General features: G+C 43.0%; 4 protein-coding genes and 1 long non-coding RNA gene across 9 annotated transcripts in view; 2 read left to right on the top strand and 3 right to left on the bottom strand.

The window, feature by feature from the left end:
• The window catches only part of map1aa (microtubule-associated protein 1Aa), a 75,878-nt gene extending 16,349 nt beyond the window's left edge, over window positions 1-59,529 (bottom strand). Inside the window, exons 1-2 of the mRNA XM_075466959.1 lie at window positions 59,274-59,529; window positions 57,909-58,010 (exon numbers count right to left, since the gene is read on the bottom strand). Of these exons, the coding sequence (XP_075323074.1) occupies window positions 57,909-58,010; window positions 59,274-59,529 (358 nt within the window). The remainder of the gene's footprint in view (window positions 1-57,908; window positions 58,011-59,273) is intronic.
• LOC142385748 (uncharacterized) lies at window positions 24,714-27,176 on the bottom strand. Its single transcript, XR_012770223.1, has 4 exons — window positions 26,700-27,176; window positions 25,726-25,776; window positions 25,396-25,449; window positions 24,714-24,817 (listed from the first exon to the last, which is right to left on the bottom strand). It is a non-coding gene; the product is annotated as an uncharacterized LOC142385748 (long non-coding RNA).
• A 5,004-nt stretch (window positions 59,530-64,533) lies between the features above and the next one.
• On the top strand, window positions 64,534-114,222 carry tp53bp1 (tumor protein p53 binding protein, 1). 5 transcript variants are annotated; one of them, XM_075466944.1, is made up of 29 exons: window positions 64,534-64,699; window positions 66,869-67,088; window positions 71,093-71,171; window positions 71,272-71,356; window positions 71,440-71,507; window positions 71,592-71,696; window positions 72,768-72,819; window positions 72,910-73,079; window positions 75,829-75,955; window positions 77,619-77,701; window positions 77,786-77,970; window positions 79,337-80,360; window positions 84,239-84,355; window positions 84,434-84,613; window positions 84,741-84,807; window positions 87,714-87,806; window positions 92,020-92,296; window positions 94,328-94,396; window positions 94,486-94,638; window positions 96,156-96,370; window positions 96,661-96,831; window positions 99,714-100,111; window positions 102,526-102,717; window positions 104,850-105,029; window positions 106,820-107,011; window positions 110,029-110,123; window positions 112,193-112,392; window positions 112,652-112,788; window positions 113,897-114,222. In XM_075466944.1, the coding sequence occupies exons 2-29, from the start codon at window positions 66,909-66,911 to the stop codon at window positions 114,082-114,084; spliced, it is 5,082 nt and encodes a 1,693-aa protein (XP_075323059.1). In that variant the 5' UTR covers window positions 64,534-64,699; window positions 66,869-66,908; the 3' UTR covers window positions 114,085-114,222. The 5 variants fall into 5 exon arrangements, with proteins under 5 accessions (XP_075323059.1, XP_075323063.1, XP_075323062.1 ...); XM_075466946.1 differs by having other exon boundaries at window positions 64,535-64,699; window positions 72,771-72,819; XM_075466948.1 differs by lacking the exon at window positions 84,239-84,355.
• A 1,321-nt stretch (window positions 114,223-115,543) lies between these two features.
• On the bottom strand, window positions 115,544-133,052 carry tubgcp4 (tubulin gamma complex component 4). The gene is made up of 18 exons (XM_075472451.1): window positions 132,889-133,052; window positions 131,819-131,947; window positions 131,244-131,366; window positions 131,106-131,159; window positions 130,975-131,031; window positions 129,822-129,901; window positions 128,362-128,563; window positions 128,113-128,278; window positions 127,080-127,204; window positions 124,968-125,018; window positions 124,789-124,894; window positions 120,936-121,043; window positions 119,534-119,678; window positions 119,251-119,428; window positions 118,356-118,490; window positions 116,066-116,182; window positions 115,841-115,980; window positions 115,544-115,757 (listed from the first exon to the last, which is right to left on the bottom strand). The coding sequence occupies exons 1-18, from the start codon at window positions 132,964-132,966 to the stop codon at window positions 115,751-115,753; spliced, it is 2,001 nt and encodes a 666-aa protein (XP_075328566.1). The 5' UTR covers window positions 132,967-133,052; the 3' UTR covers window positions 115,544-115,750.
• Window positions 133,053-133,230: 178 nt separating this feature from the next.
• Window positions 133,231-140,281, top strand: cdkn2aip (CDKN2A interacting protein). The gene is made up of 4 exons (XM_075466943.1): window positions 133,231-133,402; window positions 133,817-134,071; window positions 136,817-136,926; window positions 138,558-140,281. The coding sequence occupies exons 2-4, from the start codon at window positions 133,824-133,826 to the stop codon at window positions 139,106-139,108; spliced, it is 909 nt and encodes a 302-aa protein (XP_075323058.1). The 5' UTR covers window positions 133,231-133,402; window positions 133,817-133,823; the 3' UTR covers window positions 139,109-140,281.
• The last annotated feature ends 3,898 nt before the right edge of the window (window positions 140,282-144,179 follow it).

Below are 144,179 nucleotides of genomic sequence, written 5' to 3'. Positions count from 1 at the left end.
CCATATTACCAATATCATTTATGAACATCTTCTTACCCCCTGCTGCGTGCTGTGAGCAGAGTTCCAGCCTCGTTTTGATGTTGACAAAAGTAGTCCGGCTAGTTGGCTGGGGTTTAAAAAATGAAGCGTCTTGCTTCTCAAAACAAGATGCGTTCAAAAGAGTAATACATTTGCATCACAAAATCGTTCTCCAGGAAAAAGTCAGACCTCACAATCGCTTGGCCCTATTTTCTCTCCCTTCGTATCACTGCCTGCTGTGTAGACCGTGCAGACTGAAGTGCAGACCGAGCAGCAAACACCGTAAAAGGCGCGGCTGTCGGCAGGCGGTTCATAAATGATGTTGCTAATATGGAATGTCATACAGCTTCATGTCAAAAGAGGCGAACTATCCCTTTAAGCTACTGAAATGGTTAAAAAACAAGTTTTATCCACACATTGGGAAGCGGTGCATCCCTTAAACGTGACCTGCTGACTGGTCACGGCTGGTCGGTCATCAGAAACTCTTGCTCTGCAGTCCAACAGTGTCAGGCTGAATTTTTGGGTAGATGAGTAGAAAACCACACACGAGGCAGCTGGAAGAGCCTGAAGGCTGTGACGCCTCCTCCTTTTTTTTTTTTGTTGTTATTCTTTAATTATGCTAAAAAAGGCCGCTCCCACAAAATGGATCTGAATTAAAAGTGGTGCCACTATGTTCAGTGGCCTGAATCATGAGCTGATGAGACGGCGTTCTGCCACAACAACCGTGAACATATGGCGGCGCTCAGGCGTCCTCAGCCCCGCCCTTCTCTTTCGCTCCCGTGCCGTTTTATTCATTTCCTCCGCCGCCACCGACACGACAGGTTTAAAACCTCCAAGAAAGCTCTTTTTTTTTTTTTCATGCACAATCACATCAAACATTAAAATACAAAATCCTTAGCCACGAGTCCCATCGGCTGTTTCCATGGCGACTGGTTGCTGCCAGCAGCAGAGTTACACTGACCCAGTCCTGGCCGAGGGAGACGCATTGCAGCATTTCTGAGGGAGGGAGTGGAGGCTCGTGCTGCATGAGAGCATGCACCCTGCATCACATACTACAGGAGGTGAAGGCGAGCGGCGGCAGCAGCTTTAATGAGCATGCAGGCGCCTCATCGGGGGAATCTATATTTAGCAGGAAACACCTTCATCCTTCGTGTAAAAGAAGTGGAGCTGACACTTTAGCTGCTGACACAGAGGAGCGAAGGCAGTGAGGGGTGGCCTGCCGTAATAATCAAGGGTTCCATGTCAGATCAAAGTCGTGCAACTCTGAAGTGAAATGTCACCCACAACTGTCACGATAACAAATTTTGCTGGACGATAAATTGTCTCAGAAATTATTGCGATAATATTGTCGTTCTGTGATCATTTTCATCTAAGACAATGGTTCCCAAACTTTCCACAGCCACGTACCTCTTCAGACATCTGACCTCCAGCCATGTACCCCCTACTCCTGCACACACATTCTGTAAGCCCCCCCACCACCACACAGCATATAACACATCAGAAATCACTTAAATTATTATTCTATTCTTCACCAAATAGGTCCATTTCTACCAGCATTTTCAGTGAGCAACACCAGTTCACTTTTGAAAAAATGAATCTACCAAACATTTCTACATTTCTAGAACATATTCAGTTATACTTGATTTGATGAATACACTTAAAGGTGCCTTCCTCAGCTACCTTAGCAGGTAGCCGTAGCCTTATATATCTGTCTATAAATCTGCAATATTGGGCTGAATTTCAGAAAGTCTGAGTCTTAAATCATCCTCCACGCAAAGTCTCGCTCTACATTTTGTTATCATAATTGTCAGGGCTGAGAATCCACTCTCACACAAGTACGTGGTGGCACATTTTTGCCTTTTTGACGAGGTTGTTAGCTTGGCCAGCCACGGGTGCAACGCTAGCCTCCGGTCAAAGGTCGACGTTGAAGGTGAAGAATAACGGTGGTTGTTGGCGCTGGAAGGTGCACCTTTGACTGTGGGCTGACTTGTGGTAGCAGTTGATGTCCCTCTGGAAAGGAAATTGATCCTTTTTAGCCATTCATCCATTTTTGGCGGTTAGCCTCGGGGCTAGCCTTTCGGTAGAGCAATTAATGCACTGACCACTAGAGGATAACCTATCTATGCATGGCAGTATCTTGTGTTTTTGGCACTGTGGACAGGTACTCCAGTATATGCCAGTTTAAAAATGTAATGACGCTCTTTGCAAACCATGTTTTTATGCATTTTTTCGTGTACCCTCTACGTCACGTTGCATTCCCCTGGGGGTACGCATACCACAGTTTGGGAACCACTGATCTAATACAATGATAATGGTATAATAATGCAGGTACACCTTTTCAAAGAGAAATAAACTTTTATTTTTAAAGAATATTTAACACTAGAACACAATACATGAACAAAAAACCAAAAACAATAAATAAAATGGACTACAGTCTGTCAAATGTTTGCAGCATTCGTTGAAATGCTGGCTTTTCCACGATGCTAAAGGGAAGCATCTCTTTAGCAATGAAGCGAACTCCACCGTCTGTGAGTGGAATCCGTTTCGCTCTGTCCTGTTTGGTTTGTCGACTAAACGCCCCAGTGACTTCCCGCTCTGTCGGGAACAGGAAGGCGGCCCAACTTGTTGTGTTTTTTCCCCCCAACTGGGAAAACTGCAGCGGATGATTGTGCATTAGATGCATGTTTGTTGTGTTGCCGCTTTTAATTGCGCCTGTTTTCCAACAAATGCGACACACCGACTCACACACGTTCAGCGGTTCACCGCGGGCATCCGGTTTAAATCCCAAATGCTCCCACACTGCAGCTGTCGTGTTTGGCTTAGAAACAGATTCCATCTTTTTTGTTTTTATTAGGCGTAGCCGACTCGAACTCGCAACTAGCTTTCTCTCTGCCCGGTGCCCAGAGATGGGGACTCAAGTCACTGTGACTTGGACTCGAGTCAACTCGAGTTGATGTTTTGATGACTTGTGACTTGACTTGACAAAAAAATAAAAGACTTGAGACTCGACTCGGACTTGGAAGTTAAAGACTCGGCACTTGACTTGAGACACTATGACTTGAGTATTATTCAGTTCATGTTTTCAATTTGAATATAAAATTAATAAAAAAAAATTAAATAGGAGCGCAGGCTGAGAATGGCGTCATGATTGGATCCCTACCCTGTCAGTCAGCCATGCCCTCTCTACATACCTTACGTGTTTATTGGAGAGAATAAACTCATATCAGATCATTGTCTTCGGCTTTCGTAATTACCATTTTGACGGCTAAAGACGAACAGCACAGTGCAAGACATGCGGCATCAACATCTCAGACAGCCAGACGACAACTTCCAACTTTGTTCATCATTTTAAGATCCATTCTGACCAGTAAGTGCTTGTCAAATTAGCTAATATTATCCTGTTAGCCTAGTCGGTAGTTAGCTAACGTTAGCTTGATATGATACGGGGTGGACAGGTTGGACACATTGGCCAATGATGTTTACTGACAGTTACTTATATCTTTGTGTTTTCACTTTATTAAGATCAGATTCTGCAGGTAAAATTGCAATAATAAGGTGACTTGACAGGTGACCCTGATACAGGACTTGACTTGCCAACAAGCATGCAAATGGCATTTATCGCGGCCAGAAAAATTATCGAGCTAATTCTAATTATCATGCGATTAATTGATTTATTGAATATCGCGACAGGCCTACCCACAACTGGTAAAAATGACCGAGGCAACGAATCAGAATTCGTGCAAACGAAGCTGAGCGACATGTACGGCTCACCTTGACCAAGCTTTCAGATGCTATGTTTTCATTTCTGTGACACAGAGACAGTTGAACAACTATCTGCCTTTGCTCAGCTGCTGGTCGAACAAACAGAGCGGATCGATGTTTGAGCATGAAAACCAGCAGAGCAGCACACTGTCTGAGGCCTGAACGCTGCAGTTCTGCTGGCAGCACAAACAAAGCCACACTTTATGCCCTGTTCTGTGTCCATTTTGTGCGCCAATGAAGCCTGGAGTTTCCACTGATCGGAGACAAACAGCCACCAGACAGTGATTACCTGATGAAATGACAATAAAAAACAGCCCGGTGACGGCTCAAGGAACAAGGAAGAGTCCAAGCTGAGCTCCAGATTGAACAGAGCCTCGTTAGTTAAGATAATCGTCATCGTGTCGCCATGATCGTCTTCATTCTGAAACAGAACAGGTGACGGCTGAGTTGTACACTTTGAAAACTTTTATGCAAAGCTACAGCAGAGAATGAATCTGAGAAGGCTCGAACTCTGTGGTGTAAGTCGTAAATTAGTAAATTAGTGTCAGTGTAGTGCAGGCACGTCACCAGACACTTTTTACAGGGGCACGTGCCCCTGTAAACATGCGTTGTGCCCCTGTAAACATGCGTTGTGCCCCTGTAAAAACTCCCACATACATCCTTCAGACTACGCTAAGACTGATGTGCCAAGGAAGAATAACATAGACACAATATTCCCTATTTCAACCACATAACCTCCTTTAATGCTGCATAGTTCTACCAAAGAGTAAAGAGGTTGTGTTCGCAAGCGTTGGGTGCGTCTGTGCACGCTCAGCGAATGGACCGTGTGACGCGTAGCGTGAAATCAGAGCTGGAAGACAAGATCCTGCGGCCCGCACGTCATATTTATCAGCGGATAGTCGCCCACACATTGTGCCAATCGAAGCGTAGTCGGCTATACGAACCACTATGGATTGATGGATTGACGTCATCGTGGTCACGGACATCAGGAAATTCTTACAGAGGAGAGTCAGAAGCCACGAGGAGAACTGAGCATAAAGTGGAGGGAGGTGAGAGGCCCATCCATAGGCCGCTGTAATTTCTTACGCCAAATACACAACGTTTGTATTTAGGCTTAAACAGCGTCTGGTTCCATGGCAGCTGAAAAACAGGAGAGACAATATCCTATTCTGCCCATTATAGCCTATGTACTAAACTATCTTAGGCATTATAAATGGATAAAAAGTGGTTAGGCTAGTTTAAAGGGCTTCTCAACTTATCAGACCATATCAGGTACTCTGAATTTTATTTTTATTTTGCAATATTCCCTCTTGCAGAAGTATTTATTGACTGTGCTGCAGTAAGATTAAAACATGTTCAGTACCTGGACTGAAATATTGTTCATTATTTGGTTGCATACTGTGTTTTTTAGTAACATTTCCTCTTGTAAAAGGCTGACTTGATTATGTTTGATGAGCTACAGAAGGAGGAATTGAAAACCTAAATGGCTGAACTCAAAAGTGTTTCTATTTGCTTGGATAGCCTGTAACTCTGTTAAACCTGTTGAGGTTCGTGCACATTTGAATAAATGTTCTTATGCATCCAGTAGGCTACAGGCACATTTTCTGTATACAGTAAGGTTGTAGTTGATGGTGTTCTGGCTGGGGGCCTGGGCCCCCGTACAGCTGTATGCCCAGCAACGCCCCTGGTCTGTTACTGCCCGAGTCTACCTGCGTTATTTCAGTTAATTTACCTGCTTTCTCTAACGACATTCTGATGTAAGATGCCGTTCTGACCACACAGATGTGCCTCCCACCGACAGCATCTATCATTATCTCGGCTCCATTAGTGGCTCTGTTGTGACGGCACGTTAATCTGAGCGGCTGCATCATCCCCAGAAGAGGAATCAGAAAGACATCGTGGGCCGGGCCGTTTCTAAAACCCTGACGTCGTCCCACACGGATGGAGAGCTTTTAAGAAGTCTTCAGTGTCGCTGATGCGGTTAAATCCTCTTATTGCAGAAAGTCATAGCATCCAGCTCCTAAAGTAATTACATTAAGTGTATGTTGGAAACAGAACAGATGTTACAGGAGATCAAATTAGACAGTGAAATGCTAATATGTTGTATATATATATATATATATGCATGTTTAGGGCTGTTTTTAAAAATGTCTGAAGGGATTTTGTGTCGGTTTATTTAAAATCTAAACCTTTTTAAACCCACTCATTTTTTAATTCTAATTTGAAAGAATGTAAATAAGCTCAGTTATGTGACTCTTTTCAAGGAAATGAACATATCTGCATCTAAAACTCAAAGATTTGGTTTAGGTCTCAGGCCATAAGTGGTCCAAGTAGTTCCGTCCAATCTTTAAAATTTAGAGTTTTCATTGTCCATGTTTCAGTTAGGTACATATTCCTGCTAAATAGTGTTTTTTTTCTTTATAAATTCAGAGCAGAGACTATTTCCTGAGGACTCTGACTGCTGGTGTCCTTTCACCGATGCTCCATACAGAGCATCCACACGTACTGTATCTGTATCTGCGTGTGGTTGTCCAGCTGCACTGCAGCGGACAGAAAGGCGCTCCAGAGGGTCGTCACCACAGCCCAGAGGATCATCGGCTGCCCCCTTCCCTCTTTACAGGAACTATATAACTCCCGCTGCCCGAGGAAGGCCCAGGCAAATACTTAAAGGCACAACCCACCCTGGACACTAACTTTTTGAAGCCTCTGGAAGACAGTTCAGAACACTGAAGGCCAACACTAACAGACTGAGGAATGGCTTCAATGCAAGAGCCATAATCGCACTATTCTATTCTATTCTTTAAATTCGGTCGGTTTTACTTCCTCCATCCACTGCTGGTTTCAGTTCCTCGATCGCTGTGCACCTGTCTTTTATAAGCCTCCCTCCTCTGTACATATACTGCCTGGTTTTCTGAGGTTTCCCCTTTAGATCCTCGTCCTACCTCCTGCTTAAGCATCCTGGTTCACAGCCATGCCAGTGTTTTTAGATTTAGCTCATTGCTCATTCTCACTTTTGAGAATAACTGAGGGTCGTAGTACGAAGCGAGTTCAACACAGTCGAGCATTCGTTGTATTATCTGGCTCGACAAGACCTAAATCTTCTGTCAAAGGCAACAGGAACTATTCATACTGCTGTATGAATCTGAAAATGTAAAAGAATATTTTGTATATACAGGTGGTGCAACTGAGACGATTGAAGAAATCCGCCAGAAAATTGTTAGTTGTGCAAAAGAGAAAGTTAATAACTGCCTGTTGTTCATACTGTGACAGTCGAGTTGTTTTGTTGTGACCAACCAACAGTCGGAAAACCTGCCACTAAGTAAACTGTAGGCATTATCTATCTATCTATCTATCTATCTATCTATCTATCTATCTATCTATCTATCTATCTATCTATCTATCTATCTATCTATCTATCTATCTATCTATCTATCTATCTATCTATCTATCTATCCATCTATCTGTCCATCTATCTATCTATTCCACAATTCTCCACTTAGCTGCAACTAAACCACAGCAGAAGGAAGTGCAACATTAACATCGTATCAATCACACCTTAAAGGGAGGAAAACAGTGTTTAACCTAGTTTTTTTTATTGGAAGGTAAATAGAAACAATCAAACTTTTATCAATTTATAAAAATCATAATAATTTGAGAATGTGTTTGTGTTTATTCCTGTCAGATGATTTTCTAATTGTTTCGAGCCTTACGCCTTAGCAGCACAGCAGTGATTTTCCAACCAATCAAATGATCAGCTTTTTGTTGCCAGCAGCAACCAAAAGGTTTGTTTTAGCTACCCCAGAATTGATAAAAGAGACAGATGATGTCATCATTCTGGCACCAGTCAAACGTAGCATCCAGGAAAGTGACACTAAAGCCGAAGAATTTGAGGCTGAAAGGGTTCAAAAAGCGAGTCATTGTCACCACAAATCCAGACATTTTGACAACAAAGAACAAAGCCGAATATCTGATCAAGTGAAACATCACCTCCCGAGTTGACAGCGTTCAGCACTTTAATGTGTGAGGATGAAATCAGAGGGCTCCTGTCAACACGATCCTCTGTGTTGTGACAGACCGCCACCACTGAAGCCAGCTGATATAAATGCTCTGCATGTCTGAGAAGCCCATTAACTGCCTCGCTCTCTCATTCCCCTTTTAACGTATCAACGCGTCCAAGGACGATCTCCTGCATAGCCACTTTGTGCGCCCACACATCATTCAGAGTGTTATCATGGAAACCAGCGCTCCACAAACGGAGTCTGCGCCTCTGAGGCTCCGGCTGAATGCCTCGCACTAATCATGGAGGATTAACGGAAGTAGGACGGATGCAGGAATGAAAATGTGACCCCCTGTCTGCCTGCCTTGTTGGTTCTGAGGGAGAAAATGGCTTCAGCACTGAGAGTAGGAGGCGGGTATTTTAGGGTGATTTTAGCTCAATAACAACCGAATAGTAGAACTTTTTAAGAGTAAGGGTTTTCCTTAGCTGTCAGTTTTAAATGTATATCTGGAAAAGCTGTCATCGCATTGTTAATCTTTTAATTATTTGTTTTGAGAAGCAGAAGTCACTCAGCTTCACATCGGGCAGGAGGGAAAACCCGCACAAACATCAAATGATCTGCTAATTATCAGAGATGAACGTGATTGCTGCTCATAAAGCAGCTTGGTGCTTGGATCTGCAGCTTAGTGGATATCCAGAGGTCCCTGAGTAAGAGCGGTATGTGGTAAAAATAACATCAGATGAACATCAACATGTGACATATCACACTGTGTCATTATTTAGTGAGACAAAACTGAACCAAACTGCAGAAGTAGTGAGTGGAAAACTAAAACTAAAACTAAAACTAAAAACCTCTGTGGGACGTCCTCAGTCTCTCTCCTGGTTCTGGAGGAATCTTGTTCCCACTCTTCTCTCCAGCTGCTTCAGCTCATTGAGGTCTGCAGCTCTGGTTTCTGCAGCTCCCACCACAGCATCTCAGTCAGGCTGAGGTCTGGACTCTGACTGGACCGTTGCAACACCTCGATTCTTCTCTTCTTCACACATTCTGCTGTAGATCTGCTGCTGTGTTTGGGATCTTTGTCCTGTTGATGAGCCAGTTTCAGCCCAGCTTTAGTCACATCTGACTCTAGAACACTTTGGGATCCAGAGGAGTTCATGGTGGGCTCAGTGACTGCGAGGTGCCCAGGTCCTGTGGCTGCAGAACCAGCCCAGATCATCAGCCCTCCACCACCGTGCTTGACAGCTGGTGTGAGGTGTTTGTGCTGATATGCTGTGTTTGGTTTCCTCCAAACGTGCCGCTGTGCATTATGAGCAAACATCTCCACTTTGCTCTGGTCTGTCCAGAGGACATTGTTCCAGAAGTCTTAAGGTTTGTTCAGATGCAGCTTTGCAAACCTAAGCTGTGCTGCCATGTTCTTTTTAGAGAGAAGAGGCTTTCTCCTGCAGCCCTTCCACACAAGCCATACCTGTTCAGTCTGTTTCTAACTGTGCTGTCATGACCTTTAACCTTTAACATGCTCACTGAGGCCTGCAGAGTCTGAGATGTAGCTCTTGGGTTTCTGACCTTGGGCTGACCTTACTGGGACGTCCACTCCTGGGAAGATTGACAGCTGTCCTGGATGTTTTCCACCTGTGAATAATCTTTCTCTCTGTAGAACGATGGACTCTTCCCAGATTGACGTGCAGCAGGTTGTATTTACCTCTTTTTCAGACCCGGTAAGGAGCAGACGATCTTTCAAATGTCCTGAAATGCAAAACCTTTGGCTTTCCTTTTTAAATGAATACATATCGGAAAAAACCCTCCGATTGTCTGGTTTCACAATGTGTATTTACATCAGTGTTTCAGGTGACTTAAACACTCAGTCTTCTGGGAAGTTGTTTCCTTTCCAGAAACGAGATGTAGAAGAAAAACTTCCCTCCGCACTTGACAATCTGAGTGAGCTGACTGAGAGGGAGTGGGTGCTATAAGCGTGAAAAGATGAAGCTGAAGCAAAACCGGCCCACGTGCTCCTTCCTCTGATGGGAAAAGCTCCGAAGCACTTTCTGCCAACTCACTGCCAGGCTGAGGCCACAGCTTCCTGTGCCCAAAACGCCAGCCGAGGCTGAGAGGAGAAGTGAGCTGATTACGTGTGTTTATTTGTGAAAGTCGACCATGTCCCATTTATGTCACTTGGTGTGAGTCAACATGGCGTGATTCTCCCACCGCCTCACTGCTGTGGTTAAAAATATCACGGGAAAACGTTGCCTATGCTGGTTCAGAAGTGATCAAAGGTAAAAAGACTGCCGACACACCGCCTCACTCCACCATACACAAGTCATTTAAATCACAACGTATTTTTCAGTTTATCCAGAAGGAATGATTTCAAAAGCCTGATTTTTTTCCAAGTTATTTCAGACATAAAAGCTCTCCTGAACAAATCAATTAAAGGCTGCTCTTTGTGTCTTTATCTGCGTATAACCTGTTAGCTGCTTCATTTTAAATGGCATGATAAAGGGTGCCGTCTCTTTATAACAAAAGCAATAAGACGCCATCATTAAGACTAATTGGGGTGCTTCAGAGGGTTATTAGTCACAGCAGGAGACGAACATGTGAATGGCTTCATCATACTGTAATTAGAAGCACATAAAGAGTTGTTGTGCTTTGCTGTAAGAACACTTAAAGTCTAACATGATCGGTTTAGAACGCTTATTCAGCAGAGCTCCACTTCCATGAAATACATTCGATGAGTGCAGCTGATATTTGGTGAGTGAAACTTTTCTATACCCACTTAATCCAACTGGCGGGGGGGGGGGGGGCTGTAGCCTAATCCAGCTGTCATCGTCAGCCCATCACAGGGCCACACAGTGATAAGCAGCCATCCACACTCACACTCACTCCTACGATCAACTTAGAGGCAACGATTAACCCGACACGCATGCTTTTGGACCGTGGGAGGAAGCCGGAGTGAGAACATGGGCGGCTTCCAGGAGCCCTCTTTGCTTTGAGGACCAGCAAAGTAAAACATCTCTTGAAAAGTTTCCAAGTGTTCCAAGTGCAGGATGTTGCAAACACAACAGTTAAAGGGACAGTTCGCCTCTTTTGACATGAAGCTGTATGACATCCCATATCAGCAACATCATTTATGAACATTTTCTTACCCCCTGCTGCGTCCTGTGAGCAGAGTTCCAGCCTCGTTTTGGTGTTGATGAAGGTAGTCCGGCTAGTTGGCTGGGGTTTAAAAAATAAAGCGTTTTGCTTCTCAAAACAATATGCGTTCAACAGAGTAATACATTTGCATCACAAAATCGTTCATCCAGGAAAAAGTCAGACCTCACAATCTCTTGGCCCTATTTTCTCTCCCTTCGTATCACTGCCGCCTGCCGACAGCCGCGCCTGTTACGGTGTTTGCTGCTCGGTCTACACAGCACGCAGTGATATGAAGGGAGAGAAAATAGCGCCAAGCGATTGTGAGGTCTGACTTTTTCCTGGAGAACGATTTTGTGATGGAAATGTATTACTCTTTTGAACGCATATTGTTTTGAGAAGCAAAAAAAACTACTTTCACCAACGCCAAAACGAGGCTGGAACTCGGCTCACAGGACGCAGCAGGGGGTAAGTCACTTTACTTCCTGTTTTATTTTGCAGAGCTTGTCCCTTATCTGTTAGTTTTCCTTTTTATTCTCTTTCACACCAGGTTTTCAGTTACCGACCTGCACTGCCTTTGTTATCACAGTTCATACACCTCCAGGTTTTCCAGGTTCGTTCAGTGCCAGATCCTCAGGATCGTGATAAGTTTGTGTTTTGTTCCTGCACACGACACAACTGACTGTCTGTGTGTCACAATCAGGAGCTATTGTCTCTTTGTTATTAAAGTTAAATGATGGCTGCTGCACACAGTTTTACTGATATCCAGCATTCACCTTTCCTTTTTTCTTTTCTTGAGATGAAAGCAGAGTACAGTGCTGTAACCACAGCGAATGAAACGTTAAAGTGAGTCACGGCTCAAAGCTTCGGGGACAGATATAAAGAAGAACTCCTGTGTGTGTTTCCTCAGGGGCGTGTAAGCGTGAATTTCAGCTGCAGCATTTATTAACATTGAGGCAGTTTGCAGGTGAGCCTTGAGAAAAATTACCAAAGAGTCGTCATTGTTTCAAAAGCTGCTGCCTGTGTGGCTGATTCACATAAACATCTATTCTGCACGACTTTAAATATATACCGTATATTTAACCAAAGTTATGTAATTTGATATATGAGTAGCTTTTCTGAGTAGTAGTATTTCCCAAACCCATTAATTGCAGCTTATGTCAGTACAATTCCAGGAAAGTTATTGTAAATGTACTTCTTATTAGATTATTTGGATTTAGGCGTTGAGAATTGGAAATGGAGAGCTGAAGTTGGAAACTGTATTCAGTTTCAGTCTTCTAACATCATCCAGCTTTAGGGATACAAAGCAGACAGGAGCCTGGAAGTTTCTGCTGTCTGTTGCCAACACTTTAAAGGGGAAGTTCAGTTGTTTTTTGTTTTTTTAAACCTGGACCTTATTTCTGGCATAAAATACGTTCATCTACTCACCGATAACAGTTTGATGAAAGTCGGCGTCCTTCGGAAGATATTTAGATCCCTGGAGATCGGCGTATATCCATATAACGGGAGAGAACAGGGCAGAGACAATACAGCCTCTAAATAAGGCATTATCTGTCTTTATTTCACCAATACTTTAAGACCAATGAATAAATGAACGCGTACTGTTGGGCTTATAGGAAGGTTTCTACACACACGTCTACTGGGATGACGTCATCAACGAGCGCCACTGCAGCACAGCTTATTTACTCCATCATACTCAAAGTCATCGTCCACGTCGTCAAAATCTGATAAATATTCTGCCATGTTGCACAAAACTAGCAGCAGCAAACTCCGTGTGAAGTTAGCCGACCGCCACAGAGCCCGGAGTGAATGAGCTGTGCTGCAGCGGCGCACATTGATGACGTCATCCCACTAGACGTGTGTGTGGAAAGCCCCCCGACAGCCCCGGATAACAACAACACGGCAGCTCTGAGCTAACAGCGCAATAGTATGCGTTCATTCCTTCATGGGTCTTAAAGTATTGGTGAAATAAAGACAGATAATACCTTATTTAGAGGCTGTATTGTCTCTGCCCTGTTCTCTCCCGCTATATGGAAATACGCCGATCTCCAGTGATCTAAATATCTTCAGAAGGACGCCGACTTTCACCAAACTGTTATCGGTGAGTAGATGAACGTATTTTATGCCAGAAATAAGGTCCAGGTTTAAAAAAAACAACTGAACTTTTCCTTTAACAGATATGAAACCAGGTTGATGGGCACTAAACCCGGTCTCAACATCGTACTCTCCCACAATAAGCACAGCTGAATATAAACAACAATAATCAAGTTGGCATCATCCTGTAATAATCTGAATACTTTGAGAGCTTTAAAAGAGAACAACCCGAGCACAAACACGCCTAATTAAATGTGTCTTTATGCACGAAACAGATGCAAGAGGAACACAAACCTGTGAGTGTAGCTACACCTAAGCCAGCCGCTCTCTGGGAAGCTGTCTTCAAACCACATCAGGTCTGAACAATCTGCCTGAAAGACGGGAGGTTTTTACCTCAATCTCATCTCACAACTGCAAGGTGTCACTTCTGAAAAATCCACAACGTTGCACTTTGAGATAAGAATCGTTCTCTTCTTTCACTTGTCACCTGCTGAAAAAGAATCTCGCCTCGGGTAACAAAGAATCTGAGCTTGTTAGCGGCAGCAGAAACCAATTTACACCGCCAACAGAGAATCTTCTCACCTGCACACACAGTAAACAGTCTGTGGTGTTTGACAGCAACATGTGGTCTAAAACACTCTTGTGCTGTATACAATGTAGGCAGGGGTGGAGAAGTGATTTTAAATGTGGGGGTGTTCCAGGGGAGGCACAAGAGCGCCAAATCAAGCCCATAGACACGACGCTGAAGTTGGCATCCGATTCGCGAATTAAATGGATGGGCATAAAGGGCCATTTCACTGTATTTTTGCATTTTGATCGCCTTAAACTTGGTCCTGTATGGAAACTACAATAGTTACACAGCTCAAATTGGATATAATTATGCTAAAGGGGCTATAGATTCATTAAAACCTTGTTTGGGATTTGTGAAACCTTTTTCTGATTTGTGAAAATGCAGAACAGGGCCATTTTACTGCTTTTTTTTTGTATTCTCATCACCCTAAACTAGGTCCTGTATGGAAACTACAATAGTTAGACTGCTCAAATCTGGATAGAATTATTCTAAAGAGGGTACAGAGTCTTTAAAACTCATTGTATGTTGGTGCACTACGAGGGTGGGCAAACCGTTAATATAATACATCCATGGGGCAAAAAGGGTTTACCATTGGAAAATGTGTGTGTGTGTGTGTGTGGGGGGGGGGGGGGGGGGGGGGGGGGGGGGGTGTAAAATCCTCTTGCGACGCCCATGAATGTAGGATAATCAGATGTCAACATTACTGTTATTACATGAACTGTTAGAAATCTGATGTCTCTCATTACCCCGTTTTATCTGCGGTACCTGTATGACGCAAGATTAAACAGTCTTGGTCTAGAAATAGTAAAAATATAGAGAAAACACCCATGTGATGTCATTATTTTAATAAGTCTAATTTTATAAGAGCAAATGACCATAACAGTGGCAGATATCCGTGGAAGTGTCTCAAGCATTAGGAGCTGGAAAGCAGCTGGTACTAACATGACGTATACACCAACTGGCCAAAGAAACTAACCAGCAGCACAAATGAACCCGTTGCTGATAGATGGGACCCAACCAGGCCGGTCCTGATCAGGAAGGATCCTCCAGAAGAAGCGAGTTCGATCTGACTCCCGGCCAGTAACCTGCCTCTTTACAACATGGAGACTCCTCTCAGCATCAGAGCGATACACTAACCTCACCATATGATACGATACGATACACGATATTCAGCCAACGATTCGATTTGATTGGATACACTTACATCATTTTCTGAAAAAAACAAAACAAAATGGACAGTGTGATTTCACATGAACCGTCGCTGATTGGACTGGTGGTCCGTCCTTTGGACCGGAAGGACAACAACAAACGTGAGCGCTGTGCACTTTATATCACATTTTTATTAACTAATTTATCACTGTGTATCACCCCCTGGCATTGTGTTATATCATATTAATGTTCTGTGTTAAAATGGGAAAAAATAGCAGCTTAGTATTTCCTGTTCTGTGGTGGTTGAGTCAGACCGTCTCAACCACAGACATAATATACGTAGACGCCTCATAGACTGACGCTGCCTGTTTGAGCTGATGTATCAGCGAGCCCGCCATCTTGGATGGGTCTCCAATGCCTCCACATTACATTTATTTCAACTGAGGAAGGTGTTTATCCCCAGCTGGGGGCCGAATGTCTGCGGTGTGGAGGTATTTTAAAACGCTGCGATTGCAAACTGTGAGATATGCAAACTTGGGATTTCAAGAGGTTGCAAGGAAATCACTAACATCCTTGATGAGAACAGGAACAGGCTCAAACATGACAAGGTAGAGATGTTGGTTTTCATCAAGAAAAACGCAATTTCCTTCTGTGAAGCCAGAGGAGGAGAGTAAGAATTAGGAGTGCAGTTAAAGCACATTACTGGCCTTACTTTAGAACACTGTGGCACTTTTATTTGCTCATTTGTTTACATGCCTGCAGGTATTTCAAGCTGAACTGCTGCTCTTTTTTATTTTAAACATTGTTGCACTAAACTACAATGTGAAGAATTTGTTTATTACTTGATTACTTAAATGATTAAATTGATAAAACTAGTTAAATGATAAAATAAGTGAATGAAATAAAAAATCAGGGACATCCTGTATCTGTTTCCTCGCCGTTCTTCATTTATTTAATGTAATGTAGAAGTATCGGATCGGGACTCGGTGTCGGCAGATACTCAAAATAAAAAAAAACCCGATTGGGACTTCCCTAATCAACATATATGCTCTGCCAGTCATCACATACCCTGCCTGCATAATAATCTGGCCAAAGAAGGAGATGGAAGTCACCGATATAAACACAAGAAAGCTCCTAACAATGCATGAAGGGTTTCACCCCAAGTCCAGCACCCTGAGAGTGTAAACTAAGAGGAAGGAGGGAGGCTGGTGAGCATCAGAGCCACAATCCAGGATGAAACAACAAAGATCCAGGAATACGTCAGGAAGATGGCCCCAAGTAATGAACTGCTAAGTGAGTGAGTCAGGCAGCTGAAACCCAGTGGTGGAAGGATAATCCCCTGCACAGAATGTAACACCGACACATGGAAAAGGCGGCTGATATAGAGAAGTCCTATAAGTGGCTAGAAAAGGCTGGTCTGAAAGGCAGTAAGGTGGCACTAATCATGGAGACCGTGGTCTGCCATACCGGACGGGACCCCAAAGAGCCCTCTGAGACAGTCCAGCACATAATGGCAGGGTTTAGGATGCAGGCAGTGGTGTGAATAGTAGGGGTGGGCGAAAAAATCGATTCATGTACATATTGCAATTTTTGTATGGGATGATTTTAAAAGTCTTTTTTTTCCCCTGAATCGATTATATTACGTCACATCCGTGTCCAGAAAAACTTCATCAATTCATTACATTAAGTTATGCTAAAACTAGCCCACATTTGTGCTGTGTGGACATTTTGTAACTGTAAACTTTAAAAAATGTCTCTTTTTGTCTCAGTTGAAATAAATGTCAGCTGCTGGACTGACTGACAGACTGATGTGCATTGTTTATGGGAACGACATTCATTCTAGAAGTGTATGATTCAACTTGTTTGTTTTTTAAGGGGGAAGAAAATTGCAATTACTGATTATATCGAATCGCAATACTTGTTGAATCGCAATTATCAAGAATTGTGATACAAATCGAATCGTGACCAAAGCATATCGTCCCACCCCTAGTGAATATTGTCCAGGAACATCTGCAACGAGCACGAGTATGAGTCCAGAAGTCAAAGTGTGAGACGCCTCCAAAGGCTGTGGAGAATGCCAATTCTACAATTCTACTCAGCTGCCTTTGTAAAATCTCAATTTTAATAAAACAGCTAATGTTTTGCTTTGTTTCAGAGTTATAAAGTATATAAAAGCTGAATGAACATCCCAAAAACTCGAGTTTTACCAAAACCTGCAAAACCAGAACGTAGGGGCGCTTAAATTTCCCTTTCCACGGTTCTGAGCTGAGTCTTCTGCAGGCCTCTGATGATTTTAACGATCACTGGTGAAGTGAATGCAGTCAGCCTGAGCCACACCTCTCTGACCAGCAGAGACCATCCCCACTGCTGGGCATCAAGCCTTTCCACACCCTGCCCGATCCTGCTGAGCTCAGCGCTCTGCCTCACTCCCCCTGAGGCATGATGGGAGTTCACAGTGCACAGTGCTGGTGTGTGTGTGTGTGGGGGGGTTACTTAGAGTCTGTGGAGTTGCCTGCAGGAGAATCTGAAACAGAATCTGACCTGAGCTGCTCTGCTCTGGCCTGATGCTCAGCCCGTAAGTGGAAAATGTTTCGGTCCACGTGAAAGATGACACCAGCTCAAGGTCGTCTCAGAAAGGCTCACAGCTACAGATGCTGAGCAGGAGACATCTAGCATGAATTATTTACAAATCTGAAACTTTCGTTCGCTGATATGTTGCTGGTTCTGTTGAAAAAACTTGATTTAAAATGAATTATTAATAACATGCGCTCATTGCAACATTACAAATATCCGAATTAAGTTTATTGTTATCTATGTTTCGCTTGTGAAATAAATGAGAAATCAGTTCATTTAGTCTGACCAGCAGTCCAAAAACCCCGAAAATATAGTGGTCTTTGCCAAAAAAAATGTAAATAAAAAAGCTAAATAAATATCACAAATTGTTCTGTCACCTTAAATTTCTCAGTCACTGTTAAGGATTTCAAGGAATTAATATTTCAACAGTTCTGCTGTCGGCATTCGAAGAACCCAAATGCATCAGATTTCAATGCATTTATAGATGTGAAAGAATCACAAATAGTTCATATGGAATAAATCATTTAGCGTTCGTCTGATTTGTCATTTTATGCTTCAACTGGTTGAATTAGTGATGATGCGCCGCCAAACGAGCTCAGAAAAACCTTCCAAATACACCATCACTCAGAGGAGGGCTCTTCTTTGTGTGTGTTTCTGGATTAAAACAGCTGTCAGGTTGTGTGTGTGTGTGTGTGTGTGTGTGTGTGTGTGTGTGTGCACCTTTTGTCTCGTCAGTTGCATAACTTTGGGGTTATTAAGAGGGTTAAGTCTAATCCACATCCCCGCACAGTTTTCACATGGAGGACTAAGCTGCTGCGGCCTGTCACCACCTCGCCTCAGGTCATAGGATGGGCTTCTTACCTCAGAAATCAGGTCACCCTAATTTACTCGGCTGAACGTTAAGTTGTGAACGTGAGTCAGGGAGCCTGGAGGCCAACATCAAAACAATCTGCAGCATCATCCTACAGAACGATGAGAGAAGAACGACAAAGCCTACACCGAGATGTTTGAAAAATGACGTTGAGGCGTCATTAAACAGCTTTTAATGTGGTCACTAAGGATGAATCTGATTAAAAATTAAACAAAATGTTGGACTTTTTGCATTATTCTCCCGGATCAATGTACCTGAAACCATTAAAATGCCTTTAAATTTGAACTTGAACCAGCCAGAAAGTAGCAAACACTTCTATTAAACGGTCATTAATCATTTCACATCATGTGGCCACGGTCACCTGCTGTTCTTTGGTAATCTATGAATCATGACCTCCAATCCTGCCACAGGAATGTGAGTAAAACGCACCGTATATATGCATGCATGCATATGGGCGAAGGATTTCAGTGGAAAACAGGTTGCTTGGTTAATATCAGCAGCTTGCAAACAGCAGCGGCAGCGGCTGCACAGATGATGGTGAAACATTGATTTAACTCACATTACTCGTCGCCACTCCGCGGCCCCTGAAAACGCACATCCGAACAGATAGCACCCTGTCAAGACTGATTTCTCTGTCGATGCGGATTCCTCCGGCGGCTTCGACCGATGCGCTGTTAGAAAAAACAAGCAGCCGACTCCGCTCAGCCTCCGCTTGGTTTTACGCGTCTGGAGCACCGCGATGGATGGACGGATGGAGACGAATCCTCCGAGCGAACAAGAACCAGATGCCCGGCGTCCTGTCTGACGGATGCTGGCGGTGGGGGGGTGGGGGGGTGGGTGGTGGACACCGTGAGGCGTCTCTTACCGTCCTTCAGCGGCGTGGACGGAGCAGAGGGAGGGGCGCTTCTGCTCCTGCTGCTGCTGCTGCTGCGGATGCGGATGCGGATGAGGATGAGGATGGAGGCAGAACGGCCTGGTACAGTTCAACACTTTCACCCGCTGCAGTTTCACCCCCCCTCCCCCCTTCCTCACCAAGACAGATCATGGGTGAGGCACTCACTCCAAATCCAGGTGCTTATTGTGGGACTCAGTTTCAGCACTGGCCAAACGTGTCTCCAAGGAGCTGGGACTAACTCGGGATTATGACATTTGATACGTGGCCAGATGTTTCCCAGATGCCATAAACTGGCTTTAGCCTGGGTTTAAGCACTGTGGGGAGGCAGATGTGGTCCAAAGGCCCAAAGAACCGTCCAGATTTGGGTCCTTTCTGTGTGGATGTGTGGCAGCCACGCTCACCCTGACCCAACTCGTGTCGTTCAGAGCCAGATGTTTCAGGGAGGGTGTCACAGACCACTTGACTGCGTTCCAGTTGCAGATCAGAAAAGCAATTTGGACTCGAAAGTTGAAAAAAAATCAACTGGGACGTCTGAAATCACCCTTGAATTTAAATAGCTGGACATCAATGGCCACCCCGGAGGCGCATGAAGTGATGATAGTTTTGGTTATAAACTGTTTATTAGTGCCTTTGTCCGTTTGTGTCTCGTTAAATCAGCTACGTATAGTACTGGCTGGCTATTATTGGCTGTAAAATAACAAAAAAACAGTTGACAGCGGAGCATAATGTTGTATTTTGTTCATGCAGACTGTATAAAATCATGTTAACTGATACAAATGAGACAGAACTGCATGTGTTGTTTACTTTATAAACACATTTTCTCAGCCACAGAAACATCTGTGTTGTTATGGTTCTGCTCACAAACTGAGTTTTGAGATGTTTTGATGCCTAAAATGTTGCTCTTTTCATGGCGCCCTTCTGCTTTTTTGCCCGTTAGGAAACCTTCTGCCTCTCCAAACTGTGAGCGCTCTGACCTGTGGGATAAAAGTTGTGTTGAATTTCCAACTGAACACACGTTTTGTGCCTTCGGGGCCTCAGCTACACACCCCTGATGTGCTGTTGTCAGTTTCATCTTTCCCATCTCATCAGCCTCCTTGTCTCCTCGGCTCGAGGAGGGAAGAGGCTTGTCAGAAGAGCGAGGACACGACGGTGCGTCCTTTTCAGAAGCCGTTCTGGCGTCTGACGCATGAATCCCACGTTGTAAACTTAGTTCAAAGTAAGCACATGACTTGATAATAACAGATGTGATGCTCATCTGACAGAAATAACTAAAACCAGCGGAGGAGTCGGCGTGCCGATGCAGCTGTGTCAACATATTAAACAGACGCCTGGAGCGGTGATGTCTCCTTTGTTCAGCGTCTGTCACCTCGCCTCCTCTCGCTTCTGTCTGCAGGAACTCAGATGCAAGCAGAGGAGTCGAGTGTGCAAAAACTGGGAAATGTGATAAAAGGTCTGCGTTAAATATGAGCGTGCACGTGCGTATAGAGACCTGTCACACCTGCAGTCCAATTCAAACTCTGCTCCTCTTCCACCACAATGTTTACTCACCTGAGTTTTCCTCTCCTGAAAGCAGTGCAGTTCAAATATCGATAAGTAAAAGTTGTCTTATAATAAATGAGTGAATCTTGTTTAACTCATTTAGTAGTTAAACAAGTATTTTATTTTGTAAAAGTCTGTTGCTGTCTGCTGCGGAACCGGAAAAGAAAGTAATCGGCGGATCCACCAAACATGGAGAAGGGTACGGAACTTTTACTCGGCCATTTTCATTTTAAAGTTCTTCCAGACGGCGGAGTCGACAGAACCAAAGTCATCTGTAAACTCTGCCAAGTTGAATTGTCTTCTCAGCGTAGTAGTTCCAGTCTAAAATATCACTTAAAGGCAAAACACACAACTGATAGCAGCAAGTCATTCAAGGAAACAGACAGTGGAGCGAGGCTTCTACATAAAAACTACAGAAAGATGCTGATGTTAAAAGTGTGTTTGCACAACAAATGTTATGGCACTTTCATTCATATGGCAGCACATTTAAAATAAAACTAAATGCTAAAAGCTATACACTACTTTTGGATTCATTTTTGGATTTTGCGTACAAATGCGATTAATCGTGATTAATCAGGGAAATCATGTGATTAATTAGATTAAACATTTTAATCGTTGCCCAGCCCTGGTTACAACCTCAAAAGTTTGATCACTTCTGGTTTTAAAACCGGAGCGCGGGACAGTTAAGACGCCCACTGGAATAGAGGCTCAACAGTTCTACTGGAAGCCTATATGCAGGTGCCATTCCTCATGTTAGTAATGAGATTTCAAAATGAATTCTCAATTTCATTGGCAGCCAATGAAGAGAGGCAACAACTGGAGTGATGTAGTTTTGTTAGCAGCCCGGCTGCTGCATACTGAACCAGCTGAAGACAGAATACTCATGTGCAGAGGGAGTTACAGTCATCTAAACCAGAGAAAATCAAGGTGCGCAGCAGAGTCTCGAGGTGGTATTTCCCAGAACTGAATTACCTCCATGATAAGAGGTTAAGAAAACAAAGGTTAATGGAGGAGGTCCTGATGTGGCCCAAGAGTGGGAAATAAAGACCGACCTTAAAGGGATAGTTCGCCTCTTTTGACATGAAGCTGTATGACATCCCATATCAGCAACATCATTTATGAACATTTTCTTACCCCCTGCTGTTACTGCTGCACAGCAGGCAGTGATACGAAGGGAGAGAAAATAGGGCCAAGCGATTGTGAGGTCTGACTTTTTCCTGGAGAACCATTTTGATGCAAATGTATTACTCTTTTGAACGCATATTGTTTTGAGAAGCAAAACGCTTTATTTTTTAAACCCCAGCCAACTAGCCGGACTACCTTCATCAACACCAAAACGAGGCTGGAACTCGGCTCACAGGACGCAGCAGGGGGTAAGAAGATGTTCAGAAATGATGTTCCTGATATGGGATGTCATACAGCTTCATGTCAAAAGAGGCGAACTGTCCCTTTAATAAAACAGTCAGAGTTGATCACAAGGACCTGAGTGTCAGAGATGAGAAGGAGGACATTTTGAGACGTGGTCATTAATGGTGGTGAGGTGAGTCTTAAGGTTATTTGTCTGCTTTCTGGTTGCAACCATCACTTTGTGTATGAAAGTTTCCTGAAAACGGGGAAGATGAGCGCAGTTCAGAGGCTGATTCGTGCAAAGATAAAAAAAAAAGAAAAGAGGCTCCACAGAGCTGCACATCTGGGTTATAATTCTTTGTCAGATCTCGTCTGTTTCTTCCTCCTCTTCAAGGTCAGCGTCTAACATGTTAAGATCAAAGATGCTGTTTTTTTTTGTTGGCCAAGTTGCTATGGAAACTTCGAACAGAATAAAACCAGTTCCTGCGGCAGGTTGAACATTGAAACAGCTGATTTTTAAACATTTTATTTTTAGACGGCGGCATCTCTCGTGATTTTCTGGCAGAAGAAAATGCATCAATATTCAGCTCATTGGAAAAGTTTCTGCTGAATGTCACCAAACAATGTGACTGATGCTCATTCTGACCTCTGAGCAACAAAATCTTTGAAATGTGATTATCCTTATTATACATATATTATTATTATTATTATCATACAGCCAAAAATAAAGGAAAAAGATTGAGTTTTTCTGACACAAAGTCATCTGAGGAGGTGATAAAACGTGGCTCAGCTATAAAGTAGGTCTCCGTGTTTTTATTTAAGCGCAGAGCAGATGGATCGTCTGTTCTGGGACGGGACTTTTCAACAGCTGAGACTCAAACAGCAGCTGCTGGGTGGAACCGAGACAAACCAAAAATAGACTGTCGAGTTCAGCCAGCTTGACCCACCAAAAACCACAAATCATAACATTTAACTGGGATACATGAAGAGGCTGATGCTGATTAGGAGAGGCGGACGCCTCTGATTCAGCTACTCTTTAAATGTCTAGACATTTGGTAAATTAAAGGTGTTTTGAAGAATGTTCTTCGTTTGAAGCAGCTGTGAGGATAGAAAGCTTTAACGGTTCAGATTGTCATAGATCATTAAAAAGATGTGAATTTTCAAGTTTCTTTGTTTATTTACAACTAGGGCTGGGCGAGTTAAGTCGTTATGTTCACGTTAACTCGTAAGTTATTTAACGCTGATAAATATTTTATCGCACATTAGCGCAGGTTTTTTTTTTTTTTTAATTTGTTATTTTTATATAATTTTTGGGGCTTTTGTGCCTTTAATGGATTGCAAAGTTCAGAGACAGGAAGCAGAGAGAGGGGGAACAACACGCAGCACAGGGCTGTCCGATGCGGGACTGGAACCGGGGCCAGTTGCAGCGAGGACTATAGCCTCTGTACATGGGGCGCCTGCTCAACCCACTACGCCACAGACCACCCCTGTTTTATTATTTGTTATATTTTGTAAAGTCTGTTGCTCACAGGCTTTTATTTTGTAAAAGTCTGTTGCTAATAGGCTTTTATTTTGTAAAAGTCTGTTGCTGTGGAACAGGAAAAGAAAGTAATCGGCGGATCCACCAAACATGGAGAAGGGTACGGAACTTTTACTCGGCCATTTTCATTTTAAAGTTCTTCCAGACGGCGGAGTCGACAGAACCAAAGTCATCTGTAAACACTGCCAAGTTGAATTGTCTTCTCAGCGTAGTAGTTCCAGTCTAAAATATCACTTTAAGGCAAAACACACAACTGATAGCAGCAAGTCATTCAAGGAAGCAGACAGTGGAGCGAGGCTTCTACATAAAAACTACAGAAAGATGCTGATGTTAAAAGTGTGTTTGCACAACAAATGTTATGGCACTTTCATTCATATGGCAGCACATTTAAAATAAAACTAAATGCTAAAAGCTATGCACTACTTTTGGATTCCTTTCTGGATTTTGCGTACAAATGCAACTAATCGTGATTAATCAGGGAAATCATGTGATTAATTAGATTAAACATTTTAATCGTTACCCAGCCCTATTAACAACACATCTGAGGTGTTGTACGAGTTGATGGGAGTAAGAAACGAATGTTTGTCATCCGTGACTCATGAATCATGATTGGAAACCCACAGCAGAAGCATCACAGTGAAAAGACTGAAATGTTCATTTTTAGAGTCCCAAGCGGCCTTGAACAGATTTGTTTCTAATTCTTTTGCTCAGCCTTTCTTAAAAAGCAGAACGAGTGTCCTTACCTAGAGAAATAGAAGCTGGCAGTCCTCCTGTCTCATCATAGTACCCAGATAGCAAAACTCTTTTGGCCCATATACAACATGGAATGATGGCACTTAGGCGGTCCGCTCACATTTGCCAGAAGTGGGCCACAACCAAGCCATCACAATGCCAGATGTCAACCAAAAACAGACCAAATAAACCAGCACTCAAGCGGATGTGGCCCACTGTGCATTTTAATTCTGTCCAGAACTGGTTTACACTCTATGACCTTGACTTACCTGCGCACTTAGGGAGTCAGGACCATGATTAAATGGTATTTCAAATATGAAAACATAGAATAATGGTCTGAATTTGTGGCTACATGACATTATGGTACCCCCAGATACTGTTTGAATGGTGGCATGCAGTGGTCCAGTCTTGTTGGGACTCATCTTGGGGTCTAAGATGAGGAAACCTACTAAAAATAAAAAAAAAAATGAAGAAATGACCAAACACGAGAAAAAGCCGGTGTGATTTTTTATTTTTATAACTTGAAAAATAAAATGGCAAAACAAAATCCAGGCCAAAGGAACAGAGTTGTTGACCTACAAAAATCCAAATCCGTCTTGTGGCCCTTTAAGAAATACACAAAAGAACTAATTTAGTTCACTCAGTAAAGCATTACTGTGGTTAGTGTATATGGTGGCAGTGAAGTGCAAAACATAAAAACTCAAACAAAAAAGGCCCTGTGAAATGAGTTGTATATTATAATATTGTGTCGATGCCTTTTAAAACTTCAACTTCAAAATCTAGTCTGTTTTTAATTACAATTAATCTGAGGATATAGTTGATATTATGCCTGATCACTGACCCAATATCTGCTTGCTCAACCTCATTCTGTTCAGACGACAATGAAAGTTGGGTAACAGGCAATGTGAGCTGGAGTCAAACACTCTGACAAACTTCACATTTAACTTAAAGTTACAGTAATAAATCAGAATGTTAGTTTGTCTTCATTTTAAAAATGTGATGTTTTGCTTTTGGAAGGTCTTTAAAAAGTTTTAAAATTATACTGAAATTAACCTCAGGATTCCTGCATACACCTGCATTCTTTTATTTTTTATAAACACATGCTGGCAGGTTCATCTTGATTTCTGCATCACACATATTGCAAGATAGCTATTGTAGCCTTACCTTTAATATTGGCCTTACCTTTAATATTGGCCTCCTGGTCAGTGGCAGTTAACTGGCTGTTTCTGACTGTTCCTAAAAATTGAGAAAACTGTAAAGCTTTTGATACATTACACACACAATGGTGAGAAATTGTGTACTCCAGTCTCTAAAACAACTTGCTAAATCCCTTCTGTCATCATCATAATCACAACTTAATCCACCATCTCCACTGTCTATATCAAAGTTTGGTGGTGAATCAGCGATTGCTTCATCCTGAAAACTGCTTAACTCTTTTTACAGCTCTTTTCCTTAAATTACTGCCTGTGGCATTCCACTGTTCTTTATCCATGGCACTACAGTATCACAAACCTATTTGAGGTTTGGCAACTTGTGCAGCTCGATCAGCAGCAGGCCGTTATTCTGAAAAAGAAATGGGAGCAAGTATTAAACATTGATACATCATAGTATGTCAGTACATGTATTTCACCAGAGCAGTATAACTTTAATGAGTTCAATAATCTATATTTCCACCAGCAAATTTCTTAATAAGCACACTTATTGTAAAAATCATCATCATGACAATAATACACTGTAGTTAAAAACACGTGTAGTACAAGTAAATGTGTATTTTTACATCACAAAAATAAATTCATAAACAAAAAGAGAGACACATTCCCATTTCGCTGTAGACAAATAGAAAACATGTTATGTTTTGTTTTGTTTTCCTGGGCATGTTATATTCATATTGTTTGAGTTGAAGCCACCCCAAGAAAATGGCCATAAATTAAATTAAATCCGAAAAATTACTGGTAGCAAATGCACTAGCAGATGATCTAATGGCGGCCGGAAGGACGTGATCAACTGCCTTTCTTCGTGAAAACTAACGCTTCTCTTAAATGCAAAACTCAGCATATTCTATATATTCAACATTTCTGTACATTTACTAGTTCAATCGGTTTTTTATAAGGTTTCAATATTGCTTAATCATAAGCGAAGAGAAAAATAAAATAAATCCCCCGAATCACACGTCCATCATTAACATAGCATGCTAAGCTAACACATAACGGAAGTTCGCATAAAACAAAAGAAAGCAAATCCTCCAGTCCCAGTGGTCTGGAACTGTGGAAACAACTTCAGACTCATGTAACGAATGAACATCAAGCTTAGCATCAAGCTTGCAGCACTATGGTCGTTTTGAAAAGTAATTACATTTCACCTATAGCCAATTTTTTACCAATCTTATCTGAAGAGGTACAAATGCCATTTGTAGGCACAGCAGGGTATAGTTTAAGAGTAAGAAAGCTAAACCATCTCACACATAAAATTAAATAAGCTGAACTTACCTTCTACTTTTCTGTGGATCCGACTAGGCTGAATGCGGCCAGTTTCTTCTGCGAGTTTATAACAAATCAAACCACAACAAGGGGGCGTGGCAGTGAAAAAAAACTCACATACGGATTAGTCGTTGCTAAACTTGCCAAATTTCGGCCAAAACTGCCCCAAATATGTTTCAACAAAGGTGGGCCAAAGTGTGTTTCCTTATATGTGGGCCACTTTAGGCCATAAATGCCATAAATCTGTAGACCCGGGATGTCCGTCCGAGGTCCTCTCCTTCGTCTTCAGCGGAATGGGGGCGTGGCCTTTTACATGACGTAGGTCGAGTTCCACAGAGTTGCGACGCTCTGATGTCACCGACGTCACAGTCCTTTGCGTCATAATTGACGCACTCGTGAAGAAGGCTTTAGGTTAAGGCTGTTAAACTATAGCGAGTAGACCGTTTGGAACAGCAGATCACAAGTTTTAACAATAGTAACAGTTGTCGTGTAATGGAAGAAATCAATTTAGAACAGGAGCTTGCGCGGCTTAATCAGATAATTCTGACAAATAACCGTGACATAAAAACTCTCAGAGAGGAAACCAAATTGTGTGCTCACTTGAGAGAGAAAGTTGAGGAACTGGAGAAGTTCAAAGAAAATAATTTAAATGTTAAAAAAAGAAACATACAGCTTCAAAAGGAAGCACAAGACCTCCGGCATGTAAACGCTGCCGAAAAAGCCTGGCGGCATCAAAAAGAAAAGGATCTGATTCATTATAAGGTGATCAAAGAGGAAAACAAAAACAAGGACGCGCTCATGTCTAAACTACAGCACAAATATTGTCACATGAAGGCCGTGAATAAAGAAATGGAAATCAAATTACAGCAAACAATGGCGCTGTTAAAGACTGAGCGTGTGAATCACACTGAAACACAGAAGAAGATAGATCAGGAGATTCAGCGCCATTTTATGTTGTCTGATGAATTGAAAAAACTGAAACCCATTGAGAAACAACATGAAGCGTTGCAGGAGGAACACAGAAAGGTAAATAAAGAACTAAAGAAATGCAAGGACGACTCCCAAGCTTGGAAGAAAGAAAAAACAACTCTGAAGAGGGAGTTGCAGAAGGAGAAAATCCTAAACAAGGAGTTGAGAGTCGCGCTCGGGGAGAAAACCGTGCTGATCGAAACGGTGCAGAGAGAGGTTGAATACAAGGAAGCGCAAACTAAAACTATGGCAGAGGAGGCCGCTCAGATGCAGAAGGCCAACAATGAGCTCCAGAGATCGATCAACAGGCTCAAGGATGAATACGAGTGTGACCATAAGTACATGACAGCCGTGAGAACTAACAATGACAACTTCAATGTCCTGTTGAGCAGAGAGCTAAAAACCAGAGAGGACAGCGAAAGACAGTGCATGTTGCAGATTGAAGACCTCAAGGAGCAACTCTTCTTAAAGGAAGAAAAAACGGTCCAAGTCCAAACCCAGCTCAGTGAGTCGTTACAAGAAAATGCCTCACTGAAGGACATTAACGCGAGGCTGCAGAGTGATAACACTCAATACTCAGAGGAGCTGGACAAGAGAAGACACGAGATTGTCGCTCTTCAGCTCCAGTTGGACCAAACCAGGGCACGCAAGAAAGAGATGCAGGACACAGCCAAAGAAAGGGCAACGTTGCTCGATAAGGACCGAACCGTGAGCAAGGCAATTCTGTCCAAGGCAGAAGCTGACTTGGAACAGTTTGCCAAAGAGCTGAGGCAGAGCCACGAGTTGATCGAGAAGCTGGAGGCCAGGGCGGAGCAGCAGGAGAAAGAAAAGCTAGAGCTGGAAGAGATTGTCAGTTCCCTGAAAACTGAGAAGATGAACCTGGAGAAAGAGAGGAAGGATCTACAGGAGTATAAAACAAAGTACAATGGTTTTTTAAAGGAGTTCATCTCACATAAGAAAACAGAAGCACTGAATAAAAAACCCACAAAAAGGCTTTTGCATCTCACTGACTTACTGGAAAAAAAAACGAAGCAGCTGGAGGAGAAAGACAAAAAGGTCGAGGAGCTGAAGCAGATGCTGGCCCGACGGCCAGATGATTTACTGAAAAAGCTCCAAAACAGTCAGAGGGAAAACAGGAGCCTGAAAGAAAAGCTTAAAGCACAAGAAGCGATGAGTCGCGCGACCGACACTGTCTATGAGAAGACACGCGAGAGCAAAGACAAGCTAGAATATGAGGTGAGGGAGCTCAGAGTGAAGAATAAATCTGCTTCCACCCACCATCCACCCATTTCCCAAAGTAGACTCAAAACGATGGAGCAGAGCGAGTCTGGAGGCCCAACAGGAAGCAAACAGATCCCCAAAGCCAAGGAGAAAAAACTGGTCATACTTCCCCTCACCTCAGTAACCGGCAAACCAGTCCGCCTCCTCAAAAAACCATAAATGGTTTTCTTAGACATTCTGAATTCATAATTTAAATGTGGATATGACAAAACTAAGTGTTGAGTATTCAGAACATTTGCAAAAAAAAAAAGGCAGAGAAGCCAGCGGAGAGGACAGAGAAGCCAGCGGAGAGGTAAGAGAGGCCAGCAGAGAGGGCAGAGAGGCCAGCGGAGAGGTAAGACAGGCCAGTGGAGAGGGCAGAGGCCAGCGGAGAGGGCAGAGAGGCCAGTGGAGAGGGCAGAGGCCAGCGGAGAGGTAAGAGAGGCCAGCGGAGAGGTAAGAGAGGCCAGCGGAGAGGGCGGAGAGGCCAGCGGAGAGGGCAGAGGCCAGCGGAGAGGTAAGAGAGGCCAGCGGAGAGGGCGGAGAGGCCAGCGGAGAGGGCAGAGGCCAGCGGAGAGGTAAGAGAGGCCAGCGGAGAGGTAAGAGAGGCCAGCGGAGAGGTAAGAGAGGCCAGCGGAGAGGTAAGAGAGGCCAGCGGAGAGGGCGGAGAGGCCAGCGGAGAGGGCAGAGGCCAGCGGAGAGGTAAGAGAGGCCAGCGGAGAGGTAAGAGAGGCCAGCGGAGAGGTAAGAGAGGCCAGTGGAGAGGGCAGAGGCCAGCGGAGAGGTAAGAGAGGCCAGCGGAGAGGGCAGAGGCCAGCGGAGAGGTAAGAGGCCAGCGGAGAGGTAAGAGAGGCCAGTGGAGAGGGCAGAGGCCAGCGGAGAGGTAAGAGAGGCCAGCGGAGAGGGCAGAGGCCAGCGGAGAGGTAAGAGGCCAGCGGAGAGGGCAGAGGCCAGCGGAGAGGTAAGAGAGGCCAGCGGAGAGGGCAGAGGCCAGCGGAGAGGGCAGAGGCCAGCGGAGAGGTAAGAGAGGCCAGCGGAGAGGGCAGAGAGGCCAGCGGAGAGGGCGGAGAGGCCAGCGGAGAGGGCGGAGAGGCCAGCGGAGAGGGCAGAGGCCAGCGGAGAGGTAAGAGAGGCCAGTGGAGAGGGCAGAGGCCAGCGGAGAGGTAAGAGAGGCCAGCGGAGAGGGCAGAGGCCAGCGGAGAGGTAAGAGAGGCCAGCGGAGAGGTAAGAGAGGCCAGTGGAGAGGTAAGAGAGGCCAGTGGAGAGGGCAGAGGCCAGCGGAGAGGTAAGAGAGGCCAGCGGAGAGGTAAGAGAGGCCAGTGGAGAGGGCAGAGGCCAGCGGAGAGGTAAGAGAGGCCAGTGGAGAGGGCAGAGGCCAGCGGAGAGGTAAGAGAGGCCAGCGGAGAGGTAAGAGAGGCCAGCGGAGAGGTAAGAGAGGCCAGCGGAGAGGTAAGAGAGGCCAGCGGAGAGGTAAGAGAGGCCAGCGGAGAGGTAAGAGAGGCCAGCGGAGAGGGCAGAGGCCAGCGGAGAGGTAAGAGAGGCCAGCGGAGAGGGCAGAGGCCAGCGGAGAGGTAAGAGAGGCCAGCGGAGAGGGCAGAGAGGCCAGCGGAGAGGTAAGACAGGCCAGTGGAGAGGGCAGAGGCCAGCGGAGAGGGCAGAGAGGCCAGCGGAGAGGTAAGAGAGGCCAGCGGAGAGGTAAGACAGGCCAGCGGAGAGGGCAGAGGCCAGCGGAGAGGTAAGAGAGGCCAGCGGAGAGGGCAGAGAGGCCAGCGGAGAGGTAAGAGAGGCCAGCGGAGAGGTAAGAGAGGCCAGCGGAGAGGGCAGAGAGGCCAGCGGAGAGGGCGGAGTGGCCAGCGGAGAGGGCAGAGTGGCCAGCGGAGAGGGCAGAGAGGCCAGCGGAGAGGGCAGAGAGGCCAGCGGAGAGGGCAGAGAGGCCAGCGGAGAGGGCGGAGGCCAGCGGAGAGGGCAGAGAGGCCAGCGGAGAGGTAAGAGAGGCCAGCGGAGAGGGCAGAGAGGCCAGCGGAGAGGTAAGAGAGGCCAGCGGAGAGGGCAGAGAGGCCAGCGGAGAGGGCGGAGTGGCCAGCGGAGAGGGCAGAGTGGCCAGCGGAGAGGGCAGAGAGGCCAGCGGAGAGGGCAGAGAGGCCAGCGGAGAGGTAAGAGAGGCCAGCGGAGAGGGCAGAGAGGCCAGCGGAGAGGTAAGAGAGGCCAGCGGAGAGGTAAGAGAGGCCAGCGGAGAGGGCAGAGAGGCCAGCGGAGAGGGCAGAGAGGCCAGCGGAGAGGTAAGAGAGGCCAGCGGAGAGGGCAGAGAGGCCAGCGGAGAGGTAAGAGAGGCCAGCGGAGAGGGCAGAGAGGCCAGCGGAGAGGTAAGAGAGGCCAGCGGAGAGGTAAGAGAGGCCAGCGGAGAGGGCAGAGAGGCCAGCGGAGAGGGCAGAGAGGCCAGCGGAGAGGTAAGACAGGCCAGCGGAGAGGTAAGAGGCCAGCGGAGAGGGCAGAGAGGCCAGCGGAGAGGTAAGACAGGCCAGCGGAGAGGGCAGAGAAGCCAGCGGAGAGGGCAGAGAAGCCAGCGGAGAGGACAAAGAGGCCAGCGGAGAGGTAAGAGAGGCCAGCGGAGAGGTAAGAGAGGCCAGCGGAGAGGGCAGAGAAGCCAGCGGAGAGGGCAGAGCATTTGTGGCACAATCAGTGCCACAAATGTTTGAGTCATATCAGGAGTCTGTCAGGGCTGGTTAATAAAAATTTTGTAGAAAAAAGCAAATGTTGATCATGAAGTAGTTTCAGATAGTCATACATGCATGTGTGACTTTTGTAAAATACACATTAAACATGGTTTTGTACATTGTAATCTAACGTTATACTGGTGGCATGTTTCATAGCTTGAAAGCACTTTCATAGTTTCTGTTCCATCTTTTTGTAGGAGGAGTTCTCGGCAACGGGATCGTCTACGTTACTCAAAGCGTATTCGAGACTACTGGTAAAATCAAAAGAAAAAATAAAGAAACGTCCATCTTTTTCATGTGGCATCAAAAAGCAAAAGACACTGATAAGGGTTCTCAGTAATGGGACAGGGTTCAACTCCCTGCAGGGTCCTGCTGATGGTGTCCACACTGACATGGAAGTAAACGTTAAGTATAGTGAGCATTAGATTCCCCACGTGGCCTGTTTTCAATATTTCTAGGTCTATTGACTTTAAACGTGTCCCTAATATCGTGGTCATCATCCTGTCCTGCGTGCCTTGTTTAACCAACATCCAGAAAACAATCACCAACAATCTCCCAGTTTGGTGGCAGACAGAGGGCATGTTCAGTTAAAAAGGCATTATTGATCCTGTTTATATAGAAACAGCACAGGAAAAAGTTGTAGTTTAAGTACTTTCTGGATGTTTTTTGCTGCTGTAGGTTCAAGTCAGGCTTTGTTTTAAGATCAGACTTCCTGGCTCTTTTATATTTATTCTATAATAATATGTAATTTAAATAGTTTCCTTTACAGGATGTTCTACTTAATGATTATTCGGTGCTTTAGCTGAATGTTTGAGTCTTTTTATCAGTTGGAAATGTACTTTTATTTGTAATAATACATATGAAAGAATCCCCAAATGTAATTAAAAAAAACAACCCCAATGTTTTTGGTTTGTTTATAGTTTAAAATGTGCAACTATGGTCTAAAGAACCTGTTAAAGGTTTGGACATGTTGGCTACGCTACTGCAGTGAACTTTTGGCAATGAGTTAAACGGTTGACACGAATATGAGGATTCGCTGATCGGGGAGGGATGGGACAAAAGTGTGAAATTGTGTTTTGCTGCCATGGAAACTAACATTTGGGACGCGTTAAAGCCACCCACAGCATCCAACATATTGGCCTTGCTCTACAAGAAGGGTCATAGGGCAGCCTGAGGCAGAAAGTACTTCAATGTCGGGATGAAGGTTGGACAGAAGTAGATGTTCAATCACCTTCCTGGTCACATTCTTCCGTCTCAATGGGCCTCATGCAAGAACATTTTCGTATTTTTATTCTAAATTTCTCTTACTTTTTTTCGTAAGAAGGTCTCGTACGAACACGCCACGTCAGATTCAACAAACACTCTTAACTTCGGAAAAAGTGTGTAAACGACCTGCGTAAATGATGAATGCCACCCGTGCGTATCTAAGTGCACGTGCACGAGGATAGTAAATTTGCATACTCAACGCCCAAAATTATACCAATTAGGAGCTGTGCTTCGTCTCTCCTGTGCCAGGAAGTGTTGAGTGTTGAGACATGAGAATGGCATCAAGGCGCAAAAAGAACAACTTTACGGGTCTGAGGCTGAAGTTCTGCTTTCAAAGATCCAAAAAGGAAAATCTGTCTTTTTTAGCAGTGACAGCAGTGGAATTACGGGACGGGCCTTGCTGTTCCAGAATCACTACATCATGCAACAGAGGTTCAAATATCTTTTCATAGCCAAACGTTTTAACAACCAGTTTGCACAATAGCGCCAAGTTGATTGAGGAAATGGTCGAGCTGCAACCAGGAGGTAAGTTACCTAAAATCCAGTACACTGCACAAAGTTGTTTTTTTTTGCGTGACGTTCCCAATGGATTGCACACCTCAAAATTGTTGATATAAAAACATAGGGTATATCCTTAAATCCTCACAAAAAAAAATCACCATCCTGAAAACACGCCTACTGGTTTACATTTGCAGATGAGGTTGTATGATTATCAGCAAGCTTATCTTATATCTTTATGAGCCAGTAACTGCTGTAGAGACTTTAGTAAGGGACTGAAATGTCTTGTTGTGTCCTTGCCTCCAGTACATACTCGACAGGTTCCACAACCTTAAATTTTTCCTTGTAGTAGTACTGCATTTAAGCACAGCCAAATTCACTGCACGGATGTTGTCTTTAAGTTAATTAAACGGTGATTTTGTCGGCTGAGACGTAGAGTTAATGAGCTGCTTTTTGCACAGTTTAACCGTCTGAAAAGCAGCTAAATGCATCATGTAGGTGTGTTCGTCCACTTTTGAGAGATTCAGTTTAGTCCAAGTTCGTTCATTTAGTCAAGTTTTGGTCTGACAAACAACAGTTATCCATCATTTATTCAGTGTCCTGTAAATGTGTTTGATTGTGTTCAGATGGCATTTGGAGAGTTTGGTGGATTTCTTTCTAATGTTTTCAGAATGCATCAGTGACCTCCTGACCCAGAATGAACCTTCCAGACCCCTCAGCTCATCTGGATCCGGTCTTCTATCAGTTCCCAGAGTCAGAACCAGACATGGAGAAGCTGCATTCAGCTTCTATGCTCCAAATGTCTGGAACAAACTCCCAGAAAGCCTCAGATCAGCTGAAACACTCAGTGTGTTTAAGACACACCTGTTTTCAGCTGCGTTTGAAAAAAGCTCCAAATCTGAAGCTAGAGTTTCAAAACTTAATCACATTTTAACTCCTGATTTTATCTATTGTTCTTATTTCTTTCTTTTTTGTTTAAAATTTAAATCATGCTTTTTATTTCTACTGTTTTAATGTATCTGTAAAGCACTTTGAATCGCCTTGTTGTTGAATTGTGCCGTACAAATAAACTGGCCTTGCCTATACAAATAAACTATTGGAGAAATACAAAAGATGAACTTTTATCAGTTTGATGAAAACTAGGGCTGGGCAACGATTAAAATTTCTAATCTAATTAATCACATGATTTCTCTGATTAAAGGTAGGGTAGGAGATCCTGGATTTTGAGTCCAACGAAGCTGCATTTTGAAAATACACAGGTAAAAAGTCCCAACCCTTTTCTTCACTTTCCCCCCGAAGGCACGCCTCTAGAGTACATGATACGTTGCCCTATTTAGTATTTAGTATTTAGTAAATGCTAACTATACGTTTAATAATGCTAGGTGCTAGCCAAGCTGGCTCTAGTTTAGCTTCCTGCCAAGCTTCTGGACGGGTAATTCGTTCACGGAGCAGGGTACGCGCACAGGGGGAGGAGGGGGAGGGAGGAGCAGATTGCAGTTTGATAGACGGCATCAGAATCCAATCATCGTTAACGGTCCGTTCAGTATGATTGGATAGTGTTTTTCCTAGATTGTACGTTCTAGAGGCCACTAAAACTTTTCATATTTGTGTCAAAACTTTCAATTAATTGGTTGCAATGGGGGTGTGAAGAGTATTTCAAGCAATATGTAAAATAATGTTCCAGAAAAAGAACCCCTACCCCACCGTTAATCGCGATTAACCGCATTTGTACGCAAAATCCATTACAGTACATTACATCTCATTACGGTCATTTTGCAGACGCTTTTATCCAAAGCGACTTCCAATAAGTGTGTTCCACATCGGTAGGCAAAAGAACTTCAGGTCACAAGAAATCATAAGCGCATTTCCTTCCAAAACCAAACAGCTCAGAGCATAACTAGTGCTAGAGTAAGTGCAGTAAGTTAGGTACCTAAATCCAAAAATGAATCCAAAAGTAGCATATAGCTTTTAGCATTTAGTTTTATTTTAAATGTGCTGCCATATAAATAAAAGTGCCATAACATTTGTTGTGCAAACACACTTTTAACATCAGCATCTTTCTGTAGTTTTTATGTAGAAGCCTCGCTCCACTGTCTGTTTCAAAGTGAAGTGTACTGTACATATCAGAAGTGTCCCTTTATCGTCCACTTTTTATTGTTTCTGTTGTCTTTTCCATATTTTGCTTGTTAATTGATTTTCCTCTGTACAGCACTTTGTCGCAGCTGCTGTTGTTTTAAAGTGCTTTATAAATAAAGAAGTAGTAGTAGTAGTAGATGAGCAGGAGGTTGTCAGTGAGTGACACTTCCTGTGAGTTTGGGCACTGCTTTTTACAGATTTTAGTTTTTCCACGAAACCAGAAAAGCAGGAAAACATCCTGTAGAAACTCGGCTGTTAGTGAGGGGTCACGTCAGGGGAGTCGGAGGTCACTGAACGTGGCCACAGACGCATCTGGGTTCACAACATTTCACAAACGTGGCCACTTGTGATCCGATCACTCAGGCTGTACATTAGGACCAGATAAGGTCTCAATATTTTCCTTGTTTTTATGCGTTTCCCAAGCTCTCTGCTGTAAGCATCAGAGCTATTCTTTTATGTCTCCATGAATCACCCGCTGGTGCAGAGGAGGACTTTTTGACTGGCACTGCATCACTTGAATTAAGTCAACTGGAAGCATTAAACTGTCAGCTCGAGAAGGCTTCTTTTTTTTCAAACCAACTCATGAAGGAAGCTTGATTTACAACCTGAAGGCGTGAGGGAAATCTGTTCACCAAATAAATGAGAGAGGGCTCTTTCATTTGTATTCCAAAAAGAATTACCCGGGTTTCAACTCAAGATCGTATGGTTGTAAATCCTCCTGTTTTGCAGGAAGGAGATTCCACAGATGTAGTATCTTTGCACGGTCCTTTGGGACACTTTTTATTGAATATGTTGCATCAAAACTCTCGTTTTTAAAAGATATTTAAAACTAAAATGGCAACCCCTCCAAAAGATGGTTCAAATACAACCTGAAGATCTCCACTGACTGTTTGTCCACGAAAAAGGCCGCTGCCCAAGGTTGCGTTTGCCTTTTAAAGGTCTCTGCATGCACCATGTAAATGAAACGCAGATGCATCACAGCGCTGATGCAGCATCATCTCAGATGACCGGCAGTCTCCTCTGAATGTCAGAAAGCTGCCGGCCCGCCGCGCCCTTTTCACCAGACGTGCTGCTTTTCACTCCCCTGAATGTCTCTACACTTGCGCCTCTGTGCTCCTTCACCTCCTTACATCATCCCTGTTAATTCTCTCCCACGTGCTCAGATGCTCACAGCAGCTGGGAAAGGGTCACAATTTTTTTTCTGTATTTGTAGATTAATACCAGGGCTGGGCAACAATTAAAATGTTTACTCTAATTAATCACATGATTTCCCTGATTAATCACGATTAACATAACATTTGTTGTGCAAACACACTTTTAACATCAGCATCTTTCTGTAGTTTTTATGTAGAAGCCTCGCTCCACTGTCTGTTTCCTTGAATGACTTGCTGCTATCAGTTGTGTGTTTTGCCTTTAAGTGATATTTTAGACTGGAACTACTACGCTGAGAAGACAATTCAACTTGGCTGTAAATGAAGGAGTTTTCAAAAAAAAATATTTTGAAATACGTGCTTTTATGTTGAAACAAGTAAAACAGGAAGTAGCGCCGATTAGCTCCGTGAGCTTCACACAGAGGCTGTTTTCGAAACCACATACTTCCATACTGCATACTCATCGATCAGACAGTATGCAGAGCATTTACCCACAATGCATTTCGCTCCTGCCCGAGCCGAAATCAGCCGGCCTGAAGCTGATTTCTCTTAAGCTCTAAACTCTGTAAACTTTAGCAACATTTGAAACATTTCAGGTGAGAAAGTAGTCGTTTAGATCCCCAACGTGTTGAAAACCTGACAAAATACCGGCTATTTACAATTTTGTTCCCACGAATTTGGCGCTACTAAAGCTAGCCGCAGTGAGCAACGCACTTCCGGTTATTTTCACAAAATAAAACACCTGTTGTCTTTTATCATAGGGAAAGCCATTACCATACAATTGGTGCTTTTGTTTTGAAAACAGGAAGTGAACCTACCCTCGTTGTAGCTAGCTTGAAACTGCCGTTTTGACAGGAAATTACGATCGGCGACGTCACGTTACGTTGCATCTTGGGTAGTTTGAGTATGAGTAGTGACCTCATGATGCATACCCAACATTTCGGCCAATCTGGTATGCATCCGGGAACTTGTCGCTTACTCAAACTCGCATACTAACTCAAAAAGTTAGTATGAGTAGTAGGAGAAGTATGCGGTTTCGAACACAGCCACAGACCGAGGAACAACTGTCACGGTCTTTCTTTTCCGGTTCCGCAGCAGACAGCAACAGACTTTTACAAAACAAAAGCCTGTGAGCAACAGACTTTTACAATAATAAAACCTGCGTTAATGTGCGATAAAATATTTATCGGTGTTAAACAATTAACAAGTTAACGCGATAATAACGAGTCAACTCGCCCAGCCCTAATTAATACGTTTCCGACCAGGTTTTTAAGGATTCTAACTATTACCGGCTGCTTTTAACTCCTTCTTTGTATCCTCAACGAAGCAGGTCATTTAAAGGCCGATAGCAGTATTTAGTTCCCCTCACTGAGCCTGAATGAACAGACTCTTGCATGTATGCATGAGTTTTATGAGCATTATAACACCAATGTAGGACAAAACATGTAAATATTCGGTTACACCTGTTGGAGAAAAAGCCTAATTCAACTAGTGGAAACAACACAAACCTGTTATATGTTGCAAAAACCTGCAACAACAGACACTTAAATGTGTCGCCTAATCACTTTGGTGACTCTCTGACTTTTCCTCTTGCGCCACCATGTGGTTCAGATATGTTTTTATCCTTTTTTTAAAAGCATAAACATTTGGTATTTGGATGCAAACATTAAGGCCCTCCTCAGAAACAGTTGTCAAAATCTTTACGTCTTCAATACTTTAAAGTAAGACCCTTCAGTTATCAGGCCCCTCTCTGTGGAACCAGCTGCCAGTTTGGGAGGCAGAGCCTTCAGTTATCAGGCTCCCCTCTGTGGGACCAGCTGCCAGTTTGGGAGGCAGAGCCTTCAGTTATCAGGCCCCTCTCTGTGGAACCAGCTGCCAGTTTGGGAGGCAGAGCCTTCAGTTATCAGGCCCCTCTCTGTGGAAACAACTGCCAGTTTGGGAGGCAGAGCCTTCAGTTATCAGGCCCCTCTCTGTGGAAACAACTGCCAGTTTGGGAGGCAGAGCCTTCAGTTATCAGGCTCCCCTCTGTGGGACCAGCTGCCAGTTTGGGAGGCAGAGCCTTCAGTTATCAGGCCCCTCTCTGTGGAACCAGCTGCCAGTTTGGGAGGCAGAGCCTTCAGTTATCAGGCCTCTCTCTGTGGAACCAGCTGCCAGTTTGGGAGGCAGAGCCTTCAGTTATCAGGCCCCTCTCGGTGGAACCAGCTGCCAGTTTGGGAGGCAGAGCCTTCAGTTATCAGGCCCCTCTCTGTGGAACCAGCTGCCAGTTTGGGAGGCAGAGCCTTCAGTTATCAGGCCCCTCTCTGTGGAAACAGCTGCCAGTTTGGGAGGCAGGGCCTTCAGTTATCAGGCCCCTCTCTGTGGAACCAGCTGCCAGTTTGGGAGGCAGAGCCTTCAGTTATCAGGCCCCTCTCTCTGTGGGACCAGCTGCCAGTTTGGGAGGCAGAGCCTTCAGTTATCAGGCCTCTCTCTGTGGAACCAGCTGCCAGTTTGGGAGGCAGAGCCTTCAGTTATCAGGCCCCTCTCTGTGGAACCAGCTGCCAGTTTGGGAGGCAGAGCCTTCAGTTATCAGGCCCCTCTCTGTGGAAACAGCTGCCAGTTTGGGAGGCAGGGCCTTCAGTTATCAGGCCCCTCTCTCTGTGGGACCAGCTGCCAGTTTGGGAGGCAGAGCCTTCAGTTATCAGGCCTCTCTCTGTGGAACCAGCTGCCAATTTGGCTTCAGGAAGCAGACACCCTCTGTGGCTACAGCTACACGAAAACGTTTTTCACTGTAAACGATACTTTTTCTTATCGTTTGGCTATCGCGGCAACATGGAGCCGGCATTCCCACTACCCCAAAATGATAGTTTTGGAGAACGGGTTCCAGAGTGGGAAGATCTGAGAACGGCGTCGTTTCGTTTCCATTGTTACAGCCAAAACGGATTTGTTTAACATCTGCGTCACAGCCACATGGCTAACGCTAGTGACGTCTACACATACGTCAGTGACCAGAACAAAAAGCGGCTTCCATTCAAAATCCAGAAGAAGAAGACAACACAACAAGGACAGACAGCGATCATCATGGACCCCACAACATTGATAGCAGCACTGCTGCAGACACTTAGCCTGATTGACATAGTCTTTCAAATCTCTTCGAGATTCTGGTCTGACCAAGACCATAACGAATACGATTCGAAATGGCCTGGTCAACCCGCCTCCCTCGGGTTGCTACTGGTTGTGGCCAGAAAAGGCTGTGCCTAAGCTTAAGCCAATCACACCACTCTTTCCTCTGACGTATGATTTAGCTACCAGCGGGGCTAACTGGTAGATTAAACTCTTACCAAAGCCAGTAGGGAGCAAGGCGAAAACGTCTTTCCTGTCAAGAAATGATTCAAGGGCTGTTCTTTGCTCGATTTTTAACGAGAATCTCCCGTCGAACACTTTCATTACAGCATCTACAGCAGTGTCAAAAGCTTGACGCTGCTCCATGTTGATATTGAATGAAGCGCTTCCGTGTATAATCCATGGGTTGAGTGGCAGTTCAACCACGTCACTACCTTGAACACGCCTCTACCCTGGGCCGTTGGCGCTGCTCAAAGTTGATTGCTTCCCGACAAAGTGGGTGGAGTTCCCATTTTTTCGGGAACTCGAATCCACCTGAATGAGCAGTTTGCCTGAGTAAGTGTAGCAGAGCCGAAGGTGTTGCGTCACTGCGAGGGCGGAGCCTGGGTAGCAGACACTGCTAACTACAGCGGCGTTGTTGAAGGTGAACGTGAGCTTCGCGCTGGTAGAAGTAGGGGCGTACACGCATGCGCATTGCTTCTTCTATTGTTCTGGTGTAACCGGTGGGGGTGGCTTACAGCGCACCTAGAGGTGTTTCGTGTGTACTGCATCGTTTTCAGCAAGCGTCGCGTTTCCATGTGGACACAGAAGCTTCCCTGTGTGGTCTCAACAATTTTCGTACCCGTTTTCAAAAAAACCCTCGTTTCGTTTTCGTGTAGCCGTAGCCTCTACCTTTAAGACCAGGCTTAAAACTTTCCTTTCTGATAAAGCTTATAGTTAGGGATGGCTCAGGTTACCCTGAAACATCCCATAGTTCTGCTGCTATAGGCCCAGACTGCTGGGGGAGCTCCCATGATGCACCTCTCCTCTCTCTCAGCAGGTATCCCTGGCCTGGTGTTACGGTGCTTGTTGTCCCCTCTTTCCTGTCCTCTCAGCCCCCGGCTGGTCCAGGCAGATGGTTCCTGGTTCTGGTTCTGATGGAGTTTTCTTCCTGTTCAAAGGGAGTTTTTTCCTCCCACAGTCGCCTCGTGCACGCTCAGGACAGGAGATAGGATCAAGATCACTCATACATATGGAGGTTTCTCTTTTTTAAATAGATATATAAAAGTCTTTCAATTCTTTCAGGAGATGTTAAAATGTGAAGAACGTAAAATCTGTACTACAAACAAGAAGTTTCAGGCAATTCAGGAGCAGAGTCTTCTATTAAAGACAATAACTCTCCCTGGAGAAGGCTTTGCTTCCCTGAAGAGCTGTAACATATAGAGGAAGCTTCGTGACAAACTGAAGGAAGGGGAACAACCTGTAAGATTTATTATGGCCTATTTAACAAACACATTCAAACATTACATCAAATTTCTGCTGATTATCTGTCTGTTTTGTTGTGATAAAAAGATTTAGGCTCCTGCCCTCTTCCTGCCTCCTTGCATGTCACCGAAAACAGCGTTGCTATGCAACAAACTTCATGCTGAGGCTACCTCAATACCCTTTGGATTACCAATGAGAACATGCTCAGTGTTTCTTTAAAAGCTGCTTTTTCTAAACTCTTGACTGTGCCACAAAGAAGACGTTGTTAAACACTCCTCAGAGATCCCGAATGTCCTAAAGTTTGGTGTAATTACAATAATACTTAATACAGTAATCTGCAAAGGAGTAATTAGTAGCTGGTTTTATGATTAAATCACAGTTTGAATAATTGTAGAAGTCAGAAATGAAGGACAATAGACTTACTTAGCTTCTACTGTCAGTTTTCCCTTATTGTAAGTAGACTCATTTATTATTTAGAAGACCTAACTTCATAAAACAGGTTTGTGTTTGGAAGATGGTGAATTTTGTTGTATTTTCCTCTCAAACTTGGCAAATTATTAAAGGTATAAATACAAATATTTTGTAGTTAATCGGTTAAACGTTACTGCTCAAATAAGATGGCCCTATTTTCATTCCCAGATGTGGTTGATAGTGCTGCCTCAGCTGAAGGGAAGGGGGTGAAAACATGAAACTGCAGTGTAATAAACTGGAATACAGCCTCTGCGTCCACACATAAAGGGAATATTATGAGCTTCCAGCCCGACTTTATAATAGGCAGCTGTACTTGAGTGCAGCAGATAATCAGCTTGAAACCTCTGGCGTGTTTATCAGTGTTTGTGACGTTCAGATAAATAAATAAATCCGGTCTTAAGTCTTGATGTTCATCCTTGGCTGCAGTCATAGATCAAGGGGAAAAGGGGCAGATCAATAACGACTGCACGTGTTCTCCAGATACACACCCGCAATCAAACCCTTGAGATTCTTTTAAGAGTGTCATTAAAATTGCATAATGTCATCCAAGAGCTGACAGCGCCACAGATTGCACTTCCTGCGCCGTATCAATCAGCTTCCTGCCCGCTGCTGTGACCTGCAGGTGGGGCTTTTAACGGCAGTGATTGGCCGTAAATCTGGATCCTTCTCCGGCAGAGATCGATAGTAGTGATGGGAAGTTCGGCTCTTTTCCGAGAGCCGGTTCTTTTGACTCGGCTCCCAAAGAAGAGCCGGCTCTTTCGACTCCCAAACAGATCTTTATTTAGGATCTTTTGTAGTCTATATTTTACCATAACTTTGGAAAAGAAAAATCATGGTTTATGTGTTTAAAACCCTTTTGCTTTCAGTGTTTTTACGAGAGACCTTATAATTGCCTAATTATTTCCATTTATTCTGTGACAAAACCACTTTTACATTTGAGTATTTCAATTAAACTTTTTTACTGCACAAATTAACAATAAACTACAAACAAATCCACAGAACAGAACCAAAACCAAACTCCTTAATTATCACGTGAATACCGTATGCTGGTCAATCATGGGACTGAGCACTGAAAGTGAAAACTAAGCAGCGAATGGAAAAAAAACAACCGAGCGCATGTAGCGTGGGAGAGGAATCATAACCAGCCCTTCTGTTGGTTCATAATCCCACAAGAGAGGGAAAAAACTTAATGATTACAGAAGGGAAAGTTTAGTCAATATCGGTGTGATTCGGTCGTCACACTCTGAAACTACTCGTGCTGACTCTGCAGCCCCTGATGTATCCGTCTCCATTACTCTGCACACTCTCTGCACTGCCCTTTTCCCCCTTAAAGGGATAGCTCGCCTCTTTTGACATGAAGCTGTTTAACATCCCACACTAGCAGTGGCGGCTCCTGACATTTTTTTAAGGTAGTGCAATTTCCAGTCTGTGAAAGCTGCATCAGAGTGTGCTGTGCGAAGCTGAACCGATGGCACTGATGCAAATCTGTTATGTTCCCACGCAGGAAATAAAATGTCCAATCGTCCAGAAACTCCTTGTCTTCCTTAAATAAACACAACGCAGAGTCGAGGGGTTATTTGGTCTGCCAAATAACCAAAGGGACTCTGCAATTCCCCCCCGTTATGTCCATAAGTACCATAAAAGTCCATAGGACTGAGGTATATTTGTCTAGGTAGCATGATTTGTTGTAATAATTTAATTATTTTGTTATTTTTTGCATAATTTGGCAATCAGTTAATATTACACCTGAACCATTATTTATTTATTTTCCTCATATTGTTCCAGGATTCTATGAAATAAGTAAACACATAAGCTCTTAATGATAAGATTCATTCAATTTTCATTCTAAAGAATGTAATTAAAATGACAGCATATAAATCCAAGTCAAGTGTTTATTGAAGTTTAGGAAAACATGACTTAGAAAAGCATAACCAGTTGTCAAACATGGTTAAGTGCAGCTTACTTATGTGAGATTTCTCTCCTTTTCAAATATAATACTGCACCATTAACAATGAATGTGTCATTATGCATTCTGCTACTATTGTCAACATTATATAAAAGATTTAAATTATTACAAGTCAATGACTGAGCACAAAAAGGTTAAGTTATTTAGCTTCATCCGGCCAGTTGGCTGGGGTTTAAAAAATAAAGCGTTTCGCTTTTCAAAACAATATGCGTTCAAAAGAGTAATACATTTGCATCACAAAATGGTTCTCCAGGAAAAAGTCAGACCTCACAATTGCTTGGCCCTATTTTCTCTCCCTTCGTATCACTGCCTGCTGCCTGCTGCCGACAGCCGCGCCTGTTACGGTGTTTGCTGCTCGGTCTGCACAGCAGGCAGTGATACGAAGGGAGAGAAAATAGGGCCGAGCGATTGTGAGGTCTGACTTTTTCCTGGAGAACGATTTTGTGATGCAAATGTATTACTCTTTTGAACGCATATTGTTTTGAGAAGCAAAACGCTTTAATTTTTAAACCCCAGCCAACTAGCCAGACTACCTTTGTAAACGCCAAAACGAGGCTGGAACTCTGCTCACAGGACGCAGCAGGGGGTAAGAAAATGTTCATAAATAATCTTGCTAATATGGGATGTCATACAGCTTCATGTCAAAAGAGGCGAACTATCCCTTTAAGCTTTCCTGCCAGCTTCGCTGTTGTGTGTACGTGAGCAGAATGAAGAGGCAGATGCACACGTGCGAGCCTCTTTCCCTCGACAGCCTCCTCATCACTCATTTCTGTCCGAGCCCGCCAAATTCAGCCTCCAGTTCTGTCTGTCACACTCTGTGAAAACCCGTGTGTGAGTTTGCAGAGGAGTCGATTTGCACGTCACCTGTGATATATGTGATCCCTCTGCTACTCTATAAGCTGCCACTCCAGATGCACGAGCACAAGGAAATGCTCAGACATAAAGACACAACGTTCAGGCTCTGCATCTTTAACCCTACAGCTGCCGGGTGGGATTTAGCTGGAATATCAAGAGACTGATTAGAGAGCAGCTTTGGGGTCACCTGTTTGTTTAAAATGACAGTAAAAACCTTCTTTGGTGTTTAGCTTCCCACATTTAGTTCACTTATTAAGGCAGAAATGCCCCAAATGTAATCTGAAAACGATGTTTTTATGAAAACTAAAGGTGCAGAAGTAGTCATCAGTCATCACAGGACCAACACCAACAAACGATTTAGAATCAGCCTGTGGGAGGAAACCAGAAGAGAACACGTGCTGGTTTTGGGTGGAAATATTAATGAAAATTAATCCAAAAGTAGTGTATAGCTTTTAGCATTTAGTTTTATTTTAAATGTGCTGCCATATGAATGAAAGTGCCATAACATTTGTTGTGCAAACACACTTTTAACATCAGCATCTTTATGTAGTTTTTATGTAGAAGCCTCGCTCCACTGTCTGTTTCCTTGAATGACTTGCTGCTATCAGTTGTGTTTTGCCTTTAAGTGATATTTTAGACTGGAACTACTACGCTGAGAAGACAATTCAACTTGGCAGTGTTTACAGATGACTTTGGTTCTGTCGACTCCGCCGTCTGGAAGAACTTTAAAATGAAAATGGCCGAGTAAAAGTTCCGTACCCTTCTCCAGGTTTGGTGGATCCGCCGATTACTTTCTTTTCCGGTTCCGCAGCAGACAGCAACAGACTTTTACAAAATAAAAGCCTGTGAGCAACAGACTTTTACAATAATAAAATAAATAATAAAACAGGGGGGGTCCGTGGCGTAGTGGGTTGAGCAGGCGCCCCATGTACAGAGGCTATAGTCCTCGCTGCATCGGACGGCCCTGTGCTGCGTGTCGTTCCCCCTCTCTCTTCCCCCTGATTCCTGTCTCTCTGAACTTTCCTATCCATTAAAGGGACAATAGCCCCCAAATTTAAAAAAAAAATATATATATTTAAAAAATATAATAAAACCTGCGTTAATGCGTGATAAAATATTTGTCGGCGTTAAATAATTAGCGAGTTAACGCGACAATAAAGAGTTAACTCGCCCAGCCCTAATACTTTTGTTAGTTCCTCCTGGAGGACGACGTCATACTTCCGCTGCTGCAGCTGTGAAATACTGGCACGAACACTCCAGCAGTGATGTAGAAAAAACTCACCGGATTTGAACATAATTCAACATGAAGAGTTCTCACCTCGCCGATAGAACGACATGAAAAGTTTAAAGAGAACCTGCAGGAAGACAACAAAATGACTGAGTCATAAACTCAGAGTAACCCGTGTAAAACAGCCCAGCTGGTGTTCAGTCTAACTGTTTCATTTGTAAAGGCACAATCATGTGACAGATTGTGCTGATATGTGTGAACACAGAGCTAAAACACAACATCTACCTTAACGGCCACCATCGACGACATTTCCCTGGAGAGCTCTCTGATGCTACCAGGTTTTGTTTACATGCCATCAATCTGCAGCGCAGGTCCACCGAGTCTTTGTTAATTGCTCCATGTGGGTGACAGCTGCATTCATCCTCCCACCCCCCGTCTCTCTTCCTCCTCATCTTCCCCCTCTCTAAGGGATGGAACGCCGTCTTTAATGCTGCCGGACTGTCTCCGAGCCTGGAAAATGGTGTGATGTGAGCGGTCCGAGAGTCTGAGAAGAAATCGACGTGCAGTGATGGATGCACCTCTGACATTTGTGTCAATAGTTTTCATTTCATCCTGACGTCAGAGGCTCAGAAGTGTGTCGATACTTCACAACCTGCCGGCGTCTTCCCGGAGCCAGAAGGAGGCCGCAGAGGGCTTTAAGCTGGACCGAAAGAGCACCAAGGTTTCGGGTGACATTCTCGTGTTTTTGCATAATTGATGAATGAATAACTTGAAACTTACTATGCTGTTTATGGTCATTACGTCTTCAGCCGTAGCCATTTGATATCTTTAAATAATCCATATGCTGTTGGTCACTGGAAATAGCAGCTTTTTTTAAGTGTTCTGTGGAATTCAAATTGGAAAGCAAAGCCAATCCTGGTAATAACGCATGCTAACGTGATGCTAAAGACTGTCGATGAAGAGTTAAAGGATAAGATCGGTTTTTTGACATTGGGCCCTTGATTTCACATTATAACATGATGTTCTACTCACCCCTGCTTGTTGTTGAACATTTGGAGCTGTTCCGAAGATATTCGCGAGGCGTCTGGCTGCTCTCTTGAGATATTCGGCCATGAAACGGTTTCCTATGGGCAAGCTTATACAGGCACAAACTATGCTGTTTATAATTTATTAATTACTGTACATTAGCACTGATAACATGGAGGTGCGTCGCTTACTTAAAAAAATCCGGGTTAGGTAATTTTGATTTTTTTGTCGTAAAGTGGGTGTTACTGACGTCATCATCGTGCTACTACCACAGACAGCCCACAGACCTGCTGCCTATTTATTCATTCGGCTAAAATTCAAAATTAGTAACCCGGATTTTTTTAAGTAAGCGACGCACCTCCACGTTATCAGTGCTAGTGTAGAGTAATTAATAAATTATAAACAGCATAGTTTGTGCCTGTATAAGCTTGCCCATAGGAAACCGTTTCATGGCCGAATATCTCAAGAGAGCAGCCAGACGCCTCGCGAATATCTTCGGAACAGCTCCAAATGACCAACAACAAGCAGGGGTGAGTAGAACATCATGTTATAATGTGAAATCAAGGGCCCAATGTCAAAAAACCGGTCTTATCCTTTAAGAGCAGCTGAATGACATTTTCTGTCCAGTATATTATCTGTGTTGTTTGTTTGTTTCCCATGCTTCACCCTTTCCAGCCAGCAGAGGTCCTCAGTCTGTCAGCCGGCACCTGGTCACCTGCCCGAAGACTCCAGTCCAACATCTGGCTTCTGAGTACTGATGGAAAGTGTTTAACACAAAATTACTCTGACAGATCCTCCAATTAAAACAACAAATAGGTCTTTTGTTTGTCCTCTGAAGTATCATCCCCACAAATGGCTGCCGACAGCCGCGCCTGTTACAGTGTTTGCTGCTCGGTCTGCACTTCGGTCTGCACAGCAGGCAGTGATACTAAGGGAGAGAAAATAGGGCGAAGCAATTGTGAGGTCTGACTTTTTCTGGAGGGACGATTTTGCAAATGTATTACTCTTTTGAACACATAATAGCCTCATTCCCTTCTGCAGTGCCTAGAACCTTTTCAGGAACGGAGACGTTTTTTCCCTCATTCGCACAAACAGGAACTCTGGAACACGGCCCTAAGGTCTGGAACCATTTCAGCTCCTTCTCCTCAGCTGGGTCTGTTCTGGTTTCCATAGGAACACATCTGACGGAGGTGTTTGGTGGTTGGTAGCTCCGCCCCTTGTCATGTTGTCAGGCTGAAATGTTTCCTCATACGACACGGACACAACCTGCGTGTGTTTAATAAGTTAAACCTCCACGTGGTCTCCTTTGTCTGCGGCGCTCTGCTCTCCTTCCTTCATGAAACCAAGAAGTATGGCCTGCGCTCCATCCTGCGTCTCCTGACTCTCTCTGTGAGCTCTGCCAGCCTCCATGTTAGACGCCCGATGTGATCGTCCATGATTAATATCACCATCATGCAGACCATAAACACGGTGGCCTCCCCGCTCTCCATGTTAGCTTCTTGGTGGTGTTTTTTTCTTCTCTCCTTACTTTTACCAGGTTTTGTTTTGTTCTGTTTTGTTGTTGAATGTGGCGCTAAAGTAACTCGTCGCTGTCGCAGACGGCTGCGTCGCATCAGTCCCTTTCAGGTCCCGACTCATGTGGGAATGTAGACTGAAACAGTTCCCCTGGGTAAGGGCTAGCCTGGCTGACGCGTCCACATCTCGATGAGATGGTGGTCTGGGAACTAGGTGTGCATTTTCTCGTATTTGAGGCGTGGTTTACGAATGCCTAGAGCCGTTTATTGGACGCTACGAATGTCTATCAAATGGCGTCTAGTTCTTCCCATGCTGCTTTGCGTGCGATTCATTGCCAATTGTATTACTTATACCAGATGACGTATGTAGAGCGACAGAAATTCGACCAATGAAATCTTTCAACGCCAAATTTTGCTCTTTTTTAAGTAAACTTGCGTTCTAAGCTACTTAAAACACTTTCTAAGGCTGCATCGAACGGTAGCGTTGTGTCCGCTGCCATGTTGGATTGACACTCTACAAGCTTCGGTGTCACGCATAGACGTCGTCATCGTCTTGCTGCCCCCCCGTTCTGTGATTGGTTCCCTAACTCCGGCAAAAATAAGGGCGGTGGTTTCCAGGCTGACTTTGCAGTGTCAATGAAATCGCGCGCAAAGCAGCATGGGAATTCCCAGGCTAGGAATTCGGAATTCGAAGGGGACCATTGTTTTCAGAAGCAAGACGCTTTATTTTTTAAACCCCAGCCAACAAGCCGGACTACCTTCATCAACACCAAAACGAGGCTGGAACTCTGCTCACAGGACGCAGCAGGGGGTTAGAAAATGTTCATAAATATATACAAAGATATTGCTGATATGGGGTGTCATACAGCTTCATGTCAAAAGAGGCGAACTATCCCTTTAAGTCAGGAGCAACGTTCAGACTTAACTGCAGTAAGAAACCGCAGCCAAGTGCTAAATCTATTCAAATGTATGAGTACAAGTGGGTAAAGAAGTGCAAATGAAGTGTGAGTTGGGTGTGTTAAGGTGTTAGAGATGTAAGGAGAGGAATCTTTAAGAGATTCACAAAGGGAGAGGCGGACGCCCCCTGCTCTGATAGCATTATGCTAGCTTGTTCCAACTTCATGCAGGCACTCTGAATTGAGAATTGAGCCTCATGCATCTGAAAGGCAGTAGGATGATATTCACAAGAGGAATGCAGTAGTCCAGAGGGGGGGCAGTAAGTCTGTATGAATGAGTTTAGATAGTCAGCTGCAGACCCAGAAATCCCTGTGAAGATTAGCATTAGTGACTTGATTTGATTGATTTGTGCAGCCGTGGTTAGAAAGTGGGGGTCAGTGTTAATGTTACTGTACAGTACTCAGGTTTTAAGCCCAAAATGCAGTGTTTTTTTTCTGATTACACAGGTGAATCCCATCACAGCTACCCTGAAAACCTGGTCAGACAAGGTGAGTCACTCATGTCTGATGGCCCTACGCTGTGTCTGTCTGTCTGGTGAACGCAGAGCTGAAGGGGGGGGGGCGGAACAAGGCCCCCGGGATGCCATGAAAGACCCGAGGGCACCGGCTGTCCTTCAGAGCATGTGCTGCCCATCAGGGAGGTCACTGCCTGCATGTCTGCTGCCTGAGCTTTTTCAGTGGAGAAAATCCTCATCACAGATTTCCCTGCCGCTGTTCCAGCAGATAAAATACATGAAATGATCGAGTGAAAACTCTGAGCCGTGCCGCTGGGTTAACTGGGAAGAAGTCAGTCAGGAATGACCACACATGGTCAACCGAGACATTTGGTGACAGCAAAGATAAGAAATGATTAGGGCTGGGCGAGTTAACTCGTTATTGTTGCGTTTTTTTTTTTTTTTTTTCTTAGTTTATTTGACAGGGACAATACAATCGGACATAGCTACAAATCCAAGCTTGTAGCTGATGTGATGCATATAGAGTTTAGCAACAAGTGCTAATTTGCAACTCCCGTCCCTGGTTAGGCTTTTCTATGCTGACACAAAATTAAAATAGACATTAAAATAAACCTAAAATAGAAACCTAAAATAGACATTAAAATAAACCTAAAATAGAAACCTAAAATAGACATTAAAATAAACCTAAAATAGACATTAATTTACATAAGAACCTTAATCTATAAATACAACAGTGCAGTTCAAACTTTCATCTCATTCATTCACTCTCACATTTTTACAAGTGTGTACAGTTTTGGTTTGTTTTAAGCCAACATTTAAGTTTAAAGGTGAACAATTTAAACTCACTGATGGACTTAATATCTGTGGGCAGTGAGTTCCAGAGTTTACAGCTTTTGAAAGAAAAGACCGACTGTCCAAACGATGTTCTGCACTTAGGGATTGTACAGTTGTGGTTGGAGCTGCCTCTTGTTGTCCTGCTGCTGTTTGGTCTCTTTATAAATTCCCTGAGTGGTTCTGGAGCCAAATTGTGAAAGCATTTAAAAAATAATTTGAGAAAACACAAATTGCTAAAACTGTCAAAGCTCAACAAATTATGTTTGTAGAGGATTTGACAATGGTGATAACGGATTGGTTTTCTGTCCATAATTTTGAGTGCTTGATTGTAAAGTGAACCAATGCGCTTTGTGGCTGAGGGAGCTGCCTGGGCCCATGCTGTCATGCAGTAGGAGATATGAGAAAATATCATCCCATGCATGTACAGCAGGGCCGCCTGGTTTGGAATGAAGTGCCTAATAAGTCTAAAGCAATTTATATTTCTTTGAATTGTTTTGGATATTTTCTTTATGTGTGCATCAAATTTTAGTTGTGGGTCAAGAACCAATCCTAAATATTTCATTTCATTTACCTGTTGTATTTTGCAATTTTGAAAAACTATTTTAAAATTTTGATCTAATTTTTGTTTTCTGATTGAAAAACACATAGAGACTGTTTTTGTAAGATTAGGGACTAATTGATTTTTGAAGAGCCACTGACTAACCTCAGCCATGCATGCTGATAAAACATCTGCAGCTTGCTCTGGTGTCTTTGTGGCTGCATAAAAAACTGCATCGTCCGCGTAAAGTTGGCAGCGGACACCTGGGCAAATCAAAGGCAGATCGTTTATAAAGAGACTGAAAACCAGTGGCCCTAGTATGGAGCCCTGAGGTATGCCCATTGAGATGTTTCTCTGAGAGGATTTGTCCTGGGCCACTCTCACACACTGCTCCCTATCCTGCAGGTAGGAAGTGAACCACTGCATGGCCTCAGGGGAGATCTTAAATGTTAACTCGTTAGTTATTTAACGCTGATAAATATTTTATCGTGCATTAATGTAGGTTTTTAAAAAAAAAAAAATATATATATATATATATATATATATATATATATATATATATATATATATATATATATATATATTTTTGGGGCTTTTGTGCCTTTAATGGATAAGAAAGTTCAGAGAGACAGGAAGCAGGGGGCAGAGAGAAGAGGGAACAACATGCAGCACAGGGCCATCCGATGCAGGACTTGAACGAGGACTATAGCCTCTGTACATGGGGCGCCTGCTCAACCCACTACGCCACAAACCACCCCTGTTTTATCATTTGTTTTATTTTGTAAAAGTCTGTTGCTCACAGGCTTTTATTTTGTAAAAGTCTGCTGCTGTCTGCTGTGGAACAGGAAAAGAAAGTAATCGGCGGATCCACCAAACATGGAGAAGGGTACGGAACTTTTACTCGGCCATTTTCATGTTAAAGTTCTTCCAGACGGCGGAGTCGACAGAACCAAAGTCATCTGTAAACACTGCCAAGTTGAATCGTCTTCTCAGCATAGTAGTTCCAGTCTAAAATATCACTTAAAGGCAAAACACACAACTGATAGCAGCAAGTCATTCAAGGAAACAGACAGTGGAGCGAGGCTTCTACATAAAAACTACAGAAAGATGCTGATGTTAAAAGTGTGTTTGCACAACAAATGTTATGGCACTTTCATTCACACTGGAAAAAATCAAAGTCTTACCAAATATATTTGTGTCATTTCTAGTCAAAATATCTCATTACACTTAATATAAGACACAACTGCCTAACAAGTACCATTTCAGCCAGATATAGGGACTTGTTTGAAGACAATACATCTGGAATATCTTGTTAAATGAAAAAGTCTTGAAAACAAATTGTTTTGAGTCACATATCATATGACATTTTTGACATTTGAAGAGGTTTTTAAGCTAATTTCAAGATCACTTTTATCTCAAAAGTCCCAAATATCACATTTTATTTCAAGAAATCTTGACAAGCTGATTTTCACTAGTTCCATTGGCAGATTTTTTTTGCTTATTTCAAGCAAAAACGTCTCGTATTTGTTGTTTTTTTACTTATTTTTGGAGGGGCATTTTTTCCATTGCAAATGGCAGCATATTTAAAATAAAACCAAAGGCTAAAAGCTATACGCTACTTTTGGATTCATTTTTGGATTTTGCGTACAAATGCGATTAATCGTGATTAATCAGGGAAATCATGTGATTAATTAGATTAAACATTTTAATCGTTGCCCAGCCCTGGAAATGATGCGTATCTTGAGCTGTAAGTCTCGATCCTATAGATTTTCCTTTGTGTTCTTTGTGTCTGAGCTTGTCAGCCATGATGACTGTGCACTCCCCCACCAGCTGCGTATTAGTATTCCAGTCACAGGCGAGGAGGAGCTGCAGTGTGACGGGCAGTCCGTGTAAACACACAGCGAGCGCCGGGAGAGACTTTCCCGAAAGGTAAATACAAACGACAGGAGAGTCTCTAAACCCCTCTGAGCATCACCGCCATGAACAGGAGCCACTGGAGGATGGCTCAAAAGATAAAAACCCTTCTCCTCACAGACAATTTTTCCTGCGTGGACCGGATCAATTTTCCTCTGTGACCTTTACACTGAGCCCGTGTTTCATCCCAGCTCATCCGGCAGCAGCTGAACCGGAGCTTGATCCAATCAGACTTGCTCTCTGCACACCAGATAACAGGAGCACGTTATTTCTTGGAAAAGCTGGATGAAATCTTGAAATAGGGACAGCAAATGTTTATTGTTCAATAACCGCTGAGAATCTCACCCCTGCATCGAGCTATCTCCTCCTCCTCCTCCTCCTCCTGGATACAAAAAAATTGATTCGAGCTTCACTTCCCTTATTTCTACTCAAACCACCGACGTCAATAAGAGAATAAGAGCCCAGCCATAGCCACAGATGAATGACAAAACCTTTCCTGGTGTTTAAAAGGATAAAGCTGACGTGCTCCTTAATTAGCGCAAACAAAGATGGTATAATCCGCCTCTCATTCCAGAATCAGCCTCCATTGAGAGACGTTTGCTGGTGCTGAGCTGCATCTTGATGTCAGCCTCTTTGAAGCCGACGCCTCGGGGCAATGTGGCCTCTTGAACCTGTTTACTGTCAGGGGAACAGCTGATCTTTTTTTTACAGGCTGAAATAGCCTCACTCTACACACTGCATATATATATATATAAAAATACCTTTTTCTGATTTCTCATTCCTCAGTCTTTGCCTTGAGAAAAAGCAACAGAGGAAATCACACAGCGGTTCTATTCTGATTCTCTGAATACCCAAATTAAACTCAACCAGAATACCCTTTGGAAAACATCATTAATGCGGTTTAAGCTTTGTCTAAATCAACACAGTCAGAAAAACAAGCAGAAAATGCAGATCATACAGAACAAACCAGGACTGAGACTTGATGACATTAATATTAATGAAAGAGGAGAAAACTTAAGCAAGTGCTGGATGAATGCACGAAGCACCGCCTAATATTAAATACTTTACTTTTGTCAAGACAAAACTTGAAAAAATAGGATTTATTTGTGATTTTCTTCGTGAGTACAACACATTTGTACCAAGGGAAGTGGTACTTTGAGTTAAATGCTACTGGAAAAATGAGTAAACTTTGAATTTTATCTAAAAGAGACTATGACAAGTCATCGTCTCAGTCATCCCAAGTTACCAACTCAGAAATCAGACTTCTTTTGTTGGAAAAAGTCAATCGTGGTCAGTGAAAGCGGCGTTAACTAGAGAAGCAGCTCTCAGATGGAGCTTTTCCCGATGACATCACTAAGTAACGACTATTTAAAGGTTAAAGTAAGACGGTGCATGGATAAGCTGTGTTACGTTACTTCAAAAAAGCAGGTTTGTAATCATGACAAGTGTTTTCTCCGTTATTTTGCAGGTGATACAGAGCTGCGTTAGTGTAACAAACCAATGAAATAATCACATCCCGACTCACTGAAGTTTCATCCGATTGGAGAGATGTTTGGTTTATTTTTGGGTGTTTATATGAATCTTTGAATTGAAAAGTCAGGTTCTCAAACTAAAAAATAAAGTTTTTCTTTTTCCAGTTAACTTTTCTTTAAACGCTCCTCAGTCTCCCAGCCGTCTGAGCGACTATCTGCTAATGCTTCTGCAGTCCCAGTCAATAGATGCTTAAATATCTCAAGGGAGAATGTTGAACTTCTTGTAGTATTTTTCAACTGTGTTTACAGTCGAGTCAAATTTATTTATATAGCACATTTCATGTACAAAACAATTCAAAGTGCTTCACATAAAATAAAATCATTGCAGCAGGGAGTGGAAGAAGCATTAAAATACATAAAAGAATATAAAGAGAAACAAATAAAATCAGTCCAGATAAATTCAAAGATATCGTGCAGATTTCATGCATAGACACATGAGAACAGAAATGTCTTTAACCTGGATTTAAAAATGTCTCCATTTGGTGAAAGTTTAATCTCCACTGGCAGTTTGTTCCACTTGTTTACAGCATAACAGCTAAATACTGCTTCTCCATGTTTAGTCTGGACTCTGGACTGGACCAGCTGACCTGAGTCCTTGGATCAAAGAGCTCTGCTGGCTTTATATTCTCTGAACAGATCGCAGATGCATTCTGGGGCCTAAACCGTTCTGGGATTTGTAAACCATCAGCAGGCTTTTAAAATCTATTCTGTGACTGACTGGAAGCCAGAGGAAAGATTTTAAAGCTGCTGTGATGTGTTCAGATCTCTCAGTCCGGGTTAAAACTCCAGCAGCAGCGTTCTGGATGAGCTGCAGATGTTTATAACAACAACAGAACCCATAGTTGTCTGGAGTATATGGCACATGGTTGCACGGTCCAACCAGTCTCGAGATAATGAGAGATAATGCTCTCTTTTGTTTGTCTTTAGCAGGACTGAAATGTGAAATCCTCACATCAGAGTGGATGGAGATACAGCCGAGGATACAAAGGGGCGAGATAAGGTGGAAAAGTGTATCGACTGGGAGGGAAGGAGGGTTTAGACAGCTGGAAACAGGAGGGACCTTGAACAGACAAAAGAAAGCCGTCAACTGTTGAAGTGATAATTGATCTTTTATCAGGAAAATAATTAATGGAAAATGCTGAATTATTCATGAAATATCAGAAAAACTGGAGCCGAGCCAAGCAAAACAAAGAGAGTCAGAACACGGGCTATTTCATTGGGGAGATGGTGAAATATGGTGAAACTGTTGATCTATTCCGGCTCAGTGGAACATTTTTTTCAGCGGGAAACAGAGATCTGAGACCCTGAGAGGATGCAGAGATGGGTTCATGTATGACAAAAACTGTTCCTAACAAAGTAGAATAACACTGTTCGACTTTAATGTTCATAAGCTTAAAAATGTATTTACACATTTTACATGGAGGCACAAGGGTTCAGAGAATTATATCTATTTACTTTCCCTTAAAGAGTTGGATGATAAACCAATTAAACGCCATCTGCTGCATCCCTGTTTTAACCCATCGTGACGTCACACGAGCCTTTCAAGACATTCTAATAACTTTGAAAAAACCAAACCATGCAGAATATGTTTTGGTGGGCAGTTTAGTTTGCTGAAAACCTTTTTTAGTTTTAGACAGCTTTTAAAATTAATCCTCAGGTTGTTATTGGTTAATCGATGAAGTTCTGAGGGCAACTGGCTGTTTTTTTTTAGTGTTTTCGGAGACTCAGGCCAGCTGTTTCCCTCTGTTCCAGCCTTTGTTCGAGGTTAATCCTTCCTGCCTCATCACCACATTTAAAGGAATAGTTTTATAATCTGGGAAATCACACAACCCTTCTGTCTCTTCTTTCAGCTTAAGGCTCTCCAAAGATGAGACGTCCTAACTGTGTTGACGAAGTTACTGCACTGGAAAAAATGCCCCTCAAAACATAAGTAAAAAAACAACAAATACGAGACGTTTTTGCTTGAAATAAGCAAAAAAATCTGCCAATGGAACTAGTGAAAATCGCCACCTGCCAACAGCTGCGCCTGTTATGCTGCGTGTACATCAAGAGCGACCTACGCTACCTGAGCGCCGGAAATCATTATTTCTCTATGGAGGGTGAGCTACCTGCGCTACCAGAGCGGATTCCAGCGATTAAACTCAAGCTAACTTTATGGTAATGAGCTATGACGCGTTTCGGCGAAAACCAATGACAATCCACAGATTGTAGGGGTCCGACAATCCGCGGGGTTCGCGGAAACAGACGTGTAAACTTTAGTTCCTATCCAAACAATAGTCGTTTAATCCTGAGACTGTTGCAATTGCCGTCTCGAGTGCTTCAATACAATAGTGTAGTAACCCCACGCATACCTTTCTCACTGCAATTAAGTTTTATTTCAGATTTATTTTGGATTTTATTTCTAATTTAGTTTATTTTTCACCGCTGCCTCTGCTATTCCTGCTCTTCTCAGGTGTTCCTAATGTAGTTTTACATAATTTGTAACGTGATGTATATTTTGTGTTACAAATTGTAAATAACAACACGTTTATTCGTGTCCCTGCCCTCTCTTTCCTCATGTTCTTTTCTCACGGGGGTGCTGCACAGCCGCGGGGCCTTTAAGAATTGAACATTCTAAATGTGACGTCACGAGCGAACAAAGCTACCAAAGCAAATTCACAAGCGAAGCTTCTCCAGCCGGAGGTCGCTCTTGGTGTACACGTAGCATTACGGTGTTTGCTGCTCGGTCTGCACTTCGGTCTGCACGGTCTGCACAGCAGGCAGTGATACGAAGGGAGAGAAAATAGGGCCAAGCGATTGTGAGGTCTGACTTTTTCCTGGAGAACCATTTTGTGATGCAAATGTATTACTCTGTTGAACGCATATTGTTTTGAGAAGCAAAACGCTTTATTTTTTAAGCCCTAGCCAACTAGCCGGACTACTTTCGTCAACGCCAAAACGAGGCTGGAACTCGGCTCACAGGACGCAGCAGGGGGTAAGAAGATGTTCATAAATGATGTTGCTGATATGGGATGTCATACAGCTTCATGTCAAAAGAGGCGAACTATCCCTTTAAAGTGACACATCCAGCTTAATTCACTCATCATGTGGAGAACGACTGTGACACAGATGATCAGTGTCCTCTGGAGTGAGGCCATGAGTCTGAAAGACTCCATCACAGAAAACAAAATGAGATTGTGTTTCATTAAAAAAAGAGGACAAGAGACGCAAAGCAGAACAACTCAGACTGAAAAGAGCGTCTCTGCAGACGAGTGCAAACAATCGAACAATTCCTCCATCCAGATTCACCACGAAAGCCAATAACTGTCCCCGGACAGTAAGAAACGTGCCGCACAAACACAGTGCTTTCGAATTCAATGAACTCCAGCTCACCTTTGACTTGAGAGGAAAACTGAGCGGTGTGTCTGGTCTCAAACAGCTGCAGCTCCTTATTCAGGTCAAAAACGGACAGATCAACGTTCCAGGAGCGCAGACCTGAGAAAGGGAAATGCACAACATCTGACTCCGCCGTCTCAAACCGAAAAGACATCACATATTTCTATTTTCTGCTTGGTTTTATACCAAAGGAAACACTGTGGACACAGTAAAGAGTGTAACGGTGGAATCTTTATAAGAAGCTCCTGCATGTGGATGATTATACCTTTACGGAAATAAGCAGTATAATATACGTATAGATAATACGAATATGTTTTTACTTATTCTTCTCTTTATTTATTACCTACCGTAAAGCACTTTGGTACATCGTAAGGATTGTCTGTAAAGGGCTGTATAAATAAAGTACATTTACATTTACATAGGAGGCTGAAGTTGTTACACTAGAAAAAATCTAAATCTTACCAAGTATATTTGTCTCATTGAGTATCTCATTACACTTAATATAAGACACAACTGCCTAACAAGTACACTTTCAGCCAGATATAGGGACTTGTTTTAATACAATACATCTTGAATATCTTGTTAAGTGAAAAAGTCTTGAAAACATCTTATTTTGAGTCATATTTCACATGAAACAAGCTTTTTTTTTACATTTGAAGAGGTTTTTAAGCTAATTTCAAGATCACTTTTATCTCAAAAGTCCCAAATATCACATCTTATTTCAAGAAATCTTGACAAGCCGATTTTCACTAGTTCCATTGGCCGATTTTTTTACTTATTTCAAGCAAAAACGTCTTGTATTTGTTGTTTTTTTACTTATTTTTGGAGGGGCATTTTTTCTAGTGCAGTCGGCAGCATTACAGCTTCGTCCTGCAGTTTGCTCATAATAAAGAATGTTCTGCTGGTTTTAACATTCAAATCTTTGTCCATTTAAATCCAAAGATGTACTGGAGAGCTGCAGGAATCAGATTGTGCAGTATTCAGCTGTACATCCAAGGTTTTTCCAGTTAACTCCACCACATTTCAAGGTAAACTGGATGAGTTTTTTTACTCTGACAATATCATTTTTGGTGAAGATTTGTACTGGGGTAACTTGTTGGATGTCTAAAACATGATGTCGTGGCACCGAGCAGTGTACAAAGTACCCAGAACTGATTCAGAATCAGCATATTTTACATTTCACTCCATTAAATATGCACTTTATTCTACCTTTTAGTTAAGTATAAGCAACAGTTTTGGGACAGAGTTACACTTTTGCTGCAAAATAAATCTTTCCGAACAGTTAGTTGAATTTAACAGATCGACAGAGCTTGAGCGGGGCGTCTGCAGCCCCCCCGTCTGAGCTCTCCTCCGCAGGCTCACCTTGTGTGATCTGTTCCCTGGCAGCTTCGAGGTGGTGGCCGGTGGGAATCTCTCCGATCACGATCAGCATTCGATAGTTTCTGTGCTGGAATGCAGCTCCGGTGCGGTGTTGTCCATGGTGCTGAACAGACTCCTCAGGTTCCGCCCGCTCCGCCGAGGCTGTTGCAGCGCTGGAGATTTCCATGGTAACAGTGCCACTAGTGGACGCCGAGCTCTTTTCCATCTCCATGACAACTGCATCCAGAGCGAGCACCATGACGGTGCAGGATGAGGCGGGAGGGGTTGGTGGGTGTGGTTTTCGTGGAAAGGGAATGTTTGATTGGATCGCAGGTTATGTGGCTATTTGATGTCACAGCTTGTCATTGGACAGAAGGAGTGGAAGGATGTGAGATTTAATGTCCATCATATTTTCTACACAAGACAGCTGGAGCGTTCTGTTGCCACTACGATTGTGCAGCCACTGAACATTTCTAAAAAACAATTATCTCAAATGTTCATAATTTCATTAGGTTTCGAACCAATCTCAAACATAATCTTCAAAGGGAGTCATCAGTGTTACTTACATGATCCTGTGTGAGATTTTAAAGCCTACCAAAGGGACAAAAAGAGAACTGGAACTAAGAAGTTTGTGGCTCACAAAGGTTCTATTTATATCAGTGTCACTGCAAGTACCAGCCAATGTGCTTTGATTACTAAACTGATATGTCTTTGTTCCCCTCACGAACAAAAACAACGCTTCATCTGTGCAGAATAAGACTGACAAAGGCTCGCAGCTACGATGGAAACGCAGATATTTTAGGCTTGCCGGGTCATTTGGTCTGCAACACAAAAGATGCAAGTTGCTATTATGGTGATGACAAATGTGGTAGTGTGAGTCTGATGAAAGCTGTGAGAATAACTCAAGAATAAGTTTGATTTCTTATAGTTACAAGACTAAAGTCTACTCTCATCTGTGTTGTCCAATAGGTCCATTTGATGGTTTCTAATGTGAATATTCTGGACTACAGTTGACACTGGTTTTAGGATATTACTTTGAACATGATCAATGAAGAGTTCTTCTGACTATACTGTAAGGATTTATCTGGAACCAATGGGTTTGGGGCTGCAATAGAAATGGTTGGATATTATCTATCTGCCACTTTATCAGGATTTAAACTGTAAAGTTAAAGAGAAGAATTGAGCCAGAGATGCTCTTCCATTTGTTACTTATTTGTAAATATTTTTTTGATGACCGTGGAACTTGTTTTACAGCTTTGGGAGCACATTTTCCTAAAAGGCTGGATGACCGATGTGTTCCCTGCCCTGTGGACGTCGGTATGTTCTGGGGAGTCAAAAGGAAAGCATGAGCCAAGGGGGGGTGGAGCGAGTTGGACAAAACAAAAACAGCCGCTATGTCTTAAAGGAGAAGTTTGGTTTTTTAAAACCTGGACCTTATTTCTGGCATAAAATACCTTCATCTACTCACCGATAACAGTTTGGTGAAAGTCGGCGTCCTTCGGAAGATATTTAGATCACTGGAGATCGGCGTATTTCCATATAACGGGAGAGAACAGGGCAGAGACAATACAGCCTCTAAATAAGGCATTATCTGTCTTTATTTCACCAATATTTTAAGACCAATGAATGAATGAACACGCACTATTGCACTGTTAGCTCAGAGCTGCCGTGTTGTTGTTATCTGGGGCTATCAGGGGACTTATAGGAAGCTTTCTACACACTCGTCTACTGGGATGACGTCATCGCCGCACCGCTGCAGCACAGCTCATACACTCCGTGCTCTGTAACGGTCGGCTAACTTCACACAGAGTTTGCTGCTGCTAGTTTTATCCAACATGGGTGGACGATGACTTTAGCCTCGTTTCCACTATGCAGTCCGGTACGGGTCGGTTCAGAACGGTTCGCTTATTTCAGTGTTTCCACTACCACCAAAGCGTACCGGTCCCATGGAACCCGTTATCATTCTGTAACCCTTTTGCTTGGGGTACCGATCACACAGGACCGGTTCCAGGCTCTGCTCTCCGTTGTTGGTGCGGAGGCTGTGCAGCGGGAGCTCGATGGCGCTGTGCCAAACCAAAATGTTTTCCAGCTGATTGCCGCAAAAATGGCAGAGAGTGGTTTCAACCGGACCGCGAGCCAGTGTCGCATTAAGCTGAAGAAGTTTCGGGGCGACCCCTGAGGGTCCCCTTTGTACAGTGGGAACGCAAAGCTGACCCCAAAGCAACCCGACCCGTACCGTACCGATACGAAGTGACCCGTACTGACAGTGGAAACGAGGCTTTTGAGTACGATGGAGTGAATGAGCTGTGCTGCAGTGGCGAGCGGCGATGACATCATCCCAGCAGACGTGTGAGTAGAAAGCTTCCTATGAGCCCCGGATTACAACAACATGGCAGCTATGAGCTAACAGTGCGCGTTCATTCGTTCATTGCTCTTAAAGTATTGGTGAAATAGACAGATAATGCCTTATTTAGAGGCTGTATTGTCTCTGCCCTGTTCTCTCCCGTTATATGGATATACGCCGATCTCCAGTGATCTAAATATCTTCCGAAGGACGCCGACTTTCACCAAACTGTTATCTGTGAGTAGATGAACGGATTTTATGCCACAAATAAGGTCCAGGTTTTAAAAAAAAAGAAAAGAACTTCCCCTTTAACATCTGCTGGAATGAACGAACCTGTGCTTTGGCAACAGGTGGGACACAAATACTGTAAAACCTGAACCAGGTGGTTTTATTGTTTGTTGCATCAGCTGCATTATTTTTCATTTCATTATTTGGTGAGATTCTGTGTGTTGAAGATGATTTAATTCGCTAAATAATTATTTCAAATTTCAATTAACATCCTACACAACAACACATCCAGAGGTGACCGTTCTTCTGTTTTTGAACAGAAAAGTGGGAGGAGGACACATGCTCACATGACCTGTTTCCACTTTCATGCAATATTTTTGGAGAATGTCTCCATGAAATTAGCAACGAAACGAATTAATACAAGAATCCACAGCCACAGAGTGCTGCTGTACGTTTAATGCTGAAAACAAGTGGCTTCAACAACAAAATCCCAAGAAACAGATGCAAGGTTCTCAGGTCTTTATTCGTTCATTCTGGTCTTGTATCACTCTGCATTTTAATAGGCCTTTAATCCTCTTAAAAGCAGTTTTTCTTGACCTGCATTTGCAGAACAGAGGTTGAGGCGCTGCCAGTATGACTGGGGCTGGTAGGCAGTGACATCTCCTGCCCCCATGATGGATGTCCGTGGAGTTTAATTTGGCTCCTCTTTGTGTAAATCACTTCTGAGGGAGATGTGTGTCACCAGGAGTGAGTCAGCAGTCTGCGTCGGATACTTCAGAGTGTCTGCTGGCCTCTGCTGGAAGGGGGAGGAGCTACAAGAGCACGTTTTAGATTTCTGATGCTTGCAAACAAAGAACAGAAATTAAATTTCAAACCATTTATCGCAGATAAAACTCTTGTTTATCAAGACTTCTTATCACAGGTTAAGGACATCAGTGTTTGACATTCATTAAATCGCCATGGTGTGGGGAAATATTGTAAACAAAACAAAAACAAAGGAATAATGTAACTAAAGAAGACATGTGAGGTAATTACACCTGACTATATGATGCCCTAATCATGCCATAATCTTGTAAATGTTGTAATATCTCTGGTCAAACTAAATGGATGTAAATACAAGTAAAAGAAACGACAAAAGTGATGCAAACTGTTGAGAACAAATGAAGAAAAATGTGTCTTTTTTATCAAATATTACACATTATCTCCCAGAATGTGGCTCCAGCTTTCCCTCCAAGTTTGGCAAACGAAGTAATGTTCATGAGTTCATGGTGGACTCAGTGGCTGCGAGGTGCCCAGGTCCTGTGGCTGCAGAACCAGCCCAGATCATCAGCCCTCCACCACCGTGCTTGACAGCTGGTGTGAGGTGTTTGTGCTGATATGCTGTGTTTGGTTTCCTCCAAACGTGCTGCTGTGCATTATGAGCAAACATCTCCACTTTGGTCTGGTCTGTCCAAAGGACATTGTTCCAGAAGTCTGGTGGTTTGTTCAGATGCAGCTTTGCAAACCTAAGCTGTGCTGCCATGTTCTTTTTAGAGAGAAGAGGCTTTCTCCTGCAGCCCTTCCACACAAGCCATACCTGTTCAGTCTGTTTCTAACTGTGCTGTCATGACCTTTAACCTTTAACATGCTAACTGAGGCCTGCAGAGTCTGAGATGTAGCTCTTGGGTTTCTGACCTTGGGGTGACCTTTAACCTTTAACATGCTAACTGAGGCCTGCAGAGTCTGAGATGTGGCTCTTGGGTTTCTGACCTTGGGGTGACCTTTAACCTTTAACATGCTGACTGAGGCCTGTAGAGTCTGAGATGTAGCTCTTGGGTTTCTGACCTTGGGGTGACCTTGCTGGGACGTCCACTCCTGGGGAGATTGACAGCTGTCCTGAATGTTTTCCACCTGTGAATAATCTTTCTCTCTGGACTCCAGATAGTTTGGAAACCTTGTAACCCTTCCCAGGCTGATGGGCAGCAACAGCTGCTTCTCTCAGATCATTGCTGATGTCTTTCCTCCTTGGCACCTGAATGCTAAGGGTGTACTTAGTTTTTTTTTCTTTATGTGTGTTTGTTTTGTTATGTTTTTGTTGAGTAAATGATTGCAGTGCCATTACTTAATGTGTTCTTGTTCCTCAGCAGTTGTATTTACCTCATGTTAAGACCTGGTAAGAATCTTATGATTTTTAATTCTTACGATATTAAAATCTTATTACTGAAACAGGGTGTTCTTTCTTTTTTTCACGTGGAAGTATACTGACACAGAGGCTGCATTTGGAGCTGTTGTACAGATAACAAATACATATCTGACCGAGTCTATTTTCTTTTGTAACGTCGCAGTTTTTAACAAACAGTTGGACAATGAAACTCTTCTTATTTACATTCAAACTGCGGCACCAAAAATGTGAAACCAAATGATGACTTCACTTTGCTTTGCGTCTCACTGTTAGACTTTTACGTGTCAGTACGACAGGTGAGGAGTAACTGACTAAAGTAAGAGCTGCTAACACTCCCGGTTAGAGTTAAAACAGACGCTGTCACGTCGAGATTTGACGCAAATGACTGAAATTCAGTTCAATTAATATCATTTTTTAATTTTTTGCTTGCATTTTTTTTTTCTTCCATTTCTGAACCAAACCGATCAGGCAGATGTTTTTTTCCCTCTTCACAGGAACTGAGTACGTACATCTCTAATAAAAAAAAAAATGCCTTTGCATCTTTGACGTGCCATGCGTGTGTGCCCCACACCCTGACTCTCAGCAAAACAGAAGCAAGGCAGGACTGAGCGATGTTGGACGTGTTATTGTTGCAATCAGCGGGACAGTGAAACAAAAAACTGGGGAAGCCCGACAGCAGACATATTGATTCCGAAGGTAAAGCTCTTTTGTTTTCTTGTCTTTCATTGCGGTAAAGTGGGAAGAATAGCGGTGTAACGGGAGGGCGTAGCGGCGTATTGTGCGTATTCCAGTGTGCGCGTTTCGGTGTCTGCCAGCTCCGGCAGAGGTGGCTCCGATTAGACATTTTGGGCAGTGGCTGCGCATTTCTTAATGTGGGGGCATCATCCCGACCTGGAGAAATGACGCTGAACTTGGCGGTGCCAGTCAGGAATGATGGAGCCCCCGCTGCATCTATTCAACCAGGGGTTGGAATTATACCCCCCTTTATCTGTTTTGCCATGTGTGCAGCCACCGCACGCTGCTTCTCCATCCGTTCAGCAGAATGTGGTAGTCAGGATTGGCATTATTGCCCCCCCCCCAGGATGTTTCCACCTCCGCGTTTGATAATGAAATGCCGGTCATCCCATCCCCGCCGCTCCTGAAGCTGTGGCCAGGCCCCTGGCTTGTGTCCGACAGGAAGCACCTTCAGATGACTTGGAAATGAATGGATGAAAAGCCGGAGAAGTGCCCATCCTTTGAAATATTCATAATGTTGCTTTTTTTGGCAACTTGAACTCACTTGTAGTGTCATTACTAGTGCGAATTAGTCTCTCCTATATATGATGAAATTCCTCCAAACAGGTAACTGTGGACTTTCTTGGTGAGATTCTGGGGCTGTTTGCAGGTTCCTCTTCACTTCTGAGGAAGATGACCCCACTGCTGGTTGGGTTTTTTGTTACTGTAGCAACAAGGTTTCGGTTCATTTTTAAGGACCAGCTGCACAGCTCACCTACCCAGCAGCATTAATCAGTCAAATAAGAGAAAGGGGGGGGGGGGCTTTGTATTTTCTCCTCCAACCTCTGTGATCTACAGCAGCTTAGACCGGTGTTAATGGATCGTGGTGTCTCCATGGAAACTGAGGCTGTCAAATGATGATGATAAAGTAATGTTATTATTTGAAATGCCTTCTATTAATCTATTAAATTAAAACGGAGCACATGGCTGCAAGACAATGAGCTCATTACAAAATGCGTCCATTTCAAGGACTTTGCCATTTTATTAACTCACCATCTGCACATGTTCGCAGAGGTAGATGGAGATCTGCTGTGACTTTTACACTGATGTGTTATCCCACATTTTGAACAAGTAGAACAAGGTGATCTACAGCATGTTGCAACTGTAAATGATGCACATTCGTTACGCTTTAGACTTTGACTGACTGAGTTCCAACTTTTCTAAACATGCGTATTAAACATTTATGACATGTAGAAAGCAGATAGATTGCCAGGCATGTGGATGTCCTAACATACAGATATAATAAGTGCAGACAAACTCAGCAACTCTGAGCTGAGGGAAATTATAATGAAAAAGTTAACCTATATCTCATTTTGCTCGAGTCCCTCAAGGAAATGTGAAGGTCTCGGGGATCCCACTGTGGGACCTAATGTCCTACATTTCTCCCTTTCACATGATTTATCTTTGCAGGGTCCAGAACGCCGGTGTAACATGAAAAACCTTGAAGCGTCCTTATATTCAAGAACACAGAGAAAGTTTACAAAAGCACGTGGTAGACGTACTGCAGGATGTAAAAAAAAAAAAAAGACTAGAAAATAAAAAAGAAGGATGTCAAATGTCAAACTAAGCCTTTCAATTCATATGTAAAAAATATATATTAATTATTTGTTCATCAGTTTCACATTTGATAGAAAATAAGACTGAGAAAATATAAAAAGTATATGGTTAACTTAAAGGTAATAGTGATTTACACTAAATAAACAATGTATTAAATTTCAAGACCTGTAACCATAAAACCAACCAACGCTCTATTGTGACGTCACGTTTAAGCGGACCAATCAAATTGCTTTTATGAAGTTTTACCGCGAGAATGGCAGCAGGAGTGGGTGTGTTTTTGCGATAGATAATAGGAAATGGTTTCTTAGGTAAACATGTGAATTAATTTAGTTTAACTCCAGCTTAATGGTGAATGTTTCGAGTCCACGTTTGTGATTCCTGCCCAGCGGAGGAACAGCGCGCTCTGTTGTGGGGCGGAGCATTAGCTGTTAGCCTGTAGCTGTAGCTAACATGCTAGCACCGGCTAGTCTCGGGTAACAATAACCGGCCGTGGACTCACATGCCGGCCTCGGTGTTTCTCCTCTGCTCGGCTAGCTAACAACAACAGCACGTCTCCTGTTCTCGGCTTGACCTCATGGATCCCGGTGGAAGTGAACTGGACTCCAGTCTGCCTCAGCCAGAGAACCCGTGTCTGATAGTGGAGGACTCTCAGCCGGACAGCGTTGCTCTGGAGGACGACCCGGAGAGCAGCTACCGAGCCCTGCTGGCCCGCCGCCTGTCCAGCCTGCAGCCCACCGCCCGCAGCCCGGTGCTGGTAAGCTGGAAGCTGCTCCACACATGTACAAATTCCTGCAAAGTATATCAGAAAAATATATTTTTTTTGCTCTATTTTAAGATGGATGCACTCACAGCAGGCAGTCCTGCTTTATGTTCATACTTTATGGTGGTCTGTTCTGTTATGAAGCGTGAACATACAAACAGGTACATTTTCACATTCCCAAATGTAGAAATCATACTTATTCCAGACACAAGACCTAACCTGGCTGGCTATTCAGACCACCTTGCTTTGAGGTGCACAGTTCTCCCTCTAGATGGTCAGATTCTGTAGCTGGAGTTGAATCTTGGATGTTTACACCTGGTATTACATGTATCCTATCTGATCCGTTTACACCTGGTATTACACCTATCCTATCTGATCGTTTGCACCTCTTAGCCCGATTCTTTTATTGGAAGCCCAAGAACAAGCTGGAGAAATCTTAAGTTAAACAAAGTATTTATTCGTGGTCACATGTGAAGTTTAGCCGTGCTGAACTCAGAGAGACAGAGCCCTCGCAGGGCCTCCATCAGAGAGAGCCCCGATATCCGGACACATTTCATATTTATGTCCACCTTTATCTCACAGAGGTTGTACTTACACTCGACAAAGTATAATTAGACATTTGCTAGTGCAGTGTTTCCCAACCCTGGTCCTCAAGGCACACTGCCCTGCATGTTTTCCATGTTTCCCTGCTCCAGCACACCTGATTCAAATGAATGGGTCGTCCTCAGCCTTCTGGAGAGCTTTAAGACCTTACCCAATTATTTGAAACAGATGTGCTGGAGCAGTAGCCTGGGAATTCCCATGCTGCTTTGCGCTCGATTTCATTCTCACTGCAAAGTCAGCCTGGAAACCACCGCCCTTATTTTTGCCAGAGTTTGGGAACCAATCACACAACGGGGGGCGGCAGCAAGACGATGACGACGTCTATGCGCTACACCGAAGCTTGTAGAGTGTTAATCCAACATGACAGCGGACACAACGTTACCGTTCAATGCAGCCTTAGAAAGTGTTTCGGAGTAGATTCACCCTAGGGTCATTTGAACCGTGACATCCAGCCAAGTAGCCCACCCTAAGTTTTTCCGATATTGGCTGAACATCAGCTGAGTTACTGAGTTATCCCGAATAGCTTAGTACAAGCGCTAACGGACCCTGGCAGTATCTCCAAAATGACCACACTAGAATCACCTGTCATGACACCAAACTTCTACAGTAGTACAAATATGGTCTGTACTCACAAAACGATGCATTTGGAAGTTTGTACATAGTCCAGGAGTTTATTATTATCAACACAAGCCTGATAGCTTTTCTGCTGCTAAAGCTGCGTCGACGTCACTTCTGGGAGCTTCAAAGTGAGATGAGGGTTGATCTGCTACTGTAGACAACAAAGCAAGGCTGCTCAATTTCTCCATTGATAAAATAAATTCACAACTCTACAACATAAAAATTCATGTAGAATATAGCATATAGGCCTACTTTGTTGTCAATTTAAGTAGCTTAGAGCGCAAGTTTACTTTTATTTTCCATTTTTTTCTTCTTCCTCGTCGAATTTCTGTCGTCATCTGGTATAAGTGATACAATTGGCTATGAATCGCGCGCAAAGCAGCATGGGAAGAACCTGACGCCATTTGATAGACATTCGTAGCGCCCAATAAACGGCTCTAGGCATTCGTAAACCACGCCTCAAATACGAGAAAATGCACACCTAGTTCCCAGACCACCATCTCATCGAGATGTGGACGCGTCAGCCAGGCTACTGGAGCAGGGAAACATGGAAAACATGCAGGGCAGTGTGCCTTGAGGACCAGAGTTGGGAAACACTGTGCTAGTGATATGAGCAGGCCATCCACCGTCTTTGTCATGTTCTTTGGATGTGATAAACGATGTGTGTGTGTGAGTGTTGCTTCAGGCGTGTATCTACTGTACCAGACCTATCTGACATACATTTCGTTTGTATGAGCAGAGTGTAAACGTACAGACTAGGAACATAGATTATTTAGTGAACTACAGAATATGAATACATAAAGTTTAAGAATAAAGCCAATTTATAACACACCTTAACACCTCTAAACTCAGGTGTAAACTGTCATGAACGGTTTACACATTCAGATCCAGTCTATAACTCATGCGGCCACATGAAGAGTGTAAACGCTAATGTGGGTCACTGATGACCTTCTGATGACCTGATGCGCCTCCACACAAGCAGCAGGGTTTCTGATGGAACTTTTTCTCGCTCTTCTATTGTCTGAGGAACAAATTACTTTGGTGCAAAGCAAAGTCCAAACACAAACAAATCGTCAGTCACAGGAAAAGCTACCCAACGTTTTGCCACTTTCTCACTGCTTTCCATTCAGAGGAAGTTCTGCTTTTAGTGCACGTTCTACAACGAACAAGCATGCACGGGTGCAGAAGTGGAATGCAGCCCTCATTAATACAAGTGAGCTTAATGCCGCATGCTGCAGTATTTGTTTGTATTGCATTTAGCATGTTTTCATGACATCACGCAGTTCCAGTTCACACTCGGCTGTTTGGGAATCGCACTACATGGCTGATCCGTGGCATACACTCAACTCATCTGACTGATCTCTGTAAAGCATTTTCAGCTGTCAGACAAATCTTTCTCTCGTCCTTGATGTTCAGATATGATACAAATAGCTCCCGGTGATTCAGTCTGTTTTTCTTACCTGGTTGTCGAAGAGCAGTGCCAGTCTTTTTCCACCCCCCTCCCCTCAAGTGTGTGAAAGGAGGCATCAACGAGGCGTGGGCGTTCCCGACAGCCTTTCATCCAGTTCTGCTTCATTTCTTGAGCAGATTGTTGTTTCTTCACCAGGTTTTACCCCCTGATCCAGATCTTTTGTGCTCTCTTTGGTGGTAGCTCCCTTATTCACCGGCTCCTTGAAAATATCATGGGCCGGCTCGTCTTTGCCTCGCACATAGTCTTAACATCGGGCCACAGTTTCCTTCAGATCTTGGCCATTTTTGTCTGTGAAAATCTGGCTTATCATCTTTTCATGTGACCTGGTCTTTACCTGGTTGGAACAAACCTGTAAATCAGTCGGGCCGAATCGACACAAGTCATCTCAAACATTGGTAGACTTATTAGTCATGTCCTGATTACTGTCCACCACAGCTGACTGGATGTGATGTAGGCTGCATGCCAATGTTCTAATTGAGTGGGGTGGTGACATTTGATCTCATGTGTAAGCTGTCTGCATCAACCAAGATGAGTCTTAAAGGGATAGTTTGCCTCTTTTGACATGAAGCTGTATGACATCCCATATCAGCAACATCATTTCTGAACATCTTCTTACCCCCTGCTGCGTCCTGTGAGCAGAGTTCCAGCCTCGTTTTGGTGTTGATGAAGGTAGTCCCGGCTAGTTGGCTGGGGTTTAAAAAATAAAGCGTTTTGCTTCTCAAAACAATATGCGTTCAACAGAGTAATACATTTGCATCACAAAATGGTTCTCCAGGAAAAAGTCAGACCTCACAATCGCTTGGCACTATTTTCTCTCCCTTCGTATCACTACCTGCTGTGTAGACCGTGCAGACCGAGCAGCAAACACCGTAACAGGCGCGGCTGTCGGCAGGCGGCAGCAGGCAGTGATACGAAGGGAGAGAAAATAGCGCCAAGCGATTATGAGGTCTGACTTTTTCTGGAGAACCATTTTGTGATGCAAATGTATTACTCTTTTGAACGCATATTGTTCTGAGAAGCAAAACGCTTTATTTTTTAAACCCCAGCCAACTAGCCGGACTACTTTCGTCAACGCTAAAACGAGGCTGGAACTCTGCTCACAGGACGCAGCAGGGGGTAAGAAGATGTTCATAAATGATGTTGCTAATATGGGATGTCATACAGCTTCATGTCAAAAGAGGCGAACTATCCCTTTAACACCAGGTGTAAACAGCCTCTGACACGCTGTGAAAAGATATTTTCAAAACTCTGATTCAGCCTTCGTTTCATTCTGAATTCCTGAAACACGTTCTGTTTCTTTCACCAGGAACTCATATCCTCCCCGTTAGGAAGCCGCTGCTCTCAGACTGACAGCCCACCAGAGAGCAACAGCCAGGCAGAAGCCGGTCAGTGCTTTTTTTTTTTTTTTTCTAACAGCGTTTGCTGACACCATCGTCCTCCTACGTTTGAAAAATCAACAGAGTTGCTGTTTCCTTCTTCTCGTAGACATCGTTACAGCAGCCAGTCCCAGTTCGCCACTGCAGGAGGAGAGTCAAGTTCTAAACATCTGCCCCCCGCCGAGCAAGAAAAAGTACGTATGGAGCTCCCGCTTTCCCACTCTGGCAACACTTTGGGGGTCAGGCAGTGATGCGATGTTTTCATTTTGCTGTTCAGGTGTTTGCCAGAAGCCTCTGAGATGGATTCTGGAGCTGACTCTACAACCAACTGCGTCCAGTCTGAGGGTGTGATTCTGCTCAGTGTTGAACGCTGTCATTTGGTTTTATTATGCGTAATAATGTCTGTGTGTCTGTGTGTGTGTGTCTCAGGGGGTTCTTCCCAGTTTGGTTTTCTTGAACTCTCTCAGAGTCAGGATCTTCGGGCTGAAGACGACATCGTCCCACAATCAGACAGCGAGAGGCACCGAAAATCAGGTCTCTTCTTATTCCTTCCTTCCTGTGTTCGATCTTTAATGTGTAGCCTCACCTGAACTGGTCCTGAAAGAATTACCTCTAATGTTTAAACTAGGGCTGGGCGAGTTAACTCGTTATTATCGCGTAAACTCATTAATTATATAAAGCCGATAAATATTTTAACGCGCATTAATGCAGGTTTTTAAAAAATATATATATAATTTTTGGGGGCTTTTGTGCCTTTAATGGATAAGAAAGTTCAGAGAGACAGGAAGCCGGGGGCAGAGAGAGGGGGAACAACACGCAGCACAGGGCCGTCCGATGTGGGACTCGAACCGGGGCCAGCTGCAGCGAGGACTGTAGCCTCTGTACATGGGGCGCCTGCTCCACCCACTACGCCGCAGACCACCCCTGTTTTATTATTTATTTTATTTTGTAAAAGTCTGTTGCTTACAGGCTTTTATTTTGTAAAAGTCTGTTGCTGTCTGCTGTGGAACGGGAAAAGAAAGTAATCGGCGGATCCACCAAACATGGAGAAGGGTACGGAACTTTTACTCGGCCATTTTCATTTTAAAGTTCTTCCAGACGGCGGAGTCGACAGAACCAAAGTCATCTGTAAACACTGCCAAGTTGAATTGTCTTCTCAGCGTAGTAGTTCCAGTCTAAAATATCACTTAAAGGCAAAACACACAACTGATAGCAGCAAGTCATTCAAGGAAACAGACAGTGGAGCGAGGCTTCTACATAAAAACTACAGAAAGATGCTGATGTTAAAAGTGTGTTTGCACAACAAATGTTATGGCACTTTCATTCATATGGCAGCACATTTAAAACAAAACTAAATGCTAAAAGCTATACACTACTTTTGGATTCATTTTGGGATTTTGCGTACAAATGCGATTAATTGTGATTAATCAGGGAAATCATGTGACTAATTAGATAAATAATTTTAATCGTTGCCCAGCCCTAGTTTAAATGTCAGCTCTAAGTCTGACTGCCAGAAATGGGTTCCTAATCGCTTTGTGTAACAGTGTAAAATCACCTGGCTGAGAAATCAAACGATTTGAGGAATCAGCTTCTTCCTTGTTCCAGCAGGGCAGAACATCGGCTCCAGGACGGAGAGTCACGACAACAAAGCCGTGAGGTACGCCTCGGCGCCATTTTTTATTTATTTTGAATTCCAAGTGAACTGGAGATGCTTATTTCAGTCTGATACTTTCCTTTTGCTCTGCAGGTCGGAGGTGAGCTCCAGCAGCTCCGCAGAGTCTCAGGGCCAGTCGGGTCGGCAGCTGAGCGTCCAGGCTCTGCTGCACTCTCAGAACCTCCAGGCCTCAGGGGAGCAGGACCAGCAGGACTGTGAGATCCTGTCCTCACAGCAAGACCTGTTCGACACCGATAAGACCGGTACATCTTTTCATGCATATCCATATGTTTTTCCACTCATTTCTGATGGTTTGGACGACAAATTCATTCCAACACCGACATTCTTTCTGCTAGTGAACGTCATCTTCTTCTGGGTTGTTGCGTTCTACACTTTTTGGTTCTGTGCTTCTCTTTTTGAGAGACAAAGAGGTAACATCAGGGATAAGAACGAGACAAACTGTTTATTTCCTGCGTATCTTTGATACCATCAAACTGAACTGAAGGGTCAAAGTCGAATAGACAAACACGAGCCATTATTAAATCGGCTGTTTCTTTATTCCTGCTGGTATAAGAATTTACAAAAACATGGCGGACTTTCCAAAAATGCTCACTCAGCTGTCATCGCTGACCAGTATTAATAATTTGAGTAGAAAAAAGTAGATCTGTGCAACTTAGTATTGATAATGTTCGACAAAGCGGAGATAGGAGCTGGATTACATCATAGTTACATAAGCCTCATTCCCACTGTAGGAACCTTTTACAGTTCCTATAACCTTTTCAGGAACGGGGCGTTTTTTCCCTCATTCGCACATACAGGAACTCTGGACCACGGCCCTCAGATCCTGGAACCATTTCAGCTCCTTCTCCTCAGCTGGGTCTGTTCTGGTTTCCATAGGAACACATCTGACGGAGGTGTTTGGTGGTCGGTAGCTCCGCCCCTTGTCATGTTGTCAGGCTGAAATGTTTCCTCATACGACACGGACACAACCTGCGCGTGTTTAATAAGTTAAACCTCCACGTGGTCTCCTTTGTCTGCGGCGCTCTGCTCTCCTTCCTTCATGAAACCAAGAAGATGACCATGAACACGGTGGCCTCCCCGCTCTCCATGTTAGCTTCTTGGTGCTGTTTTTTTTCTTCTCTCCTTACTTTTACCAGGTTTTGTTTTTTGTTTTGTTTTGTTGTTGAATGTGGCGCTAAAGTAACACGTCGCTGTCGCAGACCTACCAGGGTCTGGACTCATGTGGGAATGCAGACTGAAACAGTTCCCCTGGGGAAGGGCGGCTATCAGAACAGAATTCGAGGAGGACCGTTCTTAGAACTCCTCTGTCCGAATGCGGCTTTTGTTACATCTTCAGCTCTGCATTCCTTCACTGTGTTTGTAAAAATCCATCCATCCATTTTCTGTTTGATCCAACCGTCGGGTCGCTGGAGCCTTTCCCAACGGTCATCGCACGCTCGCACTCACTCCTCGGGACAATTTAAGGCTGATTTATGGTCGCCTACAGAGACTCTCCCGGAGACGCTCTCCTATCTATCCATCGAGGAGACGGAGACTCGCGTAGACCGCAAGGGTTGTGATTGGTCGGAATCATTTCTGGAATCACTTTTCTCTTTAGCTCCTTCCTCTCAGAACAACAACACCGCCATTTCTGAAAGAGTTTACTGTGTGCCAGTCAACATTTGGGCAAAATTATTTGCATTTTAACATCAACAAGCTCCAACTCCAACAACAGTCTTTCTCTCTCGGTCGCCATCGTTCACTGTGAGGAGTGGAACGGAGCCGGAAGGTGAACAACCAATCAACCACTTTCACCATAGACGACGCCAGATTGGGTCGTCTAACGTAGCGACGCCTACTGATCGGGAGGTGAACTGCCCTGCGTATTCGACATCTCGGCGGAGAACTTTGAAAGGTTTAACAGCTTCTGCGTGACCACGGAGTCGGATTGACGGATAGCGACGGAGAAGCATACCGAGGCCTTTAGAGTCACCAATGAACCTAACAGGCATGCTTTTGGACGGTGGGAGGAAGCCGGAGGACCCGGAGAGAACATACAAAGTCCACACAGAAAGGCCCCCGGGGTGGGAATCGAACCTGGAACCCTCTCGCTGTGAGGCGGCGGTGCCACCGCGTGGCCCCTCTAAACCAGGGGTGGCAAACCGATCCGTGAAAGGGCCGGTGTGGCTGCAGGGTTGGAATCAGTTTGACACCCCTGCTCTAAACAAATCAACAGTTTAAGATCCTCAGTTTCAGACTGAAAACTCACGAACATACTTTGGGGCTTCGTGACAAAGCTGAGAACGTTTTGTTTGGTCCTTCTTGGGAGCATTTGGGTTTTACATGGCAGCACGATTTGTTGCTGAAGATCTTCAAAGTGCTTTACGGAGACATTAAAACAGTAGAAATAAAAAGCATGATTTACATTTTAAACAAAAAAGAAAGAAATAAGAACAATAGATCAAATCAGGAGTTAAAATGTGATTAAGTTTTGAAACTCCAGCTTCAGATTTGGAACTTAATTCAAACGCAGCTGAAAACAGGTGTGTCTTCAGCCTGGACTTAAACACACTGAGTGTTTCAGCTGATCTGAGGCTTTCTGGGAGTTTGTTCCAGACATGTGGAGCATAGAAGCTGAATGCAGCTTCTCCATGTCTGGTTCTTACTTTGGGAACTGATGGATAGAGTTTAAATTTCTGATGCTGCTCTATAAAGCTCTGAATGGTCCAGGACCAGAACACATCAGTGACCTCCTGACCCAGTATGAACCTTCCAGACCCCTCAGCTCATCTGGATCCGGTCTTCTATCAGTTGTCTAACTGGCTTCTTAGGTAGACCTGTAAAGATGCTGTTACAGTAGTCAAGCCGACTGAAGATGAATGCATGGACTAGTTTTTCCAGGTGCTGCTGACACAGCAGATCCTTTAACCTTGATATATTCTTAATATGGCATGCAATGACAGTGAAGCCTGTCCTGTTAAATGAGGTGCATGTTTCTGTCCGTGTTCTCAGGCGCCGCAGTCGACAGCACCGTATCTGAGCCGGAGCAGCAGGGTCACCCCACCTCCACACCGGCCCGCACCCTTCGACTGCTGCATCTGTCGGGGCAGGGAACACTGGTCCAGGAGAGTTTGTCACAGTAAGCCGCACCTTTCTCTGGCTCCGTTTTCAGTTTTCCAGGGGCTTCAAACTGATCTGTGAAAGGGCCGGTGTGGCTGCAGGTTTCAATCAACTGAACTGTCTGCACTGAAGCTCTTAAAGGGATAGTTCGCCTCTTTTGACATGAAGCTGTATGACATCCTATATTAGCAACATCATTTATGAACATCTTCTTACCCCCTGCTGCGTCCTGTGAGCAGAGTTCCAGCCTCGTTTTGGCGTTGATGAAGGTAGTCCGGCTAGTTGGCTGGGGTTTAAAAAATAAAGCGTTTTACTTCTCAAAACAATATGCGTTCAACAGAGTAATACATTTGCATCACAAAATCGTTCTCCAGGAAAAAGTCAGACCTCACAATCGCTTGGCCCTATTTTCTCTCCCTTCGTATCACTGGCTGCTGTGATATGAGTGATGCAGCAGAACGTGTTGTTCACATCTCAGAAGAAGCAGTTCAGTTCACATGGATTAAAATTTGTCTCATTGAGTATCTCATTACACTCGATATAAGACACAACTGCCTAACAAGTACCATTTCAGCCAGATATAGGGACTTGTTTTAATACAATACATCTGGAATATCTTGTTAAGTGAAAAAGTCTTGAAAACATCTTGTTTTGAGTCATATTTCACATGAAACAGAAGAGGTTTTTAAGCTAATTTCAAGATCACTTTTAAGTCAAAAGTCCTAAATATCACATCTTATTTCAAGAAATCTTGACAAACCGATTTTCACTAGTTCCATTGGATTTTTTTTGCTTATTTCAAGCAAAAAGTGTCTCTTAACGTCTGTACGAAGGGAGAGAAAATCGGGCCAAGCGATTGTGAGGTCTGACTTTTTCCTGGAGAACGATTTTGTGATGCAAATGTATTACTGTTTTGAACGCATATTGTTTTCAGAAGCAAAACGCTTTATTTTTTAAACCCCAGCCAACTAGCCGGACTACCTTCATCAACACCAAAACGAGGCTGGAACTCTGCTCACAGGACGCAGCAGGGGGGAAGAAGATGTTCATACATGATGCTGCTGATATGGGATGTCATACAGCTTCATGTCAAAAGAAGCGAACTATCCCTTTAAGCAGTTCAGTTGATTGAATGAAACAAGTCAGCTGTGCTGAAAAACCTGCAGCGGCACCCTTTTCACACTGGAAAAAATGCCCCTCCAAAATAAGTAAGAAAAACAAATGCAAATAAAAGACGTTTTTGCTTGAAATAAGCAAAAAAATCTGCCAATGGAACTAGTGAAAATCGGCTTGTCAAGATTTCTTGAAATAAAATGTGATATTTAGGACTTTTGAGATAAAAGTGATCTTGAAATGAGCTAAAAAACCTCTTCAAATGTAAAAAAAAAAAAAAAGCTTGTTTCATATGAAATCTGACTCAAAACAATTTGTTTTCAAGACTTTTTCATTTAACAAGATATTCCAGATGTATTGTCTTCCAACAAGTCCCTATATCTGGCTGAAATAGAGCTTGTTAGGCAGTTGTGTCTTATATTAAGTGTAATGAGATATTTTGACTAGAAATGAGACAAATATACTTGGTAAGACTTTGATTTTTTTCCAGTGCACGGATCAGTTTCAGACCCCTGTTCTAACCACACACAAAAAGAGAGAATAACAGGAAACTTGGCTTTATTTTCCAGGAGCTCGGTCGACTACGTCGCCCCCACCCCAGACACTCCTTTAATAGTTCCCAGCTCACCAACTGAACCAGAAAGCGAACACAGTAAGCAACTCGACCCGCTTCAGTTACTGAATTTAAATGCAGAAAAGCATTTAAAAAAAGGCTGAAATGAATGTCTTCTCTCAGGTGCTGATGAACCGATGGACACGTCGCTGCCCCCGGATGACCGAGCCGCGGGGAAGGAGGAGCCGATGGAAACGGAGGCCGCCTCTAAGCCACGCCCATCTGCCTCCACGCCCGTGTCCCAGAATTCCCCCGGTTTTGCGTTGGAGCGAACCCTCTCTGTTCCTTCCCAGCCAGAGTTCTCTCATGTACGTTTGACACTTTCTTCTTTATTTAAGCACTCTCTGAATCTGAATCAGCTTTATTGGCCAGGTTTGACTAAACAAACAAGGAATTAGACTCCAGTACAACTTCACTCGCAAAGTACAACACTCAACAATAACATAACAGAATAAAACTTAGAAATGCAGAACAGTAAGAATGGAATTGAGTATGGGTGGTAAATAGGGATGTGTATGAGAATAATAAATACAGTGTGTACATTTGCAATAAATAGACACTATGGGTGGGAATGCAATTAGCTTCTTATTTAAAGGTGTTGATGATGAGTCCAAATGCTCAGAAAAACGTGTTTGAATGAGTTTTAATGCGCTTAAATACAACCGATCGGAGGCAGAAAGAGTCTTGAACGCTGCTGCTGTGTTTTCAGTGTGCACGACCAGCTGATTTCAGCTAATATTCATAGACTGAACGGCAATCTGTGTTATTTACCAGCTTTTGATGCGAACTGGACTAATTGTTCCGATTTTCAAGCCGAGTCTGCCTTTTTTCTCAGGTTCTGCTTGAATTTGTCCAAAGAAAAAAGGCTGAACTGTTTCGTCCCAGCTCCTTACGCACTAATTTGTTTTCTAAATTGTCTTCCCATTTGTCTAGGTACCAAACTTATTGCACTTACTCTAGCACTAGTTATACTCTAAGCTGTTTGGTTTTGGAAGGAAATGGCCTGAAATTCTTTTGCCTACCGATGTGGAACACACTTATTGTAAGTCGCTTTGGATAAAAGCGTCTGCAGAATGACCGTAATGTGATGTATCCAAATCAAATCAAATTTATTTGTAGCACATTTCATGTACAAACAATTCAAAGTGCTTTACATAAAATAAAAGCATTGCAGCAGGGAGTGTAAGAAGCATTAAATACATAAAAGAATATAAAGAGAGACAAATAAAATCATTTAAATGAATTTAAAAACAGTCCAGATAAGTTCAAAGATATCGTGCATAGACACATGAGAACAGAAGTGTTTTTAACCTGGATTTAAAAATGTCTCCATTTGGTGAAAGTTTAATCTCCACTGGCAGTTTGTTCCACTTGTTTGCAGCATAACAGCTAAATGCTGCTTCTCCATGTTTAGTCTGGACTCTGGACTGGACCAGCTGACCTGAGTCCTTGGATCTCAGAGCTCTGCTGGCTTTATATTCTCTGAACAGATCACAGATGGATTTTGGCCCTAAACCGTTCTGGGATTTGTAAACTTTTAAAATCTATTCAGTGACTGACTGGATGATGATGTAATGAACTACTTATTTTCTTTGGGTTTGCTTCTGTAAGTTTCTGCCTGAGTCAGAGACATTATTTCAGGCTCTGAGATCCATTTGTTTCCCTCTTCCTCAGGATGTGTTTGTCCCGACGCAGAGCCAGGAGGTGGCACAGCGGCCGGAGAAGAAGCAGCCTTCTGAAACGCAGTCTCAGCGTCCGGAGTCGGCGCCGCTCGCCTCGCCTTTGCCGCTCTCTGTGAACGCAGAGGACGCAGAGAAGAAGACCCCCGAACAGACCGAGGAAGACAGCCAGGCCACGCAGATCGAAGACCTGGAGGAGCCGCCCGGCGTCGACACCAGCGACTCTGCGACGCCACGTCCGGATCGGAAGAGCGAGGACGCCGCCGTCCCCTCAGAGTCGCCGGCTGCCGCCAGCTCCGAGGCTTCCGCCTCTGCTGAATCAGGCGAACGTGCCACGACCGCTCTGAATGTACAAAATGTGAATGTGAGTGAGGGCAGAGAGGTGGGCTCAGCTGGCGTGGTGTCCTGCTCTCAGCCGAAGCTCGACTCGTCCGATGTGACTGTTAACAGCTGCGTGCAGGAAACTCCGTCCGACGCCACGCCGTGCAGCTTGCCTTCGCAGTCGATGATCTCTCAGACGTCTGCTGTGGACGTGGGGAAGAGTTCTTTAGACGTGATAGGAGAGGCTGCAAAGAGTCGGCCGGCGGGTAAAACTGGAGTGGCTGGAAACAGCCAGACGGATGAGCGTGGTGACCCGGAGGAGGAGGAGGAGGTAGGGATGGAGGAGGAGGAGGAGAGCACAGGAGCCGCCTCAGGAATAGCTCTGGCCCTGTCCCAGAGCCAGCTGCTGTCCCCTGAACCCATGGAGGAGGACAGCGAGGACCAGGAAGAGGACGGCGTCATCGTTGTAACGGACAGCGACAGAGACTCTCAGGTCACCGTGAAGGATGTGAAGCAGCAGTCCAGAACCAGCAGCTCCCAGCCGGTCGGAGGCAACGTGTCCGTCTCCACCAACGGCCACGGATCCCAAACCCTGGACAAGGAGGTGCACGCAGCTCCGGATCGGCCGTCCCAGCCTGAGAGGGGACGGCGAGAACCGGAGGGCCTCAAAGACAGGAGCCTGAGCGACAGCTCGGGAGGTAAGCAGCGTGAGATCCGACCTAAAGACCTCGCTGAGCCGTAATCAGCCTGGTGAAACATTTTATCACTTATTCTGAACACCAGCTGCTTTACACTCAGAATACATTCTGCTTCAGGGAGGATAGAAGGTGTCCAAGCTCGATAGTTACCACTTCAGCAAGGCTTCCGATTTTTACTCGACAGCCTTAAAGGGATAGTTCGCCTCTCTTGACATGAAGCTGTATGACATCCCATATCAGCAACATCATTTATGAACATGTTCTTACCCCCTGCTGCGTCCTGTGAGCCGAGTTCCAGCCTCGTTTTGGTGTTGACGAAGGTAGTCCGGCTAGTTGGCTGGGGTTTAAAAAAATAAAGCGTTTTGCTTCTCAAAACAATATGCGTTCAAAAGAGTAATACATTTGCATCACAAAATCGTTCTCCAGGAAAAAGTCAGACCTCACAATCGCTTGCCTCTATTTTCTCTCCCTTCGTACAGACGTTAAGAGACACTTTTTGCTTGAAATAAGCAAAAAAAATCTGCCAATGGAACTAGTGAAAATCGGCTTGTAAAGATTTCTTGAAATAAGATGTGATATTTAGGACTTTTGAGTTAAAAGTGATCTTGAAATTAGCTTAAAAAACCTCTTCAAATGAAAAAAAAAGCTTGTTTCATGTGAAATATGACCCAAAACAACTTTTCTCAAACTCAAACTTTTTCACTTAAATAGACATTCAAAATGTATTGTATTAAAACAAGTCCCTATATCTGGCTGAAATTGTATTTGTTAGGCAGTTGTGTCTTATATTAAGTGTAATGAGATACTCAATGAGACAAATTTTAATCCATGTGAACTGAACTGCTTCTTCTGAGATGTGAACAACACGTTCTGCTGCATCACTCATATCACAGCAGGCAGTGATACGAAGGGAGAGAAAATAGGGCCAAGCGATTGTGAGGTCTGACTTTTTCCTGGAGAACGATTTTGTGATGAAAATGTATTACTCTGTTGAACGCATATTGTTTTGAGAAGCAAAATGCTTTATTTTTTAAACCCCAGCCAACTAGCCGGACTACCTTCATCAACACCAAAACGAGGCTGGAACTCTGCTCACAGGACGCAGCAGGGGGTAAGAAGATGTTCAGAAATGATGTTGCTGATATTGGATGTCATACAGCTTTGTGTCAAATGAGGCGAACTATCCCTTTAAGGCAGAGACTCTGCTGTTTACTCCTTTTTGTTGTTTATTTGTGTCATTTTATCTTCTTTTGTCTCGTTTTAACTGTAAGTTTTATTCTGGACTTTGGTCGACGTTTTAAAATGTTGCAAAACCAATTCAGACACAAAAAACTGAACCAAAATGGCATCACAACACAACAATTTGGACTTGGAATTGAACGGTTTTGTGAATCATTGCTCTGACCGTGTCGGTCGGTGTTTGTTTGCCTTGAACAGCTGATGACAGACACCACAGATTCTCTTCCACCCTCACCTCCCCACCTCTCTGATCTTCATCGCCTTGGTGAACATTTCCTCTAATGTCCTCAGTGTTGTTGACTCCGAACAGAACCGCCACCCGTTGAGCGTTGCCACGTAAACAACAAAGGCAGACTATGAGGAAGAAGTGTGTCGGGTAGTAAGACATCCTGAGTCTCTTATATCTATACAGCCAATGTTACAAGTAGGGCTGGACGAGTTAATTATCGTTATTATCGAGTTAACTCGTCAATTATTAAATGCCGATAAATATTTTATCGCTCATTAATGCAGTTTTCTTTTTTTATAAATTTTTTTTTGGGGCTTGTGTGCCTTTAATGGATAGGAAAGTTCAGAGAGACAGGAAGCAGGGGGCAGAGAGAGGGGGAACAACACGCAGCACAGGGCCGTCCGATGCGGGACTCAAACCTGGTTTTTATTTTGGCTTTTATTTTGTAAAAGTCTGTTGCTCACAGGCTTTTATTTTGTAAAAGTCTGTTGCTGTCTGCTGTGGAACAGGAAAAGAAAGTAATCGGCGGATCCACCAAACATGGAGAAGGGTACGGAACTTTTACTCGGCCATTTTCATTTTAAAGTTCCTCCAGACGACGGAGTCGACAGAACCAAAGTCATCTGTAAACACTGCCAAGTTGAATTGTCTTCTCAGCGTAGTAGTTCCAGTCTAAAATATCACTTAAAGGCAAAACACACAACTGATAGCAGCAAGTCATTCAAGGAAACAGACAGTGGAGCGAGGCTTCTACATAAAAACTACAGAAAGATGCTGATGTTAAAAGTGTGTTTGCACAACAAATGTTATGGCACTTTCATTCATATGGCAGCACATTTAAAATAAAACTAAATGCTAAAAGCTATACGCTACTTTTGGATTCATTTTGGGATTTTGCGAAGAAATGCGATTAATCGTGATTAATCAGGGAAATCATGTGATTAATTAGATTAAAACTTTGCCCAGCCCTACTTACAGGTCAAAGCAGTCGGGCTTCCATTGACAGCCTGAATCTGGGTGGGAAAACAAAACTAAAACATTTTTTTTCTCTTTTTGAAATACTTCACTCGTCTTTCAGGTGAATCGTTCTAATGAGAAATTTAAGAGGACAAACTTTGTTTTTCTGCTTAAACATGGGAAAACGTACAGCTTAGAAGCCTCGTCCAGCTGTAGTACTACTCTGACCTAGTGGTACTACTACTCTGACCTAGTGGTACTACTACTCTGACCTAGTGGTACTACTACTCTAACCTAGTGGTACTACTACTCTGACCTAGTAGTACTACTACTCTCACCTAGTGGTACTACTACTCTGACCTAGTGGTACTACTACTCTGACCTAGTAGTACTACTACTCTAACCTAGTGGTACTACTACTCTGACCTAGTAGTACTACTACTCTAACCTAGTAGTACTACTACTCTGACCTAGTGGTACTACTACTCTGACCTTGTAGTACTACTACTCTGACCTAGTGGTACTACTACTCTGACCTAGTGGTACTACTACTCTGACCTAGTGGTATTACTACTCTAACCTAGTGGTACTACTACTCTGACCTAGTGGTACTACTACTCTGACCTAGTGGTACTACTACTCTAACCTAGTGGTACTACTACTCTGACCTAGTGGTACTACTACTCTGACCTAGTGGTGGTACTACTCTGACCTAGTGGTACTACTACTCTGACCTAGTGGTACTACTACTCTGACCTAGTGGTGGTACTACTCTGACCTAGTGGTGGTACTACTCTGACCTAGTGGTACTACTACTCTGACCTAGTGGTACTACTACTCTGACCTAGTGGTGGTACTACTCTGACCTAGTGGTACTACTACTCTGACCTAATAGTACTACTACTCTAACCTAGTGGTACTACTACTCTAACCTAGTGGTACTACTACTCTGACCTAGTGGTACTACTACTCTGACCTAGTGGTACTACTACTCTGACCTAGTGGTACTACTACTCTGACCTAATAGTACTACTACTCTAACCTAGTGGTACTACTACTCTAACCTAGTGGTACTACTACTCTGACCTAGTGGTACTACTACTCTGACCTAGTAGTACTACTACTCTAACCTAGTGGTACTACTACTCTGACCTAGTGGTACTACTACTCTGACCTAGTGGTATTACTACTCTAACCTAGTGGTACTACTACTCTAACCTAGTGGTACTACTACTCTGACCTAGTGGTACTACTACTCTGACTTAGTGGTACTACTACTCTGACCTAGTGGTACTACTACTCTGACCTAGTAGTACTACTACTCTAACCTAGTGGTACTACTACTCTAAGTACTACAGCTGGCTGAGAAGTAGCTGCACATGTGAAGATTCTTGAGTTTATCTGATTTCTGCTGGAACAGCATCTTCTGACACCAGTTCTGTGTTTCTGGCAGAAATTTCCTTCCACTTCACGCTTCCCAAAGAAGGGGAGTTGATCGGTCCCGCCGTCGGCGCCTCGCCGCCGCTGATAAACCAGCTGAAGCAGACGCTCAGACACAGCACGCCCATCGGTCGGTTCCTCCCCCGTTAAAAACCGTGACGAGCGCGACGCGACCTGCTGCTGAGCCTCTTCTTCTCTCGTCCCGCAGAGATCACCTCCTTCTCCCAGAAGTCGGACGCGGCGGGCGACGTCTCCGCGGACGTGGCGATGGCCACCAGCGACATCGCGTCGGGGGAAAACGAGGACGCGGGCGACGGGAAGCTGAGCCTGCGGATGAAGCTGGTGACCCCCGTGGAGGAGGGCAGCTCGGAGCGCTTCAGCCTGCAGAGTGAGGGCGCGTTGGGCTGCTCTTTGTTGCTCGAGTCGTGTTCGTCCTCCGAAGAGTGACGAGATAATCGCCACGGAGATGATATGCGCGCTCTAATTACCTTCTCACTGTTTCGCTTGTTTCTCAGAGCCAGCGCTATCGGAGGGGGATGCATCCGTTGTCAAGGTTACTGCTGTTTCCATGACTGTAACCAGGTAACCTTAACTTCTCTCTTTTGCTCAATCCATCAAACGCGAGCTGCTGTCTTACCATGAATGACTAAAAAATGGGTTTAAACACTCTTCTAATCTCAGAATTGCCAACTTAAAGGTGCTGTTATGTCACCGGATGTTCTAATTTACAAGCGTTTTGTTTTTTTATGGTTCTAAAGAAAAGGTTTAGATGCTTTTAAGTTAAAAATAACTCTGATGCAGCACCTGGTGTCTCATCTAGCTGCTCATTCTTTCTTTTGCTTATTGAGCCAAACTAGCCACTGTGGAGGCATAATGCAGATTATGGGGATTTCCTTATGGGAAGTAGGCAAAGCCTGGATTAAAAAAAAAAAAATGGGTAGCATTTGTGTTCTGTACGAGGAAAAAAAGAGTTAAGGCCGGAAGAAAGCAACATGACAACATTAAACGGAGGTGAAAACTTAATTGAGCCTTTTTTAAACGGTGTAATACATTTAACTTCCTCAGAAATTACATCATCCGAAACACATCAAACGCTCAAAATTTAGATGAGATGTTTACAGTGTAGGTATTGGAGCATTTACAGAGGCTTCTGTCTCAGACACTTCATGGCTGGGGGGAGGAAGCCTCCTTGATTTTGCTCCGTCCTCTGTTCAAACATGATTTCAGATGGATGTCCTTAAAGGGATAGTTCGCCTCTTTTGACATGAAGCTGTATGACATCCTATATCAGCAACATCATTTATGAACATCTTCTTACCCCCTGCTGCGTCCTGTGAGCCGAGTTCCAGCCTCGTTTTGGTGTTGATGAAGGTAGTCCGGCTAGTTGGCTGGGGTTTAAAAAATAAAGCGTTTTGCTTCTCAGAACAATATGCGTTCAAAAGAGTAATATATTTGCATCACAAAATGGTTCTCCAGGAAAAAGTCAGAGCTCACAATCGCTTATTTTGGCAGTATTTTCTCTTCCTCCGTACAGACGTTACAAGTCTGTACAAGAGTTAAGGCTGATTTATGGTTGCCTACGGAGAGCCTCTCCGGGAGGATGTTGCGTGCGTCGGCCAAAATTCCTATCTATTGCAAGACCGCAAGGGTTGTGATTGGTCGGCTAACAACATAAATTCCAGAATCACTTTTCCGGTTTAGCTCCTTCCTCTCAGAACAACAACACCGCCATTTCTGAAAGAGTATACTGTGTGCCGGTCAACATTTGGTCAAAATTATTTGCATTTCAACATCAACAAGCTCCAACTCCAACAACAGTCTTTCTCTGTCGGTCGCCATCGTTCACTGTGAGGAGTGGAACGGAGCCGGAAGGTGAACCATCAATCAACCACTTTCACCATAGACGTCGCCAGATTGGGTCGTTTAACGTAGCGCCGCCTACTGATCGGGAGGTGAACTGCCTTTCGTATCAGACATCCCAACGGAGAACTTCGAAAGGACGGAGAAGCATACTGAGGCTTTAATACATTTGCATCACAAAATCGTTCTCCAGGAAAAAGTCAGACCTCACAATCTCTTGGCCCTATTTTCTCTCCCTTCGTATCACTGCCTGCTGCCGCCTGCCGACAGCCGCGCCTGTTACGGTGTTTGTTGCTCGGTCTGCACTTCGGTCTGCATGGTCTACACAGCAGGCAGTGATACGAAGGGAGAGAAAATGGTGCCAAGAGATTGTGAGGTCTGACTTTTTCCTGGAGAACCATTTTGTGATGCAAATGCATTACTCTGTTGAACTGTCAGGACTGGGTGGGATGGTAGGACACGGATGCGGACTCCAGAAGTGAGAAAAGCAAGCTTGGTTTATTTTACAAACAAAGTTAAACAAAAAGCGCAGTTGAGCCGGATAACAAGACCATGCTGTGGAATAATTACATGAATATTATTGAAGAACACAACAAAACAAAAGACTTGGCATGAAGGACACTTAACTTTATTGTGTCGTCATTGTCGTATCAACAATGACAAACAGGTGACGTGAGTGAAACTAATGAGCAAACAGAAACTGTGGGGAAGACGATGGTAAACTAAATACAAGACATAAAACAACCTAAAACATAAAACTAAAAACATGGGGAAAATCCCATGGGCGTGACATGAACGCAAAACGCTTTATTTTTTAAACCCCAGCCAACTAGCCGGACTACCTTCATCAACACCAAAACTCGGCTGGAACTCTGCTCACAGGACGCAGCAGGGGGTAAGAAGATGTTCAGAAATGATGTTGCTAATATGGGATGTCATACAGCTTCATGTCAAAAGAGGCGAACTATCCCTTTAGTCAGGGGAGCTGGGTGCTTGTGATGTGTTTTCACTCCCCGCTGAAGGGCTCTGTTCCTAAAACACATTCTGGAGCTCTGATTAAATACCGCGATGATCCCTGGAGAAAGCTCATCTGTCGTGCTCTTTTGAGGAAAACGGAAGAAGAAGGTGGAGCAGAAACTTATCAGTTCGGGTTTTTCTCTGTTAATAGAGGCGTTGTGTTACTGAGCGATCGGCCGACGCTTTGCTGTCAGACATTCTGCCTTCGAGCGCCGTGTCGCCTGCAAACCTGCGGTTGGTGTCACTGTCCTGTGCACCTGTGGGTGAAAATAAAATGGAGGATGGGGCTAAAATCAAGAAAGTCGACATTTCTCTCAGCACATGTCGCATCCGGAGCCATATTTTTACATTTTTGCTTTATTTTTAGCATGTCCTTTCATGGCAGCGTCCAGGTTCGCTGACAGTGGAAACCATAGTGGCTTCATATAAAAAAGATGATTACAAACAACAGAAATTTTGATTTAAGGCTTCAAGGTTCCAAATATTCATTCAAAGACTTTGTTTTTATTTCTTTTAGAGTAACTGAATCACATTTTTGGCGTTTTATCACCTCTTCAGTCAGTATTCTGTGATGTGGTCAGCCTGACCGGTGCTGGTGTTTGCCGTTGCAGCCCCTCTGTGTTCACTCGGGTCAGGCAGGTGCACCGACAGCAGGAGGAGGCGGAGGAGGACAACCAGCCTGAGAACGACGCTGCTCTGATCAGGTGAGACTGAAGCTGGATTTCCAGCCGGCCCGTGACGTCAGAATGGCGTTTCAGGCCTGGCGCTTTGCCTTGAAAAGACGGCGCAGCGCGTTGTCGTGCACCGGTCGATTTGTGTAACTCGGCTGCGACGAAAACGACGAACCGGATGGACCGATGTGAGACCGGCTCAGTCAGGAGGTGCGTTTGTACAGGCAGCTGTACGAAACTGCAGTGAAACAGCACAGGGAGCACGTAAACTCCCAAAACTGGTGGACAGAGATGGGCAGAACTTTGGGGAAAGAGGGAGAGTTCTGTAAGAATGTGTGGAAGAAGCTACGGGACAGATACGTGAAGGCAAAGAAGAGGGCAGAGACTCTGTTGATGCCGGGGGCTTCAGGCCTTCACCTCTATTGGCTGAATTGTCTTGGCTCACGAACTTCGTGAAACACAGAAACACACGAAGCATTTCATCTCCCAGATACTGCAGCAGCATCATTGATGACAGGGTTCCTGCTCTTCATTGTTTTCTTCTCCACTTTCGTGGTTGTAGAGTAGCGGTAACCTTCACGTAGCAGCGCCACCTCTGTGACGGAGAAAATTGCAACTACTGGCGCATCGACTCGCGCCACGAAATCGTGACGTCATCAACAATACATTACATTACATTACAGTCATTCTGCAGACGCTTTTATCCAAAGCGACTTACAATAAGTGTGTTCCACATCGGTAGGCAAAAGAACTTCAGGTCACAAGAAATCACAAGTGCATTTCCTTCCAAAACCAAACAGCTAAGAGCATAACTAGTGCAGAGTAAGTGCGGTAAGTTAGGTACTGAGACAAATGGGAAGACAATTTAGAAAAAAACACAATTTAGGAAATAAATAAGTGCGTAAGAAGTTAGGACAAAACAGGTGATGTCCTAAGAGAGCGGATCTGGGTAGTGTTTCCTGAAGAGATTGCCAAACATGGGCAGCAACTTAGCTTCCTGACATCAGTCGGGAGATCGTTCCACCATCGGGGAAAAACCGTGACCGTGTGGATGGTGCGCAGGGACCGCTGAGTGAGGGGGCGGCCGGCCGCCTGGAGGCCGCAGAGCGAAGCGGTCGGGCGGGGGTGTAGGGCTCGGCCACAGCCTGGAGGTATGAAGCAGCTGCTCCTTCCACTGCCCTGTAGGCCAGCACCAGAGTCTGAAACTGGATGCTGCAGCTACAGGGAGCCAGTGTAGAGAGCGGAGAAGACACGGTTACAGTGGGGGTGGGGGGGGGTGCGTGTGAAGTCATCAGGTTGTCGAATTGTGTTTTTTTTCCATTTGAATTGGTCCCACTTTTTCTGAAACGAGCTGTTTCTTGTGTTGTGTGACTACATAACAGGTGTAAAATCACCGGGGACCCAACATGCATCATGCGGTCTCAGCGGTGTTGGCCCACTTTTTTTATTCTTTTTAACACACTCGTCCCATCACTTGGAAAAACTGTGACTTTCCGACCTTTTGCTTCTAATCTACCGATAATCAGGATGTTTCTGACCTGCACGGGTTTAGCTTCTCTTCCAGCGCGTCTTCAGGTCGTCCTCTTTCTGTCTGAGCTGTTAGGGATGGTTGCATTTGTTCGACCTGCGGCAGCATGAACAGCTTCTCCGTGTTTTAATGCATTACAGTAGACAGAAATAGGCCTTCTTGGGTACCGCTGGGTGAGTGAGACCTACTTTTGGAGGTGAATGCTCATGCTCGTACCTCGTGCACGTTCTCCTGGGACGTGAGTAGTGGTGACGTGGTCATTTCACTCAATGACCTCTGCAGTTTCCCGTCTTTTAGCTTCTTTTATGTTTAAATAAATAGTTTAAATAAAAAGTTATGGATGTTTACCAGAATAAAAGTTTGACCAATAATGGCACAGCTAACGTTTAGCCTGAGAGTGTGACCAGTTAAAGAGCAGTTCAGCGTCAGTTTGGTATTGCCACACCATGCTTTACATTCTGCTGTGAAAGGATTGAGGATCGAAGCCAGAGACGTTTGCAAACTGTCCTCATAACTGGAAGGTAGGGCTGGACAATACGGGAAATATCGATATTGATATATATCGGGCCCATAACTGTTAGCATCCACTTGAACCTCTTATTTTCCACTCTGCTTATTGGCATCAGGTCTTTAACAACACAATAAGCTGCATGTGTAACATCACGGTGTCTCTCAGATGTTGTGTCACACGGCGCTGGATAAAGCAGACTCTGTGGTCTGAGGCGCTGTTATCGGGGGAAGATTAGCACCTGTTCCGGGCTGCGTTGGTAAAAGTTTGCATTCTCCGTGCTTCAGGTGATGAAACAGATTAGCGGTATTCCCCATCTTTGTCTGAACGTGCTCGACATTATTCGCAGTGCACGCTACTCTGGTTCGTGTCGGACTTAAAAAAACCCAAAATGCCTCCACACCACCGAACTTTGCGGGCCCTTCTGATCAACGATGTCATCAACGATGTGATCCGTTTCTTCAGAGGGAGCACTCGTTTTCTTTCTTTATACGGCTGCAGCAGCACAAAGGCAAGGCAATTTTATTTGTAGAGCACAATTCAAAATGCTTTGCAGCTACATAAAATCACAAGAAGGCAATAAAATCATTAAAAAAACTACATAAAAATAATCATTAATTAATTAAATTAGATTTCAGGTGTCATATGCACAGCTAAACAGAACTGTTTTCAGCCTGGATTTAAACATTGTCAGAGCTGAGGCCTGTCTCACATCTTCTGGAAGACTGTTCCAGATGTTAGGAGCATCAAACTGAAACGCAGCCTCAGCCTGTTTAGTCCTGACTCTGGGCCCCAGCAGGAGACCCCTCCCTGGGGCAGGAGACCCCTCCCTGGGGCAGGAGACCCCTCCCTGGGGCAGGAGACCCCTCCCTGAGGCAGCAGACCCCTCCCTGAGGGTCCCGGAGCCCGAGTTGGTTCATATGGCTCTAACATGTCAGAGATGCACTTTGGTGCTGACCATGAAGAGACTTGAACTGTTTTAAAGTCTATTCTCTGAGCGACAGGAAGCCAGAGCAGAGACCTGAGCACTGGACTAATATGGTCGTATTTCCTGGTTCTAGTCAGGACTCGAGCAGCAGCGTTCTGGATGTACTGCAGCTGTCTTACAGCCCGTTTAGAGCCCAGTGAGCAGGCCGTTACAGCAGTCTAACCTGCTGGAGACAAACGCATGGATCAGTCTCTCTAAGTCTGCTTTAGACACTATTCCTTTGATTCTGGCAAAGTTTTTAGATGGTAAAAAGCTGCTGATGTTACAGATTTAATGTGGCTGTTAAAGTTCAGGTCTGAGTCCAATATTATCCCGAGATTTCTAACCTGATCATTACAAACAAACAAACGCGCCACGACCAGCTGCTGGCATGGCTCTATTCCAGCCACGTGATTGGCTCAGCGCGGCTCTCGTTGTCATTGGCTGTTGTCTGTCAAAAGATGGACGAATGCAATCTATGGAAAAGTATATAAAATCAAATCAAATTTATTTGTATAGCACATTTCATGTACAAAACAATTCAAAGTGCTTTACATAAAATAAAAGCATTGCAGCAGGGAGTGGAAGAAGCATTAAAAATACATAAAAGAACATAAAGAGAAACAAATAAAATAATTTAAATGAATTTAAAAACAAGCAACAGTCCAGATAAGTTCAAAGATATCGTGCATATTTCATGCATAGACACATGAGAAAAGAAATGTTTTTAACCTGGATTTAAAAATGTCTCCATTTGGTGAAAGTTTAATCTCCACTGGCAGTTTGTTCCACTTGTCTGCAGCATAACAGCTAAATGCTGCTTCTCCATGTTTAGTTTGGACTCTGGACTGGACCAGCTGACCTGAGTCCATCTAAGAGCTCTGCTGGCTTCATATTCTCTGAACAGATCACAGATTGTAAACCATCAGCAGGCTTTTAAAATCTATTCTGTGACTGACTGGAAGCCAGAGTAAAGATTTTAAAGCTGCTGTGATGTGTTCAGATCTCTTAGTCCGTGTTAAAACTCCAGCAGCAGCGTTCTGGGTGAGCTGCAGATGTTTAACATATCGACCATGTTTCATGTCTCTAACGAGGAAAAGTTATTCCTCGATGGCTATCGTTTTATCGCCCGGCTCTAACTGGAAGGAGTGTGTATGTGTGCGTCTTATTTCCTTTCTGAAATACTGTTAAACAGCTGTTGGCAGACTCTCACTCTGACTCCTGTACCGCGCCTCTTTTCCAGGGGGGAGCTCTTTGCCTCACCGCAGAGGAGCTCCCAGGCATCCTCGCTGGGATGCAACAGCCTCCCGAACAGCCAGTCGGAGCCCTCACAACGGGAAAAGTCGGCAGCGCGGCCGGAGAACTTCAAAGACACTTTTACCCCCGCCGATCTGTCCGAGGAGAGACGAGGACCGGCCGACGCTCCAGAACTGCCTCCTCCAAACAGGACAGATGTTAGGCCGAAGGCGGTTCCCCAGCAGAACTCCAACAACGCCGTCACATCGCCTCTATCCAACAAGGTTTGTCGGTGCCTGGATGCATCTGACACTTTTATATCTGTCATCTGTCATGCCAAGGTTAGTTACTAAGAATCAAGGCTGTCATAGCGGGTTGGGGATAGAAACCCTGGTAATGAAAGCATAGAGGGCAGACAAACTCACCTAAACAGCCCTACAGTCTCTAAGAATGCCAGCAAATACGAGGCCATACAGGTATAATTTGCTGAGTAATAGTAAAATACACGAGAAACTAACTTAATCTAAATGAGCAAACCTATGAGCTGAATAAATAATCCTGTTGGAGGTTCTTACTGTGGGGTTTGTTTGACTGAGAAACGGATCCGTGACCTCCCGTCATGAGATTCAGTCGCAGTCGTTATTAATGCTTTCATTTAGAAGTTAAAGATGTTTGTGAATGCTTTCACTCGTAGATTATTGAAAGAAAATCAGAATCTGTCTGAGTTCTAATAGTTTCTAACTGGAGAAACCGAAAAATACGTGAATGAGAGCTGCTTTGTTGGGTTAATATACACTTAACATCTTTAATCTGTTTGTAAAAAAAACAGTCAGTGGGGTTACATGGATCGGATTATTGGCTAAATTACAATAAGACTGAGTTATTAAGTGCATGTATACATCTTAATCGGACTAGAAATTGGATCGGATCGGGTTCCTCGCCATCGGATTAAGACCCCGAGATAACTCGTTTGAAAGTCACTCTAAACCTGCTTGTAGACGCTGAAGCTCGTGGTGAATCAGACTTTGCGTTCTGCGCATGCTCCAGATGTTTTCCCGGGGTCGTGACCCGGAAGTCAAAGGAGACGATATTCCTGTTGTTGTCGCCGTCAGAAAGAAACAAACAACGCGATGGAGAATGCTCCGTTGGGCATCGAGTTTGTGCAACAAGCAGCTCATCACAGACCAAATGTAGAGGGACGTAGCTTCATCTTGCTCTGCGTTCTCCATCTTTCTCCAATGCCTGAGTTTGTTGTTGTTGTTGGTGGTGAAGAGGTCAACAGGAAGTGGCTCTATTAGCAACAGTTGGAATGGGTACAGACGGGGTGGTCTGTGGCGTGGTGGGTACAGCTGGCGCCCCATGTGCAAGAGGCTATAGTCCTCGCTGCATCTGGCACCGGTTCGAGTCCTGCATCGGACGGCCCATTGCTGCATGTTGTTCCCCCTCTCTCTTAACTGTCCTATCCGTTAAAGGGATAAAAGCCCCAAAAAATAATAATAAAAACGAGGCAACACAACAAACACGTTCCACCACCTGAAACGACACCGTGTACTGCAATGAGAGAAATGCCGGAGAAGTGAAGCCCAAGCAAAGTCTGATTGCTGATGCGTTCAGTAGCGTTACGCCATACGAGTCGACGTCCACCCGGCACAAAGACATGACAGATGCTGTAACATACCACATTGCAATAATAAATAATGCCAGTGTACACGTCTCACAAAAGAGGGCTTTCAGAAAATGGTTCGGACGCTGGACAAACGTTACAAAATACCATCCCAACATATTTTAATCAAGTGGCCATTCCAAAAATCTATAACGAACATGAAATGAATGTTGAATCCGAGCTGTGGTCGAGCCGGACGACGTCCTTCTTTTGTATTATGTTTTTTTATTTTTTTTATTTTGAGTCCCACATCGGACTGCCCTTTGCTGCATGTTATTCCCCCTCTCTCTGCCCCCTGCTTCCTGTCTCTCTAAACTGTCCTATTCATTAAAGGCATAAAAGCCCAAAAAAAAGGAAATGGGTACAGACCTACCTATCATACAGGGTATGACATGCTTTGTGCCTATGATTCGATACATTTACCACCATATATCCAAGGATTATTACCCTCAAATAAGGAGCATAACCCAACTATAGCTATAATAGAATTACTCTCATCATGTAGACCCACTGAGTGTAAGACTTTCAGGCGTGTACAGAGTGCCTCGGCCTATCATTAACTAAATAAACCAGCCATCACAGCTTTGTTCTCATGGGTTGTTGAGGATGCATGAGATGTTTGTTGATGGTGTTGGCCTCCCCGTGGTCTCAGGTTCGGCAGCGGACCGTCTCCCAGCAGACCAGCTTCGAGGCCCCAGGTCTACGGTCACCTCCTGGCAGGGTACGAAGAACCAGGTCAATTAGGAGGGATGGAGTCGCAGCTCGTGTTTCTAACTGCTGTGCAGTTGATACTTTGAATTTGTCTTGAAGGGTGAACCGGAGTCTCCGTCGTTTAGAAGAACCACAGCCCCGAGCCACCGCAGACACGTGCGCACCATTCAAGAGGTGCGGACCACCATCACGCGGATCATCACAGACGTGTACTATGAGGACGGCAAAGAGGTGGACCGCAAAGTCACAGAGGTAACTTGTCGTCTCTGGTGCCGTTGAGTTACAGCGTTTAATAATGACTGAGATGCAAACTGACGCCTCCAGACTCAAAGTTACAGCAGAAGCGAACATATTCACCTGGAAAATTCGGAGTTGATGAATGTAAAGGGGCGTGGCTCTGCCATGAGGTCGGGATGCAAAGAGAAGTGGGTTTTTCCACCAAAAGCAGCTCCAGTTCTTTACGGTTTTGACCACAAAAGTTCCGGTTCTACGTCTTAAAACATTTTGCCAGCTGGAACATTCACAAACCTGTTGTTCAAAACAGCATTTATGAACTGGACTGATGATATGAACGCTGTAATCTGTACCAGAGGGAGGTCCAAACAGGTTGGAACAGGTTTGTAATGAGCAGAGGTGGGAAGAGCAGCCAAAAATTGTACTCAAGTAAAAGTACTGTTACTTCAGAACAATATGACTCAAGTAAAAGTAAAAAGTAGTCATCCAAATAATAAACTCAAGTACTGAGTAACTGTTGAGTAACGTCTGATTTATTTGTTAACACAAGCATTCAATCAGACAGACAAAAATACTAAATAATCATCTTTAGGCAAATTAGAGTTCATCCAATTGATAAAATAAATTAAAATTAATTAATTAATTACAAAATAGCTTAAATTAAAAATAATCCAGGTAAATTCAAGTACTTCAATAAAAAAATAAAAGAGACTTAGCAAATGTTTAAAACATCTGTAACCCATATGTAACCTAAAAAACAAACATTCACCTATCCATGGGGGGAAAAACGAGTTTAGGAAACTTAGCGCTACATGTTTCCTCAAGTTAGATGTTGAGTTTCTGCTGAAATGTGCGTTTGTTTTGGTTGACACAGAAGACACATAATGTAGCTGCTGTTTCTCACTCTTTGTAAGGTAAACATGCTTTCAGTATGAGGCCTCGTCTGCGTCTTCATTTCCCACCGTTGGTTCTGACATTTTTCATCTGTTTCTTTGTTTGTTTGCTACGACTGCTAATGCTAAAGCTAACCCGTCCCGCCGCTGAGATCGAGTATGGTCACGGCTGCGTCTGATTGGTGGAACACAGTCAGGTGGTAGAGCCTTTGGCGGAAGTCTCTCTCTCTGTCAGAATAAAACATTAAAATGAGGCGTACGCGGGGGGATAAAAATAATGAGGCGTAGAATACCAAAGAGGTAAGAAGAAAAGTAACCAGCTCATTGTAGCCTAATGTAGCGGAGTAAGAGGACAGTTTCTGCTGCACACATCTACTCAAGGAAAAGTAAAAAGTATAGAGATTTAAAACTACTCCTAGAAGTGTAATTTTAAAAAACATTCTCAAGTAAATGTAAGTCGTTACTACCCACCTCTGGTTATGAGGTGGCGCTCTGACTGTGGAAAATCAGACACTAACATAGCTGCAGACTCTTAATCCTGACACTTATTGTTAGATTGACTCTGGAGGTGGTCCGTTCTGGTACCGTATTAGAGATATAAAGCGGTGTCGTTGCTTTATTGCCTTTTTTCCGCTGTTCCAGGAGAGCGAGGAGCCAGTGGTGGACTGTCAGGTCTTGGATAGCGACATCTCTCCGTGCCGCACAGGCAGCAGCTCCGTGACATCCGGTGACCTGGGTGACATCAGCTCTCTGTCGTCCAAGGCCTCCAGCCTGCACCACAGCTCCGGAGGAACCAGCAGCAGCCTCACCAGGCCCGACTTCATCATGCCCCCCAGCAGAGGGGCCAGATCCTTTAGGTACTGCCTCGCCGTCCACACCGCCGGCCGGATTTCCCTTCAGTGTCTCCGCTTTGTCTTACCGTGCTAGTTGCATGCCGAGTCTCCGCTCTTTTTCACCTTCTTTGACCTTCTAACTCTTTAATTTCTCAGTGATCCACTGATTCCTGCCTGCTTCAGGCACACATTCTCACAGGCATCGGTCTGGGGAGCTCACGCAATTTTAAGAGCCCCCCCCCACCCCCCCACTCCCCCAGATCAGTACCTGTGAAACCTGATTGGCTCCGTTCGTCCCCTCTGTTTGTCTGCAGTCCAAGGAGGGGAGGCGGGCATCAACAGAGGGGTCACAGGGGTCAAAGGGCAGGGTCAGTGGTCACAATGGGCAGAGGCTACAGCACCTTTGGGTCCTGGGCCTTCGTCCCGCTGACCCCCAGAGGAAGGGCTAGAAGGGGCCGCCCCCCGTCCCGTTCCTCCCTGTACAGGTGAGTCCTCCCTGAGGCTCAGCGCTGCACTTAAAGACCACAGAGGAGAGGTAGAAACAGACAAACTACCCTCAGTAACACTCCACTTCTCTTCTCTTCTCTTCTCACTAATTCTCTGATTAATCTCCTCACACAGAAACTGCAACTAATGAACGGTTTCAGATTTTTTTAATTGTATTTTCTTTGTATCCAGAAATCTTAATTTTACTAGAATTTAAATTGCACTGCTCAAAAAAATTAAAGGAACAGTTTTCTTTTTTTATCAGGGTATGGCATGAATTCAAGTGCACTTTTCTGATAATGATTTGGTCAGTTAAGTGGTAGAGGGGGTTGTTAATCAGTTTCAGCTGCATTGGTGTTGATGGAATTATCAACAGGTGCACTAGAGGGGCAACAATGAGACGACCCCCAAAACAGCACTGGTTTTGCATGTGGAGGCCATTTCAAGTGGTTTTCCACTAGTGTTGGCTTTAGCTACGGTCATTATCACGACTGGGAGCATGAGGCGATTTCTTAAAGGGATAGTTCGCCTCTTTTGACATGAAGCTGTATAACATCCCATATCAGCAACATCATTTATGAACATCTTCTTACCCCCTGCTGCGTCCTGTGAGCAGAGTTCCAGCCTCGTTTTGGTGTTGACGAAGGTAGTCCGGCTAGTTGGCTGGGGTTTAAAAAATAAAGCATTTTGCTTCTCAAAACAATATGCGTTCAAAAGAGTAATACATTTGCATCACAAAATCGTTCTCCAGGAAAAAGTCAGACCTCACAATCGCTTGGCCCTATTTCTCTCTACTTTCGTATCACTGCGTGCTGTGCAGACCGAGCAGCAAACACCGTAACAGGTGCGGCTATCGCTAGGTGGCTGAACGCATTGATATGAAGGGAGAAAAAACAGTACCAAGCGATGGCGCCCTGTGCTTTTCACAGATGAGAGCAGGTTCACCCTGAGCACCTGTGATAGACGTGAAAGGGTCTGGAGAAGCCAAGGAGAACGCTATGCTGCCTGCAACATCTTTCAGCACACTGGAAAAAATGCCCCTCCAAAAATAATTAAAAAAACAACAAATACGAGACCTTTTTGCTTGAAATAAGCAAAAAAAATCTGCCAATGGAATTAGTGAAAATCGGCTTGTCCAGATTTCTTGAAATAAGATGTGATATTTAGGACTTTTGAGTTAAAAGTGATCTTGAAATTAGCTTAAAAACCTCTTCAAATGTAAAAAAAAAAAGCTTCTTTCATGTGAAATATGACTCAAAACAATTTTTTTTCAAGACTTTTTCACTTAACAAGATATTCAAAATGTGTTGTATTAAAACAAGTCCCTGTATCTGGCTGAAATGGTATTTGTTAGGCAGTTGTGTCTTATATTAAGTGTAATGAGATACTCAATGAGACAAATATACTTAGTAAGATTGAGATTTAGTGGGTCAGTGATGGTCTGGGGAGGCGTATCCATGGAGGGACGCACTGACCTCTACAGGCTAGAGAACGGCAGTCTTACTGCCATTAGGTATCAGGATGAAATCCTTGAACCCATGGTCAGACCCTACGCCGGTGCTGTAGGTCCTGGGTTCCTCCTGATGCACGACGATGCCTCATGTGGCAAGAGTGTGCAGGCAGTATCTAGAGCAGGGATGGGCAACTTCCATGATAAAGAGGGCCAACATTTTTTCAGCACTATCATTGGAGGGCCACATGACCACGCACTTCGAATAATTGGAAATGAAAGACGCTGCAAATGATTCTCAATAAGAACAAATTTTATATGAATTTATATCTGTATGTTTATTGCACCAACATACAACTATTTTCGGCATATAAATGCGTTTTAACACGTCCTTATTAAGCAACAAAGACAAAACATTTGCTTTAAAAAAAGTGCAAAAAGGAATTTGAACTCCTTCATAACAAAGAACAAAACTGAAGAGGTACTCTTCTTCCCATTTTGGCTGAAAAATGCGATTTTCTCGGTCAAGTTTTCTCTTTTTGCCACTGCTAGTGGCCATGGTTCTTGACTTTCCCATTCGCTGTTGCGGAAAGCGGCCCGGGCCCCGCTATTGTTTGCGTATGGCGCGCCCTCTATCGGTCAACAGTATAATTACAAGTTTTTATTTATTTATTTATTTTTTAAATAATTAAATTATTATTGATCTATTTGCGGGCCGTACTGAGTGAGGACAAGGGCCGTGTGTGGCCCCCGGGCCGCCAGTTGCCCATCCCTGATCTAGAGGATGAAGGAATTGACACAATTGAATGGCCCTCACAATCACCTGACCTAAACCCGATAGAACACCTCTGGGACATAATGTTTCGGTCCATCGGACGTCGTCAGGTTGCTCCTCAGACTTTACAGGAGCTCACCGATGCCCTTAGACAGATCTGGGAGGACATCCCACATGACGCCATCCGTCGTCTCATTAGGAGCATGCCGCGACGTGGTCAAGCATGCATACAAGCACGTGGGGGCCACACAAGATATTGAGAAGCATTTTGAGTTGCAGAAATAGAATTTTGGCAAAACGGACTAACCTGCCACATCATTCTTTCACATTGATTTTTGGGGTGTCTATATATTGAGCCTTCTGTAGGCTGAAAACTTTTATTTCCATCAAAAGATGTGCCATCCCTTGGTTCCTAAGACATTAAATTGTCCATATCAGTATAGATATCCAACATATTTTGTGTGTTTTCAAAGTGTTCCTTTAATTTTTTTGAGCAGTGTAGTTTTAGTTAAGTCCAAACTCCTTCCAGTCAGCGTTCAGACAGAAATGTGATGTTTAGGTTGCTCTTAGTCTGATGTGGAGAGATGAGGATCTGTTGGGGAGCAGGAGCGAGGTGCTGCCTGCGGTCTGAACAGCCCGTGTTGCTCTCTTTAAAGGGGGGGTGGTGTCAGCTCGCTGCAGAGGCTCGGCGCTCACGGCCCGCCGCTTTACTCCTCGGAGGACGAGCCCCACGCCCGCATGCTGCCTCCACGCCTCCCCGTCAGCCCCACGGACCCCGACCTCCACAGCCAGTCGGACTCGCTCCGGTCTTCGCCGGAGGAGGCGAGCTCGGCCGGGAGCAGCTTCGTCGGCCTGCGGGTGGTGGCCAAGTGGTCGTCCAACGGCTACTTCTACTCCGGCCGCATCATCAAAGACGCCGGGGACGGGAGGTTCCGCCTTCGCTTCGACGACGGTTATGAATGCGAGGTGGCGGGGAAGGACATCCTGCTGTGCGATCCCATCCCTCTGGAGACGGAGGTCACGGCTCTGCTCGAAGACGAGTTCTTCAGCATAGGTGAGGAAGACGAGGAGAGGTTTGGTCTCGACCTGAGCTCAGAAACACGCGATTCATTGATAAATAAGATGCCTCCAGAGGTGGAAAGAGTACTGAAAAATTATAATTAAGTAAAAGTATCTTTACTTTGCCTAAATTCTACTCAGAGTAAAAGTAAAATTACCCATCTCAAAATTTACTTGAGTAAAAGTACAAAATTACTCCTTTTAAAATGTAATTTGAGTAAAAGTTACTTAATTACTTTCAGTTTCTAAATGCAAAAAAGGACGAGTCATGAATCAAATTCAGTACAAGTTGTTTTAATCGATTTCGAGGTGTATTAAAGTGCACATCCACAACTTGTACCATAAAGTGCAAACAATTTTCAGTCCTGTTGTCCAACGGACAACACTATGATAAGAATAAAGAAATTCAAACTATAATCAAGAGTATTAAGTATCCAAGAGCGTACTTATACCCAACATACAAGCTGATTTATAAAGAGACCACTTGAAAACTAAAAGTTCTGCATCCTTATCATTTTTCTAAATTTGGCCACGGGTTTTTCTGGCTTTCGTCTCCTCCAGAATGAGTATCCTCTTCGTCTTCGGACCTTTCCTCCTCCAAAGTGTCCACGTCTAGGTTAGCAACAGCCCTCTTCCAAAGCGCAGGTAGCGTACTAGATCCACCACACCAGATTATTTAACAATGGAAAGGGCGCGCGCAAGGCAAGGCCACGCAATTGACTTTCAGTTCCAGGACAGCGGTTTAAATTTCCGCCTGCATTTAAGTTTTTCACCATCAATATTTGTTTTACTCAGTAACGTGAGGGATTTCAAATGTAGCGAAGTAAAAGTACTTGGATCAAAATGTACTCGAGTAAAAGTAAAAATGACATATTTCAAAAACTACTCAGAAAATTACAAATTACTCATAAAAAGTACTCAATTACAGTAACGTGAGTAAATGTAATTTGTTACATTCCACCCCTGGATGCCTCATCAGCAGTTAAATCGTTCTGAATAGTTTGTTATGTTAGCTTAAAGCAGTCCAGCCTCAGTTTTACAGTGTAAACACCCTTTACAAAGAGTCTTTACGTCAGTTTGGTTCATCAGAGCGCTGAAGGAACCTCATCCGAGGTGGTTTTTGCAGCTTCTCAAGTGAGAGAAGGAAATGCTTAGAAACATGTTCTGATCTGATAAGTGATTAATAAACCACAAGCTAAGAATGTCAGCTTATCATGGAGAAAACAAAACTTTAAAAAAGGATCCAGCCTCTCCCGCACATTCTAATCTCTGTGAAAAACACGCAGATTTTAGGTAAAAGACTCCGTGACAAAAGCTCCTTTAAGCTGCAGTTTCTTTAATGACCAGCAGGGGGCGGAGGAAAAAGCATGCACTGCGACCCTGCTTCTCATGTGATTCATTTCCTTCATCATTAAATTAAATCTACTCAGATATGACATGATGTGCTAAAAGTTAAAACAGAATTTGGTTTAGACGGTTGGACTAATGGTACATTAAACTTTTTTTTTTTTTTTTAGTATAATCTGTGTGAAAAACACCCAGTTTGTTAGTGGTGAGTTAAACTAGCTAACATTTCAATGATATCTCATGCACGCATCAGAAGAAATATAAATTTCAAATGTTGGTGCAAGAAGACCACGTTTCTCTAAAGAAACCTGGGCTGTGTTCGAAACCGCATACTTCTCATACTACTCATACTAACTTTTTGAGTTAGTATGCGAGTTTGAGTAAGCGAGAAGTTCCCGGATGCATACTAGATTCTCTGAAATGTTGGGTATGCATCATGAGGTTACTACTCGTACTCAAACTACCCAAGATGCAACGTAACGTGACGTCGCCGATCGTCATTTCCTGTCAAAACGGCAGTTTCAAGCTAGCTACAACGAGGGTAGGTTCACTTCCTGTTTTCAAAACAAAAGCACCAATTGTATCGTAATGCTTTCCCTATGATAAAAGGCAACAGGTATTTTATTTTGTGAAAATAACAGGAAGTGCGTTGCTCACTGCGGCTAGCTTTAGTAGCGCCGAATTCGTGGGAACAAAATTGTAAACAGCCGGTATTTTGTCAGGTTTTCAACACGTTGGGGATCTAAACGACTACTTTCTCACCTGAAAATGTTTCAAATGTTGCTGAAGTTTACAGAGTTTAGAGCTGGGCAGGAGCGAAATGCATTGTGGGTAAACGCTCTGCATACTGTCTGATCGATGAGTATGGAAGTACAGTATGTAGTATGCGGTTTTGAACACAGCCCTGGTCTTTCAAGAATTTACAGAGAGGAAGCGTCGGTATCTCATTCCAAGCATGAGACGTGAAAGAAGACAGAAGCAGTTGTAGCTCTAACATTCACAGGACTTTAAATGCAAAGAAGTTGTTGAAATCCCTCAAACCGTCTTCTTCCGTGTGTGCAGGTGTTGTGAAGGGCCATAAAACGGAGGGCCAGGACCTGTTCTACAGCGTGGAGAAGGAGGACCAGAGGCAGTGGTACAACAGGACCGCCGTCATCCTGTCTCTGGAGCAGGGAAACAAGCTGAGGGAGCAGCACAGCCTCGGGCCCTACGAGCCCACCACCCCCCTGACCAAAGCCTCCGACATCAGTCTGGGTAAGGCGGGCTTTAAGGCCTCTGCGCTGCTTTGGCCCGATCAAAGAGCTTTTCATTAAGGAGCCATCAGCTGGAATGCACGATTCAATGGAAACGGAGATATCTGACGGTTCGGTTGTAGGTTTATCTGGATGCTTTCTTTTTTAGGGACCGAGCAGTGAAACTGCAAGGACCCTATTGTATCTGTAAGGTTTATTATTATTCCGCCGTCTTTCTTTCCGTCTTATTCTTTGCTAAAGGTACTCAAAAACTCGAGCGCCACCTGCCAGTCGACGACATGAAAGAATCTAAACTTTATATTTTTGGGAGTCGCTCATTGGCTCTGTAGCGCCCCCTACGATGCTTAAAAATGGTCCCCGCATTGCGGTTAGTTTCGCGTGGGACAACAAAATTCGGTACACACATTCATCATGGCCAGACGCACAAAAAAGTCTCCTGCCGCCATGGTCCCACGTCCACAGGAAGGCGGCCATTTTGGATGGAAAGTGAGTTTTCGTGCCATTTTTTGCCGATTCCACGCCTTGCATAAGATCGAACTCGTCCTACAGATTTAATGCTACAGACTTCAAACTTGGCCAGGTTACTCTTAAGACATGGGGGGGGGGGGGGATTTGTGGGAAACTTTTTCAAAACATAAAGGGCGTGGACGTGGCGACGCCTCAAAGTTCGATGACTCGCCATCACTCGCCATGAAAAATGAAGTCGCTTATAACTCCCACATACATTATTCATATCTGTCCCAAACTCCATACGGTGAATGCTGGACCCAGCCTGAGCGCGCACATATTATCATAGTGACATCCACCTATAACGCCACCTGCTGGGGGTTGGAAACATCTTTTTTTTTTTTCCACACCTCGCATTTAAACATCTTGAGTCGCTGTCTCTAGAAACTAAAGACCAAGTCGGGAACCTCGGCGTGCTGATAGACTCAGACCTGACCTTCAACAATCATATCAAATCAGTCCCCAAATCAGCCTTTATTCAACTTAAGAACATATCCAGAATTAAGGGTTTCATGTCCCAAACAGATCAGGAGAAGCTGATTCATGCTTTCATCTCCAGCAGACTTGACTACTGTAACGGTCTTCTGACTGGACCCCCCCAAAAGAGTCTCAAACAGCTGCAGCTCATTCAGAACGCTGCAGCCCGAGTTTTAACCAGAACAAAGAGATCACATCACATCACCCCAGTTCTCAGGTCTTTACATTGGCTCCCGGTCAGATACAGAATAGATTTTAAAGTTCTGCTGCTCGTCTACAAATCACAGAACGGTTTAGGTCCAGAATACATGAATGACATGCTGGTAGAGTATAAACCCAGCAGAGCTCTGAGATCTGCTGACTCAGGTCAGATAGTGGAGCCCAGAGTTCAGACTGGACCCGGTGAAGCAGCTTTTAGCTGTTATGCTGCACACAACTGGAACAAACTACCAGCAGAACTGAAATCAGCCCCAACTGTGAGCACTTTTAAATCCAGGTTAGAAACATTTCTCTTTCGGTGTGCTTATGCACTGGAAAAAATCTAAATCTTACCAAGTATATTTGTCTCATTGAGTATCTCATTACACTTAATATAAGACACAACTGCCTAACAAGTACCATTTCAGCCAGATATAGGGACTTGTTTTAATACAATACAGCTTGAATATCTCGTTAAGTGAAAAAGTCTTGAAAACAAATTGTTTTGAGTCATATTTCACATGAAACAAGCTTTTTTTTTCATTTGAAGAGGTTTTTAAGCTAATTTCAAGATCGCTTTTATCTCAAAAGTCCCAAATATCACATCTTATTTCAAGAAATCTTGACAAGCTGATTTTCACTAGTTCCATTGGCAGATTTTTTTGCTTATTTCAAGCAAAAACGCCTTGTATTTGTTGTTTTTTTTTAAACTTATTTTAGGAGGGGAATTTTTTCCAGTGTGGTTGAGTTTATATTTCTCTTTTTCCCCTCTTCTTTGATTGCTTTTGACTGTGTTTTAATTTTTTTATTGTCTTTAAATTGCTTGTTTTTATGCTGCTTTATGCTGTTCTTTTAAACGCCTTGTCTTTATGTAAAGCACATTGAGTTGCCTGTGGTATGAAATGCGATGCGCTGTTTAAATAAAGATGCCTTGCCTTGCCTTGCCTTTAGATAACTTGGTGGAGGGCAAGAGGAGGCGCAGGGGAACACCCGGCGGTCAGAACACTCCCACCCGCAGCTCGTCCGGCAGCCCTCGGACCCCCGGCCGCTCCGGGAAGAGGAAGCTGGCGACCTATGAGGAGAGCCGGACGCCCTCCAAGAGAGGGCGCAGAGGGGGCGGAGTTAGAGCCGGTACGGAGAGCCGCTCCCTGGACTGTGGGATGGGGTGGTAGGACTCTGGGTCTGCCAAAGCCTTTTTTACAGGGAAAAGCCCTAAATCTGTTTTATATATCTTAAGCTTTATGAAACCTACCATGAAGTGTGTTTTTAACTGTTTTTAACACGTTTTAACATTTTATGTCCACTTTTTAATCTGCTGAAAAGCCTTAAATCTGTTTTATATCTTTAAGCTTTATGAAACCTACCATGAAGTGTGTTTTTTTTTTTTTTTTGACATATATGTCATTATTAGGTTGTCAATATACAATCCAAGATCAATCTGAAAGGATACATTTCACCTATTTTTCCCCTTTTTAGAACTCCCACAACCACCTCCCCAACGTAGTCATATAGAGACATAACACTGGGTAATAATGCTAATAAGCAAACACGACTCTATCCCCACCCCTAAGAAAAAAAAGGGGGAGGTAGGGTTGAACAGAAAAAATTAAAAATAAATAAATAATAATAATAATAAAGGGATCATTCAGAGGAGTACAAACAGCACAAATACGCTATGACCACCACTACATTGAATCATAGACACACTGGTTTCTTACAGAACTCTGACAGGATATATACACACCAATATCTTAATTAGCACCAACCATCCTAAAAATTAATCATCTAGAGATGGAATGGAATCAATCAAAGAAAGAATGGGACTACAGATGAAAATTAGCCTTGTGGCTATAATCTGGCTCAATTGTATGTTGTGCACTGTCCCTGTTGAATAAACATTAAACTAAACTGAATGGGATTCCAAGTTTTATAGAATTTGTCAGAGCAGCACCTAATACTGTACTTGATTTTTTTTCTAAGTATAGGAATATGAAGTGTGTTTTTAATCAAAGTCTTACAAGTATATTTGTCTCATTTCTAGTTAAAATATCTCATTACACTTAATATAAGATACAACTGCCTAACAAGTACCATTTCAGCCAGATATAGGGACTGGTTTGAAGACAATACATCTGGAATATCTGGTTAAATGAAAAAGTCTTGAAAACAAATTGTTTTGAGTCAGATTTCATATGAAACAAGCTTTTGTTTTACATTTGAAGAGGTTTTTAAGCTAATTTCAAGATCACTTTTATCTCAAAAGTCCTAAATATCACATCTTATTTCAAGAAATCTTGACAAGCCGATTTTTACTAGTTCCATTGGCAGATTTATTTCTTATTTCAAGCAAAAACGTCTTTTATTTGTTGTTTTTTTTACTTAATTTTGGAGGTGTCTTAACACGTTTTAACATTGTATGTTCACTTTTTAATCTGCTGAAAAGCTTTAAATCTGTGAACAGACTTGATGAAGTGTTGATTTTAGATTGTCTGAAGCTCTTTTAACTGAGTGTAACTGAGACATTTTCGCCTCCACGTTGGCCGGTGTCCCTCATCTGCTGCCGGGTGCCACCGAGCCCGACTCGGTAATGAATAACAAGCTACTCGTTCTGCTGGTGTTGGTCCACAGGTGGAGGGGAGGTTAAAGATGCGTTTGCACGGGTGTATTTGCTTTTTGGGAAGGATTTGCAGCATGTAATTCGTGTTCAAGACTTGAAAAGATCAGTTCAGCCAAAGTATGTTCAGTATTTTCAGATACGTCTGAGAGTTATTAGCAAACGTCTTTTAGCCAGTTGAGTCTCACTTTGGTGTTTGTGAGTAAAAAAAAATCCCGATTTGGCTGAACTCGTCTTTAAATGTATACGTTTTCTTCCTCTGCTGTGTTTCTCCCTTTTTAACGTGCAGATGTGTTTCCGTCCTCAGCCCCGCGGGTCGGCGTGTGCAACACCTCCGGCAGCGGCTCAGATCTGCCCGGTCAGTCATGTGACGTGGCAGAGACGCACGGCCCGCTGCCCGAGAACTCGTCTCTCTTCATGGGCTTCGCCTTCATGCTGACGGCCTCGTCCGAGAGCGACCGGTTGACCAACAAGATCCTGAGCGACGATGAGGACGAAGGTGAGGCAGATTAAAGGTTCAGTTGCATCGGATATCAGCGTCGATCCGACGTAAAAAACTATATAAACCTCAAAAAAACGGGCAAACCTGCGTTCTTTTTTCATTTTTCAGTTCCAAAGACCTTATTTTTTCTAACTAATATATCCAGAGAGTTGTTTTCTCCGGCCATATTCAAGTAAAGTATCCAGATGTTCTTTAAAGGGGATGTTAGTTTTTTTTTTTTTTTTTTTTTTTTTTTTGTAAAAATCCGTTCATCTGCTCACCGATAACAGTTTGGTGAAAGTCGGCGTCCTTCAGAAGATATTTAGATCACTGGAGATCGGCGTATATCCATATAACAGGAGAGAACAGGGCAGAGACAATACAGCCTCTACATAAGGCATTATTTGTCTTTATTTCACCAATACTTTAAGACCAATGAATGAATGAACGTGAACTATTGCACTGTTAGCTCAGAGCTGCTGTGTTGTTGTTATCGGGGGGCTTTCTACTATTTTTATAGGGTCGTCAACTAGATTCCAGTTAAAGTTAAAGTCAAAGAAACTTTGGAAACGGCCCTATTGGACTAATGTATTAATCTGAATCATTCCAAGAACCACAGAGACTAAACAGGCTGTTAATATTAAAACTAAACAAAAACATGAAGGTCGGTTAATTGGGAAAATCTCAGGAACTTTGAAAGTTATTCTGAGTGCAGTCAGAAAAAAAACAAAAACATCTGAAACTGTGATGGAGGAGTAAGACCGAGGATCCTCTGACACAGATAAAGTGCAAGAGACTTACCGGTGTCAGAAAATGCCAATTAAGCTCATTCACTCCGTGCTCGGTGACGGTCGGCTAACTTCACACAGAGTTTGCTGCTGCTAGTTTTGTGCAACATGGCAGAATATTTATCAGATTTTGACGACGTGGACGACGGCTGTCGCTGTGTTAGAAACCGCATACTTCTCCTACTAACTTTTTGAGTTAGTAAGCGAGTTTGAGTGAGCGAAAAGTTCCCGGATGCATACTAGGTTCTCTGAAATGTTGGGTATGCATCATGAGGTTACTACTCATACTCAAACTACCCAAGATGCAACGTAACGTGACGTCGCCGATCGTCATTTCCTGTCAAAACGGCAGTTTCAAGCTAGCTACAACGAGGGTAGGTTCACTTCCTGTTTTCAAAACAAAAGCACCAATTGTATGGTAATGGCTTTCCCTATGATAAAAGGCAATGGGTATTTTATTTTGTGAAAATAACCGGAAGTGCGTTGCTCACTGCGGCTAGCTTTAGTAGCGCCGAATTCGTGCGAACAAAATTGTAAATAGCCGGTATTTTGTCAGGTTTTCAACACGTTGGGGATCTAAACGACTACTTTCTGACCTGAAAATGTTTCAAATGTTGCTAAAGTTTACAGAGTTTAGAGCTTAAGAGAAATCAGCTTCAGGCCGGCTGATTTCGGCTCGGGCAGGAGCGAAATGCATTGTGGGTAAACGCTCTGCATACTGTCTGATCGATGAGTATGCAGAATGGAAGTATGTAGTAGGCGGTTTCAAACACAGCCTGTGAGTACGATGGAGTGAATGAGCTGTGCTGCAGCGGCGCTCATTGATGACATCATCCCAGTAGACGAGTGTGTAGAAAGCCCCCCGATAACAACAACACGGCAGCTCTGAGCTAACAGTGCAATAGTACGTGTTCATTCATTCATTGGTCTTACAGTATTGGTGAAATAAAGACAGATAATGCCTTATTTAGAGGCTGTATTGTCTCTGCCCTGTTCTCTCCCGTTATGTGGATATACGCCGATCTCCAGTGATCTAAATATCTTCAGAAGGACGCCGACTTTCACCAAACTGTTATCTGTGAGTAGATGAACGGATTTTATGCCAGAAATAAGGTCCAGGTTTAATAAAATACATTTAGAGTCTGTCATATTTAAATGATTAGAATGTCAGCTTATCATGGTAAAAGCTTAAAAAAGGATCCAGCCTCTCCTACGCTGTGGCTGTCGGCTCCAATCGCTGTGAAACACGCAGATTTGAGGTAAAAGCTCTTTTAAGCTGCAGTTTCTTTAATGACCAGCAGGGGGCGGAGGAAAAAGGATGCACTGTGACCCGGCTTCTCATGTGATTCATTTCCTTCACCATTAAATTAAATCTACTCAGGTATGACACGATGTGCAGTTTAAGTAAAGTTAAAACAGAATTCGGTTTAAACACTTTATTTATTTATTCTGCACTTTATTACCTTATTTAAATGGCACAAAGCAGGTTTTTTTTTAGTATAATCTGTGTGAAAAACACCCAGTTTGTTTGATCCAGGTTTAGAGTTGGTTAGTGGTGAGTTAAACTAACCAACATTTCAATGACATGACATGCACGCATCAGAAGAAATATAAATTTCAAATGTTGGTGCAATGTAAGGTGAAAAAAAGACTGCGTTTCTCTAAAGAAACCTGGTCTTTCAAGGATTTATAGAGGAAGCGTTGGTACGTTAAACAGTCTGCACTTTATTACCTTATTTAAATGGAACAAAGCACTTTTTTAAAATATAATCTGTGTGAAAAACACCCATTTTGTTTGATCAGTTTTAGAAACTTTAGAGTTTTAACTTTGAAAATTCTCTTTTCTTCTTCTCTTTATTTAAAACTTATCCAGAAAACACTAAAAAACAGATCAGGAAAAGCTGCCAAACTGTTATAAAGCCTGACCTTTGAAGCTGCAGATGGACTCTGTCTGTGTTTGACTCTTCAGCTGAGCACAGACTCTCTCTTTGACTCATTTGTGTCGGCATCACATCAGTCTGACGTTGCAGTTGTGGGCAGGAACAGACCGAGTAAAGAGTCGAGTACAGTCCACATTTTAAACTACTCACGGCCCAAAGGAACCGCCAACATTTAGCAGAGAAGCAGCACGTTTATTCAGAGAAAGAATCAGTTTTTATCGAGCTGCTGCAAACCGAAACACCTGAAGCTTTCCTTTCTATTTCCCCTGATTAACGTAGGACTGATCCCAGTTTTTCTCCTCGGCAGATTACGTGCAGACGGGTCCGTATAACAAAGCGTACACAGAGTCCCAGCTGCAGGCAGGTGGAGGCTTCATCCTGCCCGACTTCAATGAGGAACAGGTACGCCCTGAACACCCCACCTTCTGTCTCAGTGCAGATAAAGTATCAGAACTGATGTGATGATTATAATCCTGCAGTTTGTCGAATATTTTTCACCCTGAAGGTAAAAACGCAGCCTTGTGACACCTTGTTTTAGCTTATTTTGACTCATATTGTTGTCAGATGTCCCTCCTGTTGTATTTATGATTAATTATGAGTCCATATCTACATTCAAACTGGTGCGTACCTACAAGCTGCTGAGGTTATTTTTCAGTTCTACATGTTTTTAAGTCGTCACGACCTTGAGAAAGCCATCCGTGCCCTGATAAGTTCAAGGTCAGACTATTGCAATGCGCTTTATGTGGGCGTCTCCCAGTCTTCTCTCAGTCGCCTTCAGCTGGTGCAGAACGCTGCTGCCCGTCTTTAACCAACACCAACAGACGTGTGCACATCACTCCTGTTCTGAACTCCCTCCATCGGGTTCCTGTCCTTTATAGAACTGATTTTAAACTTTTAATGTTTGTTTTTAAAGCTCTTAACGGCCTCGCCCCGTCGTATTTATCTGAGCTTTTAACAGTCCTGGTAGAGCTCTGAGGTCAGCAGATCAGTTTCTGCTGGAAGTGCCCAGGTCAGAATACAAACCCTGGGGTGAGCGAGCCTTTTCCCAAAGCTGCCCCCAGGCTCTGGAATAAGCCCCCCGTCCAGCTGCGTCTTATTTCTGACCTTCACTGTTCTTTTATTGTTTTTACTTATTCTTCTCTTTATTTATTACCTGCTATAAAGCACTTTGGTACATCATAAGGATTGTCTGTAAAGGGCTGTATAAATAAAGTACATTTACATATATTAGTCTCCATGGTAACAAATATCTGATAGAGACGCAGCTGCATCCACATGGTAACCGAGGCAGAACACGTGACCTGCTGCTATTTCAAGGGCTTTAAAAGCGTCGTCCTCTCTTCAGTTGTTTCCTGATGTGTTCCAGAGCACAGAATCAAACTTTAATGTTTAAATAAACGAATTTGAGGCGATCGCAAAACCGACAGAAAGTCTTCTCACAAGTGCACAACATCCAGAGCAAACGTTGGTGATTGAATCTTATTTTAATCTCGATTTAAAGTCAGTCGTTTCGGACCAGAACTCGGCGCCAAATTAAAAACGTTTGATGATTCTCTGTGGCTGTGTTCGAAACCGCCTACTACATACTTCCATACAGCATACTGATCGATCAGACAGTATGCAGAGCGTTTACCCACAATGCATTTCGCTCCTGCCCGAGCCGAAATCAGCCGGCCTGAAGCTGATTTCCCTTAAGCTCTAAACTCTGTAAACTTTAGCAACATTTGAAACATTTTCAGGTGAGAAAGTAGTCGTTTAGATCCCCAACGTGTTGAAAACCTGACAAAATACCGGCTGTTTACAATTTTGTTCCCACGAATTCGGCGCTACTAAAGCTAGCCGCAGTGAGCAACGCACTTCCTGTTATTTTCACAAAATAAAATACCCGTTGCCTTTTATCATAGGGAAAGCCATTACCATACAATTGGTGCTTTTGTTTTGAAAACAGGAAGTGAACCTACCCTCGTTGTAGCTAGCTTGAAACTGCCGTTTTGACAGGAAATGACGATCGGCGACGTCACGTTACGTTGCATCTTGGGTAGTTTGAGTATGAGTAGTAACCTCATGATGCATACCCAACATTTCAGAGAATCTAGTATGCATCCGGGAACTTAAAAAAAGTTAAAGTTAGTAGGAGTAGTAGAAGTATGCGGATTCGAACACAGCCAGTGTGTTTTAAATGAAACTAGTTGAGCTGTATGACACCAAAGAAAGGAACCATCACTGTGTGTCCTCTAAGAGGTTTAAAGTGGGTCAATATATGGAGAATAACCAGTGAATAGAATTCATTCGACTTTGATTTGGACTGAGATGATTCCCAGCTTTCTGTGCTGCTGTCAGACGAATTATTTGGATTTCAGTCTGTGTAATCTGTTAGTCGAATAGTGCGTGAAACGCCCCCTTTGTGAGCCCACAGCGAGCAGAAAGAGAGCCGAGCTGTGGGTTAATCTGGTGTTCTCCTCCACCTTCAGTGCAAGGCGGCTTACCAGAGCCTGCTCATCGCAGACCAGCACTGCCGCACCAGGAAGTACCTGCTGTGTTTGGCCAGCGGCGTGCCCTGCGTGTCTCACCTTTGGGTACGAGACTGCTGCAAAGAGAACAAGCTGCTGAACTACAGGAACTACCTGCTGCCCGCCGGCGTGGGGCCGGACCACGACGGCGTGGTGGAATGGTGAGGCCAAGGTTGCTTTCTTTGCTTTTCATACGGCGCATCCACCCAGATGCATGCTGGGAGGCTGCTCATGTGCCTTTTTAAATGTTTTATAATGAGGATTCCTGGGACTGTAAAGTACACCTCGTCATCAGGATAATTGCGGGAAATCTTCTCCTTATCATTTGGTGAAGCAAGCTCGTTAAATTCGGTGTTTTCTTTGATCTGGAGTGCAGATTTAAAGAAGTCTTGTGGGTTTTTTCTTCTTCTTCTTCTTTAGGCACCCCCGCTCCAGCCCATTCAAGGGCCTGCGTGTCCTGCTGGTGTTTGAGAAGCCGGTGGAGCTTTGGGCCCAGCTGATCACCATGGGTGGAGCCTCCGCTGTCCGGCAGTTCCAGGCAGACAAGGACGGCTCAGGTACAGAACGACGACATGAAGTCCCAAAAAACAACAATCACTAGATGTAAATAAGTAGGGCTGGGCAATGATTAAAATGTTTAATCTAATTAATCACATGATTTCCCTGATTAATCCCGATTAATCGCATTTGTACGCAAAATCCAAAAATGAATCCAAAAGTAGTGTATAGCTTTTAGCATTTAGTTTTATTTTAAATGTGCTGCCATATGAATGAAAGTGCCATAACATTTGTTGTGCAAACACACTTTTAACATCAGCATCTTTCTGTAGTTTTTATGTAGAAGCCTCGCTCCACTGTCTGTTTCCTTGAATGACTTGCTGCTATCAGTTGTGTGTTTTGCCTTTAAGTGATATTTTAGACTGGAACTACTACGCTGAGAAGACAATTCAACTTGGCAGTGTTTACAGATGACTTTGGTTCTGTCGACTCCGCCGTCTGGAAGAACTTTAACATGAAAATGGCCGAGTAAAAGTTCCGTACCCTTCTCCATGTTTGGTGGATCCGCAGAATACTTTCTTTTCCGGTTCCACAACAGACAGCAACGGACTTTTACAAAATAAAAGCCTGTGAGCAACAGACTTTTACAAAATAAAAGCCTGTGAGCAACAGACTTTTACAAAATAAAACAAATGATAAAACAGGGGTGGTCTGTGACGTAGTGGGTTGAGCAGGCGCCCCATGTACAGAGGCTATAGTCCTCGCTGCAGCTGGCCCCGGTTCGAGTCCCCCATCGGACGGCCCTGTGCTGCATGTTGTTCCCCCTCTCTCTGCCCCCTGCTTCCTGTATCTCTGAACTGTCCTATCCATTAAAGGCACAAAAGTCCCCCCACAAAATAATTAATTACATTTTTTTTAAATAATAAAAAAAAGTTATTCATTTATTTTTTATTTATAATTAATTCATTGAAATTTTTTTTAAATTAATTTATTATCATTTTTAAAATATATATATTTTTTAAAAACATGCATTAATGCGCGATAAAATATTTATCGGCGTTAAATAATTGACGAGTTAACGCGATAATAACGAGTTAACTCGCCCAGCCCTAGTAAATATCAAATCTGCGGTAATGAGTCTCTTCTTCTTCTTCCTCTTTACTTTAGACATTCCTGCTGGAAAATACGACGTCGTGGTGACAGACCATGGCTGTCCACCATTGGTCGAAAAAAATGTGACATCACAGGAAGTCCCACTGGTGTCTCCTGAGTGGCTCATCCAGAGCGTCATCAGCGGCGAGCGCCTTGGTTTCCACAGCAAGCCTCAATACCGCCATGACTCCTCCTCCTCGTAATCTGCCTCCACACGTGGTTAAATGCCTTCGACCAGCTTAATGTCCAGCGTCCGTTCCGTTGCATGCCTCTGGTGTACATAACTCTATCCTGTCTGTTTTTATGGGATGAATAAAATTGTGACCTTTGTTTCATTTTAATGGGTTTACGTTTATTTTCTCTGGGACACACAACATTTGTTTGTATTTACACTTTATACACGAGGATAAATTTCACCCACACAACCGGGGAAATGACACTTCTGTCTCCGCTTTCATTCAGCTTGTTGTTTACCTGTCGTCTCCATGGCGACCTGGTTTATTCACTGCAGATCGGGTGGTGAAACGTTATTTTTATTAAATTAACGTGCTTCAGATGCGCATAACTACACAGAAACGACTTAAGGAAGTTTATCCGTAAACTGCTCCTTTAATTGGGCCTTTGGTGTTTTTATCTCATTGTTCCAGTTTAACCTGACTGAGCCTTAAAAGCTTAAAAGGTCTTTTTTTAGGACTTTGAACTTTAGAATAAGAACTCCTCTGCTTTAAAGGGATAGTTCGCCTCTTTTGACATGAAGCTGTACGACATCCCATATCAGCAACATCATTTATGAACATCTTCTTACCCCCTGCTGCGTCCTGTGAGCAGAGTTCCAGCCTCGTTTTGGTGTTGATGAAGGTAGTCCGGCTAGTTGGCTGGGGTTTAAAAAATAAAGCGTTTTGCTTCTCAAAACAATATGCGTTAGAAAGAGTAATACATTGGCATCTCAAAATCGTTCTCCAGGAAAAAGTCAGACCTCACAATCGCTTGGCGCTATTTTCTCTCCCTTGGTATGTTTTCTAATTAACATCAAGTCTGCATTGATTTTAAAAAGCTTCACCACTGTAGCAAGGCAAACGATCTGAAATATTATCTTCAAACCCTGTATTTAAAACAAGTGAGTGGTTTTCTAAAGTGATAAAAACTTACTTTATTTACCAGACACAAGTCCAAAGGAAATGATCTTTAATGTAGGAACTGACCAGCATCGCTGTGTTTAAAAAACATACCTTAAACACGTGAAAAATGATGTGCACCAGCACACTGAAACATCGAGAGAGGAAGCAAAGAAAAACAGAAAAGTTTAGAGAACGTTCTGGAAAGATTCTGACAGGCGAGGGTGTCAGGATTGGGTATAAAAGAAGCATCAACCCCCCCCCGATACTAAACTCTGTCAGAATCATCAATGATGTAATCAGCAGAGATACGAAGGGAGAGAAAATAGGGCCAAGCGATTGTGAGGTCTGACTTTTTCCTGGAGAACCATTTTGTGATACAAATGTATTACTCTTTTGAACGCATATTGTTTTGAGAAGCAAAACGCTTTATTTTTTAAACCCCAGCCAACTAGCCGGACTACCTTCATCAACACCAAAACGAGGCTGGAACTCGGCTCACAGGACGCAGCAGGGGGTAAGAAGATGTTCATTAATGATGTTGCTAATATGGGATGTCATACAGCTTCATGTCAAAAGAGGCGAACTGTCCCTTTAAGTTTAAGGGTCAGGTAGTTGATCACTAAAGCAAAGAAAGCGAGACAATATTCTTTGTAGTTTGGGTGTTTTAACTACGAATACGCCACATTAACAGCAGTTAGAGGAGAAAACTCAGTGAGCTGCTTCTGTCCATCTTTGTCCTTTTTTAGTCTTCTTAAACCCTGAAAAGAAAGATGTTTTACTCGGTTAGTGCTTCTGATAACCGTCTGGATGGATGTTGTGCTGTTTTCTGTGTCCTACCTACCCGCCCAGAGTGCCTCCAGCTTGGGTGTAGTATTTGTTGTAGTCCAGCCGTAGCAGCAGCTGAGCCAGATCAGAGTTGATCTGATGGTTCCTCACGCTCGACAGGATTTTGAACAGCAGGGACGACTGACGTCTGAAACCCTGAGATTTCACAGCGTTAGCTTATTCAAAAAAAGAAGCATCAAACGTTTAGACGATATTCAGCAGTCAGTCGGTCGGACGCTACCTTAACCAGCAGGTCCAGCTGAGCAGCTCCTCTCTCATCCAGCGAAGCCACGTTCTGACCGACCAGCGAGCAGAAGTTCTGACACAGCTCCAGGATCTCGTTCAGACAGTGGAACACCTGAGGGCAGAAGCATTGGAAACGGATCACTGAAGTATCACCAAGCCAGAGATACTCATTATGCAGCTCGCACACACTGGAAAAAATGCCCCTCCAAAAATAAGTAGAAAAACAACAAAGAAAAGACGTTTTTGCTTGAAATAAGATGTGATATTTAGGACTTTTCAGATAAAAGTGATCTTGAAATTAGCTTAAAAACCTCTTCAAATGAAAAAAAAAAGCTTGTTTCATATGAAATATGACTCAAAACTATTTGTTTTCAAGACTTTTTCATTTAACAAGATATTCAAGATGTATTGTCTTCAATCAAGTTCCTATATCTGGCTGAAATGTTAGGCAGTTGTGTCTTATATTAAGTGTAATGAGATACTCAATGAGACAAATATACTTGGTAAGATTTAGATTTTTTTCCAGTGTAGTAGCTTATAACAATATGGTAACAATAACAATACATTTTTTTCAAATAACACACAGCGAATACTGCACAGTATTAAGTATTTTTATTAAGTATTAATTAAGGCTTAATGGTGTTTCCTGAAGGGGGCACTGCACTGGAAAAAAAATCAAAGTCTTACCAAGTATATTTGTCTCATTTCTAGTCAAAATATCTCATTACACTTAATATAAGACACAACTGCCTAACAAGCACCATTTCAGCCAGATATAGGGACTTGTTTGAAGACAATACATCTGGAATATCTTGTTAAATGAAAAAGTCTTGAAAACAAATTGTTTTGAGTCAGATTTCATATGAAACAAGCTTTTTTTTGTCATTTGAAGAGGTTTTTAAGCTAATTTCAAGATCACTTTTAACTCAAAAGTCCCAAATATCACATCTTATTTCAAGAAATCTTGACAAGCCGATTTTCACTAGTTCCATTGGCAGATTTATTTCTTATTTCAAGCAAAAACGTCTTGTATTTGTTTTTTTTTTTTTAAACTTATTTTTGGAGGGGCATTTTTTCCAGGGTGTTAAACCTGGCAACGCAGCCCGCTTAAACCACCGTCACACTTGACCGCAGAGCACGCTAGCTCCTTTAGCCAGCGCGAGATGCAGCCACAATGGATCATTTTTTAATTAGAAAAAGGGGCAAAAACCAGCACAAAAACCAGAACAAAAACCAGCACAAAAACCATGCTCATCCTGAATGTCTCACTATGATTACAACAACAAACTACAAATACAACATGAAGAAAGTCAAGGACATGCAGGCCAGCTTCAGCTCACCCCAGTATTAAGGTAAATGTGGTCTTAATTGAAAATGTATTGGCTGTGTTGTTTCTTTTTCTGTGGGATGTTTTATATGTAGAAATGCATATTTGCAAAAGGGGACTTTAGTATGTTGTTGTAAAAGTGGCTCTTCCCTTGATTTTGCTGCCAATGTGGCTCTGGTGAAAAAAATAGTGAGTATCACTGCACTAAAGTAGCACTAAAGTATCACTAAACCCCGTGTGTTTGCTAAAACTAACTGTCAAAAACTTAACAAAGTGTGTGTAAACAAGATAAATGAGACAAGCAGCTGATCATCAAATCTCCCATCAGCTGTGAGATCTGACATCAAGTGAAACATTCTGTCTAAAACAGACACTTTCTCCCAAAGTGCTGCTCTTTAGAGCGTAAAGTTACAGATTTTTGCCTTTGTGAACAGCACAAGCTGCACAACTCGCTCTCAGTGGGGAGTTTTCCTCTCATCTGGAGGCTTCCAGCACAGAAAGTGTGAGTCTGTTGGGTGAAAAGTGAGACCGCTGTAAAGCACCTTCCCATTATGTTGTTGTAAAGAAAAAAAAATATGATAAATTACTACATTACCACGATTTTTAAGACGTTTCCAAAGTAATTTAATGGTTCCTCGCACAAAATCCTCATAAAAATATTCAATTTATAAGAGGGAACCTGCTCCAATGTCACTCTTGAAGCCAACAGATGTGCATTTATTTAGGTAGAAGCCTCCAAATAACAAGAAAAAAGCCAACAGATGTGCATTTATTTAGGTAGAAGCCTCCAAATAACAAGAAAAAAGCCAACAGATGTGCATTTATTTAGGTAGAAGCCTCCAAATAACAAGAAAAACAGCCAAGAAGACCCATAGAGTCCATCTGAGAACAGTTTTGGTTTCTGAACCATGTTTCTGCATCACGTAGCACAAGATGAGGTTAGAAAATGATTTTTTACCGGCTTCAGGAGGATGAAGGACTGAGCGAGCAGGTTACTGAGGAAGTGGTCGTGGGCCAGTCGGATGCTCTCAAAGTCTCTGGTGGAGTTGATCTGCTGAAGCAGCTGAGAGAACTGAGACTCCAGAACGTCCACCTGGAGACACACGGGGGAAGTTAAAACTGCATATGATTGTTTTTACTCAACTCAACTTTATTTATAAAGCCCTTTAAAACAGCCGTGGCTGAAACAAAGTGCTGTACATGAATAACAACACAAAGTATAAGGCATAAAAAAGTAAAAACAATAATAAACAATAACAATTTTAAAACAATAAAGCAAAAAGAGAAACAAAGTCTCATGCTGGGTTAAAAGCCAGGGAATAAAAATGGGTTTTAAGACGAATTTTAAAAATGGACAGTGAAGGGGCTTTTCTGCACTGCAAAATCTAAATCTTACCAAGTATATTTGTCTCATTGAGTATCTCATTACACTTGATATGAGACACAACTGCCTAACAAGTACCATTTCAGCCAGATATAGGGACTTGTTTTAATACAATACATCTGGAATATCTTGTTAAATGAAAAAGTCTTGAAAACAAATTGTTTTGAGTCACATATCACAAGAAACAAGCTTAATTTTTAGGTTTTTTAGCTAATTTCAAGATCACTTTTAACTCAAAAGTCCCAAATATCACATCTTATTTCAAGAAATCTTGACAAGCCGATTTTCACTAGTTCCATTGGCATATTTTTTTGCTTATTTCAAGCAAAAACATCTCGTATTTGTTGTTTTACTTATTTTTGGAGGGGCATTTTTTCCAGTGCAATTTGCCGGTCCAATTTAAAACATAACGTAAAGCCGTAACTGGGTCCAGAATCATTAAACGGACGAGGGCACAATATTCTGGTACCTGTAAGTAATACTGCAGGTTGTCGATCAGGAAGGCCATGTGGTTGCGGAGTCTCCACTTCACGGCGTCCGTCTGGCTGGACTTCAGGTGTTTCCTCCTCATCTGCAGAGCCCAGCAGTGCTGCAGCTGCGACTGCACCCGCCGCAGGCTCAGCAGGTACCGGAACACAACGTTGTACCTGTCCGCACGGGGGAGGAGCAAACGGGCGGCGAGCACGGTGGTCAGCGCGAGCGCTCAGCGTAAAACACAAGGGGGGCGATAACCAACCAAAGAGGTTACGTACTTCTCCAGGACGGCAGGAGTGAAGAGGATGTGCAGCGGCCACTGGACCTTGTAGGCGAGGCCGAGAGCCGCCCATCCTGTGGGAGGAACCTCACGGGGAGAGGAGTCCTGGGGGGGGGTGGCCCCGTCCCGGGGGGCCGAGGCCTCTGAAAAACAGGCAAAAATGAATATGAATACGAGTCTTTTTAAACTACCCGATAAGAAAAGTCCACTTCCGAGCTTCTTCATAACATTTGTGGAAGTTATCAACGGAGCTGGACCACGACTGGCCCCTAAACTGGTTGAAAAAAAAATCTCAGTTTGAAACGGTTAAAGGGATAGTTCGCCTCTTTTTGACATGAAGCTGTATGACATCCCATCCTAAACACACTGGAAAAAATGCCCCTCCAAAAATAAGTAAGAAAAACAACAAATTAAAGACGTTTTTGCTTGAAATAAGCAAAAAAATCTGCCAGTGGAACTAGTGAAAATCGGCTTGTCAAGATTTCTTGAAATAAGATGTGATATTTAGGACTTTTGAGATAAAAGTGATCTTGAAATTAGCCTAAAAAAAAAAAAAAAGCTTGTTTCATACGAAACTCAAAACAATTTGTTTTCAAGACTTTTTCATTTAACAAGATATTCCAGATGTGTTGTCTTCAAACAAGTCCCTATATCTGGCTGAAATGGTGCTTGTTAGGCAGTTGTGTCTTATATTAAGTGTAATGAGATATTTTGACTAAAAATGAGACAAATATAGTTGGTAAGACTGATTTTTTTCCAGCATAATATCATTTATGAACATTTGCTGCGTCCTGTGAGCAGAGTTCCAGCCCCGTTTTGGTGTTGATGAAGGTAGTCCGGCTAGTTGGCTGGGGTTTAAAAAATAAAGCGTTTTGCTTCTCAAAACAATATGCGTTCAACAGAGTAATACATTTGCATCACAAAATGGTTCTCCAGGAAAAAGTCAGACCTCACAATCGCTTGGCCCTATTTTCTCTCCCTTCGTATCAATGCCTGCTGTGCAGACCGAGCAGCAAACACCGTAACAGGCGCGGCAGGCGGCAGCAGGCAGTGATACGAAGGGAGAGAAAATAGGGCCAAGCGATTGTGAGCTCTGACTTTTTCCTGGAGAACGATTTTGTGATGCAAATGTATTACTCTGTTGAACGCATATTGTTTTGAGAAGCAAAACGCTTTATTTTTTTAAACCCCAGCCAACTAGCCGGACTACCTTCATCAACACCAAAACGAGGCTGGAACTCTGCTCACAGGACGCAGCAGGGGGTAAGAAGATGTTCATAAATGATGTTGCTGATATGGGATGTCATACAGCTTCATGTCAAAAGAGGCGAACTATCCCTTTAAAGTGAAACCACTGGACGGCGCGTGTCACCAAATAACAAAAGGACGTAGGAGCAGACCTTTGTTGTCTTTTCCCTGGTAGTCCACAGTCAGGTGCAGCAGAGGCAGGAGGTTGTCATCATCCAGAAGCACTTTGTGAGCCGCCTGCTGGAACGCCACGTTAACGTCTGTGAAAAGAAGGAAATATTTTACCATATTAAACATAAAAGTTTCTCAATGAAAAGTGCAAAATTTGACAAAAGAGATGAGGACATCCTGGTCAACATGCAGTTCTGTTCATGCACGTATTCCAGTTACAGCAGATTTCCTAAACTAATCGTATCCCAACTTCAGATGCAAAGTTATGGAAAAGGAGACTCAGCTTAGAGAACAGACGGTTTCTGAACAAAGGAAACAATTTACAAACAACAACGTGGCCACCGCTGTGCGACAGGGATGGGATACTCGATTCCTTTAACTGACTCGAGTTTTTATGAGTCATTCACTAAAGTGAATCGGGTATTTGAGTCACTTGAATCAATCACCCAGAGTGTGCGCCACGGAGTGTAAAAAAAGTTCCAAATCATTGTGAAAAAGGCTAAAAACCAAGAAGTCTCCACGGCGAAACATTTATCTTTCTTTCTTTCTCTCGAAATAAATTTAAATAACCCAAACAGCCAATAAATTAACATTCAGCGCGTATTCAGTAATAAAATGTATGAAACTGTGCACAAATAGAACATTTAAATAACCTAAACAATAGTGCAAAAATAATAAAATTCTAACGTTCAACACTGCACCATTAGAATAAAATAATTATGTACAGAATGAATGAACTCCGGCTTCCTTCAAAATAAAGCCGGGAGGGAAAGGAAGCGAGTGAGCTGTGAACGAGTCCCGAATCACGAGTCCTGAATAATGAGTCCTGAATCACGAGTCCTGAATCACGAGTCCTGAATCACGAGTCCTGAATAATGAGTTCCGAATCATGAGTCCCGAATACCTAGTCCCGAATCACGAGTCCCGAATAACGAGTCCCGAATAACGAGTCCCGAATAACGAGTCCTGAATAATGAGTCCCGAATCACGAGTCCCGAATCACGAGTCCTGAATCACGAGTCCTGAATCATGAGTCCCGAATCATGAGTCCCGAATAACGAGTCCCGAATAACGAGTCCCGAATAACGAGTTCCGAATGGCGAGTCCTAAATCACGGGTCCCAAATCATGAGTCCCGAATAATGAGTCCCGAATCACGAGTCCCAAATCACGAGTCCCGAATCACGAGTCCTGAATCATGAGTCCCGAATCACGAGTCCTGAATCATGAGTCCCGAATCATGAGTCCCGAAAAATGAGTCCCAAATAACGAGTCCCAAATGGCGAGTCCTAAATCACGGGTCCCGAATCATGAGTCCCGAATAATGAGTCCCGAATACCTAGTCCCGAATCACGAGTCCCGAATAATGAGTCCCGAATCACGAGTCCCGAATCACGAGTCCCGAATCATGAGTCCCAAATCACTAGTCCCGAATCACGAGTCCCAAATAATGAGTCCCGAATAGCGAGTCCCGAATCATGAGTCCCGAATAACGAGTCCCGAATGGCGAGTCCTAAATCACGAGTCCCGAATCATGAGTCCCGAATAATGAGTCCCGAATCACGAGTCCCGAATCACGAGTCCCGAATCACGAGTCCCGAATCATGAGTCCCGAATCACGAGTCCCGAATCACGAGTCCCGAATCACGAGTCCCGAATAACGAGTCCCGAATAACGAGTCCCGAATAACGAGTCCCGAATAACGAGTCCCGAATCACGAGTCCCGAATCACGAGTCCTGAATCATGAGTCCCGAATCATGAGTCCCGAATAACGAGTCCCGAATAACGAGTCCCGAATAACGAGTTCCGAATGGCGAGTCCTAAATCACGGGTCCCAAATCATGAGTCCCGAATAATGAGTCCCGAATCACGAGTCCCAAATCACGAGTCCCGAATCACGAGTCCTGAATCATGAGTCCCGAATCACGAGTCCTGAATCATGAGTCCCGAATCATGAGTCCCGAAAAATGAGTCCCAAATAACGAGTCCCAAATGGCGAGTCCTAAATCACGGGTCCCGAATCATGAGTCCCGAATAATGAGTCCCGAATACCTAGTCCCGAATCACGAGTCCCGAATAATGAGTCCCGAATCACGAGTCCCGAATCACGAGTCCCGAATCACGAGTCCCGAATCATGAGTCCCAAATCACTAGTCCCGAATCACGAGTCCCAAATAATGAGTCCCGAATAGCGAGTCCCGAATCATGAGTCCCGAATAACGAGTCCCGAATGGCGAGTCCTAAATCACGAGTCCCGAATCATGAGTCCCGAATAATGAGTCCCGAATCACGAGTCCCGAATCACGAGTCCCGAATCACGAGTCCCGAATCATGAGTCCCGAATCACGAGTCCCGAATCACGAGTCCCGAATCATGAGTCCCGAATCATGAGTCCCGAATCATGAGTCCCGAATATCGTGTCCCGAATAATGAGTCCCGAATAACGAGTCCCGAATCACGAGTCCCGAATCACGATTCCCGAATAATGAGTCCCGAATAACGAGTTCCGAATCACGAGTCCTGAATAATGAGTCCTGAATCACGAGTCCCGAATCACGAGTCCTGAATCACGAGTCCTGAATCACGAGTCCTGAATCACGAGTCCTGAATCACGAGTCCCGAATAATGAGTCCTGAATCGTGAGTCCTGAATCGTGTGAAGCAGCTAGTTTCTACAAGCCGGGAGGGAGAGAGAGGGAGCTGTGAATGAACGGCGAGTCCTGTGAGCAATTGTGCGATTAGCTTGATACTATTACGCAATTGCAGTTAGAATAAGAGTTGTGTGGCATGTCTCCTCTTTACAGTTAGCTGGCAGTAGCAGCGGTGAGTCAGTGAACGAGTTAATGGAGACAGATGCTGTGTTCGAAACCGCATACTTCTCCTACTTCTCCTACTTCTCCTACTACTCATACTAACTTTTTGAGTTAGTATGTGAGTTTGAGTATGCGAGAAGTTCCCGGATGCATACTAGATTCTCCGAAATGTTGGGTATGCATCATGAGGTTACTACTCATACTCAAACTACCCAAGATGCAACGTAACGTGACGTCGCCGATCGTCATTTCCTGTCAAAATGTCAGTTTCAAGCTAGCTACAACGAGGGTAGGTTCACTTCCTGTTTTCAAAACAAAAGCACCAATTGTATGGTAATGGCTTTCCCTATGATAAAAGGCAACGGGTATTTTATTTTGTGAAAATAACCGGAAGTGCGTTGCTCACTGCGGCTAGCTTTAGTAGCGCCGAATTCGTGGGAACAAAATTGTAAATAGCCGGTATTTTGTCAGGTTTTCAACACGTTGGGGATCTAAACGACTACTTTCTCGAATGAAAATGTTTCAAATGTTGCAAAAGTTTACAGAGTTTAGAGCTTAAGAGAAATCAGCTTCAGGCCGGCTGATTTCAGCTCGGGCAGGAGCGAAATGCATTGTGGGTAAACGCTCTGCATACTGTCTGATCGATCAGTATGCAGTATGGAAGTATGTAGAATGCAGTATGGAAGTATGGAAGTATGGAAGTATGGTAGTATGGTAGTATGTAGTATATAGTATGTAGTATGCGGTTTCGAACACAGCCATAGAATCGTAACTCTCGAGTCAGTAAAAAGAATCTCGAGTTTTGAACGATTGACTAGTGCGACAGAATCGCAGCTCAGGCGGCGACTTTGAGCCGCATCGTCATCTCCTTAAAGCCTTGGTACTGTGCCGACCGACCGACCAATCAACCGGCAGACGGTTCATTCCACAGAACCAGACAGTCCTCCACAAAGACTCAACCCAGCGACTTCAACCAATCAAAGAAGCCCAGCCTGTCCGAGGTCACATACGGCCATATTTACCGTGCTCAGTGACGGCTGTCGGAGGGGTCTTCAGCATGTGCTGCGCGAGGTCGATAAAAACCTGGTAGAGCTCCCCGCGACCCAGCAAGTAGAAGTCTTTGATGATCTGGAGAAAAATAGGTTGGTCAGCTGACTTTGTAATTACTAATGATGGAGAAGCAAATGTGTGGAGCACAAACCTTGAGCTGCTCGAGCAGATCTGCCTCTTCCACCATCAACGTCCACAGATGCTGAAAGTGTCAAATAATAATAATTATTATTAAGTTAAGTTCACAGAAACACAGCAAGAAAAATGTCAAAGGCTTACTTAAAGGGATAGTTCGCCTCTTTTGACATGAAGCTGTATGACATCCCATATCAGCAACATCATTTATGAACATCTTCTTACCCCTGCTGCGTCCTGTGAGCAGAGTTCCAGCCTCGTTTTGGTGTTGATGAAGGTAGTCCGGCTAGTTGGTTGGGGCCACAAAAATAAAGCGTTTTGCTTCTCAAAACAATATGCGTTCAACAGAGTAATACATTTGCATCACAAAATGGTTCTCCAGGAAAAAGTCAGACCTCACAATCGCTTGGCCCTATTTTCTCTCCCTTCGTATCACTGCTGATTACATCATTGATGATTCTGACAGAGTTTAGTATCGGGGGGGTTGATGCTTCTTTTATACCCAATCCTGACACCCTCGCCTTTCAGAATCTTTCCAGAACGTTCTCTAAACTTTTCTGTTTTTCTTTGCTTCCTCTCTCGATGTTTCAGTGTGCTGGTGCACATCATTTTTCACGTGTTTAAGGTATGTTTTTTAAACACAGCGATGCTGGTCAGTTCCTACATTAAAGATCATTTCCTTTGGACTTGTGTCTGGTAAATAAAGTGAGTTTTTTTCACTTTAGAAAACCACTCACTTGTTTTAAATACAGGGTTTGAAGATAATATTTCAGATCGTTTGCCTTGCTAAAGTGGTGAAGCTTTTTAAAATCAATGCAGACTTGATGTTAATTAGAAAACATACCAAGGGAGAGAAAATAGGGCCAAGCGATTGTGAGGTCTGACTTTTTCCTGGAGAACCATTTTGTGATGCAAATGTATTACTCTGTTCAACGCATATTGTTTTGAGAAGCAAGACGCTTTATTTTTTAAACCCCAGCCAACTAGCCGGACTACCTTCATCAACACCAAAACGAGGCTGGAACTCTGCTCACATAGATTAAAATTCTTCTCATAGAGTATCTCATTACACTTAATATAAGACACAACTGCCTAACAAGTACCATTTCAGCCAGATATAGGGACTTGTTTGAAGACAATCACATCATGAATATCTTGTTAAATGAAAAAGTCTTGAAAACAAATTGTTTTGAGTCATATTTCACATGAAAGAAGCTTTTTTTTTTTTTTTACATTTGAAGAGGTTTTTAAGCTAATTTCAAGATCACTTTTATCTGAAAAGTCCTAAATATCACATCTTATTTCAAGAAATCTTGACAAGCCGATTTTCACTAGTTCCATTGGCAGATTTATTTTGCTTATTTCAAGCAAAAACGTCTTGTATTTGTTGTTTTACTTATTTTTGGAGGGGCATATTTTCCAGTGTATTTAGGATGGAAAAATTGACCTACCAAATAAGACTCCAAAAAGGACAAATTTTATCAAATCTGGAACAACTGGATTTCATTCACAGCCCCCACGAGAGCAGACTTCATTTGATCTCACTGGTAATATTGCTTTGTAATTTACTCATTTTATCTGTGACTGATTATCGATGTTTATCTCTAAGAAAGCAGCGGCGGGGAACCCCTCCCCCAGGTTTTTTTGTACATAGTTTTGTAACTGTTCTTCCTTCCATGAAGTTATATTAGAATTATCTATAAGTGAACTTGTGAGCCTCCTCTGGTTCTACTTATCTTGGACAATTTATCGACACAGGCTTTAAACGGTTAACTGTGTTTCCACCGATGCTACTCTTGTGCAGGTCTCTATGTTATCATAGGAGAGTGGGCTCTGCAAGGGACAATCATAGTCTGACCCACGATTTGAGACTGTACACTCCATGGACTCATATGCCCTGATGAACGGTGTAACTCATGTTCTGGATTTAAAACAAGAAAAACTGGAATGTCATGTGGCTACTTGACTTGTGAAGTCATGCAGATGTATTCTCATGTCCAGTCCAAATAAACATACAATTTAAAAAATTTTAATTAAATTAAAGATTAAAAAAATAAAATGAAAATAAAGAAAATAAATAAATAAAATAAAATAAAATAAAGAGATAATATGGACTATTTAAACTCACTTCTGCCACTGTGCTCCTGATGCGATCGATTAAATTCTCAAAGTCCACCAGGCTGAACAGAGGCTGCTGCTTGAGTCTGTGCAGCTCGGCAGCAAAGATGTCCTCCTGGTGTTTCAGTATGGAGCCTGAGAAGACAGAACAACGACGGGTTCAGCTGTTTTAAGAGGCACACTGGAAAAGATGCCCCTCCAAAAGTAAGTAAGAAAAACAACAAATAAAAGACGTTTTTGCTTGAAATAAGCAAAAAAATCTGCCAATGGAACTAGTGAAAATCGGCTTGTCAAGATTTCTTGGAATAAGATGTGAGATTTAGGACTTTTGAGTTAAAAGTGATCTTGAAATTAGATTAAAAACCTTTTCAAATGAAAAAAAAACTTGTTTCATATGATATGTGACTCAAAATAATTTGTTTTCAAGACTTTTTCATTTAACAAGATACACTGGAAAAAATCAAAGTCTTACCAAGTATATTTGTCTAATTTCTAGTCAAAATATCTCATTACACTTAATATAAGACACAACTGCCTAACAAGTACTATTTCAGCCAGATATAGGGATTTGTTTGAAGACAATACATCTGGAATATCTTGTTAAATGAAAAAGTCTTGAAAACAAATTGTTTTGAGTCTTTTCACATGAAACAAGCTTTTATTTACATTTGAAGAGGTTTTTAAGCTAATTTCAAGATCACTTTTATCTCAAATGTCCCAAATATCACATTTTATTTCAAGAAATCTTGACAAGCCGATTTTCACTAGTTCCATTGGCAGATTTTTTTGCTTATTTCAAGCAAAAACGTCTCGTATTTGTTGTGTTTTTACTTATTTTTGGAGGGGCATTTTTTCCAGCGTATTCCAGATGTATTGTCTTCAAACAAGTCCCTATATCTGGCTGAAATAGTACTTGTTAGGCAGTTGTGTCTTATATTAAGTGTAATGAGATATTTTGACTAGAAATGAGACAAATATACTTGGTAAGACTTTGATTTTTTCCAGTGCACAAAGACACACGGTGCAGATCTACAGTACAGTACCGGCTCTGGACGGGCTGTGGTTGTGGTTTTCAAACATCTGTACGGACTCTCCGACAAAGAGGATTTTCTCGGCCACTCGGATGGGAATGTAAGAGGGAAGCATCTCAGTTCGCAGAGAGAACTGCTGGAGGGACGGCGCCAGCATGTTCTCCTCCTCGATCAGCCTCTGCGTGGACAGACGGACACAATGAAAGCCGACCTTCGGTCCAGCGCCGGTGCAGGTCTTTCTGTTTTAGGTGCAGCTCTCACCAGGTCCTGTAACTCTCTGAGCTGCTTCCCGCTCAGGCCTCCCAGTCCCAGGTCTTCCTCCTCCTCCTCCTGGTTGGCAGCGGCGCCTCCAGCGCTGGGACCCTGCTTCACAAAAAACTCCTCGCTTTGGTCCAACAGCAGTCCGTGCAGCATCCACGCTGCAAGCTGCTTGTACATAACACCGTGGCAAACCGCCAGAATCCTGCAAAAATACCCCAAGAACACAAAGAAAGAGCGTTTGATTTTTGCACCTCAGTGGGACAAAAGGATTTAAACTTTTGAATCTAATTAATCAACATGATTTCCCTGAATAATCACGATTAATCAATTTTTTTTTTCTTTTCTGGTTCCGCAGCAGACAGCAACATACTTTTACAAAATAAAAGCCTGTGCGCAACAGACTTTTACAAAATAAAAGCCCGTGAGCAACAGACTTTTACAATAATAAAAGCCCGTGAGCAACAGACTTTTACAAAATAAAACCTGTGAGTAACAGACTTTTACAATAATAAAAGCCTGTGAGCAACAGACTTTTACAAAATAAAACCTGTGAGCAACAGACTTTTACTAAATATAACCTGTGAGCAAAAGACTTTTACAAAATAAAAGCCTGTGAGCAACAGACTTTAAAAAATAAAAGCCTGTGAGTAACAGACTTTTACAATAATAAAAGCCTGTGAGTAACAGACTTTTACAAAATAAAAGCCTGTGAGCAACAGACTTTTACAAAATAAAAGCCTGTGAGCAACAGACTTTTACAAAATAAAAGCCTGTGAGCAACAGACTTTTACAAAATAAAAGCCTGTGAGCAACAGACTTTTACAATAATAAAAGCCTGTGAGTAACAGACTTTTACAAAATAAAAGCCTGTGAGTAACAGACTTTTACAAAATAAAAGCCTGTGAGTAACAGACTTTTACAAAATAAAAGCCTGTGAGCAACAGACTTTTACAAAATAAAAGCCTGTGAGCAACAGACTTTTACAAAATAAAACCTGTGAGCAACAGACTTTTACAAAATAAAAGCCTGTGAGTAACAGACTTTTACAAAATAAAAGCCTGCTAGCAACAGACTTTTACAAAATAAAATAAATAATAAAACCTGTGTTAATGCGCGATAAAATATTTTTCGGCGTTAAATAATTAACGAGCTAACGCGATAATAACGAGTTAACTCGCCCAGCCCTAATTTAAACACAGACAGCAAAGATAAAGAGATAAAGAAAGCTTGTGATAGTTCGTTATAGTAACAGCAGCAGCGACAAAGTGTCCCATGAGCACGCAATCTAAAGAAGAAGGGTCGTGACTAAGAGTAAAAGAACTGAACACGATAAACTGCTGAGAGACATCTAAACGCATCGCAATGAAGCGCATAAAGGTGGGAAGTGCCCACAGCAAATGTGTGACACTTCAAGGTATCATGTCAACAGAAGTTATTATTCAGAAATCCTCTGAACTCACTTTTCTAAAGCCATGCGTACAGGAGGCAGACCCCCACAGCTGTGCTTGTACACCGTCTCCAGGATCTGACATCCGTGGATCTGAAGCAGCACAAACATCTCCGTTACTCACGTGGTAATAACTACATTTTACATCATCATATAACTGATAATATATGATCTTTTCAATATATGAATCAACAATTACATTAATAAGTTTTGTTTAGTTGGGTTCTGTTGATCTATTCTTAAGGCTTGTGCAGAAATATTAAACAAATTCTGAAAGAGTTCATTAACTTTTCCCCACACGCAGCAGCTGTTGCAGCTCATCTATAACCCACAACACAGTGTAAACGTCAGGTTTGACATGAAGTTACACCAGTAACTCTTAAAACTATGGGGTACGTTATATTTTAAGGATTTGTTAGTTAAAATATGAAAAGCATGTGCGTATCGAGCTGTGGGGGGACTTTGTGGAACAGTCTGGAGACAGAAATAAAACAAAGTGCAAATATAATTCTGTTTAATAAAAAGGTACAAAAAATATTTTTAAACAAGTACATGTAAGAGGAAGGACGATGAGGGATAAATATATGAATAGAATAGGGTTAATTGTTATATTGTAATTTAATTAGTATATGGTATATATTTATTTATGGGTATAGTTGTGAATATGAATGTATATATATATATATATATATATATATATATACATTCATATTTACATTTATATTTACAGGTATATGTGTTTAGTATATATTTATTTTTGTGATTATATATTTATTTAGATATTTAGGAAGTGTATATATGGCATATATTTATATAGGTGTATTGTAGTTAGGATATTTACAAACTGAAGAGTAGTTTAAAAGGGGTGGGAAACTAAAAAACTATTGTACTTCTTCCCATTCCTTTTTGTGGCGTTTTGTTATGTATTAGCACTTTTATATGATTAAATTATTTTTGATATTTTTTTTATTTCTCTTCTTCTTTCTTTTGTATGTACAAATAGTTACATACATTTTCTTTTTTATACATGTTAGAAAATAAAAAAATCTATCAAAAATGGTGTAACGTTGTTTTCTAATCTCGTACGAGAGCTGCAGCTCTTACTCTGTGGGGGATAAAATGAGCTTAGGTTTCCAATGAAGGCGTGTTCTGTATCCATTCCTTACTTTTTGTGATTTTATTGTCTCCACCACCACCATAACAGAGGGAAACAGCAACTGAAACTTAACCCAAAAAAAAAGCACAGCGTTAAACAAACTGAACAAACATTTATTTACAAATTTGTTGACCGAATTACCTGATCAAGCTTGTAATTCACGTGAGATATTGTCAGATGTGGATCCCCAAGGAACTGAAGCATACACAAAAGGTAAATAAGCATCCTGTCACAGGCTTTGTGAAGCATTTACAGATGGCTGCATCATCATCATCTTACCTCCCGTTCAAGGTCCAGCAGGGCCTGCCTGTACGGCTGCAACATGGAGTCCAAGCCGGTGCAGAACGCCCGCAAGTAAATCCCATTAAGTCCAGTCTGGTTGGGCTGGTTTGTGTGATGTTCCTACAAGTTGAAGAGAATGTAAATGTACTTTATTTATACAGCCCTTTACAGACAATCCTTACGGCGTACCAAAGTGCTTTACAGCAGGTAATAAATAAAGAGAAGAATAAGTAAAAACAAACCAAAACAATAAAAGAACAGTGAAAGCAATAAAATACAACAAAATCGATTGAGATAAAATAAGATAAAAGTGGCATCATACTACTGGGTATTAAAAGCAATTCTAAAGATCCTTGAGAAGTCACAAGTCACCAGAAACTTTATGATTTGCCTCACTACGTTTCTTTATAAACAGGTCAACCATGAGTTGGAGAGAAAATCGGATGTACCGACAGCTCAATTTCAGGTGAAATCCTGAAAATTGTGATCTTTTTTTAGGATGTGGACACTGAATTCTGCTTTGAATTAACACGTAAATATGTGTACAAATGCTACAAGGGATCAGAACTCACTTGCTGATGAACATGGCCGGTGTGTTGCTCTATGAACTCTGTAAAACGGATGTAGTCCGAGCCCAGTTTACACAGTCGGTTGAGCACGCTGGTCTCACTGGGGTGAAGGAAGGGCAGGTCCTGGGACACCTGCGGGTGAAAAAATGAAGTCGTCCAGCTTTTCCTGTAAAAAGGTCTGCAGAGTTGCACAGTTCACCCCAAGGGGAGTTTACAGAAAACACCTACTATCTGATAATGCCTTACACAGTTACAAAAGACACAATACAATGTTATTATTGTCTGAAAACTTTTGCAGACTGGGAAACAAGCTGTTTATAATTTTTACATGAATAATATATTAAGAAGTCATGTTATGTTTTTTGATTATTTATATTTCTTTAATTATACTGCATTAGTATGTGTTTTTTTTGTGTGTATGATGAGTACATATACTTTCAAAGATGAATAGAAGGAGACATGCTGCTATTTTATATAGTTTTATAACCGGAAGTGACGTGTCGGGAGGACCTATCTTTTTGGGTTGTTTTTTTAATTTATTTTAAATTAAATTTATTTTACTCCCTGCATCATATTTATTGTACTAGCATCTAAAATTCTCTTTTATGCGGACATTTTATACCTGCTTTCTTGGCCGGTACAACCTGGAAGAAGAGTTCCAGGACCTTTGTGGCTAAATAAAGGAAATAATAAATAGATATTTGTCCACAGAAATAATGGAGGACTTACGAAACAGTTAAAAATCAAATAAATGTAACTTAGTAATGAAAGAGCAAATACCCTGCTGCTTAAGGTCGAATTAATCTAAGTATAGTTTTAATTATTTGACATTAGACAATTGGATTAACTTCAGTTTTTATAGCGGAAAGATAGCAACGCTAATCCACCGTTTTATATCTTTATATTTATAAAATATCTTGGCAAAACCTCGTAACTTTAATTCAACAGCAGCAAACCCAATACTATCAATTATAACCTGTTAAAAAATATGTAAATATACAAGAGAAGTATATTAGCTAGCATGTTGAATCACAGGTTTTCTGCATCAAAGCTGCAGTTTGCTTCAGTTTTACCTGCAAACATGTTCGTTTATTCCATGTAAAGATCGTCCCCGGATATCCACTTAAAGCCAGTAAGAGCTCGTGGATCATGTTAATTCACTCGATTAAAACAATTAAGAAAACAACGTAGATATACTCATTCATAGTCCAAAACAAACCGCCATCGTATGAGCTTGTCGCAGGTTGGCTACGTAAGCACGCAAAACGTCACTGGACGAATGCTAACGTCAAATTCGCGGCTGTTAGCAAGTAGCTTACGCGAAGTCATTTGCGCGTGTCGTTTATGTACATTTTTTTTAAAAATTACATAATTAAGAGTAGGTGTTCTTTTATTTCGCAATGCTTTAATAACTTATCAACGCAACATTTGCGTTTTTGGGGTGTGTAAACCTAAGTGACCGTTGGTTAGCATGATAACCGTAGCCTACGTTAAACTTATGGGAAATGTAGTTCAAACCGTTGCCACTTTTGCGTCATCACTCGGTCATGTAGCTAGCTAGCAACGCATCGCAACAGAAAGATCTCGGTATGTCGTAGTTTCTAGATAAATGAACGTGTACAAGCTGTATAAGCGACAGAGAGCTCGTTACTCGTTGTAATTAAGCTTGATACTATGTTGTAGTTATTAACGTGACTTCTGGTGTAGCTGGTGTCACTTGACTTGCCGTTTTGCTTAACTTGTCGTCAGATATTATTCACTCTGAAAGTGGTAATCTGAAAAAAAATAACAACGTTTTATCTTAACTAACGTTAGATACTAGCCAGGGATTTTGGTAGCAAAACAGTAGTGGTCTAAAACGTTAACTAGGTGGTAAACAGCCACACCAAGCCTTCTGCTGGTGTGTAAATCCTAAATTTCCTTGTTGAAGTTAGCTAGAGTAACTTGGATGCTGCATAAATTAAAGCAGAAGTTTGGGTTTACTCTGGTTGCTTTTTTCAGTGCAGGGATGGCGGAGGAGAGGAGAGGAGAGGACACAGTCTCAGAGTACCTGGGCCAGAACCCGGAGCTGGCCCAGTGGGTGGAAACATTCAGAGGCTACTGTGAGACCAACAAGCAGTGGTGTGCCCGGAGGGAGTTCCTCCTGAGGAACATGGAGGGCTTCCCCACGGTGGAGCCCGGGGTCACCAGCAGCAGTCTGGACAGGCTGCTCTCACTGTCCATGGTCTGGGCCAATCACATTTTCCTCGGATGCAGGTAGGACACACAAAGTAATTAAGTGCATTTCCTCAAGGTATCAAAGCTCTGGGAACCAGGCGAGCAGCCTGTACTTTACTGTATAGGGTAAAGCAGTAAAGCAGTGGTTTCCAGGTGTTTTTGGCTTCTCATTCTTTACAAATCGGTGAAGTTGGAGCATAACAACTCTTCCAAAAATGCCGTATAGTGTGCAGAGGTGGGTAGAGTAGCCAAAAATTGCACTCAAGTAAAAGTACTGTTACTTCAGAATAATATGACTAGTAAAAAGTAGTCATCCAAATAATTACTTGAGTAAGAGTAAAAAAGTGCTCGGTGAAAAAACTACTCAAGTACTGAGTAACTGTTGAGTAACGTCTGATTTATTTGTTAAGACAAGCATTCAATCAGACAGACAAAGATACTAAATAATCATCTTTAGGCCAATTAGAGTTCATCCAATTGATAAAATAAATTAAAATGAACCAATTAAAGCTGCAGTCGGCAACTTTTTTTTAGTCATATTAGCTTGAACTGTCATGGGATTCTGGAAGTAGAATATTAAATAGGCTGTTTAGGAAAAATCCCGAATTCTGTTGCTCCCTCTGAAGCCTGTAATCGTGCTTGCAAAAATCGAGCGCTCCCGGCTGTTTTTAACCAATCACGTTAGGTTTATTATTGATCTATTATCTGAGCAGAACAGTCACCAACCACGTCTTCCATGCTGAGCGTGAGTCTGCCCCCAGCTTGTGTGCGCGCACACTGGTGTGAACTCACGTGCACAACCTCGTCCACAGAGGGGGAGGGACCTGAAAGTTGTATCCGCTCGAATTTTCCGACTTTAGACTCGGAATTTTGAAAACCTGCCGACGGCAGCTTTAATACAAATCAGTTTAAATTAAAATAATCCAGGTAAATTCAAGTACTTCAATAAAAAATAAAAGAGACTTGAAATGTTTAAAACATCTGTAACCCATATGTAACCTAAAAAACAAACATTCACCTATCCATGGGGAAAACGGATTTAGGAAACTTAGCGCTACATGTTTCCTCAAGTTAGATGTTGAGTTTCTGCTGAAATGTGCGTTTGTTTTGGTTGACACAGAAGACACATAATGTAGTTGCTGTTTCTCACTCTTTGTAAGGTAAACATGCTTTCAGTATGAGACCTCGTCTGCGTCTTCATTTCCCACCGTTGGTTCTGACATTTTTCATCCATTTCTTTGTTTGTTTGCTACGACTGCTAATGCTAAAGCTAACCCGTCCCGCCGCTGAGATTGAGTACGGTCACGTGACCAGACTGCACGGCTGCGTCTGATTGGTGGAACACAGTCAGGTGGTAGAGCCTTTGGTGGAAGTCTCTCTCTCTGTCAGAATAAAACATTAAAATGAGGCGTACGCGGGGGGATAAAAATAATGAGGCGTAGAATACCAAAGAGGTAAGAAGAGAAGTAACCAGCTCATTGTAGCCTAATGTAGCGGAGTAAGAGGACAGTTTCTGCTGCACACATCTACTCAAGTAAAAGTAAAAAGTATACAGATTTAAAACTACTCCTAGAAGTATAATGTTTTCAAAAACATTCTCAAGTAAATGTAACTCGTTACTACCCACCTCTGATAGTGTGTTAAAACAAAAAAAGAGATTGGTTGTGTCCAGACCTTTTAATTTGTTGATTCCACTGAGTTGTTGGGCATCATGTGAGATTCCTTACGATGTCCAAAACCTTTGTGTGAATCCATATTTTATATATCAGGAGGGATTTTACAGCCCCGTGCTGGCATAACTTTCTCATTCAGCTGTGGTGTACAGAAAAAAAAAGTGGAATATTTCACTTTGCTGGATGTAAGAAGCCTTCTGAACATCGGTGTATAGAGGCTGCTAGAAAGTAATAAAACTGATTCTAACTGAACTGTTACTGAGGGAGAAGTCTGCTTTGTTTGTCAGAACTAATCAGAAATATAGTGGAAGACATTAGGGAGTTTCTTTGTAAACGGGTGTGTATATCAGTAAAGAAGTGAATAAAAAAGACCTCCATTGCTGCTCTGAATGCTCCTAATACTCGTTTAATTTCATGTTATACCACTTAACTATATGACATTACATTTTAATAGAATAAAAATGACATTATTTTTCAATTAAGATTGAATTTTATTACATTTTAAATAACTTTTATGTAATTTTATTTAAGAAAATGTCATTTCTAATTAAAACAAAATAAAAAAAAATGGGACTTAATTCAATCAGTAAATTTAATTTATGATCAATTATCTTAAATAATATAACATTTTTTTATTTTTTAACTGCAGTATCTGTCATTTTTTTTCAAGTATATCTAATTATAGTTCTATGTATTTTTTACTTATAAGACCGTTTTATATGAGATTTGATTTATTAAATTTTCTTAAATTAAAATGTAATGATATTTCATTTTAATGTATTTCAGTATATTTAATTTAATTAAAACATTTGGAATTTAATTGAATTTAAAATGTAATTTCATCAGGTATATTTGATATCCTTTATTTAAGATTTAATTTAAAAAAAAAGCTTAATTTTGTGGGATGTGATGTATATATTTATAATATTTCACTTTTTATTTAGTTAAAATGACATTAAACTTAAATATAATTAATTCATTTTTGTGTATTTTTACACATACTTTAAAGTAAATGAGTTTAGTTACATTTTTAATTGAATTTAATCAAAGTTTACTGAATATAAAGTATTTTTAAACCTCTGTACTGATACTTTGACTCTTCTTCTCTCAGTTACCCAAAGCCTGTCATGGATAAGATCGAGGAGATGGGTGACGGGATAGTGGTCAAAGACCCTCCTGTCCACAAAGCCACGGCCCGGGGAAAGCGGAGCGCCACAGCTGGTAATGAAGTGCACAGCAGCACACGCTGGAAGTGTTCAGAATGACCGAATAACAGAAAACTGATGTTGTTTAACCAGTTTAAGATACGAGACAAACAACCACACATGCTCACACTCACTCCTAAGGACCATTTTAGAGACACCAATTAACCTAACATGCATGATTTTGGACAGAGGGAGGAGAATTACCCTTGCTCAGCTCATTAGGGACCGAGCAGTGAAACTGCAAGGAAGGCGGCCATTTTGGATGAAAGATGCGTTTTCGTGCCATTTTTGCCCGATTCCACGCCTTGCATATGATCGAACTCGTCCTACAGATTTAATGCTACAAACTTCAAACTTGGCCAGGTTACTCTCAAGACATGGGCGGAAAAATTCATGGCGAAACCTTCCCAAACTCTGAGCGGTGTGGGCGTGGCCAGGCGGAAAATCATGTGATGGCGTTTTTGATTTGAAAGCCTTATCATCATCGCAAGGTCATGAAACTTGGCACACACGTCCACCCTGACGACCTCGTACATATGTAAAGGGTGTCGTGTGTGGGCGGGGCAAAATGGCTCAGTGGCGCCCCCTAGAAATTGCAGGGTTCTAGCTAGCGCAAATTAGCGTCACGGACCGCTACGCTTATTTTCAATACAGCGTAACGGCATTTTGTCTGTATTTATTTGTACAATAACGCCAGATCAATGCCATTTTCACCTTTCTGACAAACTTGACACATTTTTCGCGATGGCAGCCAAGAAAGGTTGCGCAGCCTGTCAGTACAACCGCAGACGAAACTGTAGCTCCAGGCAGAGGCACGCCGCGTCCGCGGCTCCTAGAATCTCTGGTAAGAGTGCTCCGTAGCCACGGTTACTCACACACGCAGAAGCGCACACGTAAGGGGATTCGGCAGAAATCATGTTAGAATAGCTGTAGCCTATTTTAACCCGTCCCTATTTGAAGTAAGCAAAAACGGTCAAGGTTGCTGTGCTTTTTCAAAGCTTCTTACATGCAATATGTGATGTGCTGATCAGGTTATCATTTAAGCTGAACGTTATGTCTAAGTTTTAATGTCTTCTGACAAGGTCCGTTATGAAGGTAACACTGCAGCAAAGACGGGAACATCTCCCATTAAGACTTTATTGTTTTTAAAGTACAATTTCTCCCTTTGGGTACCCCTAGAATGGCCAATTTTTACCTTAAATTTCCAAAATCTCCACATTCATCCTAGCTAGAACCTTGAATTGTCAAAAACCCCTCCGCATTGGGGTTATTATGTGCTCGCACGTACGCAGAGGGTATCGTGCTTGTGGGCAGAGCTGCGCGGATACGACGTCCATCACATATGCCAACGTGCGCACATCTCGTTCTTTCTCCTACCGATGTTGAACGCACTTATTGTAAGTCGCTTTGGTTAAAAGCGTCTGCAAAATGACCGTAATGTAATGTAATGTATTGTAATTTAGCCAATAATCCGATCCTTTCAGAGCCTCTGCAGCTGGTTATGGATAAACAAAGCACCGCAGCAGGTTTTCGGTGTAATTACCTCGAGCAGTTTGTTTTCTTCACACCCACACCTGAAGCCCGAGTCTGTTCCCTCATTAAACGCTGCTTCTTGTGCCGTCCTCCCTGCTGTGTCCTCCTTTACAGACGCTGACGCTGACGGCTGTGTGAAAAGAGCCAGATGTGGAGCTCGGGCTGCGAGCCAGAAGTCGGGACCTCCTCCCCAGGCTCCAGCGGAGCACCAGCCCTTCTTTAACCGCCTTTATAAAGCCGTGGCCTGGAAGTTGGTGTCGGCGGGGGGCTTCGGACCCAACTTGGACCACTTTGAAATACTGCGGAGCTGCGTGGAGTCGTGCAAACAGACCCTGACGTGCGTGTTCGTGCCGCTGAAGGACATCGCAGGCCTGCCTGCCGGCCGCACGCAGAAGGACGGCCACGTGTGCGAGATCCGCTGTCAGACGGTCTACATGGGCACCGGGTACGGGCGGGACGAGTCCGCCGCCAAAGCCATGGCTTCCAAAGAGGCCCTGAAAGCCTTCCAGGGACGAAAAGTGACTGTAAAGATCTGCAGGCGGAGGTTCAAAGGCAGGGACGTGGAGGATTTGATGCTGTTGGACGAACAGCCTCGCACTCAGGGCTTCCCCCCCGCGCTCAGCTACCCGTTTCAGGGCGAGCAGCTGGAGGACGGCTCCTCTTAGAGCGCCTGGAGAATCATAACGTGTGTCGGGACCAGACTGTGATGCAGCTAAACCTAGACTCGAGAATATTTTGTTAAACATCTTTTTGCCAGGTCACCAAAACGGCCCTCAATCTGCAAAGAAAACAAAAAAAACCTTCACGATTCATTTCATTTTCAACCACTTTAAGTTTCACAGACTTTTATCGACTTAAAGCGAGCTGCGTGCTGCACGTGTCATCGGTTGGCCGCCGCAGTGAGCGCCACCGTGACATCATTTGGTGTCCTAATCTCAGCTGAAATGTTTTTTTTTGGAGAATTGGCTTCGTACGGTTCTCTTTGTTCGTCCTTGTTCACCTTCGGGGTCTAATCGATGACTATTTGTGTCACAGAGACTCACATTTAACTCGGTTTCTTTTGCAGTTTCGATGACTAACTCGTCACACAGAACTCATACAGTAACTTTTTTTCTAAAGTTTGATTTTGTTAGTTTGACGAATTAAGAACAAAAAAGACAAAAATTAAGCATTAAAGCGATTTGTTTTCATCTAAATATCAGATTTTTTTGTTTTTTAGTGCTCATTAACCGTTCCCTTTGCATTCTGATGCCCTTAATGACCTACAGTTTGTTTCTGAGCAGGACTTTTTCCTTTCTGGTGCCTCTCGTGTTTTAGTTTTCTTCTCTTCTTTAATTGAGCTTTGGGGAAAAACATTGAATTCAACTGTAAACATTTGTGTTTTCTCCAAAAGTTTGTTTGTTTGTTTGTTTGTTTGGGGGGGGGGCGCTCCAGTCGGTCTCGATGTTGTGAAACTGGGACGAATCGGCCTTAATCTGCTGAAAAGGTGACGCAGAAAAACTGCTACCTGACTCAAAGGTTTTAATTGTAGTTCGCTGAACTTTAGTTTTCCAGCTACAGTAACCATCTTATTGTACAAAAAAGAAGTAAATTCTAAAGATTTTATTTATTTTCATCCTAAAAGTCGACTGCTTTAAAACCGCTGTCAGTCGTGAGAATATTCTTTTGAACGTACTGTGTCAGTTCTGACGTGTTTGAGGGTGAAGTGCTGCTGTAAAGTGTTCCTTTGTTCCAGTCTGCGTTGACGCTGAAACCAGCAGCAGCAGAAAGATGTTTCATGTTGTCGTACTTTTACACCAGTGGTCCTGTTTCTACATATTTTTAAAATAAAATTTAACCAAAAAAAGTGTGTGTTTGGCGTCTTCTTGCACCACGATTCTGCAGAGCAGGGGGAGTCGGTCCTGGATGTTTTAGGGCTGGGCAACGATTAAAAACTTTAATCTAATTAATCTCATGATTTCCCTGATTAATCACATTTGTACGCAAAATCCAAAAATGAATCCAAAAGTAGTGTATAGCTTTTAGCATTTAGCTTTATTTTAAATGTGCTGCCATATGAATGAAAGTGCCATAACATTTGTTGTGCAAACACACTTTTAACATCAGCATCTTTCTGTAGCTTTTATGTAGAAGCCTCGCTCCACTGTCTGTTTCCTTGAATGACTTGCTGCTATCAGTTGTGTGTTTTGCCTTTAAAGGTAGGGTAGGAGATCCAGGATTTTGAGTCCAGCGAAGCTGCATTTTGAAAATTCACAGGTAAAAAGTCCCAACCCTTTTCTTCACTTTCCCCCCGAAGGCACGCCTCTAGAGTACATGAACACGCACGAGCACGAAGGTGCACGAGCGCTGTTCTGACAGCAAGCATCGATCGTTGCCGTATTTAGTATTTAGTATATGCTAACTATACGTTTAATAATGCTAGGTGCTAGCCAAGCTGGCTCTAGTTTAGCTTCCTGCCAAGCTTCTGGACGCGTAATTCGTTCACGGAGCAGGGTACGCGTACAGGGGGGAGGAGGGGGAGGGAGGAGCAGATTGCAGTTTGATAGACGGCATCAGTATCCAATCATCGTTAACGGTCCGTTCACAATGATTGGATACTGTTTTTCCTAGATTGTACGTTCTAGAGGCCACTAAAACTTTTCATATTTGTGTCAAAACTTTTAATTAATTGGTTGCAATGGGGGTGTGAAGAGTATTTCAAGCAATATGTAAAAAAATGTTCCAGAAAAAGATCCCCTACCCCGCCTTTAAGTGATATTTTAGACTGGAACTACTACGCTGAGAAGACAATTCAACTTGGCAGTGTTTACAGATGACTTTGGTTCTGTCGACTCCGCCGTCTGGAAGAACTTTAAAATGAAAATGGCCGAGTAAAAGTTCCGTACCCTTCTCCATGTTTGGTGGATCCGCCGATTACTTTCTTTTCCTGTTCCGCAGCAGACAGCAACAGACTTTTCCAAAATAAAAGCCTGTGAGCATCAGACTTTTGGCGTAGTGGGTTGAGCAGGCGCCCCATGTACAGAAGCTATAGTCCTCGCTGCAGCCGGTTCGAGTCCCGTATCGGACGGCCCTGTGCTGCGTGTTGTTCCCCCTCTCTCTGCCCCCTGCTTCCTGTCTCTCTGAACTTTCCTATCCATTAAAGGCATAAAAGCCCCCCAAAAAAACCTGGACCTTATTTCTGGCATAAAATACCTTCATCTACTCACCGATAACAGTTTGGTGAAAGTCGGCGTCCTTCGGAAGATATTTAGATCCCTGGAGATCGGCGTATATCCATATAACGGGAGAGAACAGGGCAGAGACAATACAGCCTCTAAATAAGGCATTATCTGTCTTTATTTCACCAATACTTTAAGACCAATGAATGAATGAACGCGTACTATTGCACTGTTAGCTCAGGGCTGCCGTGTTGTTGTTATCGGGGGCTATCGGGGGGCTTATAGGAAGCTTTCTACTGACCCCGGTTCGAGTCCTGCATCAGACGGCCCTGTGCTGCGTGTTGTTCCCCCTCTCTCTGCCCCCCTGCTTCCTGTCTTTCTGAACTTTCCTCTCCATTAAAGGCAAAAAAGCCGCAATAATAATAATAATAATAAAAAAAACTGCGTTAATGCGCAATAAAATATTTATCGGTGTTAAATAATTAACGAGTTAACGGGATAATAATGAGTTAACTTGCCCAGCCCTATTTTAGACTCAGCACACCTGATTCAGATCAATGTTTATCCCTGCTCTAAAGCCATTAATCACCAGCTTATTTATCTGAATGTTCCATGTGTTTACTGACTCAGCGTAACACTGTTTCTTATTCTTATTCACACCCTAAACTGTGTCGGTTGCTCATTAAAGATGGACTTAAGGATTCTAACAATGCCGCATCAGAAACTGGCGTCCTGGCGTGATCTCCTCCCTCGGCTGACCTTGACCCGTTTACATAAGCAGGACACCTTCAGGCCTCATCAACACAGCTGAGCGACCGACAATCACATGTCCGTCCTGCTGCTTTTTTACACTTCATTAGTCAATGCGAGGAGGAGCACACATTATATCTGCTGGCTGCTTCCTCGGCTGTGGGGGGAAATTAAATGAAATAAATGATGAAATAAATCTCATTTAGATTTAGGATTTAGAATCACATTTAGTTTTTTTTTTTTTTTTTTTTTTTTAGTTTTCACATCAAAACATGAAACGGAGTCAATTCTGAGAAGCGCCACATGAGGGCAGCAGTGCACACATAAAGCAAGTTTCAGCTTCCTGTTTCTGTTTTTAATTCATTGAGATAGTTCAAATCAAAACGCCTTATTTATTTAGGTCTCTAAAACATTTGACTTTGAAAATATCAAGGAGCCCATGATCTGTAAAGAGGAACCTGTGTCTGTACTTATTGTTGTGGTCGCACATGAAGTGTTCCAGCAGGTTTATTGGCTCTTTTTGTGGCTCTCTCTTGAGGCTTTAAAAACAATTCTAACATAAAATTTTACTTCATAAACCATCAACATATGTTGTCTTTATTTCAATTTCAAACAACCGAGATAAAATATATGTTTAATGAATACAATCAGTCTCTACTAGAACACAATTAACAATGGAAGTGTGACTACTCTTTTTGTCATAAGGTTATAATTGATGTTAAAAATCCACTACACTCAATACTTGGGTGTCATAAATCATGCTTATCTTGGAGAATACATGGCATACATGGAAGCTCTCTCACATGGGACAAAGACCATTAAATTTGTCTATTCTTAGACAAATATGTCTGTGAGGCTCTTCCAGCGGCCACATGTGGTGCTCCTCCTTATGGTGCAATATTCCGAGTGAAGGTCATCTTCAAATTCACATTCAGATCTAAATTATCCTCATATTTGGAGACATCTTCCTCTTCCACATCGCTATGTGCCCGACTCTCTTCAAATATGAGTTCCAAAGTCCTCTGGCAGCTAAATCTTTTGGTCATACTGATGCTGGAAGACTGTGATTTAGAGGATAGTGCAAGAAAATGTTTGATTTTTACCATATAATGGAATAATATCTAAAAAAGAAAGTGAGAACAAACAGCTTCTGTGTGCTTTGATGATAATAATGTAACATTGTGTGTGTCAAAATGACCCGAAGACCACATGAAGGATGTAAATGTGTGCTCAAAACATTTTTTTTGTTTGTACATGTTTATCACAGAAAATAAGCTAAGGCCGTTGAGTTTCAGCTAAAAAAAAGTATACTTGTACCATTTTTCTTCTTTTAAAAATTTTAAACGGGTCATGTTGACCCGAATAGCATACGAGGGTTAACATGTGGCATCTTAATGTTACTTTGGGATGTTGAGGTAACCCACTGTTTCTTATATTCTGACACTGTTTATCTATAATCTATGCTTTGTGATGGTTCTCTGTGGCAGGCCTTGTTTATTATGGTGACATGCAGAGTAAAAGCTGAATTCTAACCTTTTTTTGGCTCACTCTTTGGCACACATACTCAGATAAATTGTCGGACCTTAATGAGGTTTTTGGAAGGCTTTTTGTATTTTGGTTCATTTAGACACTGACAGCTATGCTGTGCTTCATCAATTTATGACAAGTGTTGGTGCATAACCGAGGAAGAGCTTTAAAAATGAACCCAAAGGTTAAGAAAGTCAGAGAATACATAGCTTGAATGATCTCGAGCTTTGCTCCCAAGAGGAAGAGGTGACATTGCCTAGCGTGTTACAATATCTGTTACTAATTGTGAGATTAGTTATGA

Source organism: Odontesthes bonariensis, chromosome 1, assembly GCF_027942865.1.
Source record: "Odontesthes bonariensis isolate fOdoBon6 chromosome 1, fOdoBon6.hap1, whole genome shotgun sequence".
Lineage (NCBI taxonomy): Eukaryota > Metazoa > Chordata > Actinopteri > Atheriniformes > Atherinopsidae > Odontesthes > Odontesthes bonariensis.
Note: the sequence above shows the minus strand (reverse complement) of the source record. Positions and strands in the feature narration are given on the sequence as shown.

Coding starts and splice junctions, on each gene's coding strand:
- tubgcp4 (XM_075472451.1), bottom strand. CDS start 132,966: ATGATCCACGAGCTCTTACTGGCTTTAAGTGGATATCCGGGGACGATC. Junction 125,019..127,079: donor TCAGGAGCACAGTGGCAGAA/GTGAGTTTAAAT, acceptor TGACACTTTCAG/CATCTGTGGACGTTGATGGT. Junction 119,429..119,533: donor ACTCCTGCCGTCCTGGAGAA/GTACGTAACCTC, acceptor CCGTGCGGACAG/GTACAACGTTGTGTTCCGGT.
- tp53bp1 (XM_075466944.1), top strand. CDS start 66,909: ATGGATCCCGGTGGAAGTGAACTGGACTCCAGTCTGCCTCAGCCAGAG. Junction 94,397..94,485: donor TACGGTCACCTCCTGGCAGG/GTACGAAGAACC, acceptor TTTGTCTTGAAG/GGTGAACCGGAGTCTCCGTC. Junction 102,718..104,849: donor AGCCTCCGACATCAGTCTGG/GTAAGGCGGGCT, acceptor CCTTGCCTTTAG/ATAACTTGGTGGAGGGCAAG.
- cdkn2aip (XM_075466943.1), top strand. CDS start 133,824: ATGGCGGAGGAGAGGAGAGGAGAGGACACAGTCTCAGAGTACCTGGGC. Junction 134,072..136,816: donor CACATTTTCCTCGGATGCAG/GTAGGACACACA, acceptor TTCTTCTCTCAG/TTACCCAAAGCCTGTCATGG. Junction 136,927..138,557: donor AAAGCGGAGCGCCACAGCTG/GTAATGAAGTGC, acceptor CCTCCTTTACAG/ACGCTGACGCTGACGGCTGT.